The following is a 104836-nucleotide window of genomic DNA, read 5'->3' on the forward strand; positions in this document are numbered from 1 at the left end:
AGTTTGGATCAGTCACGAGCCCTGGGTCTGGGCCAGGTGGTCCTGAATCTGTGTCTCCTCCTGAGGGACTGCTGCCCTGTCTCAGAACTGGGACCCTGGGTCACAGAAAACTTGTGACGCAGTCACTCCCTGTGAACCCCGGGATTAAGGCTAGCCCAAGTGCCTGGTGGACCACAGCGGCGGGTGGGAGTGGGGAGCCGTGCCTGCGAGTTTGATCCTCGCTAAGCCGTGGGTTCCTCCCTTCCTCTGGCTCAGGTATTTATTTTTCCGCTTGTTCCTGCGCCTAATGGCTTCCCTGGCTGCCTGTCATCCCTTCTGCTTCTGCCTCGGACGGGATGGGGCCCGGACCTGGTCCGCGGGCGAGGCTGGGTGGGAAGGAAAAGGCAGAAGCCTCCACCACCCCACCCGACTCCCGCAGGGCCTTAGAGGGCGGGATGAAAGGGTGCGAGAGCGTGTGTGCGCATGCGCACACGCGCGGCCCCCCGCGGCCGGGAGGGATACTCGGTGAGCTTCAGACTCGGCCTCCCTGCTCACCGTCTGACCCCTCGCGAAGCAGAAGGAGACACGGGCGGGCGGGGGGGTCGCCCGAGGTCATCCGCAGGACCCAGGCCTTGGACTCCAGCCCTTTTTCTTCTCGCCTCACTAGTCAAGGGACACCTGCCCGCTGCTCCGGCCTCTGCGCGCTCCGGGAGGGGAGGAGTCATTGGGAGGAGCCTTCGGAACGCTCCTCTCAGAACGACTTAAAGCGGAAACACGATGTCTACGAGAAGCAAGCAGAAGTAAAAATTTACGAGATTACGTACACAACCCCTGAAAAAATGCGGAGTAAGCAGGGATCACAGCTTTCTTCGGGACAGGGCAGTTCTTACCAAGTGAGTGTGTAGAGACAGGGTCACAGTTCAAAAAGGTTGGTTGGTTTGTTCTTCCAGAGCTTGACACACTGAGTCTAAAGCTTGACAACTGGAAATGTTCAAGAGCAGCCTTGACAAGTTTGTAAATGAAGAATAGGAGAGACTGGCATACTAAACTCTACAACAGTAGTAATTAAATCAATGCGATGGTGTCCGTAGTATCGAGTCCAGGAACAGAGATTCTTAAAAAATATGAAAAGGTCCTATCACTAAGAAGTTAAATAAGCCTCAGAAAATGAGTGAAGGGTTTAGGGCAATTCATGCAAAAACTACTCTTTGAGAGAGAAGACCATCCTATTCCCCACTGTTCAGTCAGCGCTCAACTGCAAGCACAAGAAATATTTGTCGAATGAATGCGCATAAACGTAATCAGAGGAGTGCAAATTAAAGCAAGTACATATCTTGTTTTACTTATCAGATTGCCAAAAAGAAAAAAAAAAAAAAAAAGATCATATCCTGTGTTGGCAAGAGCATGAAGGAAAAGGCTACTGTCGTGTGCTTATGGTAAGAGTATGAACTGATAAGTCTTTTGTGGTTTGCGATAGTACAAAATTGAAAATAGCACAAATGTTCATTAGTTGGGGCTCCCTAAATAAACCCGGACTAAGTAAATGACGCTGCTTCCAGCCTGGAGCTCGTTGTGGAGAGCACAGATCCGTGTGACCTGGAGTCTGGGACAGTTTGTTGTGTGTGAACAGCCATAATTCACCAACTCTGATAACCATTTATATTTTTAATAAGTTCGAGCCTGTGCCTGCTTGTGCAACTGAGCAGTGAAAGGCTCCAGGTCACCTCATCACCCTGTAACCGCCAGGTCTCAGAGAAGGGGTGTGTTTACCCTTGGCTTTGGCGATAGGAGCTAAGCGAAGGGTGCGGCCCTAGGCCCCTCTTCCTATCTTGCCTCTCCCCTAACCTACCCCCCCCCCCCGCCCCGCCTCGCCTCCTCTCGCCTTGCTTCGGCTTTTCTCGTCTCCCACTGCCCCTTCCCGACACTCAAAGCGCTCCCCCTGCTGGGGAAAAAGGGGAAGGGGAAAGAAATGGGGTCTGGGCAAGCATAAAGTGGGCAGCGGGCGGAAAAGCAGACGGGGAGAAACCCGTGAGAACGCCGCGGGGGCCAAAGCCAGGAGTCAGATTACCGTCCGTGGCAGTCCCGGTGATCTTTCCACGGTGCGCCCTAGGGGCTGCCTTGGCTCTGCTCATGGCCAGATGGGACCTTTCCAGTCTGTACTCGCCCTTGTCGTACCTTTGCACACAGTTCCTCACCCTGAAGAGCAATTCCCTCATCACTCAGTTCTCAGCTGACACCTTCCCTGTCTCCACCTTCCCTGATTCCACCGACGTCCAACCCCTTGGCGTGGCACCCCAGGTCTCACCTCCTTTATGACTGCCCCTTGAGATTTATGTCTGCCATCCATCTAGGCTGTGGCCTCCTTGAGACAGCACTGCACCTGTGTTGCTTACCAATGCCCCCAGTGCCCAGAACATGCTTGACACTTGAACAGAGGCACTGACATGTTCAAGGCTGAACAGAGGGAATTTATTAAGAGAGGCAGGGGGCAAACACGTATTTACACGGGCCGCGAGGTGGCATTAAAAGCAGAAGCGGGGACGGGAAGTTCTGGGAGCAGCTCAGACGAGCTCCACCTTGGCATTGGGGTACACTGCCACCACGTCGTAGCCCTCGGGTGGCTTGACGCGCGCCTTGGCGTGGCTCTCGCAGTAGAGCCGCTCGTCCAGAAAGAAGTAACCGCGCTGCTTAAGGTTCAGGCCGCAGTCGCTGCACATAAAGCACTCGGGGTGGTAGAGCTTGTCCCGCGCCTTGACGATGGTGCCCCTGATGGGGAAACCGGGAGAGGACTGCTTCTGGCGACTGACAGATTCGGGAGCATGTTCCCATCCAGGGCCTCGGGCGGGGCCAGGGGAGTGCCGGGGGTGGGTATAGGGGAAGCAGGGGAGGGTACTCACACTATACCGTGGCCGCAGCGCGTGCACTCGGGCAGTCCTTGCAGGCCACTCAGCGGAGTGCCCAGCTTGCTGGCCGTGGGCTTGAGGTTGCGGGCACCGCTGGACCCAGGCCGCTCCCCTGAAAGCCGGAGCGCAAGCGGCATGAGCCAGTTGCAGAGGTCAGAAAAGAGAACTTCACTTCTTCGCGGTGTGGGATGGACCCAGCTTCCAGGACCACCAGCACAGCGACTGGGGACGAGGTTTGGAGGGGGGAGGAGCGGCGACGGGGGTGGAGTGGGAATCCGGACAGAGGCGCCGCGAGGAGTGTGGGACGCTTGGAAGAGAAGAGGCTGGGGTAGATGGCTGGGATGCAGGAAGGGGTTGGGGTCGCAAAGGGGCGGGGGCCGGGCGGCACTCTTCAGGGCACCTGAGGGAGTGGTTAGGCAGGTGGGGCAAGATGGCAGGAGTCTTACCGCCCTGCCCGGCCTCCAGCATGCCCTGCAAGTAGCGGAAGGAGCCTGACTGCTTGGGCTCCGAAGTCAAGGTCTCAGCCGGCTCCCGGAGCATCCTGTACACCTCTGAGCCAAGGTCCACTCCGCAGTCACGGCTCCGCGGGAGACCTCTGGCTGTGTCCGTGCTGGGCAAAAGAGATGCACCAAAGGACACAGTTGTGGCACCAGCCTTCCATCTGCCAGCTCAGGAGTCTGGTGAGGTTTTTCAGAGTGAAACCAGCCAAGACCCAAAGATCAAGTGTCAGGAGTCAAGATGTGACCCAGTGAGAGAAGAGATCTGGGATTAAGGTGGGATCTGGGTGTGGCTTCAAAGGCCACTTCTCTGTACTACCTGTTAAGTGGAGACACATGCAGGGTGCTCATTTGGGTCAGTAAGGTAGCCTCATTGCTGCTGCCATTGTGATGGAATGAGAGGTGAGATGGCTGCCCATAAGGAGGTCCCAGGCCTGGCCTGCCATCTTCTAGCCCAATCCCGGTGGCTGAGGGCCTCCTGCTGATCACTGGACTGCCGTCCTAGGAGAGACAGAGGCCTGAGGCACTGAGAAACCATCTGGGATAGGGCTTCTGGCCCTTCCTTATACATTCCATCCTTGCCCTGCTATGCCAGGCCTTCTGGGATGTTGGCTGGTTACCCCTGCTCTGGCATCTTTGGGCTGTGGTGCCCAGCCAGGGAAGGACTGCAACTTGGGCCCAGTTCAACCCCAAAAGAAATGAGAAATGGCTGTGGAAAGTCAGACACAAAACCTACATGCCTGAGACTCAACTTTGGCACATGAACCATGTGGTGATTCTGACCACCAGTGCCTGTGACGGATGGTGTTGGGGCACGACCATTCCAAGTAACCTTTTAAGGCCAGCGTGACTGGAGCAGAGTTTGTGGCTTCCTTGCAGAGATGCTCCTGGTGCCAGGCCTTCTCACCTGTCAGAACTGTGTTGGGTATTGTATGGGCCTGTAGCTAGGAACATGAAAAAGCAAGCCCCATCCTGCAACCAGGAAAAGTCATCAATCACTGTGTGCCCAAAGCACACAATGGAGTTGGGGGGCAGACTGAGGTTCAGAGGCATCATTGTGAGGTTAGCCCCCTTCGGGCCTGTCCCTTTGCCTCCATTTCATGTTCTGCAGGACAGTATGTGTGGCCTTCTACAGGCAAAGCAGATGAGGGCCAGTGGCTGGCCCAGGCTCAAGGCTCGCCACCCTACTACTCCATGGCCAGCCTGGTGTCCTAGGCTGAAACATTTGGGGAAATGCCTTGACCATGTCTCCTCAGCTCGGGAGAAAAGGGCCATATCTCTGTGGGTGTGGATCTGAATGGCGACTGCGGATCTTCGTCTTTGTAGAGTCCAGGGCTATGCTGCCCCTGGCTTGCAGGCACACAGAGGAACGCACACTCTTATGAGAACTTTCACAAACACACATACGAAGACAACACACAAGGTCTAGCCAGTTCACCGACATATACCTAATTACACAGACACAGTTGCAGATACTCAGAGACTGTGCGGGATTCAGGCAGCCTCCAGCACTGGGGCACAGGGGAGCCTGCAGAGCTTTGTCCTGACTGCCCCCGCTTTTTCTGCAGCCTCGGAGCTGGCTGGGAGCTTGGGGAATGGGCAAACCAGCCACTGAGTGGGGTGGGGCCCCATTTCCCTCACCTCCACAGACAAAGGGGAAGGTCTCGCTGCCCAGGTGGGCCCCATCAGTGAGGCAATCACAGAAGGAAAACCCTCTTCCCCACTGGGCTGAACAAAAGCCCCTGAGAAACCCGAGCACTTTTGCACATGTGTCTGTAGGGCAGGCGGGCAGGCAAGGCTGGCCTGGCCTATAATGGGGACCAGATGGGCCGTGGGCTGTGGGGGCAGGGCTGGGCCTGGTAAGGAGGAGGCTGGGACAGGAAGGGGAGTCAGAAGGTCCTGGAGGAAGGAGGCCCTCACTCACCCAGCAGGGTGTGGGAGTCCACTACAGGGTCATCAGAGCCACTGCTCCCCCCAGGGCCACCCATGCAGCTGCCTCTCTCGGTCTGAACTCAGTAGTTAGGACACACATGGTGACCTCAGTCTCGGTATGAGTCCCACACTTCTATCATCTCTCTGAATCTGTTTCTTTATCTGTTAAATGGGGGAATGTGATGGTCTCTACATCCTAAGTTCCTTGTGGGGATAAAATGAGACAGTTGCTTGCAAAGCACTTAGCATAGTGCCTGGCACACAGCTGATGCTTGGGCTGTCATGGGCATTCCTGAGTTCTTATTCCTATTTCTGGATGTCCCCCACTTTGTGTGTAGTGCACCTGGTGCCACGTGCTCCCCGTCTCTGAGTACCTGCCAGCTGTTTGATTTGGTTGTTGAAGCCTCAGTGGGAAAATCAGCAGAATGGGGGTAACTGCCTGCTTGTTCATCAGCTCTCACGTGACCGTGGTCAAAATCTGGGACACTCAGGACACCTGGGTGGCTTGGTCGGTTAAGCACCTGCCTTTAGCTCAGGTCATGATCCCAGTGTCCTGGGATCGAGCCTCCATCAGTCTCCCTGCTCAGTGGGGAGTCTGCTTCTCCCTTTCCCTGCTCACTCTCAAATAAATAAATAAAATATTTAAAGAAAAAAAATCCTGGGACGCACCCTGGGAGGTGGGCATTGACTCCAGAGGATGAGGTGCCAACTCCGGGAGGCCAAACCCCAGCTCCCTGCCAGTCTGGAGAGCACAGGATGAGTGTGCAAGGGCTTCCTGCTCTACCCGGCTTGCTTTAACCCATTACCTGGTTCTCAGCTTAAATACCATCCTCTCCAGGAAACCTTCCCTTATTGTCACCCTCCCTGTGCCCTGGGCTGGACCAAATGCCTCTTGTGTTCCCATATAAGTAAGGCCTGAGGGAAGAAGGGTCCCCTATTACCCTACATGACCTGCAGAACCTATTTGCATCGGGGGTGCATGCCAGCGTATTTTGTGCTGATTTTAGGGCCAACTGTGGTTTTCTCCTCTGATGTCTCTGGCTGGGCCCACCCACTGCCCACTGCAGGCAGAGGGTGGGAGCACTGTGGGGACAATGGGCCCTGTGTCTGTGTTACTGAGGACACAGCCCTGTGGAGGCTGGGTGGGGGTGTTTCTGTCACCACCCATGGAGCTCATGACTTTTAAGCACAAGAGGGGGATGGCAGCTGAGGGGCAGCCCTGTTGCTTAGAGAAAATCCCTCTGACTCCAGCCTGAGCGAGCCACTGGCAGCCTGGCCTTTGAAGAGGTCAGTAAGGGAAATTGTGGGGGCAGGGGCAGCTGCTCTCCAGCCCACCATCCCCAGGTGCCCTGTCCCTGAGCCCCTCCTGAAGGATGGACTAGAGCTGAGATTCAGATTCCAAAACTCAGGTGCTCTTGCCCTATCCACCCTGCACTCACACGTGATAGCTGGCCTCACAGGTGTGCTGGGGGCCTACACAATGCTGCTGCCTTCTGCCTGACCTGTGTTAAGCCTGGCTGACTTGTCAACCTCTGCTCACCCCTGGCCCCTTGGACCAGGTCACGCTCTGGAGACACAAGCGTGGCTACGAATCTATGCAAGGACAGCTGAAGTCCTGGACAGAGGAAGCCAAAAGACTGTGGTTCTGCCCCATCACTTCATCCCTTGCCTCTGCCCTCGCACCCACCCACAGGAGCTTGTTTTTTTCTGAACCTGTGATGCACAGTCTCACTTCTGTGGCTTTGCATGTGCTTCCTTGCACACTGCCTTTCTCCATGCCTCGTTGCTGGCCGGATTCTTCCTAGTCCTGCAGGTCTTGGCTTGGATACTTCCTCCTCCAGGAAGCCCTCTCTGAACGCTTAGGTGAACCATGTGCCTACTCTGGACTCCTTAGGCCCTTGGCTTCTGCCATTCCAGAACTGCTAAGTACCTCTTCCTTTTCATAATGGGCATTCTCTGCCATGTAGTAAGCATCTGGCCTCCGAGATTCCAACAAAAGTAAGTTAAGGAACAAACACCAGAACGAGAGGATTGGGATAAAGGGTGAGGGAGATGGCCTTCTCTATAGGGAAGCCTCCATGGCAAGAAAGTAGACACAAGCAGGCCTAGATGGCCATGGCCCCACATTTTGAGTCCCACAGTTCTGGTTCCATCACAGAGCAGTCCAATCTCCACCTTTTCCAAACTCTGTAGCCCAGGGACGTTGAGCTGGCTCTGGATACCTCAGCCCTGCCCCCTTGGCTACCCCTCATGTCCATGGCAAAATGAGGCCCTAGAACAGCTCCTTCCTGCCCCCCACGCTTCTTTGAAGACAGTATCATAGTTGTGACTCCTGTCAAATGTGGAAAGGTGACTGTGGCCTGAGGTCTGCTGGGTGCAATCACAGGACAGCCAGGAGAAAACTTCAGCCTTAGGGCATTGAAGTGCCTTATATTCTAAGGTCAGTCTTGAGGACTGAGTTTGGCTCTAGCCACGTGGGTGCCCAAGACTAAGATAAGACAGAAGAATACCCAAACAGCCTGAGGTCACTCCACAGCCTACAGCTTTCCCCGACCCAATCCCCAAGCCAGTGACTTCCTCTTGGTTTGGCATCACTAAGCACCAGAGTGAAACCCAGCTAGGGCGATGGGGGTGAGGTAGCCCTGAGCCAAGGCCTAGCCTCGTTCCTGCCCATTCTAAGTATCTTTGTCTCAGAATCTAGGACTATTTAGAGTACAGACAGAGCCCCCCCCGCCCCCCCCCCCGCAGATGTTTATCACCTGGGGAGCACAGAATGGGGCATGGACATGGCCCAGAGAAGTCTGCTGCTTCAGTCTCTGGTTTGGGCATCTGAAAGCTAGACAGCAAGACATCTAGTGCAGGCCTGGCCCCTCTGCCCTGGGCTTGCTCTGAACCGGGCCAGGCCAGGTGGTGTCCATACATACCTGGGCCTCAGGGTCAATATGGATCCTCTGTGCCTGAGCCTTGCTGTCCTCTGGGACACTGGTCCAGCTCCTGCCTTCAGGTCTGTGACAGGAATTAGGATGGTCAGATAGATCTGTTTACTGTGCCTACCATGACTGGAACCATGGCTAAGAGGGGGTGGGCTCGGGGTCCAGAGCCACCCAGGACCAGGCCGGGCACCCTGAATGGCAGAAGCCACCACCGCAGCACTTGCCCCTGCACCAGATGGTAGCTGTTGTAGCGAGGAGACAGAACTCGAGATCTGCCACCTGCCTAGGGCGGGGCTGTGTGTTCCATCCTCACCAGCTGCTCCAGGCCTCTCTGGTCTCATTCCCAGACAGGATGCAACAGAAGCCCTTCAACTTCCCCACTTTTTCACCCTCTCCGTGGCCTCAGCAAAAAAGAAGGCGGGCTCATAGCAGGGCGTGCCAGGCCTCACACGTGGATCAGCGAGGAGCCCATCTGCTTATCCTCTTCCATCCACAGCCTCTGGCCTGGCTTGGAGGTCAAGCATCCCTGGGCTCTAGGGGAGGTGACATAGAGGCTTTGAGGGGTGCGCCTCCCCTCTTGCTGCCGGCAGAGTCATCACCAATGTCTGCCCAGCCCAGATGGGAAACAGGCCATTAGGAAATTCCTGCTTCACCATAGAAACCAAAAGCCAAACACCACTCAGGAGGGAGAAAAACATCATAAACCTGCCATAAGTGGGGCAGGCGGGGCTGGCGGGGCTGAAAGACTACAGGCCTGGGGCCCAGTCTTGCCATTCAGTAGCCCTATGAGGAGGCAAGCCAGGAGGTTGCATGGACCCTGGACTGACAGGTGGGTGTGAAGGGAGGCCCATTAGACCAAAGGGGAATAATGTCCCCCTTCACCTCAAAAGGCCTCCTGGGGCTTTCCAAGAACTCACCACTGGGCCAGCAGCTCAACACGGCCTCTCTCCCTGCAGTTCACTGAAGGATTTTTAACTATCTGTCTACACATGTAGACCACACTCACTCTACACTTCCTCACCATGGCCCATTCCTTAAGCTGGTACAGACTAGCCTCTCTCCCCCAGAGCCTTCTGCAGGCCTGTGCCACCAAGGCTCTGCTGCCCGAGGGCAACACCATCCCCACTCGCCCCAGCCTCTCCTCCAGGCTCCCGGTGACTGCCCTAACTCACAGCTCCACCTTTGGCCTCCGCCAGCTCAGAACTCTGATGGGATCAGTCTAGGACATCACATGTGGCTACGACGACCTTATACTCCCCTGAAGTTCTGCCCAGAAGAAAAGTACAAGCCTGTGGTCTGGAGATCAGAGTGCACAAAGTACCCAGAGCAAAGAGCGTAGCCCAAGGCAGCAGATCAGAATGAAGGCTTATTCAATCTCCATCCATAGGCCTTCACTTTAGGCTGGACAGGTGGCAGCATCTACCATCTTTAAGCAAAACGACAGCCCAAGGGTGGGCCATGTAATTGCATCTTGTAACATATACAATGGGCACCAGAGACCTCACCAGAAGCCTGGGTTTGGAGCCGATGCCAGAAAGGTTCTGGACCTAGAGAACATGCCCAGAAAGTATGGGTTAGCTTGGATTGTTGGATAACTGGCTCTGAGTTCTAAACAAAATAATATAGCAAGAAAGTTGGGCCCTTCCTTCACTTCTCTTCCTGTGGAGAAGTCTTTGGAGGGTTAGACCCCTCTGTAAATAAGCAGGGAACTGGTCTGGGTCAAACTCTGTGGGCAGGGGCACAGAATAGCTCTCTCCAGTCAGCTCAACAGGCTGATCCTCCACAGAAACCATGCTGAGGGGGGTCTGTGGAGCATAGGTCCTGTCCTAGCAGGAAGGTCAGAGAGCAGGGTCAGAGGCCTTGTGGATGGTGCCCAGAAGAAATGCTAGCCCAGAGGGTCAAGGTGGCCTTCTTAATTTCTCAGAATCTGCATGTGTGAGCACTAGGAGGTGGAGGCTGGAAGACAGGACCCCAGATTTTCACCCTAAGCAAACCCAGTACATCATAAGCATTTAATCTCCCAATCATAAGATGGTCCCATTTTAGAGCTGAGGAAACTGAGGACTTTGAGATTAAATCACTTGCTGGAGGACACCACAGTTCTCCAGTGCAGAGCTGGGAATTGAACCCAGATCTGTGATAGTAGAGAGTATGCTCTCACCTGGTCCATGGCCAGGCAGCATTCGGGGGCAGAGTAGAACAGATCAGGGGACTCTGTGGCTCCATCCATGCTTGGCTTGGAACAAATGACCAGGAAAGGAAGGAAGGAAGGAAAGGGAACCTCCACCCTGCCCCCATCCTGCTGCCCTCCCCTGACATCATTCCCTCTGGGAACCTCCTGACTCAGGCCCCCCTACAAGCTCCCACTGCCTCCCCCACCCCACTACTACCAGGGCTTCCCTTCTTTAGCAATGCAAAATGAAGGCCGGAGGTGAGTCAGGGCCAAGGAAACCAGCCAAGTGGGGCAGCCACAGAGGCCACTCGTGGGCAGAGCAGTGCTGATGTTTCCCCCAGCCAGACTATACCTCAGTCTGGGAGAGGGCGATGAATGTGATCCTGTTTGGTGGAGAAGAAAACTCAGGCTCATAGAGGTCATCTGGTGTACCTAAGATCCCACAGAGTCTGGATTAGAACCAGCTCTGCTGAACTCCCAGGCCAGGGCCCATTGCCCTTGGAGTTGCACTCAGCTTCAAGAGCACAGTCAGGGGTCCTGACTCCAACCTGGACCCACAACCAGGCCAGACGCACATGGAGGCTCTCAGAAGCCTTCCTAACATGTTTAATGGCTCCCACCCCTGCCAGCTCTAACGCATAGTTAGCCGTGTTGTGGTTTGGAGAAACTTTGCTGACCCACGTCCACAGGAGGGTCATGGAAAGTCCCTGTTAGCAATGAACGTGGCAGAGCTAAGCAGTTCTGTCTGACTTCTCTGGATCCAAGCAAGATAGGGGGAAGGGAGATCCCACTCAGCCAGGACCTGGCCACCTGCCTTTACAGCTAACCAAGACCTAGTGCCTGACTGGGGCTAGGGACACTTCAGGTGGACCTTCCATCCTAGATCATTTATAAGGCACACACATGGCCTGGAGAACCCCAATCCTCCCCCTTCATGTAGGCAATATGGCATGATACAGTCCCTAGCATCCAGATTGAATCAGAATCTGTTGCAGAGGCATGAGGCATGGTGGCGCCAACCGAGGCAGGGCAGCCTTGTGGGGGCAGGAGTGGTGGCAGCCACTCCTAGGAGTGAGAGACACCTGAGGACAAGCTTTGCTTTCCCACTCCCTTGCTGAGGAACTTTAGGCACCCACTAACCTTTCTGGGCCTCAGCTATCTCATCTGTAATATGAGGACCACCCCAACTTCCATTTTATCAAGCAGGTCTAAAGGTTAAATGAGGTGTGGAACAAGAAACCACTTTGAAATGATCAGCAAAAGGATCACTCACTCAGGGGTGGGAAGACTGAAATCACTGCCCCCATCCCCAGAGGCTGCCCAAGGTCTTATTTCATCGTTGATTTGGGCTGCCTGTCCCCTCCCATAAGTTCCTCAACAGATTTCCAGTCCTGAGCTAACAGGGGGCCTCTTTCCTTCTTAAGCACCACCCTCTCCAAACAGTGTCTGTCATGCCCCTGGGAAAGCACTAGTTCCTAGGACTGGGGTGCCATGGAGCTGAGGCAGAGAGGCTGTGTGGAGCCTGGCTCTCTGAGGATGCTGGCTATTCCTGACTTATCCTCCCCTTCATTCCACCCCCCGCACCCCAGGCCAGCCTACCCTGTGCATACCTGCTCACAGAGAGTGTGAGGTGGTCGTGGCAGCCCTTGATGCGATTCTGCGCCTCCAGGTGCGTCATGAGCTCTGTGCTTTCCCCATTGATGGCCTGGATCAGGTCTCCAGGGCACAGGGCAGCCAGTGCAGCCTTGCTGCCAGCATGGACCTGTAAAGGGACAAGCCAGAGGACTGGGCATCGGCCATTATGTGGCCTTGCTGTGGTCTCGGGCCTGGACCTCCTCCAACCTCGGAACCTGGGCTGTGCAGCCCTTCTGCCCACATGACCTGTGGGTAGGCCAGCCCCAAGACTGGTTGAGTTCCCATGTGGTCTTGCCACAGCCTCTGTTGTAAACACCCCCAATTCCAACACCTGAAGGACCTCTGGGGTATGAGGGCATGTAACCGGGCCTTCCTTGGGACTGGGACAAGTGGGATGTCCCAGTCCCAAGCAACTCTTGTCGCTTGCATATGTGCTCACGGACATGCAAGGGATACTCGGGGACACATAGGCTCCCAGATACATACAAAGCATGGACATGTCACATATACCCTACATAGTCAGGGCTCTACCCAGACACACAGCATGGCAGTCCCTTAACCCGATATTTCCTTGTCTCCCTACTCATTTCCTTTCATCCCTAACCCCCACATTCACCTCCACCTCCCCACACTCTATCCAGACCAACTGAATATCCAGGTGCTACCGACAGCCCCAGATAATTCTCACCTCCATGCTTCTGCAGATACTCGTCTTTCTAGCTGGAACACTCTTTCCTTTGACCTCAAACCCTAATTACCAGCTTTTTCCTTCTCACCTTCACATCTTAGCAGAGAAGGCATTTCCCCTAGGAACCTCTTCTTCGGGCTCTCATAGTCCTCTGTGTACCCCTTTACCACTTTGCTCCCCTAACATTGTTAGCGCCTCATTCTGGGTCTGTGTCATCACCTCCCCAGGCAAGTCCAGGACCGTGTACTTCCTGTTGCCTGCCTGACTGCACTCCTGAGTCGCTATTTGACCTCCACTTCATCAGCAGGACAGACACTCTATCAGGCCACCCCAGTGCTACTATTGACTCCAGGCAAATGGTGTCCATATCTGGAGCTTCTTACAATGCTGGTGCCCTGACGAGGGCCACATGGGGTTGAGGATAGGCTAACAGAGAGGCCAGAGTAAGGAGCCCAGGGGAATTCAGGCAACAGGGCACTCTTCACCCTTTCCCCAGTCCCAGTACCACCTTTGGAAAGAAACTTTAGGCCCCCTTATTAAAAAAAAAAAAAAAATTTTTTTTGCAGTAATTTCTATGCCTGATATGGGGCTCAAACTTACAACTGTAAGATCAAAGTCACATGCTGTACCAACTGAATCAACCAGAGTGTAGGTGCCCTCATTCCTACCCGGCCTCTCCAGTGGTGTCCTCAAGAGCTTCCAGCAACCCCATTCCTATTGCTGGAGTTGGGAGCTCCTGAAAGCCCAGCTAGGCTCAGCCTATCCAGTTTTCAGTAGTGAGTGGACAAAGCCGAGGTGCTGGCAGCTCCTTGGCTGGAATCCTGGTGTGGGCAGCGCTGAAGCTGGCCCGCCCTGAAATAGGCTGCCCCAAGGAATATTTTTCTGGAGCATGGCCCCCTCAGCAACCAGCCCACCACGAATGCTCTTCCACAGGGCCTAGGCACCTGCACAAGCCTATCATCCTGGGGGAAGGACCTACTGGGCATTATCCCACCCTCCACTCAAGGCCCTGCTCCAGGTCCCTCTCCTTTGTGGACACATGCTCTGTGAAATGGCCTGGGCTCAGTGCTTTACCCATAACTAGTTCATGGCAACTTTTCAACCACCTGATGAGACAAAGGCTGTTCTCATTCCTAGAAATGAAGTAAGGGAGGCTTGGGGGAAGGGGCACCTTGCCCCAGTCCCCATGCTGGAGAGAAGTCTTCTTCTTCAGGGGGGTGGCTAGCTGCACGATGACTCAGCCAGGACAAGGGGTGCATTCAGGCCCCTGTGGGTGGAGGAAGTTCTTGAGAGCAGGGGTGGCTGGGACTCTGCCAGCTCCACTAGCTCGGGGAGTTCTGGTCAGAGAGGGCATGAGGCCAGGAAACCGTGACTCTCCCAACTGCCTTTATAAGCATTGTCTCAGTCCTCCAGGAAAGCCCATTTCTTAGGTGAGGAAACTGAGGTCCAGAGAAGTGCAGAAGGATGTTCAACTGATAAATGGCAGAGTCAGGATTTCACTGCAAGCCAGCTGGTTCCAAGTCTATCCACTAACCCCTGTGTGATTTGCTGAAGAAAGGGAGTGAGGGGAGAGACTCTCCTAGGGGAGAGAGAGTATCACAGGTAAAAAGGTCAGCATGTATAATGGCTCCCTCGGAGAGAGAATAAAAGCAGTCTTCTGGGATTGAAGCATCATTAGTGAGAGGAGAGTGGGAGAAAAGTCAGAGAAGAAGCAGGGACCTGACCTGCGGGTCTTGTAGGCCCAGGTAAGAAGCTGTCATTTCTCCTGGGTGGTTGGGAACTATGGAGGGTTCTAAGCAGGGAAGTCACAGGACACAGTTTAACTCAGGCCTCTCCCTCTGGCTGCTGAATGCAGGATAAATAGACAGAAGGAAGGGAGAGGGGTACAGCGAGGTCAGTTGCACAAAGCAGGCTCCTCACCTGTAGCTTTCCCAGCCCCTTTAAATTCCCGGCCCCTGCTCCACTCTGCCAAGCCTAGACACTGTGGTGGACTGGAAGTCACAGAGTCTGGGGACATATTGTCCCGTATAGTCACAGCAAGTGCCGGGCAGGCCTGGATTCCTGTCCCTGCTCTGCTTCTCTGGATGCACCCTGGCCTCTCTGAGCCTCAGTATCCCCATCTATAATGTGAGCCCAGTGGGAGCCCTTACTATTAAGAGCTCAGGGCAAAAAGCCCCCACAGTGGGTTGAGCACATGGTGGTGGGGAGCTGATACCAGCACAAATTAGGGTGGGGCCTGGAATGCTATGGACGCTCAGCCACGGCCGCCAATCACTGTAGTTCATAGGGGAAGAAGCACAGACCAGGGGTTCTTGGGGCCTCCGCCAGGCTTCATGGGCTGAAGGTGTAAGGCCATAGCTCCAGGCAGCCAGCCTCATCCCTGTCTCTGAGTGTGGCTGTCCTCACAGCAGGGTGGGCGGGGGATGGGGGGACAAGGCTCTAGAAGCATGGAAGAGGTTGGGTCTTGAGCCCCCTTGGTAAAGACACTCTCACACATCATCCGTGTCTGTAGATCTGCCCTTAACATACCTGCTGGGCAAGCTGTGGCCTGTGTCTCCCCAGCCTCAAAGATCTTCCCAGATCCCCCCAAATCCAGGCTCAGGCATCCTGGTTCCTTAGGCCTGAGCTGCTGCCGCATGACTTTGGGGGACAAGGAGGGGGTTCTTCCTGGCAAACCCTCTCCCAGCCTGCCTGCCTGCCGGCCAGGGGCCTGAATCCCAGTTAGCTCCAAACAAGGCCGCCACTGCTGCTGCCACTGTGACGTGTGGAGGCCTTTCCTCCACGGGCCAGCAGCCGCGTGGGCAACAGATGTCTCTGCTCCCTGCCGCCTGTGGCCGTCAGCCGCCGCCACTGAGCCTGTCAGCGGCCTCACGCCCAGGGTGCCTGGACTGCTGGCTGGCCTAGCACCCCCACCAGCCCGCCTTGGCGGACACACAGCAAGGCATACATGCAGACAGACACAGAGGCGCACGCGCACACGCACACACACACACAGACACACACACACACACACACACACAGCAGTCCCCCTCAGGGAAGTGGGAGATGAAAGGCTGTGTTGATGTCCTGGGAGATGAAAGATGTGTTGAAGGCCCACCTCACTTAGCCCCAGGAACCTGGTGACCATGGGGTAAGGGCAGATGTGGGAAGTCTCCCAGGACAGCTGGGCCTGCCTGTCACCCTGGTCCCCAGAAATGGGATTCCGTGATTTTTTACTCCACCGGGTACCCACCCACTTCCAAGTAGCAGAAAGAAACCTCTGAAAGCCCAGCCAGCTTGGTCCAGCCTCCACAGAGAGAGGTGGCAACACAGTGGGGGAAGGTGATTCTCAGTTCTCCTGACTCAGGCCTCCAAAGGCAGCCTGTGTGTGTATAAAGGATGGTCCTCAAATGGCCCCAGGTCCCTTTGCTCTTCCTTCCAGAGCGAGACCCTTCAAGGGCAGGACCTGGGTTTTGTCCTCTTTTGTCCCCTAGTCTGAGATCCCCAAAGGCAGAGTCTGACTCCCTTTTTTAGCCCTTCAAACTAAGGAACCCTGAAGCCAGACCAGGATCCTGTCTCCCTGAGACTGGGCACCCCTTCTGACAGGGCCTGAATCCCTTCCTCAGCTCCTCTGTCTCCCCAGATTAGCCAACCCCGCAGGGCTGTGCCCACTCCTCTTTCTCCTCTGTCCTAAGTCTGGGGCAATGCATGGCCCTGGAAATCAGAGAAACTGGGCCGAGGTTATTCTGGCCCCTAGCCTTGTGTGGTCTTGTGCGGAGGGGTCTCAAAACCTCACAGTCAAGTCTCTCCTTCCCCTGGAAGCCCAAAATTTCTCTTGGTCACTTCCCCTTAGGACAATTGAGGTCACAGATGAGAGTCTGACCAAAACTAGAGTGAGGAAGTGAATGGATCTTCTCCTTTTCATATTCAGAGAGGACCCCAGACCTCCCTGGGGTTACCCAGCTCTACTGGCAGGGACCTTTGATAGGAGAAGGGGTTCTCAGTCATTTTGCCCCAAATGCTCAGGCTGGGTTCAGTTTAAGCAGCATTTCCCGGCCTCTGTAGATCTGTCCAGACCCCTGGCCCAGTGAGCTCCTTCCCCGGCCTGAAGCAACTCCCCCAAAATAAGACCAGCGGGGAGGCTGGTGTGTGAACTGGGGTGGGGGTTTCCTTCAAGGGATAGGACAGGCAGGCCCGGCGCAGGGAGAGAGGGGGTTGGGGCAGTACTGCCCTGCTTGGAAGCCTCCAGAGGCCATGTGTCGCCCAGGCCAGTCTTTGGCTTTCGAACCTCAGGGACGTCGGGGATCTGGGTTTCGGGTGGACCGCGAGGACAGGGTCTCAGATCGAAGACCTCCCCGCCGCCCCGTGGCCGCCAGACTCACCCGCGAGATGGTGAGGGGTGCGCTGAAGTCCCGGCCGCCTACTAGGCGGAAGCCCCAGGGCGAAGGGCCGCGCAGGGTCACGGAATGGGGCATCACGGGCCGGAGCCGCAGCCGGAGCCTGAGCCGGACACTGAGGAGCTGCCGCCACCGCCACCGCCACCGCCGCCGCCGCCTGGACGCCGCGCCCCGCCCCCGGCCCGCCCGCCCCCGAACCCCGCTCCACCCGGCCCCCGCCCCCGTTCCCCTCGCTCCCGGATTGGCCCCGCGGCCAGCCGGACCCGCCCACTTCGGGGGGCTCTGAGGACCCGCCCCTTGGCTCCAGCGCCTAGAGCCCCGCACCCCCGGCGCGGTCGCGGAGACCCCGGGACTAGCACAGCCCCGACGACGGGGATCCTGCCCTGGCCTCGCTCTGAGGGCCACGGACCCGACATGGGCCGCGGAAGCTCAGGCACAGGTCCTTTGAAGTCGCATCTACCGGGCGGCGCCCCAGCCTGATGAGGGACTAGGGGAGCGAGTGGGGGGGGGGGTGCGGCCCAGATGGGGGATGGGGCCGTGCCTTGCTCCGAAAACTCCTTAAGGTCCTGGCAGACAAACATGCCTCTCTACCCCACGGTGTGGTGCGAGGAGTTCTCTGAACAGCAAGCCCTGCGGAGGAGCCTCCTGCCTGAGGAAGCCTGGGCCTGGGACACAGCCCCAGGACGACAGCAGGCAGTGCCAAGTATGGGGTGAGAACAGAAAGGTCCCCAGCCTCATTCTGGGATGTCAGGAGGTCTTTCTGGAAGCAGTGGCCCCCAAATTGAGTCTAGAAGAAGGGTGGTGTCTTGTCCTTCCAGGTGTCACTCACTCCTTCCCCTCTGGGGCCATGTCTCTGGCTGCACTGCCTCTTCCCATCCTCCTTTGAAAGGTTTTTTGTTTCCCTAGGCTTCCCAGAAAAGGAGCTGCTTAGGTGGTTTGGGGGTAGTAGCTGCATCACTGGAGGGGAGTGATGTGTTTGAGGGACATGGAATTGTGGGCAGGCTTTCGCTTGAGGCCCTTCCTGGTGCTGTCTTCACTCTCAGCCATTGTCCTCCAGGGATGTCCTTGAATGGCCCTTGTAGGCTCCATGACTGGGCTCCCCTAAACACTTGGTGTCTGGCTGTCTCAGGTAAGCACTGTTTGCTTTGGGTTTTCCGCCCCCCCCCACCCAGTTCTGAGGAGGCCCCTAATTTAGTCATTTTTGACAACCCTGTGTGCTCTCTTGGCCAACTTTAGGTAAGGGCTCTGCCCTTGGGATGCTAACAGGCTATGGGGTGAGATATGTCCATGGGGTCTCTAGCAGCCCCAAGAAGGAAAACTGCTTAAGAGGCACAAAGTTGGGTGCCTGGGTGGCTCAGTTGGTTAAGCATCTGCCTTCGGTTCATGTAATGACCCCAGGGTCCTGGGGTTGAGCCCCATATCTGGTGCTTGCTCAGAGGGGAGCCTGTTTCTCCCTCTGCGTCTAACTGTGGGAGCTGCAGTTAGACGCAGAGGGAGAAACAGGCTCCCCTCTGAGCAAGCTGAACAAGCTCTGTGCTCAAGCTCTCTCTGTCAAATAAATAAATAAAATCTAAAAAAAAAAAAAAAAAGAGAGAGAGAGAAACTTACAGTAGTCCAAAGAAGGGGGGGTGCCTTCACCATAGAACATGATTTCCTCTCTGGGAGGTGAGGTGCTGCTGTCTATTCAGCTGGCAGAGAGAGGTGAGTGGTATGCATGGGTGGGGGGAGTGTGTCAGCCACATATTGGGCTCTCAGCCCTGTGAGGTGGAGGTTTCTGCTCAGCCCCATACAGACCTGGAGAGGAGTGGACTTGGACAAAGTGGAGAGGCCATCAGGAAAGCTGGTCTCTGGATGGTCTCTCAGAGGTCCTTAGGCCAGAAACTCTACGGACCTTGGATCCCACTAAAGGACAGGGACAGTGGGGGCAACCATCACCTATCACAGACTGTACAAGGGTTAGATGCACAGAAAGGCTGGGTAGCCAGAGATCCTGTATCTGGATTCCAAGAACTATAGTGAATGTAAGTGGCACAAGTCATGCTGGTATTAAAGGGTCCTTAAGAGTTCGTGGAAGCTCCTACCTGAGACATCCCATAGTCTTGAAACTTGAAACATATTCCTTTTTTTTTTTTAAGATTTTATTTATTTATTTGACAGAGAGAGAAATCACAAGTAGGCAGAGAGGCAGGCAGAGAGAGAAGGGGAAGCAGGCTCACCGCTGAGCATAGAGCCGGATGCAGGGTTCGATCCCAGGACCCCGGGATCATGACCTGAGCCGAAGGCAGAGGTTTTAACCCACTGAGCCACCCAGGCGCCCCTTGAAACATATTTTTGAAACTCCTCCTTAACCCTGCTTCCATCACCCAACTTACACACCTTCAGAGACTGTCAACTGCCCCCATCCCCCCAGCCCATCCTGAAATCACTTCACTGCCTTCCTGTTTCCGTCCTTTTTGGGGGAAGCATATCACTCCCTCCCAGAAGTCCTTCTGAATATGACTTTCCTAGCCCTTTATCATCTCATCAGTGTAATCCGTCTGTGGGGGCTTCTATCACAGGGTTGAAGATGGGGCGGGGGGGGGGCTCTTCTCGAGTCTGTACATAAACTTACCCTTTTCAGTGTGTAGCTTCTGGGTCTGTTCCAGGGTCCATGCCAGTTATCCTGCCCAGTGAGTCATTGAAGACATCCTTGAGAGGACATCAGAGACCCATTTCTGACAGTGCCCTTCCATAGGATACAGCCTGGGCAGGCTGTGCTCCTGAGACTGGGAACAGACCTTAGGAGCCACACTAAGGGCTTGCTTCTGAGGTAACCTGTGTCCTGAATAACAGGCCAGATGAGTGCTTCCAAACCATCCCTGATACCTCCTCCAGGAAGCCTTCAGGATTTCCTTTTACTCTTAATAGCCTTATTCGTCAGGGTTGCTATGTTGTTGGATCTCTGTCATGCTAGGGCACCACATTACAGGCTAATTACAGGGTCTGGGAGTCCTCTCCAAGGTGGGGGATGGGTGGCAGCTGGGTCATGCCTCACCTCTGTCCTAGTGGACTTCATTTGTTCACTGCACACTGCTAGGCATCTGTGCTGTTGGGTATAGCCAATGCATTTCATGTGTTCTCTATTCACTTAACAAAGATGTACAGGGTGATTTTCCTATGCCATGGCCTATGGCTGCCCAGGGCTGGGGGTCAAGGCATCTATGGGGGCAGGGGCTGCATCTATCTTATTTATTTCTGTTTTCCCGGTACCCAACAGAGAGTCTGGCACACAGAGGGTATTCAAAAACATTGGCTATTAAATAGCATTATCACCATTGTGGGAAATATCATCTCTGCTCACTCCTTGACCATCACCCAGACAGAGGCAAGGAGGGCATGAGGGGCCAGGAAGGGGGAAGACTTCTGCTCCTGCTGCCTTGGAGGTCACTCTCAAGGGCCCCAAGTGGCTCAGGGCACTATGCCCAGGCTCCCTGTGAGCAGCCAAGGTCAGGAGAAACCACAGTGCTTTTTCCTCAATGGGTTGGCAAGCTCCAGCAGGAGCAGAAGTGTTTGGAAGATGCCCTTGGGGGCTGAGGGTACAGTGAAGGAGAGGGAAACACTAGGGCAAGAAGAACCTCAGGCCAACCTGAGGCCAACCTGAGTCAGCCAAGGGGCCTGCCCAGCACAAGAAGCCGACCTGGGTTTGGGGGTGGGGGTGGGATGAAGCTAATGGAGCAGACCATGAGGATACCCTCCTGTGAGGTGCTGGAGGTTAGCTGGAGAGCTCAGACCTGGACCTGCCCCATCCTGGCCCAGTGGCCACAGGTCTCTGGGTGGAGCCTGCCCCATTCAGGCTCAACTCCTCAGGCCAATACCTCCCTTTCTGCAGGCTCAGCTTCCTTCCCCAGTCAATAGCCTGGATTCCAAGGGGATTTAAATCCTTGATGGGGCATCCCTTCTTCATGAGATACCCAGTCCACAGTACTGACTACTGCAGGGCCCCAGAGGACAGCCAAAGAAGAACTTGAGAAGCTCCCATTTTAGGATGGCCTGTTTGCCCTGACTCCCAGTTCTGTAGCTTCTGGTCACCCAGGGGTCTGCTCTCCACAAGGCTTGCAGGTCAAGGTTAGAAGTCTTGGAGTCTGCAGGATGGAAAGAACAGCAATCTGTGGCAAGCCTGGAGGAGGAGGGGCTGTGTGGGCCTTCTGTAGAGCTAGGACTTGGTCCCCCACTTATAGGGAGCCAAGGTGGGTCCTAGGCAGGGTTTGAGGGGATCTGAAAGGAACAGAGGCATCCAGGAGCATGGGTACCAGGCAATATCTAAAAGGAAACCTGGGGTCTTGTGGCCTATGGGGTGCGTGGAGGCTGATGCACCACACATCCTGGGTGGACAGGACTTGTCAGAGAGGTAACAAAGCTGGCCTTTGAGATGTGTTTGTGCCACAGAACACACAGGGGAGGGCGTGCCTGTGACCAAGGGAGTTTCCCAGCTCCAGTTTTGTGCCATTCGATCCCTCAACAAACACGGAGTACCTGCTGTGTGTGTGTAGCCTAGACCTGATTAACAGGACTTGGAGGTGTGGTGGGGACTTCCCACCCTGCCGCATCTCCCCTGGGGCCCTGAGAGGCTAGGGGCTCCCAGGGTGGGGCAGGTGGGGGGTGGGGCGGGCCGTCTTTGTGGGCCCAAAGGGAGACAAAGCTGATTTTGACAATTGAAGCCTAGTTTCTGGCTCTGAGCCAGGTTCCAGAACAGGCGCAAAAGCAAAACCAGTTCCTGTCAGGAGGGTGTGTGACCGACCCAAGCTCATCTATCTTCTAAGCAATTGATGTGGGGCTTTGACCCTCCCATGGTGGCTTTAGGGCCTTGCCCCTTGCAGCAGGGACGGGACATGTCTTTGTTAGACCTGTAGCCCCCAGCAGCTCCCCTGTCAGATGTGCTTTGTGTCCACTTTCACGGAGAAAACCTGTCTGCTCTGGGTCCCAACAAAGGGGCTGCCAGGCAGCAGGGTGGGGGCGGTTTACCCAGCTGGGCCCAGGGAGGCCTGGGCCCTGAGGCTTGGGAGTGGAGGGTGTTTGGAGGAGTGCCCTCTCACACAAGGGGGAGGCAGTAGACAATGGGAGAGCCAGAGGTAGCTCCACTAGCTCAGGCAGGGAAGTGACAGAAGAGGCTGGCAGCAGCGGTGGTGGTGAGATTGAGTAGGACTGAGTGTTGTGCCCCTGGGGCCTCACGAAGACAGCTTCTAAAGGCACCATGGTCTTGCCCAGTCACAAGGATTCTCCCGTCCTTACCTTCCATCCTACTTCTTATTCAGGCCAGAAGGTGCAGGCAGATTGCCCTAGATCACCCAGCCTTCCGTGGCACCAGATGTCTCAATTCTACCTGTATCCTCCAAATAGAAGCCCAACCCAGGGGTTTTCAGGTTTCCAGCTTCCCCTGACAGGTGGGGGCTGCTATCAGTCAGCCAGTCTGGGCCTTGTGCGGGAAGGTACCTCCTTGTATAAATCAGCTCCTCTGGGTGGAGCAGCAGAAGAATCGGGGAGCAACTGGACTCTGTGCTCATTCTGCTCCTTGGACACTCTTGCCCTTGGCCTGATCATCACCATGCTTTGGCACAAGCAGGGGTGCAGGGCTCTTCTCCTCCTCAGCCCAGGGAGGGAGACATGGCTCTCAGATGGGGGTAAGTTTCCACCAAAAGCAAAGGAACAACCAAGAGGAAACAAGCATGGGCCTCATGGAATCCAGTTACCGGGGGTCCTCATGCACACACTGCTCATCCATCAGCGTGGGACTCACTGCCTGGGCCTGGACTGCAGCCCTGTCCCGGTCTGCCCATCCACAGACACATTCAGCAGGGCTGGGCTAGGGCACTCTGGTCTCTTGGATGAGGACCCTCCTCCCCTTCCTTACCTCTAGAGCTAAGATCCAGGGCCCCTCAGAGAGCTAGAGAGGTGCAGGCCACTTCCATAGTTCCAGGCTCCCAGAAAAATAGAAATGGAAATAATGTAAAAATAGTGTTCTTTTTTTTTTTTTTTTAAAGGTTTTGTTTATTTGTCAGAGAGAGAGAAAACAAGCAGGGGGAGAGGTAGGACTCCCCATTGAGTCCTGAGCAGGGAACTCAGTGCGGGACTCAATCCCAGGACCCTGGGATCATGACCTGAGCCGAAGGCAGATGCTTAACTGACTGAGCCACCCAGGCAGCCCATAAAAATTGTGTTTTAAGGATTATGTTGTTTATGCTTTGCTCATTTATTCCACAAAGCATTATATTCAGTTTTACTCCATAAAATATTCAAATAGCTTTGAGAGTCTTTTGTGTGTCAGGCACTGTTTTAGTGTCTCAACAATTAAGTGTCTGTAACCCACATATATAATGTAGAACATCATTTGGAGATAATTTCAAAGATTTAAATTCTAGGTTTCCTGGCTCTTCCTTTCTCAGGCTGGACCTCCACAGTGCCCCCCTGCCCACCCCGCCCCCCGCCCCATGATTTTCCTTTTTTCTTTCTTTACTTAAGGAATCTCTACACCCAACATGGGGCTCAAAGTCATGATCCCAAGTTCAAGAGTCACAGGCTGTACCAACTAAGGCAGACACTCCCCATGATTTTCTCATTGGTATGGGTTAGACTCTGTCCCCTAATCCAAGGGGTCCTGTGGCTCACAGGGAGATTCGTGGAGGCAGTGGAGGCTTCACTGAGAGTCCAGCCACCCTAGACCTACCTCTAGCCTGTCTTCCCAGCCATGTCCTTTCTATACCTTCTGCCTTCTCCTATGCAGCACCAGCTCCTTTAGTCACTGATTGGTCTTGGTGAAGGGTCCTGCCCAGTGGTGCACAGCCCTGCCAAATGGTGCCCATGGTTCCCCTCGTGGCTGAGTCACAGGCTGGAATGTTCGGACTGACTTCACCTCCGGGCCTGGCTTTGGGACACCCCAGCTGTGGCCACCTGGTATGAGCCTGGCTGCCTGTGTTGCTGGGGGAGTGGGGCAGAGCTGTGCCACCAGCATGCAGCAGCTGCTGGCTGGCCCTGGAGTCTGGGAATCCAGGTGCAGGGAGCCACGGGGATTAGAGCAAGAAGAGCCAGATCCGGGCCAGCAAGGGTGAAACTGGGCTGAGGCTGCTTTAGGCCCATGGTGAGAATGGACTGGAGTAGGACCCATGAAGCAGTCTCATGTTCTGGGTGGCTGTTTTCTTGGCTCCCAAGAATCTTCAAAATCCTTTTCCACTTATTTTCCCTTCCAAGTTTAGGTGGATAGCTGTGCAGAGCCAGGCTCAGCAGTGGGGAATGAGTGGTGGAGCCCGCAGGGCTGGGGGCCACACTCACACCCCACATCTCTCATACCAACCCACAAGGGTAGAAGCAAACATCTGACTGGCACCCCCACTAAGAGAACTCCTGATCAGGTTGTTTGCTGCCTGTGAGATCAGCGAATCTGTGGGAATGCAGACTTGCCTAAGCATCAGGGAGGGGACATGCCTCTCCCACGTGAGAAGCCAGAATAGTTTCAAAAGAATGTGTAATGACAACTTCTATGGGCTGAGAATTAAACAAGAGCTGTCTCATCTCAGGGAAGAGAAAGAGAAAATGGCAGGTCTGGACTAGGGATGCACTGAGTGTTGGAATGGGTGCTGCCCAGAACCCTGGGACCAGTAGGTCCTGAGAAGTAGCTGTGTCCAGGATTAAGACCAGCTGGCCACAAAGAGCTGTGACATTGGGCATTCAAGCATGAAGCATTTTTGGCCCAGAGATGGAGCACAAACATTCTCCCTCACAGAACCGCAATGTTCTAGAGCCAGGGACAGTTGAAGAGCTTCCATAATCCTTGTGAGATCTATTTATTATTCTAACACCAAGATCGCCCCTGCAAGAAAATGACAGATCCATCAAGTTTGTGAATATAACAAATTCACTTCCATAGTATGTTAAAATACTTACCAACTTGGAGATTTTCTTGGATTACAAGGTTAATTTAATATTAGAAAATCCACTGACTAATAGGAAATGAAAAAAAGAAACCCTGTGATCATCTCGAAAAGCATTTGATAAAATTTACCAGTCATTCACGTAAAAAGTTGGAAGACCATGAAGAGAAAGAAATGTTCTTGGCAGTTTATTTTATTATTATTTTTTTTAAAGAATTTTTTCTCCTATTTATTTAAGAGAGTGCATGGGCAGGGAGGAGGGCAGGGGCAGGGCAAAAGGAGAAGCAGACTCCCTGCTGAGCAGCCAGAGAACCTGGCTTGAACTACAGAACACTCATGAAAGATATTGAAGAAGAAACAAAAAGAGGGACGATCATTCCACGCTCTTGGATCGGAAGAATAAACAATGTTAAAATGTCTATACTGCCTAGAGCAATCTATACTTTTAATGCCATTCCGATCAAAATTCTACCAGTATTTTTCAAAGAGCTGGAGCAAATAATCCTAAAATTTGTTTGAAATCAGAAGAGATCCCGAATTGCTAAGAAAATGTTGAAAAACAAAAATAAAACTGGCGGCATCACGTTACCTGATTTCAAGCTTTACTACAAAGCTGTGATCACCAAGACAGCATGGTACTGGCATAAAAACAGACACATAGACCAGTGGAACAGAGTAGAGAGCCCAGATATGGACCCTCAACTCTATGGTCAAATAATCTTCGACAAAACAGGAAAAAATATACAGTGGAAAAAAGACAGCCTCTTCAATAAATGGTGCTGGGAAAACTGGACAGCTGTATGTAGAAGAATGAAACCCAACCATTCTCTTACACCATACACAGAGATAAACTAAAAATGGATAAAATACCTCAATGTGAGACAGGAATCCATCAGAATCATAGAGGAGAACATAGGCAGTAACCTCTTTGATATCAGCCACAGCAACTTCTTTCAAGATATGTCTCCAAAGGCAGAGGAAACAAAAGCGAACATGAACTTTTGGGACTTCATCAAGATCAAAAGCTTCTGCACAGCAAAGGAAACAGTCAACAAAACAAAGAGGCAACCCATGGAATGGGAGAAGATATTTGCAAATGACAGTACAGACAAAAGGTTGATACCCAGGATCTATAAAGAACTCCTCAAACTCAACACACACAGAACAGATAATCATATAAAAAAAATTGGCAGAAGATATGAACAGACACTTCTCCAATGAAGACATACAAATGGCTATCAGACACATGAAAAAATGTTCATCATTACTAGCCATCAGGGAGATTCAAATTAAAACCACATTGAGATACCACCTTACACCAGTTAGAATGGCCAAAATTAGCTCAACAGGAAACAACAGTGTGTTGGAGAGGATGTGGAGAAAGGGGAACCCTCTTACACTGTTGGTGGGAATGCAAGATGGTGCAGCCACTTTGGAGAACAGTGTGGAGATTCCTCAATAAATTAAAAATAGAGCTTCCTTATGACCCTGCAATTGCACTACTGGATATTTACCCCAAAGATACAGATGTAGTAAAAGGAAGGGCCATCTGTATCCCAATGTTTATAGCAGCAATGGCCGCGGTCGCCAAACTGTGGAAAGAACCAAGATGCCCTTCAACGGACGAATGGATAAGGAAGCTGTGGTCCATATACACTATGGAGTATTATGCCTCTATCAGAAAGGATGAATACCCAACTTTTGTAGCAACATGGACGGGACTGGAAGAGATTATGCTGAGTGAAATAAGTCAAGCAGAGAGAGTCAATTATCATATGGTTTCACTTATTTGTGGAGCATAACAAATAACATGGAGCACATGGGGAGATGGAGAGGAGAAGGGAGTTGAGGGAAATTGGAAGGGGAGGTGAACCATGAGAGACTATGGATTCTGAAAAACAACCTGCGGATCTTTAAGGGGTTGGGGGTGGGAGGTTGGGGGAACAAGGTGGTTGGTATTAGGGAAGGCACTATTGCATGGAGCACTGGGTGTGGTGCAAAAACAATGAATACTGTTATGCTGAAAAGAAAAAAAAAAAACCCTTGAAATTTCCCGTGATCAGGCAGTAAGCATGTCTTTTGTTATGTAATGAAGGCAACTTTTGGTCTTCACCCAAGGATTGAGGGGAGGGCAGGCTGCCTGGGCGACCAGCCAGGTGATTAGAAAATTGGAACCTTATATCCCACCTCCTCTCCTCCAGCTTTGGTAGCAGGGAATGACAGGTTTAAGTTGCCAATGTTCAGTGACTTATTTAATCATGACTATGCAATGAAGCCTCCATAAAAAGCCAAAAGGATGTGTGGTTCTGAGAGCTTCTGGGTTGGTAGGGAACACAGGGAGGTGGGTGACAGTTGAGTGCCTGCAGAGGGCCCGAAGGCTCTGAGCGCTTTCCCATACCTTGCCCTATTTATCTCTGCATCTGGCTGCCAATTCATATCATTTATCATATCCTTTAATAAACTGATACATGTTAAGTAAGTGTTTCCCTGAGTTCTATGAACTCCTCTAGGAAATTAAAAGCACTGAAGGAGGAGGTTGATAGAACTGCCACAATCTATAGCCAGTAGGTCAGAAACACAGGTAACAGTCTGGGCTCACGACTCGGTATCTGAAGTATGGGGTGGAGGGCCTGAAGTAGGACCGAGCCCTTAACCTGTGGAATCTCATGCAATCTCTGAGTAGGTAATGTCAGAATCAAGTTAAATTCTTGGACACCCTGCTGGTGTCTGAGAATCACTTGGTGGTGTGTTGGGGGATCCTTCCACATTGGAATTGGGTTTGGCAACACAAAAGATGAAAAACCAGAAATTGGGTAAAAAGACTGATAAGGTAAGATTTGCCCTTATAGGCATCCAGCGTGTGATAAAGCTAAAGTAAAGTAATTGAAGAATGTGGTGGCTCCATAGCAGGGGGAAAAAATACATCAGTGGAGCAAAAGAGAGTTCACAGTAAATGATATAGGAAGCATCTTAATTTAGAGGATAAATCAGGTTGAGGCCATTTATTATCTACACACACATAAAACAGTTAAAATCCTACATACTATGTACTGCTCCACACTATAAAATGAATCACAAATTGGTTCACTGTGGGTGCCTAGGTGGCTCAGTTGGTTAAGTGTCTGCCTTTGGCTCAGGTCATGATCCCAGAGTCTTGGATGGAGACCCACATTGGGCTCCCTGCTCAGCAGGGAGTCTGCGTCTCTGCCCCTCCCCTGGCTGGTCCTTTCTCTCTCTCTTTTGCTTGCTCACTCTGGGTCTCTCTCAAATAAACAAATAACATCTTTAAAAATTTTTTGATTCACCATCTTTCCAATGTGTATATTTTCATAAACTATATATTCATAAACTATTTATATACTTAAACACAAGGGGTGGTAAAAATACAGATAAATATTTTTATAATGAATGTCTTTTTCATCAAGGTTAACATTTTTCTTTTTTTGTTTTTAAAAAAGATTTTCTTTATTCATTTGAGATAGAGAGAGCAAGTCGGGGTGGGGTGGGGAAAGGAAGAAGCAGACTCCCCACTGAGCAGGGAGCCCACTCCCACAACCTCAGGATCATGACTTGAGCTGAAGGCAGATGCTTAACCAACTGAGCCACCCAGGAGCCCCAAGGTAAACATTTTAAATGTTTTTCTATTACATAGAGATAAAAAGTATTAGAAATACAGTGTACACTACTGATAGTTGTTATTGTTGACAATAGCACTTTGGGACATTTACCATTTTCTAAGTTACATATTAGACTAGTTTTAATTTTACAGAAATTTGTTATAGTTTTAACTAGAAAAACGATAACAACTTGAAAAATAAAGGCAAAGAATAAAGGATAGATACTGCTTCTTATATAATGTAAGAATCTTGCCGTAACATACTTGCCTTTACTCCCTCTATGTTAGCATCCTTGTACATTTACTTCTACAAATGTCATCAACTAGTGCATAGTACATAGTTACTATTTTCGCTTTCAACAGTCAGTTGTCTTAAATAATTTAAGAAACAAGAAAACATTTTATATTTACTTATTATATTTACTGACAGTCTTTGTTCTTTTTATAGAGCCAAATTTCTATCAGGTATCGCTTCTTTTCAGGCTTAAAATTTTCCTTTCATGTTTCTGGTAGTGCAGGTCCAGTGGGGATGAATTCTCTTAGCTTTTATTTATTTTTTAAAATTAATCCCAAAATATCTTTATTTCTCATCCCCTTTTAAAAGATAATTCCTCTGGATATAGAATTCTATGGGTTTTTTTTTCTTCATAGTATATCTAATATATAATTCTATGTTTCCATGTTTTTCGGCTTGCTTAACTTCTGACGAGAGGTAAATAGTAATTCTTATCATTGTTCCTCTTAATGTCATCAATTTGTGTTTTTTCATTGTTTTTAAGGTGTTATCTTTGGTTTTAAAGATATTTGACTATGATGCACCTAGGTGTGGTTTCCTCTGCTTTTATCCCACTTTATCCTACACTTCTGACAGTGGTAAGTTAATAATTTTTACAACCATATTTAGGAATTTAGCCACTTCTTTTTTCTTTTAGTTTTTGCTTCAATCTCTTTCTCCTTTCTTTTTCTGGGACTCCAATTTTATGTACATTAGATGGCTTGATACTGTCATTTCACTGAGGTTCTGTTCTTTTTTGTTTTTGTTTCATTTCTTTTTCTTTCTATTGTACATGTTTCTATGTTTTCATTTAGATCATTTCTATTGGCTTGATGTCAGGTTCACTGGACTGGTTTTCTTCAGTGTCCCCTCTCCTCTTAAGCCTACCTAGTAAAATTTAATTTTGATACTATATTTTCCAATTCTACAATTTCCATTTAGTTCCTTTTTAGTTTCCTTTTTTTCTGCTGAGATGACTCATCTGTTTATTATATCCATCTTACCATTTAAAATTCTTGGATATATTACAATAGCTGTTTTAAAGTCTTTATCTGCTAATTCCAATATCTCTATTATCTCTGGATCTATTTTTATTCATTATTTTTTTCCCCTGGTTATGGAATTATATTGCCCTACTTCTTCATGTGCCTGGTAATATTTGATCCCATGCTGGGAACTGTAGATGGTGCATTGTTGAGAGTCTGGATTATGCTGTTTCCTTTACAGAGTGCTAAGTTTGTTATGGTAGGCAGTAAATTTACCTGAGGCTCGATATGATCCTGTTGAGGCTTGATTTTAGACTTGATTGTTTGGCTGAGTACAAAGCAGTGCATACAAAATAGCTAGAGTAGTTCCTATTCCTAAGGCATGGACTTTCTGTGATTTTAATTAAATGCTCAGCATGTCCAGCAAGGTCTTTCCACTCTGGTTGGCCAGAACAGTTCTCAGCACTGTGTAACCTCTGGAATCCCCATTTAGTTTGCAGACCCAGAAGTTGTGGTTTTGTTTTGATTTGTTTTGTTTAAGTAGTCTCCATACCCAACATCAGGCTGGAACTCAGGACCCCAAGATCAAGAGTAGCATGGTCCACTGACAGCCATGCACCCCACAGAGCCAGAGTTTTTAAACCACCAGTCCTCATAGGTCCTTTCTGTGCTCACATGCAACTTAGATGAAATCTCAAGACAACCTCTGTGCATAGTTCTAGAGCTCCTTGTACATGTGGTTCCCTCTTCTTTGAGGCCCTGCTCCTCAAATTCAGCCAACTCTTCATCTTTTTTTTTTTGTTTGTTTGTTTATTTATTTGACAGAGAGAGATCACAAGTAGGCAGAGAGGCAGTCAGAGAGAGGAGGAAGCAGGCTCCCCGCTGAGCAGAGAGCCCGATGCGGGGCTCGATCCCAGGAACCTGGAACCACGACCCGAGCCGAAGGCAGAGGCTTTAACCCACTGAGCCACCCAGGCGCCCCCAACTCTTCATCTTTTATCTCTGATATCTGTATCTTCACCAAATGAGACAATTGCACCACTTGGGTTCCCCTTCCCTCTGCCGTGGTTTGGAAAATGCCCCGGGGAAAACTTTGGTGAATGTAGAATTCACCTTTTGTTTCCCTTCTTGAAGATAAAAGCCAAGCCGTTTGATGTCCAATGCCTGTAATCAGTTGCTATAAATGTTTTATCTAGTTTTATAGTTGTTTACAGTAGGGAAGTAAGTTTATTACCAATTACTCAGTCATGTTTGGAATCCAATAAAAGTTTAAAAGAAGAAAGGAAAGAAAAGGAAAATAGGGAGCCCTAATTCAGGATGTGGATGTGATGTCACACATGTCTAGGAATCGGATTTAGCTGAAAGCAGCTGGGCTAGTAGGGGCTACTCATCTCAGTTCTCTCTAATCTGGCATCAGAATGGTGCTGAATAACACCTCATTTCTGGCGATGATGGTAAGTTGTATCAGACTAATCCCCCTGCCAAGAAAAACCCTATAAAAATTGAATAAAATATATAAAAGAACAATTTGAGGACATTGGAGCACAACCAATACAGGTAAGAACTGAAGGATTGTGGTCCTTGAGAAAATGAAATAATATGTGCTGAGTTCCACATTTACCCTGGCTTTTTCCCTGGGGGCATTTCCTACATTGTTGCATGAGAGGGAGGAGGGAGAGACCCAGCAGAAAGCATTAGACTTACCAGACAGGGGATGGGGTGGTGGATGGGTTTGGAGTTCAGGAATGCCAAAGAGGCTAGAACTTAGGGACAGAGACTGTGGAAAGGAGGAATTATCAGAGAAGGAGCCCAGTGAACAAATTTCTCTGAATTTATGGGTGAGTGAGGGTGTAGTGGGCTTCTGAGGCCTCAGGCTGAGTGACCTAGTGTGGAAGCCCTTCTAGAACAGATGAGTCTGGCTGTTCCTTAGCATGGCCAGGGCATCTCAAAGACAATCCTGAGGCAACACAGGTCACTGAGCCAGGCCCACAAGTGTAGGTTGCAGGCAACCTCCCCCAAATCCATTTCCTCCCTCTGACTGATGTTTCTTTGTTATTCCCCATTGGTTGGACGCAATTAGACGTCACAGAGCGGGAGAACTGGGTTGATGTCATCCACACAGGTCAGCATCCGGGGGGCACAGAGCAGGGGCAAAGGTGGGAGAGGAGGACAGATCTAAAGAGACTAGCAGAGATTGTCCAAGTCCATCAAGTGTTATTTACACCTGGTACAGGGAAAGTGCTCCATATGTTAACTGCCCAATCACAGAAACAGCTTAGAGTATTGGAAGAACACACATAAGGACTGCTTGTTCCTGCTCCTTTGGCCCCTTTCTTCCAGGGGCTCATTTCAACAGGAGCCAGAATATTCTAGATATGTCCAGAATCCTGTCAGTTGCCTCCCATATCTCCTTCCCTAACTTCAGTGTGCTACTAGCCTTTGTTTTTTTCCTTAGGCCTACTGGCTCCTATGCCCTGAGCCTCCTGTAAAGCTGTAAGTTAGCTTAACTGGCTGTGAAAGACCCTGGTCACCCACGGCTGAGTAAGGGTTTTGGGATCCTCCCCACATCTTCCCTGTCTTCCCCGCCACTAGAGGTCGCAGCATTGATCATTGTCTATGAAAACATCTCTATCAGCCCCAGTTGCTCAAGCTTAGGTAGCTCTCAGCAAGGGTTCTGACTAAACATTGTCAGGTGGAAAAGGCAGGGCATTGGATCAGGCCCCCCCGGGGAGGGGGCGCTTTTTGAAAGAGACAGGGACTGCTTCTTTAACTGCGTGTCCCATGGTGGGCTCCAGGCACCCTCTGCTGGCCGTCCTCATTTTTGCAGATGCAGCTCTCTAGGCAGGACCAGAATTTCCACCAAGGGTTCTCAGGCCCCCTGTATCTTTGCCTGGGGACACAGATAACTGCTGGTGTCCCGGGATGGAGCAAGAGAAAATCCCAGGTCTTGCTGAGGGTAGGGGAACATCCTGGCCTGGAGCTTTTGGGGTGGGAGAGCATGGCTTGCCTCTAAGACTACTGAAACTCCAGAGTGTCTCATGGCCCAGCCGTTGTGGGAAAGCTGTCTCTCCACCTTCACCGGCTGTATTACTTACTCTTCAGCAGGGAGAATCCTTGTCCTAGGCATTCCTACTCGCCGTTGGGCTCTGATTTTTGTAGAAGATGGAGGTGGACATCTTCCTGATCCCAAGTCTTATCTGGCTGGCTCAGGATCAGGGATCAGGTCAGATTCTGGTTAAGTCAACATCAAGTTCTGAGTATGAGTCAAGTTTAAGGGCAGAGCCAGAGTACAGAGCAGAGGGCTTCTTCCTCCTCATGGGGGAGGCCAAGTTCCACAAGCATGTGCATGCTTGGACCTTCCTCTGTGCATGTTTGTGTGTGCCTGTATGTCTAGTGCTAAAGGACCCTTCCACCAAAAGCTGGGGCCAAGTTGTTGTGTCTTTCAGGCGCCAGAGGCACAGGGATCATCAGCCATCTCATAGGTTCACACAGGTGCTGGGGATAGGAAAAAAATGCACAAAACTATGAAAAGAAAGTATAAATACTAAATGCTCGCAAATGTAGCATTATGTCATGGAAACTAGTCCCTCCTGGCTCAGCCATGTTCTTGTTGGACAAGGATAAAATGTACTTCTGTGGGATATTGGTGTACTTATGTGGGATATTAGAATATGTTTGATGTGGTGTCAGGTGGTCAGGGCCTCTAGAGGAGTGAGTGCTCTGGCCTTCCTGTGGTGGGTATGTTGGAGTCCCAGGCAGTGTCCCACAGGGGCAGAGGACAGGGCTCACCAGGTTTGGATGACAGTGTCTACACCAGGGACTGGGGGAGAGTCCAAGCCACAACCAGACCAGATACAGGCCGGAAAGTGGAGTGCAGTAGAGAGCCCACAGGAGAGGTTGAAGTCTTTGAGGCAGGTGTAAGCAGGCCTCAGTCACATGGGTGACACAGGCTCCTTGGACGTGGATCTACATAAGCATATGGTGATTTTGTACCAATTAGTAGAGGATACCCACTTTTCAACTCACTTTCTTTTTGATCTGCTGGAAAGCTGTTGTAATGAATATGTAAATCCATAATATCTGTGATACAAATGGAGCTTCCCCAATTACACAGTACAGAATTTGCACAAATTAGACTGGGCTAGGGGGACTCACAGATGGCCTGACACCCATCTCACTCCAAAAGGGATATAAGGTACCTTACAAACCGGTATCACCATAGCAAAATGAAATGTATTCACTGAAAAATAGGAGGGGATATGAGGCACAAGGAGAGGAAGGGTAACATTAGTGAGTTAGTGTTGAAACCATCATTAAATGGGTGGTTACCTCCTGGAGGAAGGAGTCTGGTGATTAAGGAGATCAGACATTGTGATTAAGATTCCTTGTCAGTCTGAAACCTCGAAGGCTGCTGGTGTGTTCTCTGTGCGTAGTCAACTGGCTCCTCATTCTTGTGCTATATGGGGGCTGCCACTGATTCCCTTCAGCAGGACCTACTCTGGGAGCAGAGCAGAGGGAGCCAAGGGTGAAAAACCCTCATTGTGGATGAGAAGTAGGTTCTCATCCCTGAAAATGAGCTCAGAATAGGGCAAAGGAACATTTAATAAATGTTTGTGGTATTTTTTTGGTAAGATTTTATTTATTCACTTATTTGAGAGAGAGAGAGAGAGAGAATGAGAGGGAGAGGGAGACAGAATCTGAAGTAGACTGCACTAAGTGTAAAGCCTGGCGTGGGGCTCAGTCCCATGAAATCCAGAGTTGGGCGTTCAACTGACTGAGTCATCCAGGCGCCCCGATATGTTTGTTGAATAAACCAATGAGTGAATGAACACAGCCCTTCCTATTTTAATTCTTTGTGATTTTCAAGTCTACCCACTTTTCCTTCTATGCATTGCCATTTCTCAGTTCGGGTCACCATCACCTGTCATGTAGACTCTGTACCAGTTCCCTCCCTATCACCTCCAGGCTCTGCTCCTCCTCCACCTCTCTCCTTGGGGTGCTTTTCCTAAACTCCCATGTCATCTGCCCCTGGGACCTCTGCAGCCTTACCTCTCATTTCTCCCCTACCTTCTTCTCTGTTGGCTGCCTGATGTTTTGACAAGGCCTAAAACAAAACAAAACAAAAACCCTAAAAATAGTAAAGTCACTGCACTTTCAGCCCTTTAGAAAGTAGCTAAGTCAGATGTCCAATAGCTATCCCAACTCTCCCCTCATTCTTGCTCATACATAATCCCCACCTAATCTTAATTTGGGCACAAGGATCTGGGAGAATGAATGAAGGGCTTCTGTGTTAGGATAATAATGACTTTTAAAACTGTGATTTATCTGTATATATCAAAATATCAGGATTTGTAAGCATCATACCCAGCTTACATCTGGGCATTTGCACCAGCTGATGCTTCTTGCCACGGATGGAAGGGAGTCGTGAGCAGTGAGGAGGGAAGCTAAAATCTAAGCCTACTATCTTTATCACGAGGGCTTGCCCTGGACCTGCTGGGTAATTACAGCTCCAAGGCCCTGGGACTCCTCTCTCCACCCTTTAATGACAGCCCAGCTTGTGGTGATTCCGCTGTTTTGGGCTGCAGAGGTCCAGCGGGGAGGCAGCTGGGAAGGGACATTCCATGGGGCCTGTCTTATTTTTTGTATGAACCACATGGGCTCGGGATTTGGGGTGCACTTTCTGGGTACCTACTTGTCTCTGTCCAGGGCTGGCCCCAGAGACCTGGAAATTCTGCCAGATTCTCTTTCCTTTCTCCAGGGTCACGCGCCAAGCTGGTCCTAGACCAGAGTACTTGGGAGGCCCTATTTCTGAAGCAGGTGGCCCTACTCCAACTGCACCTCGCTACCCTCTGTTGCCAGCCTGGAGTCTAAGTACTGGTCAACTGGGACACCCAGTCTTTCCTCAATCCCTCAAGTGAAGAAACTGGAGTGGTGGGGTGGTGGTCCCAGAGGAATTTCATGGTGGGACCAGGTGCTCATAAATTCTGGCCAGGCCACCACTGCTGCTGTGTGGTTGCCCAGGTTTGCAAGAGTCATTAGCAGCCAGGGAGGCCTCAGGGCCAAGCAGTGCAGCCTGCCCCTCTCCCCTTCCCCAGAAATCACAGGTAAGCCGGGGGAATCAGGGGCAGCCTGAGGAGGCCTCTGTTTGGAGGGAAGTACTGCACCCACACATCTCATCCCGTTACCTATTTACCAAGTAGGAGGTATCCAAGTATTTTTGCTATCTTTTCTAGAGAGACACCAGGTCCTTCCCTTGGGATAGGGGTGGTGGGCAGACAAGTCTAGTCCACTAGGTAACATCTATAATGGGCGAATGCAGTGGGGAAGAAAACAGAAATGAATGTTCATTTCATTTCTTGAGACACAGAAAATGCTGGTGCAGAAATAGTTCCGGGGTGTGGATAGGGTTTGGGGAAATTATTAATTCACCGACCAAGCAGCTGCAAATAAAAGGCTATGTGGGTCTGGAATGGGCCTGGGCTAGAGCTTTGGATCTGAGTGTCATGGATTTACCCAGGCCCAGTAGTCCCTGGAGGGCATGACAGAATGTCAGGGGTAGTAGGGTGAATGGTGGCCTTTAAATAGATACTACCATGTCCTAATACCTGGGCCCTGTTTGTGTGAACTTATTTGGAAAGAGACTTTACAGATGTAATTAATTTTCGGATTATCTGATGAGATCATCTTGATTATGGAGGTGGCCCTCAATTCAAGGGCAAGTATCCTTATGAGACAGAAGATTCAGTCACTAAAGAATGACTGCGGTACAGGACTCTGAGGGCCTGTGGAAGACTTAGCCATGCCTTTGAATACTGGTGTGTGGTGGAGTAAGGGATTAAAGAGAAACCCATCCCTTCATGTAGTCAGCAAGTATTTATTGAGCCCAGTTCTGTGATCAGAGCAGCAGATATGATCATGGGCAAAAATATAGTTAATGTACTCTTGGAGGTCCCAGGCAGGTGGAGGAGGCAGACATTCATCAAATAATCATTCAACTATATCAACTGTGGCAAGTGTTACAAAGCACATAGGCTCTGAGAGGCTGTTAAAGAAGGTTTTGACCCAGCCGGGGACATAAGAAAAATCCCTCTAAGGGGACATGAAGGATTTAATTGGGGAAGAGGGAAGATTTTCTAGGCAAAAAGAAAATGATGTGCGGGGTGCCTGGGTGGCTCAGTTGGTTGAGCGACTGCCTTCGGCTCAGGTCATGATCCCAGACTTCCAGGATCGAGTCCCGCATCGGGCTCCCGGCTCTTTGGGGAGTCTGCTTCTCCCTCTGACCTTCTCCTCTCTCATGCTCTCTCTCACTCATTCTCTCATGAATAAATAAATAAATAAAGCTTTTTTTTTTTTTTTTTTTTTTTTTTTTAAAAGAAAAGGATGTGCAAGGGGAGGGAGAATCGTCCGTTAGAGGGATGGGAAGAAGGTCAAGCATGACCAAAGAAGTGAGCAGGGCCCAAATTATGTGGGGCCTTACAGATCACCTTTAGGATTTTTTCCAAGAACAGTGCTGTTTACTAAGCTTGGAGTGTTGGGTTCAGACTTGAACTTTGAGAAGAGGACTGAACTATACTGCATAAGGAGGAGAAGGGGAGGGGAGTATGTACTGGGAGGGAAGAAGCTGGAGCAAGTGGTGAGAGGGCGATGGAAACCAAGGAAAATGAGAGTTCTAGGGTGAAAAATGCTGTTTGGGGCCTTCAGCAGAGGAGAACTGAAGAGAGGCTATTGGGTTTTTGAGGCTCCGAAGTTATAGAGAGTTAACAGAGCTTGTCTCGTGTTGTGAGTACACCAGAAAGCTCCCTTAGGAGCCTGAGGGGTGGGAGAAGTGAGGACAAGGATTGACAGACTGTTCTGTCTTGGGCTTTTGCTGGGGTGGAAAAGAAACATTGCAATAGTGTTGGTGGAGTTAATGAGGGTTTTGTTTCCACACTAGAGGCTTAAATATATTTCTAGATCAAGGGAAGGATCCACTTGAGAACGGTAGGTTGAAACTTCAGGAGAGAGAAGGTTTGATCCACAGGGCAAGCTCCTGAGATGGGGGAGAGGACAGGGAAATCTGGGCAGGCAGAGGGAGGCTCCTGTGTCCCAACAGGATATAGCAGATGCAGGAAGGTTTCTGTTTGGTTTTAGTGGAGCTCTGGCTGGTGGCTGACGCAGGCCAGAACAGTGACTTGTTCCTTATTTTATGTGTGCAGTTGTAGTTCTATGTGTGTGCTCCTGCCTTCTCAACGGCTGGGCGGCCAGCCTGGACAGAGTGCCATAGGGAATATCCCCACAGAGCCCAGTGGAGGCAGGGCACCTCCCACTCTGGGCTAGCTCCCTGATGAGATTCTCAGACCATGTTTCCCCTCATTCATGACCAGGAAGGTTCACAGAGCAGGCGTGGGAAACTGCTTGGCCGCCAGGGCCTCCTCCAAATCGGGCTGAGATTTTTGTTACCTCCCAGCCTTCACTCCCTCACATACCGGCCTAGGCAAATGAGGTGTCCACTGTTTTTGGCTCCTGTTGAATGAAAAGGTTTGGGCAAACCAAGAGTTGGCCCCAATATGCCACCTTCCTGCTCAGTCTTTGATTGGTCCCCTTCTCATCAACCCATCACCCACACATTCGTCACCAGGATGAGTGCCTGACACAGGAGCTGGGGACAGGCAGAATTCCTTCGGGAGCTTGGTCCTGTGGCTGGACCCCGGGTCTCTCGTTGCCTTCAAGGTCTTCTCCACTGGTCTACCCACTTCACTGATACCCGGGCCCCTGGCCCGGATGCCCCCCACCCCACCCCCGCGCCCCTGTAATCCAGAGGTGGTGATGATGCTGAGGGTCAGTAGGAGCGCGTGTGCCCAGCAGGACCCCTGAAGAGATGGGCAGGAGCGGAAGCCAGGGGAGTCCACACGCGGACAGGGGCGCTCCCCACCGCACCCGCGCCAGGATCGGGTGGCGGGCCCTTTAGCAGCAGCCCGGCTTGCTGAGAAGGAGGGAGGGCCGAGTCCCGCAGGTGGAGCAGGGCGAGGGGAGGCGAGCGCGGCGTACGTGCGGCGAGCAGCCGGCGGCATGAAGGGCGTGGATAGCGGCCCCCGCCCGCTCCCGGCGCCCGGCGCCGCGCTCCGGCGCGCATTGCAGCCGGGACGTTCCCTGGGGTCGCAGGCGGGGACGACCCCCGGCCGAGGCTGTCAGGGCGCGGAGCCAAGGCGAGGGCCGGCCGGCAGGGGGGCAGGAGGTGGGGACGTGGCGACGGCTCAAGCGGGCGGGGCCCGGCCGCGGCGGGAGGCGGAGCCGCCCGGGGAGGAGGCGCAGAGCGGGCAGGGCGCCGCCGCGGGAGGTTCTGGAAAGCCGGGAGCCGCGCGTGTTCAGGTGAGCGCCCCGCCCGCTCGGCGGTCGGGGTCGCCGCTGGGCTCGTGCATGGGCCTGGGGCTGCGGGCCGTGCCTGCTGCTCGCGCGGACCCGGGAGTTGGGGAGAGGGGGTCGCGCAGTCCCGGCCGCAGCGCCAAGCCCTCCGCCCTGTTTCTCCTCGCGTCTGGGTTCCTGTCCCGCCGCTTGCGTGCCCTCCCCGAGCTCGGGCTGGTGAGGTCAGCGGCGCCCTTCCTGCCGGTCCCTAGGCGTCCGCTCCCGGCCGAGCGGGGCGGGGAACTTGGCCGCCCAGCCTCGTCAGGCTCCGCAGGAACGGGAACGGGCGGCCTGGCCCTGAGGACGGCCAGAGGTTAGAGGCGGAGGCGGGGCGGTCGGCCGGGTCCCCAGGGGCCACTTAATGTTAGCAAGGTCCGCCTTCCTTCCTCCAAAAGGCTGGGAGTCTCTGGCCTTGGCCCGGCGGGGTCCTGCTTGGTGCTTGTGAAACGGGCTGTTGGTTGAGAAAGTTTTTACCCCCTCTAGACATCTCTTTCCAACGTGCTTGTTTTTCCTCAGCAGCTGCGCAGACCTGTGGTAAATAGTTAACTAATTCACCAGACGGACCCTTCTCTGTGTCAGAAACTGCAAGGAGTTGCTAGCCCAGTGAGGCAGACGGATTGAAGATTGGGAAAGTCCAGGTCCAGAACAGTGTGGTGAGTGCTGTGCTCGGAGGGAGTACCAGGCTGTGGCTCCTTGGTAGGAGACACAGGAGACACTTGGTAGGACAGGATGTTTCAGGCCAGAGGGCTTCCTGGAGGAGGTGATCTGTGAACTGGAATGGTCAGAGGAAAGCTGAGTAAGACAGAGGAACAGTGCGTGTGAGTGGGAGCAGACCTGGGCACTCCAGTTGAGGCAAGGTGATGAGAAAGGAACATTTAATGGGATAGCTGCCCATGGACCCAATCCACAAGTTTCAAGAGAGAGGGCAGTGCCTCGTACTGTGTCCAGCATGTGGATGCTGCTCAGCCTGAGCATGGATCAGGGCACTTACTACTACATCAGGACACTTGGGCCCTTGGCCTTTTATTCTAATGTGACATCTTTAGGATGGTGTAGAATTTTCGTGTGCCTCCCAGGTCTGAGGCTGGTGTCTTCTGCTGTGGAGGAACACCTAAGGCTTGTGCTTCTTTATGTGAACTGTCTGAGGACTGACAGCCTCAGCCCCCTTGCAACAGATCCTGGTTCTGAGAACAAGGGTTGGGGGACATGATTTTGTAGCAGAGGGCATTCTCACACGTCCCAGATTTTGCCAAGATCTGCTGTCCACCTAAAAATTTGTAGAATGTTTTTGCAAGCTGCTGCTGCTGCTTCTCACCCTATATCACATCTGGAACAACAGGTTCTGTGATTTAGTTCTCTGTTAAATGAACTGAGATTTCCTTTGGCTTGTGCTTAAATTGCCCCTGAAGTGTCTAGGGTACAGTCTCTCACTGTGGTTCAGGGGCTCAGAGCCCAGGTTCTTCTGTTCACTTCAACACACTCACGGGAGTGTCCTTTGAATCCTTTTTTTCTAGGGCTTTCTTATTCTCAGATGGCCAAGTATGTCCATGTGCGGCCCAGCCAAGGAGGCCACGTAGCAAGGATGGAGTGAGTTGGCTGGGGGCCTCATCCCAGGGAGACTGTCATGTTGGGCCACCCTCATTCTCTGAGAGCTCAGTAGTCAGACATGACAACTAGGCATTGCCTGGGACTTGTGATAGGCACTTTTATTTAGAAGGAGGGAGGAGGAAGGAGGCTCTGAAACAGGGTGCCTGGGAGAGTGCTTACTTAGCCACTGCTATAGCTTATGCATAGCTGATCTCTGATCATTCCCTGAGTACCTCCCTGGTGCCTGCCTTCTGCTTGGAGTGTGCCTCAGGGTGGAATTAGGAGGGAGAGGAAGCGGGGAAGGAGGGGGTGGTGACACCCTCCTTGCCCATAGGTAGCTCATAATCTCCCCGAGATTGCTGCTTCAGCCTGGCAGCTGGCCGTATGGCAGAGGAGAAGCTCAGAGTGTGACTGCTCCTCAGAAAGAGATAGTGTGGGTGCAGCTCTGAGGAATGACTTCGATGAGGGAATCTTGGTAGTACTCATTTCCTGACAGAGCCTCACTTTTTACTCTGCCCTCCCACGTCCATGGGAGGTTCTGAGGCTGGATGCAAGACCTTGGCCGATTTGTGGCCACGCTGGCTGATAGTGTACATTGGGCTGGTGGGTGTGTCCCTGGCTCTTGGTATCTGTCAAGAGTTTAATTTTATGCAGATGGTCATTGGCAGGAAATGCTCTGATGCAGGCACGTGCAAGCCTAGACAGAATGCTAGAGCGAGAGTTAAACCGAGATTGCTTGAATCTAGCAGTTTGGATGTGCCCCAAAGTGGAACATCAGCCTGTTTTAGAGTGAAAGGGCTAGTGGCTCCTGTGGTCTCTGGGGTTTTTGCTGGGGATGTGGACTGAAGGATATGGTTTTTATTCTCAGAAGGGGTGGAGGAGAATGAAAAGTATGGACTAGACTTCTTAGACACCAGAAGAGAGTTTTTGTTCAAGTGGTGTCGTTGCCAGGCAGAGGATTAACTATTTGGGTAGTGGGTTCTCCACTCAGATTGGATCTCTCTGAGCCTGTTCACAGACCAGTACGTGTTCTAGACCTTTCAGGAAGTGCTTGCTAAGAGTATTGCCCGCTCTGTACCTGGTACTCCCAAGGACCCGTTGTGTGTCCACTATCCTGGGACTTGGTACTTGTGGGAGCTCAGAACCAGTAGGTCAGAGGTAAGGAAATACAAGATATCTGAGAGTATTAGTCCAGTTCCATGCCTTTTGTCAGAGAGCTTTCTTTCCTTGATGAGCTTTAGAGCTACTGTTTGACCTGTTCGAGGATTATTCCCTGATGGTCAATGTGCTGCATTACTTCTGATTCTGCTCTCTCAAGTATGTTTCATTTCTTTTGGCCCTTGTGGGATGTGGAGATTGCCTGGTATCTGCTTTGTTTTCATCTTGTCTGTCCCTTAGACTGGACTCTTCTTTGCCAGGCGTTAGCTAGGCAGCTGGGCTCTTAAGGTCTACTGATGTTCTTCCAATACCATGGGTGCTGATGTCTGGTATACTCTGTGCTGGATAGTAGGCTGCCCACTGATAATCGCCATCTCCTTCAGTCTTCGCAACAACCCTGTGAGATACAGGTTCTCATCACCATGATATAGATGGGAAACAGGTTCAGAGAGATCTGGAACTCATGTGAAGTCACAAAGCCAGGTAGTGATGGTGGAGTTGAGATTGAAGTTGGGGTTTTCTGACTCCTGACTAGACGGTGCTGCCTTGCCTGGAGCTGGGTGGTCATTGCTGAGTGCCATGATGTCTGAGGCGGGAGTGACTGCTCACCTGAACTTGAGGAACTTGAGGCCTCATGGTGCTGTCCACCTTTTGGTGGAATCCAGCCTGTAATGTCATGCCGCTGATTGGTGAACCTTGATAAAGTCCTTCACCTGGGCAGGCCTGCTGTGCTAGGTCAGAGTGCCTCCTCCGGGCTGTAAGGCAGTAGATCTTACTGAGTGGGACTGAATGGTTGCAGTATCTGATGGAAATTGTGCTCTGGGTTTGAGTCTCAGCTCTGCCCCTGATGTGTGGTAGCAGGTTAGGTATGCGGGAAACTCTTGCTCAGCCTCACTTTTCTAGCTTCTGTATCTGAAATGGAGATGATTGTTTAGTTTACATGTTTTGGTGAGGATTAGATGGTAGAAATGAGAGATTTTTGGAGATACAAATCATGGTTCCCAAAAAAGCAGAGCCTGAGGCAGTGCTTCTGCCTTATTGGAAGGTGCAGAGCAGCAAAGGTAAGGGGAAAGAAACCTGAGAGAGAGAAGGCTGGAAGGCACAGGGTAGTGCTTTAGTCAGCTGGCCAGTAGCTGCCATGCAGGATATCTCTGGGGGAGCTCTGCAGAAACTCCATGCCTGCAGAACAGTTTGTCAGCGGAGGCCTTGTGAGGGAATTTATCTGCTGACTTCCTCCTGTCTTCTGTCTTCATTGGTCAGAGTTGCCTCATGGGAGTTAGCTCCCTCTTGCTCCTTGGTTGCATTACCCGAGTTCCCCAGCAGCCACAGAGGAGTCCAGTACAGTATTTCTCTGGAGTTTGGAAGTGCAGGAAGAGCCAGAGATCGGGGACCTGCACATACTTCCCCACTGACTCTGAGGCCTGGCAAGAGTCCCAGGGCCCGGGAGACTGGTGAGGCCAAGAGGCTGTGAAGTGGGACATCGGAGGCATCCTATATATTGCTTTGTGGATTGTGTTCTCATTTGTAGTCTCTTCTTAAGAGTTGGTTACACTTAGATTGCCAAGCTTCTGCCAAGCCCCTGACTGAAAGTCCAGTTTGGACTTTGCATGTTGATTTTTACAGCCTTCTCTGCTCCTTCATTGCCTAGCTACTGAAGCAGGAGACGCTGTGGTTTTGATGGTGCCCAAGTGGGAGGTACAAATCAACATGTTCGTATACCTGATAGAGAAGTATAAGGATGGATGCAGGTGAACATCAAGGTTTCAGTGAAGAAAGCCCTCAGTGAAGAATATTTTTCCCTGTGAGGTAGCATCTGAAGCTGGAAACCTAGAGTCATGAGATGGGGCTGAGGAGGGCCATTGGGCCATGTCATGCAGAGTCAAAAAGGCCCCTGGAGCTAAGGAGTTTGGACTTGATCCCGAGGACAGTGGAGAGAGAGACCAAATGAGGAGCTGCGGTAAGCCATGCTGGCTGCTTTGTAGAGTAGAGGTGGGGAGGGGGGGACGCCAGATGAGAGGAGAGACCGGTGGGGGAAGGAGCCAGCATGGCTGTTGGAGGGAATTGGGGGTGGCTCAGACCAGGTTGATGATTGAGGCCTAATGTCAGGTAAGGAGAGTAGGGTGCCTTCCGTCCTTCCCGGGGCCCAGCTTCTGGGCCTGAATGGACCTCCATGTGCCTAAGTTCTGGGACCTTCTCTCCACAACTCAGGTCCTCATGGCTTTGGTGTTCCAGAGTTGACCACACTGGGAATCAGGGCCACTGGGGGGCGCCCTTTTCAGACAGGTTTTTGCTCCTTCACAGAAGGCAGGCCGCTTCTTGATTAGTGCCAGGCAAGACCTGCTTGTACTCTGCAAGTCCATGTTCAGTCTCTAGGCTGTTAAATACATTGTTAAAATTCAAGCTGTTGCATTTGGGTTGCAGCTGGGAGCTTGGCAGAGGTTCGTGCCTGATGAGGTAAGGGGAGAAGCTAAGGACGCTGCTGGTTTGCAGCTGGAAACCTCTTTTCATGGCCATTTGGCCAGATTGTAAATGTCCTTTCCAAAGAGCAGGCTTGTTGGGGCCTCTGATTGTATGTCTTGGAATTTGCCTGTGCTTAGAAACAGTGCTGGTCACCTGGTGAGTGAATCATTGTCACTGGGGTGTTCCTGGTCTTTGGAGAACCTCCCTGTGGGTGTCCAAACTTGGGACTTACTATGCATACAGTGTCCATTCTTAACAATGCATAACAGTCCATTATGTGGAAAAAATGTAACATTTTCTGTTGTTGTTTCTAACTTGAACAAGTCTGTGGTGAAGCCTTATTTGTTGGATGCCTGATATGGGTCAGACATTGTTCTAAACTTGAGATGCAGAGCAGATGAAATTTAATATTGGTTTTCTTCTTGGGCTTGATGCCACTTTGTGTTTTGTTTTTCATAAAAAGAGGTTTGATGTTGCCTATTTCCAGGTCTATTCAGCATGGATTTATGAGGGTTCCTGGAAGGGCTTTTGGCAGCACTGGACACTTGGGGTAGGGGAGGGGTACCGGGCGTGCATACACATTCCCACCTACTCTGTCCTAAGCAAGGTATGAGATAGGATTGGGGCCAAGGCAAGTAGGGGCTTGGCCTTTCCCACACTGTGAGACAGTTGCTCTTGGATGCATCTCTTCCCAACCGGGCCCTAATTAGAAAATTTTTCATACAAAGCCTGTAGCATTCAGGGTCAAGATCCAGAGAAATGCTGGGACTCTAGGGCATCCCTGCGTGAGGTGACAAGTCTCGGAGCTGCTTGGGGGTACTTCGCTCTCTGACCATTGGAGTAATCTTCCCCTCCTCCATCAGAGCAGGACTTCACAGGCTCTTGGCAAGCCATTTCCCAGAACCCCATCTGTGATTCTTTGGGGCTCTGCCTCTGGGCTGGTATTTATGGATGGGCTTAGTCTAAGCCAGAGAGTACATTCCAGAGAAATGACAGCTGGTATTCATGTAATGAAGGAACCTGGCTGCTTTTCCCTGATTGCTGTACGGCATGAACCCTGGACATTATCACCAGGAGGATTTGAGAGGAACACAAAGATGTCTCCCTCCTTTGAACTTGCCACCCTATCTCTGAAGAGGTATGCCACTGCATCTGGAGACACAGCAGGGGAGAAATGCTGGGCCCCCTCCTTCCAGCCATGTCTGTCTGGTCTCTTTCTGGGGCCCTGCTCTCCTACCATCCCAGACAGGCAGTTGGCTGGTCCCTCACTGTCCACAGATCCAACCTCTTGGCTCCAGACTTTACTGTTCCTTCTTTTTAAAAAAAATTTTTTTTAATTTGTATTTTTTAAAAGATTTTATTTATTTATTTGATAGAGAGAGAGAGCAAGAAAGGGAACACAAGCAGGGGGAGTGGGAGAGGGAGAAGCAGGCTTCCTGCTGAGAAGGGAGCCTGATGTGCAACTCAATCCAAGGACCCTGGCATCTGCTTAACAACTGAGCCACCCAGGCACCCTTTACCATTCCTTCTTTTTACCTATAGAAGGTGCTTTCCTGAGTTAGTTAAGCCTCTTGAGGTAAAAGTGACATATTGTACTCTAGTATATAACGTATAGTACCCCAGTAAAGGGGCTTCTGTAAGCACAACACGAGGCTTTCAGGAATCCTGGGCTGGAGACACAGAGGATGTGAAACCTGGGAGCAGAACTGTGGCTGGAACACGGAGGACCTGCCCTCCACCTCGGGGCTGATGGCCTGCTCACCTTCTCTCAGTGACTTGCTTTTCTCTGCTGCCATAACTATATAATCCATTGCTTAGCCTGATACTCTGTGCCCTGCAGCAGGTTCTGGCCCAAAAGACCTGGCTCTGTGCATCTCGGCCCCCAACACCTAGGCCACTGACGGGCCATGCTGATGGCTCTGCAGACATCTGGCAGGGACATGAACAAATGCAGCCATTCGTTCATCCTCTCCTCTTTCTGATAGAGGAACCCGTTTGGGGTTGGGCCTTGTGCTTGGGCTGAGCCTATCCTGGAACCACAGTGGGTTGGAATTTCTTCTGAGGCGAGAAGTGGTAGGCGTGATTGTGTGTCTCTTAACCAGAGCAGGCAAAAAATGAACTGGCATTAGCTCAGACTTGGAATTCTGTCAGGTAAGGCTTCCATTTTGGGGAAAAGCATTTGTATTTTCTTCATTTTTCCCTGTTTTCTCTTAGTATTACTATTTCCATGGGGCTTGGCTGACGTTGAGCAGGAAGAGAAGGGACTGGTAGAGGTGTGGCTCAGGTGTGTGCGGGGTTGCTTGGCTGAGCTGGGAGACCATGTTCAAAGCTTCTATTATGTACTCAGGTCCCCTGCCAGTGGAGCTTGCCCCAGGTTGTGCCTGCTGCTCTCACAGCTGAGTCTGGCTATTTCTAGGCTAATGAGAAACCAGAAGCTTTTCTTGCATCCATGTCAGCAGTCCAGCCCATCCCAGGGTTTTGGCCTTGCATGGCTGATTGCTTTTTATATCCCAGGTGCCTAACTCAGTATTTAGCCCATGTGGATCTTCAGCAAATATTTGTGAGTGGTGACTTGCTAGCGAGGACAGTGTCTGGTGAGGTGGCAGACAGGAAGAGTAGTGTCTGCCCAGAGTGCCTGCCCCCCACGCTGCCTTTTCTGTGGCCAGCTGCAGACTGGCAGGGGACGGTTTTATTCCCCTCTAGCCAGCCATCTGATGTACACCTCATTTTGGGTGTGGGTTCTCTGGAGCCTATTGTGGCATATTCTCTTTCTGTCATTGTTTCTCCTGTCCTTTCAGTCTCCTCACATGCAGAAGCTACATGTTACCGGTGGGTCCCCAGTACCTGGCACTGTCCTGACACATGTGTTGGAAAGAAAGACCGAAATAAGACAAGCAATCTGTGAAATGAGAAGGGGTGGACTAGAATCTTGGACTAACTATTGGAAACAGAGGGGACTGTCTCCCACACCATTCAGCCTTTCCATGTTGCTGGCAGTTACCGGGAATCGGGTGCACAGGGGCTCTCCCAAGGGGACATGGCCTCCCAGAGCAGGGGCCAGAATTGAGCACACATCACTGGTTGCACACCTGGGCCTCTTTCCACTGCTGGTGCAGAATATCCTTAGTTTCTGTGTCCTAGGTCAGGATTTTAGCACGTTTGGTGTATCTATGTGCACATGCATATGTATGTATTTACCTATGTTGCTTTTTTCACCTGTTGATCCAGTGGCTGTCACTGAATGCCTTTCAGACACTGCTCTCTGTGACCATGAAACGCTGGGTGCCCACATTGCTGGTGGCCTGGTTTGGTGTCCTGGGCTGTGTGCAGGCTGAATTCTTCACTTCTATTGGTATGTTCCAACAAGACTGTCTTCTTGAGCCATCCTTGGCTCAAGTGCCAGGGAATGTCACCACCTGAAGCCTGTTCTCACTCAAGATGGGATGGCTCACCCACTGGTTTTGACAAGTTGTGGGGAAAGTAGGGTTTGGGGAGCTGCCGTTTCCCCTTCTGAGGCCCTGATGACCTGAATATCCTTGCTGGGAGCCAGCTATCTCAACTCATCTCCTCCCTGAGAAGCACAGGCTGCTCCTGGGCTCCCTGGCCTTCTGACTGTCTTTGTCCAGGCCAGAGAGTGGTTCTGAGCAAAGAAGCCCTTAGGATGTCCATGCCCTGGTGACATGACCAAGCCAGGTGCCAGTAGGAGAATGAGATTTAGGGCTTCTTCCTTAAGGCTCTCCCAGTGTGCTCATCTAACCCTCCCCTGGGAGCCTCCACCCCTGTCTTACTGAAGCTGGGGGCCAAGACCATGTCAGTGCCTCACCCCGCTTTAACTCCCAAGTCCCTTTGATCCCAAGAGAGTTGCTATGCCAGTGATCCAGAGGACTTGCCTCTGTGCTGGTGTTCTGTGCCTCAGGAAGGGGGATGGATGTCCCTGATCTGTTTCTTACTGGCCCTTTTCTCTTTCCTTGCAGGGCATATGACCGACTTAATTTATGCAGAGAAGGACCTGGTACAGTCTCTGAAGCAGTATATCCTTGTGGAGGAAGCCAAGCTCTCCAAGATTAAGAGGTATCTGATGTCCTAAGCACCCCCTGCCCCAGAACCCATCCAGGGTGCTCATAAGAGGAAGCGCTTGAGAGAGCCATGAGGGGCTGGTCTGGAGTTTACTTCATGCCAGTTCTCCAGAATGGCTCAGTGTACCAGCTAAGGACTCCCTGCTTTTCTCTATTTAAGAGCCTTTTTGCATACATGAAGATTCCCACCTCTTCTCTAGATTAAGGGGCTACAAATGTCAGTGGGGAGTTGCTATATTCATTTTATATTGCCTCTCAATAGAAAAAGGGGTTTCACCAGGGAAATTACCATAGGTCAAGACCTGTGTGAGTGGGCATGTTAAGTTTTCCTTTTCCTCTCTTTCCACAGCTGGGCCAACAAAATGGAAGCCTTGACCAGCAAGTCAGCTGCTGACCCTGAAGGTTACCTGGCCCACCCCGTGAATGCCTATAAACTGGTGAAGCGCCTGAACACAGACTGGCCTGCACTGGAAGACCTTGTCCTGCAGGACTCGGCTGCAGGTGAGGAATGGTGAGCAGGTGCTTGGGGGGCCAGTGGTCTGTGTGCCCGTGTATGGGGAGTGTTGGTCTGAGCCTGTCCTGGCTCTGCTGTTGTTGGTGGGCATGTGCGTTGTGTCGATATGTACCCTGCCCTGCCTGTGGCCATCTCCCTTTTCTGTGGGCACCTAGCAGTTGGCTGTCCTTGTTTTTAATATGTAGCAATAATCAGTTCTTGCCTTGTCCTAGTATGTTCATTCCCCCTTTTTTTTTTTCATATGTGCCTTACTAGTGTGTTTTTGTAGAAAAGTTAGGAAATAAAATGATGTAAGTGAATTAGAGTTCTTAACCCAGTTGTCTAGTGATAAGTACTATTAAAATTCCTGTCTTCCTACACTTGGCATTTACATTAAAAGAAGAAATGGACCCATTCATATAGTCCAGGGAATGCAAACTCACTTGCTTTGCGGGACGAAACAAATGAACAAAAGTGAGTCAAGTGGGCTGGGTGATGGGGCAGGCATAAACTGGGGATTATGGGCTTCATCTAAATTCATTCCCATTCATACCTTTTAGAAATAAAACATATCTATAGGCAGATTTGTACCATAAGCATACAGTGATTTCCTGAATTTTCCAGCTTCTTTAAATGTCTATTAAATGTTATAGGGCATGGTTTTAATGGCTACATAGTAATAACTCAAACCAATATAGTGTGAAATTTGTCAAGTTAGTGGATGTGGGATTGTATCCAAATTATCAGCAATTGTGCACATACATTTTTGTGCCTACCTCTGATTATTTTCTTCTATTAAATTCTTTTTAAAATTTATTGTTTTTTTTTTGTTTGTTTGTTTAAGATTTTATTTATTTGAGAGAGAGAGAGAGGGACTGAATGCACAATGAGGGGTGGGGAGGGCAGAGGGAGAGTGCGGAAGCAGGCTGCCGACTGGATCCCAGGACCCCGGGATCATGATCTGAGTGGAAGGCCAATGCTTAATTGACTGAGCCACCCAGGCACCCTCTCTGATTATTTTCTTAGTTTAAATTCCTAGAAGTGGTATTTAGGTCAAAGTATGAACTTTTTAAACTTTAAAGCTTTGACCGTGCTTGGTGTCTTTTACTGTGCTGGTATTTTTTATGCTCTAACATTTTCCTCTCAGCAGGAGGTGGCGGGGCAGGCATGGAGGTGGGCGCTCCTGACTCCAGCCACCCCTGGGCTCAGCCTCCTGGACTGAGTGCCTCTGCTCCCCCAGTCGGGAGTGCTGATTAACTTCAGACTGGTTGTCTCTGGCTGAGCAGTTGAGCCCATGAGACCAGACTGGGCTGGGCTTGGCTGGGGGCAGGGTGGCCTCTGGGGAGGGGTTGGTGAGTTGAGCCTGGCTGGAGCTGTGCCCAGTGAGCTCACTGCCTCCAGAAGTGGTGGCTGCCTTTCCCAGCCCGTCTTCCATCCTGGGGCTGTAGCTCAGAATTGGCTGTTCTGCCGGAACTCCACAGCCCCACGAGTAGAATAAGCCTGCCTGGATGACCTTCCACTCCCTAGTCTTGCTCTCCACACCCACCCCCACCGTCAACATCTGGTTCTTGTAGAAAACCTTATAATTACCAGAAGGCAGACAGGACAGGCCCTGAGAGCAATAGGTTGTTTTCACCTCTGACTTGAGAGTTCTTGCCTCTGAAATGAGGGGGACCTGCTGACAGTGTGGCTTTTTCTGGGGGCATGTTTTCTTTTCTCTGAATTCCAGACTCTTAGAACCCTGACTGGGCAGCCACCAAGAAAGGCAGGATTACAACTTCTTGATCCCTGGGTCCCCAGGCATGGTTAGAAGTGGGTGTTTGAACCTGAGGTCCTGAGAGTACGTGACCGTGGGTACTGCTGTCCTGAGGAACAGGCCAGGGAAGAAAGGACCTTGGGGTTCCCCTCCCAATTCTTAGCTCATAGGTAGCATTGAAACTCCTGAATTAGCTTGGGAAGGCCTGGCCTCCACCTGGAGTCCTGAGATACAAAGGTTCATATCCTGCTTAAGAGCTAAGGCTTGGAGTCCCAGAACAGCGTCCTGAGGCACGTCTCTGGCAGGGGCTGGCCTAGGTTCCAAACTGCGGCCTTGTGCACTGTATCCGGGGAGCTCATGCCTTTGAGCTCATGGCAGGTCTGAGTTGTGGGGGTCCTCGAGAGAGCAATAGGAAGAGCCAGGGTGGTCTCTCAGTGTACTACACTGGGCTTGGGCAGGCCCACCTCAATGCTTATTCTGGCTAGATGGTCCCCCAGTCCCTAATCTGGAGGATGGAGACAGCACTAAATCCCTCCAAGACTGTCATCATCACCTTTCTGGATGATAAGGGCCAGTGGTCAGTAATCAGTGGCCGGCTAGGTTCCCTGAGTTGACTACCTCTGTCCCTTAGACTCCTTGACCTGGAATGTGGAGGTCTGTTTATCTGGTCCCCCCAGTGATTCTGGATCGAGGTTTTCCATGTGATTCATTTTCCATTAAGTGATCAATAGGTCCTCCATGAGTCTTCTCCTGTGTCCTTCTCAATTACTGTTTCTGTCCTGTGTCCCTTCTGTCTCCACCAGATTTGACTGAGTGCTTTGGAGCGAAGACTCTCAGACTCCCACATGTTAACCAGTTTGTGGGCCATCTTTGTTCAATTCCAAATGAGCAGTACAGGCAGTCCATACAGTGAGGAGGAAGAAAAGAGAGATCTTCATGGACTGGCGCCATCAGGGAGGGCTTCCTGGAGGAAGGGGAAACCGCCATTGAGGGAGGGGGCAGGGAGGTTGCACTAGCCAGAAAACCTCCACTGGGTACCTTTCTGGTCCCAGGTGGAATTGCGCCCCTGGATCAAGGGTAACCTCTCGTTCTCACTCTCATTTCGAAGGTTTTATTGCCAACCTCTCTGTGCAGCGGCAGTTCTTCCCCACTGATGAGGATGAAATGGGAGCTGCCAAGGCCCTGATGAGACTTCAGGACACATACAAGCTGGACCCAGACACGATTTCCAAAGGACAACTTCCAGGTACCTTACCACTCTAGGCTTTGCCCCTGCACTGGGTGTGTGTCTACTGGGGCCTCTGGACAGAGTTGGAGCCACCACCATATTGTGGTCTTTACCCTCAAGCACACCGTCAACTGCTGGTGGTGATGCTCTCTTGGGTTTCCAGTTGGTGCCAGTCCCCACCCATTCCTATGGCAGCCACCTCCCCTCAGCTCTTTCCCTTCCCGCCCTCTCCTCTCTCTTCTCTCCACTCAGAGAGAGCCAAGGCTGCTGCTCATAAACCCTCGGCCTCTACCCCCTGAACGCTGCTCAAATCTTCTTCCAGACCTGCTTCTGTCTCCACACCCTCTGATTTCTTTTTGACAAAGACTGATCTCTGGACTCACTGTCCAGTGTCCTGTGTGTCCTCAGTTATAGTCTCTGCCTTGTTCCTTCTTGGCCCACCCCACTTGGCTCTTCCCCTTGAGCTCACACACTGTGGGTTCTTACTAATGTTATAAACCCCTCCCTCAGGATCCAAGGCCTTTTGAGTCTCTGGTGTTGATGGATCTGTTGGCTAGCCTAACGTGGCTAGGCTGCTGGACAGTCATCCACATGCTCTGTATTTCTTTGCTTCCCAGGTCCTCCTGAACATGCAATCTGGCCTCTTTGTTCAGCATCCACTGATCCTGTCCCTGCCAGGTCTCCAGTGGCCACTCAGCTGCTAAAGCCGGTGGCTGAGTTTCAGGCAGAACGTCCTTGAATTTTTCAGCAGTGTTTGGCATGTTGATTGTCTCAGTCTTCTTGATATTCTCTGAATTCTAGGATACTGATCTCTACTGCTTCTCTTTTTGGCTTTCTGCTCTCTCTCTCTCTCTTTTTTTTTTTTTTTAAAAAAAACATGCCCCTTTCTCCTGATTGTCTCAGTATGATTAGAAGAAGGTATATTTGGTTTGGGGGACTGTTAGAAGCCAATAAACCATGGGGTTCTGTTAGACCCCATTATACTTTGGATGTCACTCACCCTTGAGGACATGGGAGGAGGCACAAGCCCAGGGAATCACAGTATGTAGGACAAAGAGACACTCTGTTGGTGGCTGGTTAAGGTCCAGAGTTGTAGCACTGAGGAGTCTGGTGAGCCAGTGTGACAGAGTGTAGACTTCTTATTCCTGCCTCTGTCAAATCTTAGATCAAGCCAGGCCACGAAGCCAGTGAGAGAAGTCCCCTCAGGGCACCTGCAAGATGTGTTCCCAGTGTAGCTATGAGAATGGTTGATTGGTAGGAGGAGAGAGCCACACCCAAGCATTGACCTTGTACATTCATTTAACAGATACTTGCTTGTTCTAGAGGGGCAGGGAAGGTGGATTCCTTTAGGTAGAGTTTTCTCTGAGCACCTTCTGCAGGTGAGCCTAGCCATTTCCATCAAATGTACATAGATGACATCCACATCTGTGTTTCCTATCAAGGCTTATCACCAAAGATTCCAACTATTGAAGACAAATGCCTTTGGGGCATCTCCACTTGGGTGTTCCAAAGCGAAATCCTCATTGCCTTGTGAAATGTTTACCTTCCTCTCTTGCTCTTTGCCTGAGCAAACAGCAGCTCTGGCCACTGGCAGCCCAAGTCAGAATCCTAAGGCCCATGGATTCTGCCTCTCTTGTGTCGTCTTTACTTGGAGACCCTGACTCCAGCCTCATCATTTATTTCTCTACTGGATTATTGAAATAACTTTCTGACTTTTTTTTCTATCTCCAGCTCACTCCTTAAAATCATTCTCCATGTAGTCTTAAGTGTATCTCTGTTTTTATCAGTTCCTGATCACAAAGCTTAACTTTAAGTGCTAAACCCAAATTCCTCCTGTGTGTGGTTTTTGAGGTCTTGTATGGTTCTCTTTCCTGGGCCTACTTGCCTATCTATATTAAGTTTGTACTAAACTACCCACCACCTAGCTTCCTTGCCTATCCCACCCGATCAGCTGGATCTCATGTCTGATTGCCCTTTGGCATTCAATTCTCTGAATGAAGAGCACTCTCTAGGGAGTGCTCTCCAAAGGCATAGACTTTTGATGGGCCTCTGGGGAGGATGCTGAATATCTGGGAGCTCTTCTTTTTTTTTTTTCTGGGAGCTGTTCTTTACCTTCTTGGCCTTTGTAGGATATGGATCATAGCTACTGATTATTAGCATCCTGGAGATCATAAAAGACATCTTTATGTGTCATCTCATTGACTTCTTGCCACCAGTTCTCTAAAATTGATGGTATTAACTCTAGACCTAAGGGGACTGAGAGTTAGAGAGGCTCAGTAATTTATCCATTGTGACACAGCTGGTGGGAGCCCTAGCGAGGCCCACACAGAGCCAGCTTTGTGCAGCTGGCTCAGCTGCTGTGTTATATTGCCTCATTGTGTGTTCTGGAAACTTCATAGCTAAAGGAGATCTCTAGAGGCCCAAGGATAATGACCAGGGGCTCAAGGAACCCCTTGATCACTAGCCCGTCTACTAACTCCGTCTCGTGTTTACTCTCTTCATCTTCCTATCCCACATTGCCTAATGCTGAGCCATCACGGTGAGCAGACCTCCGTCTTTGAAGTAGCCAACCCATTGCAGTAGGGGTTTCATTGTGGACAGAACCCCACCTTGGACATTAGGCATAAAGAAGCCCCTCTAAGGCAGCTCTTCCATGTCACCCATGTCTAGGTGTCTGTTAATGGGGTTAACGGAGACTCCCCTGCCTTCCAGGGAGGGTCACAGCCCTTCTTTCCTCTGCATGGGGCCTGCTTTTTTTGTTGTTCCCTGAGGATTACACTCATGTCCCTCCCACTTACCCCTACCCTACATCCTACATTTTCCCATAGTTAGCATACTATATCTCTTCCTTCTCGACCTGAGACTATTTTCACAGTCACTTTCCAGTATGGAGCCCATAGCAAATAACCTGTGGTGTCAGGACCTGCAGTGTTGATGCTCACCAAGTTCTTCGCCACCTAATGGTCAAAGATGGCACTGCAGTCTTGGCTCTGACCTCCCTTGGCGTCTGTCCCATTGCTCCTGCTCTGTTCCTGCTACCTCTCCGGTCCTGCTCAGTGTCATTCATTGTCCTTTCTCTGTAGGGTTCTGGCCTTAGCCACTTCCTCTGCTCTCTTCTTACTGTCTTGCTGGAAGTGATTTTCCCCACCCATGGCTTTAGCTGCCATCAAAGTTCCGTTTTTTATATTAACTAATTTTTCTACCTTCCAGACTCACAAGGCCAGCTGCCCAGTAGATATCTCCTCTGTGGCTCACAGGATCATCATACTCTCCTGAATACTGCTTCTTGGGCTTCTTCACAAGAGAGGCCCCTTCCCACATGGCAGAACGGGAGTGTGTGACCAGGAGATTGGCTGTGAATCCTGGCCCAGGCAGGCCCAGCCTGCTTGTGCTTACTTAGAAGTCTGGGTGGGACTCTGCTGGGATGATGCCCTCCTTCCACTGGCCCAGGCTTCCTTTTGGGACTCTCTCTCCCCAGCCCAGCGGCTCTTTAGAGCCTGACTGTTTGCATTTCCTGATGCAGGAACCAAGTACCAGGCCATGCTGAGTGTGGATGACTGCTTTGGGATGGGCCGCTCGGCCTACAATGAAGGCGACTATTACCACACAGTCCTGTGGATGGAACAGGTGCTGAAGCAGCTCGATGCTGGCGAGGAGGCCACCACAGCCAAGGCCGAGGTGCTGGACTACCTGAGCTATGCTGTCTTCCAGCTGGGTGACCTGCACCGTGCCCTGGAGCTCACCCGCCGCCTGCTTTCTCTTGGTGAGGAAGTTCTAGGGGAAGGTCAGAGCCGAGAGGGTGCTGGCAGGAGAACTGGTTACTCCATCAGCCACTACCTGACCCCTCTCTTGGGACTGAGCCACTTTGACATGTTGCCTGGCCAGTGACTCGAGCCGTACTGCTTTCAGGCCCATTCTGGCTGCTGGTTAGCGCTTTACCCACCTCATTTCTGGCCTTAGCCCTTGCCTGGTTGCTTATGGATATAGTCAGACACGTGGCTCTATACAGTTCCTTTGAAAATAGGAATCCCATGGTGCAGTGCAATGGCTGCTCTACAGGGTGAGCCTTCATGAAGTCAGGAGTGGCTGGGGAGGCAAGCCATGCTTCACAATTGCTGCAGTGATTGTGGCCTGACCCGTTCATTCAGGTCTGAGGTCTTTCTTACTGGTGGGACTTGCTATGGCATTGGTGTTTTAAGTGTCTCGAGGTGTTGGACTGAAGGAAGTTAAAAGCACTGTGTTTTTAAATCCTGTAGGTTCCACCTCTTACTGATAGATGGGATAATCATAGTCTGGAATTCCACAGATCAGCAAAGACTTCTTTTGCTGCTGTTTTTCATGGGCCTTGAGTCTGATGCCAGCTACCATATGAGTGTTCTGCAAGACTGATGTGGGAAGAGAGCTTTGTAGATGCTATCATATTAGTAAGAGCCTTGGCCAGGGAGTCAGGATACCTGGTTTCCTGTTCAGGCTAACCTTTGCCTAAATCTATTAGTATCTTTGGGCCTTGGTTTCCTCATCTATTGAGTGACACAGTAATCTTGCCAAGCTTGCTCCTTTGTGTTGTGAGGCCCACAAGATGAGGCTATGGCATTGTCACGTGGCTGTTCTTTTTGCCAGGATTTCAGCCTGCCTTCTCTCTGTGGCCAGCATGTGATCTGGTCACCAGTAATGGATGTACTCTAGGAGATGGATGTAAGTGACTCACAGCCAAGTTGGGAGGAGGTGGCAGGAGTCTGGAGTGCTTCTCTAGATCTGTGCTGTTGGGCCCTCTAGGGCGGCCTGAGAGGAGAGCCCCCATGTGGCTAGCTAAGTGGCCTCCTTAGTGTCTCCTTTCCCATCTCTGGCCAAGCTGGAGAGCCCATGTTGGCTTTTCTGCTCTGACCAGTGAGCCCTGGTTAAGATGCTGTGGAAAGCAGAATGCTGCGTGCAGATGAGCTGCTGGGAGAGAAACCTCTTACAGAATAATTTCTCTAAATGACCTAACAGATGTTTGTGGTTTCCTTTTCCTTCTTGTTCTTTGCTCTTTCTAGACCCGAGCCATGAACGAGCTGGAGGAAATCTGCGGTACTTTGAACGGTTGTTGGAGGAAGAAAGAGAAAAAATGTTATTGAATCAGACAGAAGCTGGGCTAGCCACACAGGAAAGCATCTATGAGAGGCCTGTGGACTACCTGCCTGAGAGAGACGTCTATGAGAGCCTCTGTCGTGGGGAGGGTGTCAAATTGGTGAGATGCATGGCTAGGTCCCACATGTGGACCTAGACTTTGGCTCTGGATGGGGAGATTTGGGAATGATGTTCCTCTGTGTGTAGGCTATTTCCTCAGTATCTTGCCCCATTCTTTGTAGCATCTGCTGAGGCTGATGGGTGGGTGTTCTCTGAGGTATAGGACAGGAGACTATCTCCCACAATGTCCCTGGCAGAGTTTGAATCTTCGCAGTTATTGCTCAGCTCCCTTCCCTACCCCAGCATGCCCAGCTTCTGCTTGACTCACGCTGTGAGGAAAACCATGGGTGTGGATGTGCCCCATAGGAAGCTGTGGTCTCTGTAGCAAAGCCGTGGCCATAGCTAACAGCTCAGCCTCCAGTGTCACTGATTTTTGAGAGCCCTGGGATCCCAGTCCTTCCTCAGTAGGCTCAGGTATGAGGTGGTCTCTGGGCCTTGTCCATGTCTATATCTTCGTGCCTCCCACTGGTTTTTTTCACCTAGAATGGCCTCTCCCCTGCCTCAGTCCTTCTGACTTACTCATATCTCTGTGAGAAGGCTCAGGGATTAACCTTGTGCTGCAGGACCTGTAGACATGAGGAATTTTTGCAAGAGAGGAAACATTGCATGATTTGTGGGGGTATCATTTCTCTCAGTCAAGCTGTGGGACTTTTGTTTCTTCTGTGGTTGGGGAGGAGGGAGCAGCTGCTGGACACGGTATGAGACCCACGTCTGCAGCCAGCCAGTCTGGGGCCGGGGCCGAGGATTAGAACTCATTATGCCCAGAGCCTTTTGCTTTGTATGCTCCCTAGACTCCCCGGAGGCAGAAGAGGCTTTTCTGTAGGTACCACCATGGCAACCGGACACCACAGCTCCTCATTGCCCCCTTCAAAGAGGAGGATGAGTGGGACAGTCCACATATCGTCAGGTACTACGATGTCATGTCTGATGAGGAAATTGAGAGGATCAAGGAGATCGCGAAACCCAAAGTACGTGTGTCTGCAGTTCCTTCCTGGGCACCTTATCCCTGTTATCGTGGGGTGGTTTGTTTGCTTACTCCACTGGCCTTTGGCAGTGTTTAGCGTAAGTTTGCTGTCCGGGTCCCGAGGTACTAAAGACTCAGTTTGATCTTGTGGGTTCACAGTCCAATGGCAAAGAAAACTGAAGGAAGCAATGTGGACAGCCAAGTGCTATGACAGAAGGACTCCCGGGGAGCAGGGCAGGTCCACAGTGGAAAGTGTTAGCTCACCTGCTGGGGGCTGGTGTGTGGGTGAGTTTTGGGGAACTGCCATAGGGTGCTGCCATTCTGGGTTGTGTGGAGCTCCCAGTTAGTGCTGTGAAGAATTGATTAACATGGACAGTGAACATCTTGACAGGGTTCAGTCTTCTCATCCACACTCTGGTCTGTTTATTCATATCTTATAAAATTTATTCATATATGCTCAGTACATTTCTTGTTAGGTTTATTCCTAGGTAGATTTTTTTGTTTTTATCATATTTTTACTGCTTACATCATTTTATTAGTTTACTATTTTATATGCTGAAGTATGATTATAAAAATACATTTCATAGTAACAGCAAATGTTTACTGACTTCTTTTTTGGAGATTTATTTATTTGAGAGAGAGGGAGCAGTGTGAGAGAGAACACGGCGGGGGGGGCGGGGAGAGGAAGTAGCAAGCTCCCTGCTAACATGAGGCTTGATCCCAGGACCCTGGGCTCATGCCTGAGCCGAAGGCAGATGCTTAATCAACTAAGCCATTCAGGTGCCCCTGAGGAGGTTATTTGTTTGTTTGTTTTTAAGATTTATTTGAGTGAGTGTGAGCGGGGCAGGTGGGCAGAGGGAAAGGATCTCAAGCAGACTGCCACTGAGCCTGGTGCATTCTCAGGGCTCGATCTCACAACACTGAGATCGTAACCCTAGCTGAAATCAAGAGTTGGGTTCTTAACCAGCTGAGCCACCCAAGTGCCCCTGTTTTCTGTGTTCTTAAGTGTGATATAGGCCCTGTTTTAAGTGCTTAAACATACATTAACTATCGCGTCTGGTAAGCGCACTGTCACTGTCTTCATTTTACCCACAGGGAAACAGACCTGTGCAGAGTGCAGCTAGTTATTCAACTTATTACTCTTGATTTTTAGCTGATTCTCTTGCATTGTTCAGATACTGTCATCAGCTGCAAATAAAGATTGTTTTCTCTTTCCTAATAATTATATTTCCTTTGTTTTTATCATCTCATTGAACTGCCCAGAACTCCTTGAGCATTGTTAACATTTGGCATCCTGGTCTTTCTCCTGAATTTCCTGGAGATCCCTCTGGTATTTCGGTGCTAAGTATGCATCTGGCCATTGGTTTTGTACATGCGTCATTAGGCTGTAAAATTATTCTTGTATTTCTGGTTCATACAAGATTTGTTCCCATTTGACGTCATTCAGAGAACCACTTCCTACCATGTCCCCACCCCTTTCCTATCACTGGTGATTACAAGGGGAGCATTTAGCTGGAGCCTCTGCTGCTTTGTGCCTGATAGACTTGTAGTGGCCAAGAGGCCCTACACTTGTGGAGAGACGGAAAATAGGTTCCCATCCTGGCCCCCCTGCACCTCATCTTGAAGCGACCTTGGCTTGAGGTACAAGGACATCTAGCGCCCAGAATCGGCCATTGAGGTTGCTGAGGGATGGTCTAGCAAGTGTGTGTGGAGAATGGGGACCAGTACCCACCCTTTCTACTCCCTGGGTCAGCTGCAAAGTCCTCCAAGGAAGAGAACTGTTTCCCTGGTTGCCAGGTGAGAGAGGCTTTGTTATGCTAGGACCTCCTGAGATTCCTCAGTTGTCCCTCAGGTGAAGGCACTAAAACATTTCTGTGTGTGTTTTCATGCTGGGTGTGTATGTGCACGTGTGTGGCAGGGGCGGTGTGGGGGGAGTGTTGGGAAAACTTGTCTTTGAATAGAAGCCATGACATGGGCTGTCAAAAGTTGACCTCTCCTTTCTGGAGCCTGTGAGGGACAGATGCTATTCTGACTTTGAAGTAGAGCCCATGAGTTTAACTTGGCTTGTGGAGAATGCCTGGCAGCTGCTTTTTTGGGTCCCTGGCCTGCTTTCAAAATAGCCTTGCCTATCTCTGGGAGGAGAACACAGCTGCTCACAGCCTCCTTGTGGATGTCAGGCCAGTGATGAGGCTTAGATGTTTGGATGGGGCTTAGCTGCAGCTGCACTTGTCATCGGGAGGAATCATATATAGGAGCTCAGGGAAGCCGTCTGTCCTGGGTGCACTGCCACATTGCCAGAACTGGGTGCAGCAGTACAGTGTCCTGGCAAGGTGGTCTCCTGGCCAGTCTTCTGGTCCATCCACACCTCTCTATCCCTTCTGCCATCGACTCTTGCCTTGCCCTCTGCCTGGAGCTCCTCTCTGGGCACCTTGTTACCACCCCAGCCCTTCATTAGTCAGCTCTCCCCGAGGTGTCCACATTGTGATTGTGAGTGTCTGTTACCTGCCTTCCCTGTTTCTTGTTCACCACAGACTTGCTTCCAGGCCTGGTCTCCAGTTGCCTCTTTGGCCTCTTCTCATCTTAACCTCTAACGTCTAATCCACGGTAATGGTGTCACACCCATTTTTGCGCCTGAACCTCTGCATTGCTGTTCTGTAGTGCTCCCCTACCTGGCTAACTCCTGCTTACCCATTAAGTCTCAGCTAGGTGGTCTTCCCTGACCATTCTTGACTGTATAGACTGAGCTTCCACAGACATGAAGCTTACCTGCTCCCAGCTCCTCCCGTATTGTGCTGCGGGGTTAGGCAGCTAGTTTTCTGCCTTTCCCACAGACTGAGCTGTGTGAGGGCACGGGCCATGTTTCGGTCACCCAGTGTAGCACCAGCCACATAGCAGGTGCTCATTAAGTATTTATTGAAATAAATACTTTTCTCACATGGGTCCCACCCATGTGAGATCATTAGGACCATGCACAGCTGAAGCATGGTGAGCTGCCTTTGGGCAGCATGTGCTTCCTGGGAGCACCACTGTAACTATCTGTGGAGAGCGAGAGAATATGAGATATGTCAGGGGTGTTTGTGGATGTGTGTGTGTGTTAGCATACATATGGAGAGGTAGGTGGCTTTCAGGCAGCAGATCACATATTTCAACTTGTACAGTCCTTTCCAGATGCTGTCATCTGACCTTGTAAGGCTCCTAAGTGAGTAGAAGGTGTGCCTCCTATCTTTGCTCTTTACAACATTGGGAGCCCAGTGTGAGCTGCTGCAGCAGAGGGGCATTTGAGTAGGTTTCTTGGCAGAGGAGGCTGCTGTGGTTGAGAAGGACCAGGTCAAGAGGAGCATACAAGGTTGAGGCTCAGGGACAGAGACACAGTCTGAGTGTGGTGGGAGTAGCCATGCACAGGTGGCGCTCAGGCAGGGGTGGTATGTGTGCCTGGTGAGAATGGGTGAGTGAGATGGGTGAATGGTCAAAGGGGACTCCAGAGGCACAGTTCTGCAGACAGCACAGACCTGGGTGAGTGCAGGGCAGTGGCCCGGGGGTGACCGCCAAGCAGGAATGTGGGGGCCTTAGACTCCTGCCCTCCCGTGGCATGCAGGATCACAGTGCCTTGTCTAGGGCCAACCGCCTGAAAAACTTTCCCCCACTGGTCTGAATGGCAGATCTGGTCCCAGTCTCTCTAGGAAAACACTCAAGACAAAGAAGGATAAGTCTGCCCTCTCTTCCTGCCTTCCAGCTTGCACGAGCCACTGTACGTGATCCTAAGACAGGCGTCCTCACTGTTGCCAGCTACAGGGTTTCCAAAAGGTTAGCATAGGTGGTGGTGGCGGGGGTGGGGGTGGTGATGGTGGGGGTGGCTGCTCTAGCCCTATCTCCAGCCTATCTCCAGGGCTTGCTAGTTTATACTCCAGGGAGCTTGGCGTGGCTTGTCCTTCCTGCCAGCACCTTCCCTACTTAGAACACTCACCCTGTACTGCCTGTTAGTAGTGGCCCTGACTCTGGGGAGAGCATGAGACCTCCTGTAAGCTGCCTTCCCCACCTTCCTTTCTCTCCCTCCTTTTTGGCTTAGCTCATGGCTGGAGGAGGACGACGACCCTGTCGTGGCTCGAGTGAATCTCCGGATGCAGCACATCACAGGGCTCACCGTAAAGACTGCAGAACTGCTGCAGGTATGGCCGGACCCCGGGATGCTGGGGTTGGGAAGCGGCTGTTTCTGGCTAGAAGGTCTTGCAGGGTGCCCAGAGCCAGGCTCCTGGAGGCTTGCCCAGTGAACCGTGTGTCTGCACAGTGCTTTGGGTGTGGAGTGACCTCGCACAGGAAGCCAGAAGTAAGCATGCCTCCTGTCATTCTGACAGTTCATCATGCAACAGGTAGTGATCATCTTCTATCTGCCCAAGTATCATATGAGGAGCTAGGGACTGGTGGTGGGCGTGGCAGACCCATTTGTATTTCTTGACTGTGGAAGCTGAAATCCTGCATTGTGTTAGGAACACTTCTAAGAGAAATGTATCTTCAGTGGTCATAGTTCAGATCACGTGGTTCACATACAACTGGAGGTAAGGTATTTTGTGATGTGTTGGTCAGAAAAGGGAGAGGTCGAGAGATGCTGATGAGAATGGAGACCTTTTTTCAAAGCAGCCCCTGTGAAACCTTGGCTTTCTGCCTTTATTTCGAAGGTGATTGTGAAGACACATGGCAATTGGATAGGGCTCCTAATAATATATTCTCTGTTGTATATTGAGTTCAAATCTGTTTTGTCCACGCTCCATTCTGAACATTGGAATTTATGGGTTCTTTTGTGAAGTAATGACCTGAGACACAGCCAGAGAAGTTTTGCTGGCATTTTTAAAAAAGATTTTTTTATTTATTGAGAGAGAGTGAGCACGTTCATACACACTAGCAGGGGGAGGGGCAGGGGCAGAGGGAGAAAGAGAATCTCAAGCTGACCGTACGCTGAGCACAGAGCCTTACTTGGGGCTTGATCCCATGACCCTGGGATTATGATCTGAGCTGAAATTAAGATGCTTAATCGACTGAGCCAGCCACTACCCCTCACTGGCATTTTTTAAGAGTCCCTTGGGTGTGTCTGGCCAGAGTTTCTGTATATTTAAGGATTGCACCTTTGATCTTGAGGCTTGGCAACCATAGATTTCATTAGAATATTGAACTGAAGAGCATTTAAAAGATTTTCTAATCAAGCAAATGACTGAGGTTTTTTTTTTTTTTTTTCTGTAGCTCTGTCAGCAATCAGAAAACCAATTTTGAAGATCCTCTTTGTGGATTTGTGTAAAATCCACCAGTTTTTAAATACGTGCTAATTACCATTTAGTGTTGTGAAAATTTTATATAATCTTCAGTTCAATCCAACTTAATGTTGAATTTATAAACTTAATCATTTTGGAGATTTTATTTATTTGAGGTAGTGCATGTGTACATGAGCTGGGGAGACAGGCAGAGGGAGAGGGAGAAGCAGATTCCACACTGAGCGGGGAGCCTGACACAGGGCTTGATCCCAGGACCCTGGGATCATGATTTGAGCCAAAGGCAGCCACTTAATGACTGAGCCACCCAGTAGCCCAATTTAATTTTTTTTTAAGATTTTATTTATTGGGGTACCTGGGTGGCTCAGTCATTAAGCATCTGCCTTTGGCTCAGGTCATGATCCCAGGGTCCTGCAGTCTAGTCCCACCCTTCAGGCTCCTTGGCGGGGGGTCTGCTTCTCCCTCTTCCACTCCCCCTGCTTCTGTTCTCTCTCTCTCTCTGCTGTCTCTCTCTCTGTGTCAAATAAATAAATGAAATATTTAAAAAAAAGATTTTATTTATTTGAGAGTGTGTGTGAGCAGGGGGAGGGGCAAAGAGAGAGAGGGAGAGAGAGAATGTCAAGCAGAGTCCATGCCGAGGCTCGATCTCACCAGCCTGAGATCATGATCTGAGTGGAAATCAAGAGTCAGATGTTTAATCAACTGATTCACACATGCACCCCAAGCTTAATTTAATTTTAAGGTAGTTCCATAAACAAGCACATTGATAGAGGACTTCTGCCACATCTCCCACTTTCACCTTTTCAGGAGCAGTAGGGACTCTCAGTGCACTAGGTGTGTCTTTATTGGCATTGTTGGGTTTCCTGTCTCTGTGGAGCCGTTCTGTTGTTACAAAACATCTGTCGTGGTCAGAGCCAGTGTTAGGACTCTCATGGCCCCCATCGAGGACAGCATTCTGTTTGGCTGATCCCATACTCTGGAACAGTGGGCTGAGGAGACTGGATGGGACCTGTGCCACTGTTGGCCTCCTGGCTGACTCCCTGGCTACACGCTCTGTATGCTATCTCACATGCAGCTGAGAAGGCAGCAGCTCCATACTTGGACTGGCTTCTCTGCCACAACCCTGGCTCCATCAAGTTTGGCCTTTTGTAGGTCAGTAATGAGTGGGATCCAAATGCCCGGACTCCGTGTGGAGGGGCTCTTACAGTCAAGGCTCTTCTGGAAGATCCAGACCACAGCTGCCCAGGCACTAGGGCCCCATTTTTGTTTGTCTTCTAGGAACTATATCGGCATTAACTTTGCCTGCCGGCAGTGTTGAAAGCCTTGACCCTCTGTGGTCTGGGGGACAGGGACCTGGGTTTCAGCACCTCCCTCGAGGTGCTCATTCAGCATGGACTGTTTGTGGTATAACCAGTGCCTAGGTACCAGAAAGAGCCTGTACCCCTTGGCCCCTCAAAATGTGACAGGCTTCTGGAAAGGAGCTGGTTCTTCTACTCCCTGTTGACACTCTTTCACCTGTGGCCGATGTGTTTGATCATTTGGAAGAAAAAGCAATTGAGGCTTTCTTATGAATTGGATGAAGGCTTGTCTGATAGTGGAGGAGATGCTACACTGACAGAATTCTTTAAGATTGAACGCACTTCTGACTTGATGTCTCAGCTTTACTAAAAAAGTAATTTCTGACCAATTTTTTTTGTCTTCACTCTGACTTCAGTATAATAAATACTCATGGTTTTCAAATGATTGGCTCTTCTGTTTTTGTAACAACACATCTAATGAGTCAAATGAATGCTATCACAGGAATCAGGATGTTTTTTGGCTGGGGGGGCGGTATTTATTTATTTTTAAATTTAAATTCAATTAATTAACATAGTGTATTACTAGTTTCAGAGGCAGAGTTCAGTGATTCATCAGTTGCATATAACACCTAGGACTCATTATGTCACATGCCCTCCTAATGCCCATTACCCATTATCCTATCCACCCCCCAGCAACCCTTGTTTCCTGTGATTAAGAGTCTTTTATGATTTCTCTCTCTTTCCAGTTTCATCTTATTTTATTTTTCCCTCCCTTCACATATGTTCCTCTGTTTTTCTTCTTAAATTCCATGTATGATTAAAATCACATGATGAATGTCTTTCTCTGATTGAGTTATCTTGTATAGCGTTATATACTCTAGTTCCATCTGTGTTGTTGCAAATGGCAAGATTCCATTTTTGATGGCTGAGTAATATTCCATTGCGTGTATATATACACATCTTCTTTATCCATTCATCTGTTGATGGACATCTAGATCCTTTCTATAATTTGGCTATTGTGGACATTGCTGCTATAAACATTGGTGTACACGTGCCCCTTTGGGTCACTACACTTGTATCTTTAGGGTAAATACCCGGTAGTGTGTTTGCATCGAGAGGATGCACTTGGGGGTTCTGGTTCTTTTCAACTTTCTGAGGAACCTCCATGCTGTTTTCCAGAGTGGCTGCACCAGCTTGGCATTCCTACCAATAGTGTAAGAGGGCTCCCCTTTCTCTGCATCCTTGCCAACATATATCATTTCCTGACTTGTTAATTTTAGCCAAGGAACCAGTTTTGATGTATAGTTGCTTGTTATTAAAGTTGTGAGTCTGGGCTCGGAGTTGCCCACATCCACAACTGCACATCTACAAGCTCCGACGACACTTGCAGTCTTTGGGGACAGTGTTAAATAGTGTAGACACAATAGCATCGGTGCATGATCCAGTGGGACTCCCAAAACTTAAAAGATGAGCTTGCTGTGGTGATGTGGCTTCTTTCATTCCATGACATCTGCAAGTTTAAGCAAATGGGAGTACTGGAAAATATAGTCATTTTCTGCAGTTCCCGCAACAGGTGGTGATCAAATTTTGCAGAATGCATTGGCACCCTAATCCCAGTCATGTTGAAAATTTTCTTCCAAGTTCCCAACAAGTGGACCCAACGAAAGTGTTTGTAGTGTGACTTTATCAATGGCTGTAGCACTTCCCTTCTTAGATGCACCTCCAGGCTTAGGGTTATCTGCTGAATCTGGCCTCATCGCCCTGTTGACAGGATTTCCAGGTATTTCTGGTGCAGGCATCTTGAAGGCTGAAGTAGCTTGTGATAGCATATTTTCCTTCATATCTAAATTTTTAATTTTGCAGACACTGAAAATCATGCTGTCCCAATTCATGACATCACATTTGATAGATCTTGCTTTCTTTTCCAATAAGAGGATTTCTTTCTTTCTTTTTTTGTAAAGTATCCCCCCTCCTACTCTCTCCCTAATGTCTATAGGTCTTCATTATTGCCAGTTTTGCAGACTCTCACATCTGACTGTTGGAATCGCCAAAAAGGATATGCAAAAAATACCAACTTCCTGAATACCGATAGCTGAGCCCCAGAGGTTTTTAGGGTTTCAGTATGATACAGTAGCCAAGTGTTCCCAGGTGGACATCGGTGGTACCACCTGATCCATCATCTTCCTTATCAGACTCTATACTTTGTCTTGAACTTTGTCTCTCATTCTGTCCTGTCGCTAGAATAACCGTGTTTGACTTAAGACTTACATTGTGCTGGTAAACTGTTCAGTCAGGCATTTACAGCTTATAGTCCAATTAATGATTTTTGGTAGTGTGGAAGCTAGGATGGCTCAGGTCCTACTCCAGGCACAGGCTCCTTCTGGGGACACTGAGAGCGCAGCAGTCGTCAGCTGCCTGGGGCTTGCTGTTTCACTTGGATGCACAGCTACTCCCTGCAGGGAAGCACTGTGAGAAGGAGCAGGGTATGTTCTCCCGGCTCCCTTTGACCTGGGACAGCAACCAGGGTGAAGTGAACTGGGGTAGGGGCAGTGTCAGGTCCTCAGGAGCTACTGAACTAGCATAAAAGCAAAGTTCCTGTCTTGAGTTTTTCATTGGATTTCCTTGGATTATCTTTCTATTATCCTGCAAACAAATAGGGCCCCAGCCAGGGCCTGTCTCAAGGGAAGCACTCCCTTTTGCCCTCTGAGAGTCCCTGAAGGGCTGGAGCTTCTCCACAGGGGCTGCCTGCAGGTTGCCCATTTTGCTGTGTTTGGGAAACCCCATTTTTGCTGTGGCCTGACTCTGCGACAGAGCCATGGATACATTTGATGCATGTGGGCTTCCCATGCTGGCAGGGCATACTTACCATCTACTTTCGAGAGGATGCACTTGGGGGTTCTGGTTATTAAGGATGCAGGTTATTTTGGTTCATGTGGGGACATGGTGTCCCTGCGGAGATGGGCTGCTTCAGGACTATTCATGCTGCTGACAAGGTCCGTTGCTGTTCTTTCCCACCAGGTTGCTAATTATGGAATGGGAGGACAATACGAGCCACATTTTGACTTCTCTAGGGTAAGGTCCAAACCATGGGTGTTGTAGAGGGCCCTATTCCTTCTGACTTGAGAAAGCTGAAGCTCCTTGGAACATTTCAGCCTTGACATCAATGCCCTCTAACCCCCACCCCATGCCTTACGAGGACCAAGTCTTTGTTCCTGGAAAAGTCCAAATGAGGAACATGGGGCCTTTGGAGCCCAGTGCAGCCAAGCTATTTCACTGTGCCATGACTATAAAGCATGGGCCCAGACTAGGTCTTTGTGAAAGCTGTTCCTGCCCCCGTCCCCCCATGCCCTGACCAGAGTTTTCTTTGCTGAAAGGAAAAACCATGGTCCAGGCTGATGTATGGAACACATGCTTAGTATTGTCCCTTGACCCTTTTGGCCCCAGTCCTGTAAGTGGGGGGTGGAATCATCTGCAAACGTGGGTGAAAGTTGTTGTTTGTTGCAGCGACCTTTTGACAGCGGCCTCAAAACGGAGGGGAATAGGTTAGCCACGTTTCTTAACTATGTAAGTATTGGGGCCAGGTCCACCTGTTCATTCTCACTTAATTTTATAGAAAAATGAGCAAGATGCTTTCAAGCGTTTAGGGACGGGGAATCGTGTGGCCACGTTCTTAAACTACGTGAGTATGATGCATGCAGCAAATGGGCCCTCGGGGAATCTGGGTCCAGAGTGCTATCTCATATCCACTCTTGTCAGGGCTGATAACACCAGCTGTCGCTCAGTGACTGGGCCCTTTTGGCCCTCAGCACTCTTCTTGGCTGGAGGAGAGATTTGGCCTGTGTTCCCATCTGTGTGCTCACCCACATCCCTGATGTTCATATCCCTGGCTCTTTTTTTGATGGGCCCAGTGCTAGTCAGGACTTTTGGGGTGAGTGCTCTGGAGAGTTCCATCCTTGGCAGCAGAGTGAGGAAGCTGCCATGAGGCCCTCCGAAATGAAAGCTGCCTTTGTTTCTCCAGAGCTCAGTGGCCTGCCTCCCATCTCTTGCTTTTGCTCCAGCCACAGGCCGTCAGGTTTACCTCTCACACGAGGAGCAGTTTGTTTTCCCCTCTGCTTAGAGAGCCTGCTCTAAAGAGGCATACAGACTGTCAAGTAACTTAGAGACGGAATCCTGTGGCCATCTTTTCCTTTGATGTCTCATTTATGTTTTTGTGTGTAGTTATTATGTTCTAGGGCTGGCCATGAACATGCTAGTGAGCAGGACAAGTGGAGTCTCTTGTGGGCTTTACGGTCTAACATGAGAGACTTGCTTTAACCATAGGAGAGGTAATTTATTTAGTTACCATGGGGACAAGTACCTTGAAAAAGTGGCTCAGGGTTGAGGTTCAGAGAAGGCCTCCCTGTGGAGTAATGTGTCAGTGGAGACTTGCAGTTGAGTGGAAATTAGTTGGTGGAACATGGTTTCTGGCAGAGGGGAGAATGTGTGGAGACCTGGAAAAGGGAAGGAGCTGGGGATGGTGGAAAAAGGGAAGAAGACTGGTGTGACTCAGAGGCAGCGCTTGAGGCGAGAGCGGCTGGAGCGAGAAAATGGCTGCTGAGACGGACAGGGCCTTTGGGTTCTAGAAAAGAGCCTGGATTTGATCCCTAAGCCTGTGGGAAGCCATCAAAAGTTTTCATCTTACTCATTTACCATATGTCTGTTGAGTGCTTTTTAGTCTGTCTGGCATGCATCCTGTGGAAATATTTTTTAAAACATGTTTTATTACATCGTAGACAAAAAAACTTGAAGTGAGACAGCCAGATGAGAGTGAAGTGGTGCCTTGGGCAGGAGCTGAGGCCCGTTTTGTGGTCCTAAGTGTAGCCTCCTTACTGTGGTGCTTGTGTTCCACGTAGTTGGAGGCCTCTTTGGGAGAAAGCAGGGCCTGTGGAACCATACCCTGTGTGCTCACCGCGCTGGCCCTGGGGGAGGGCTGCCATTCTGGGAAGGTGAGGGTGGTGCTAGAACTGAGAAACAGAACCCGCACGGGGGATTACAGATGGTGTTGGGGGCAGCAGGGAGCTTTGAGTTAGGGCAGTTCCCAGGGCACAGTGCCCAAGGTGTGGCCCAGGCTGGAAGGTGATGTGAGAGCGGGGATCCGTCAGGCATTTTCCATGTACAGACTCAGATTGTTCCCATCCGAGGACAGCCAGGGTTTAGGTCTCCTGCAGGGCTACCGCTCTCAAGTGCCCCTGGCATAGGACTATCCTGATGAACCACACAGATGAAGCTGGGTTTAGGGAGGGGTAGTGCATGGGATGAGCTTCTCTTGGTGGAAGGGCTGGCTGTGGAGCAGAGCCTTCAAGCAGTGCCACTCTGGCTCAGGAAAGGTAATCTGAATACTAGTGTCCTTGGTGGCTCAGTTGTTGTGAGAGCTTTGAGTACAGGGGCCAAGCTCTATGCTTTGTATTCCCAGATGAGTGATGTAGAAGCTGGTGGTGCCACTGTTTTTCCCGATCTGGGGGCTGCGATTTGGCCGAAGAAGGTAAGTTCTAGTTTTTGTGGGTCACAGGTTGAAGCCCCCAGTTCCCATTCCCTGGCTGCCTGACTCTTACTGTGAGAGGCCTTAGCCTCTCCCTGCCTGAACTCTGACATTGTAGCCTCAGCTTCTATCTGGGGAGATGGACTGGGAAGGGAAGTCCCTTTGGGGGAATGTGGGTTATTAAACACCTGCCCCACCATGAAGGGTGAATACTTCTATATTGCTGGAATGCCAGAGCCCTGTCCCTTTGTACACAGGAAGGTGAGGGTTTTTCTGCCTAGGGAGGTGTTTAGGGTCAAGTCCTTGAGACCTGTATCTAAGAGTGTTGTCTAATGGGGTGTCTCTTTTTTCTAGGGCACAGCTGTATTCTGGTACAATCTCCTGCGGAGTGGGGAAGGTGACTACCGTACGAGACATGCTGCCTGTCCTGTGCTTGTGGGCTGCAAGTGGGGTGAGTGGCCTTAGCCTGGGCTCTGTGGTCAGCCTTAGACTCTGAGTTGGGAGGTGCCTGCTGCCCTATTTTCACAGTGCCAAGACTGTTTTCCTTTTTGAGTTTTTCCTTTCCCCCCTGCTAACTCATCTCATCCAGCCATGTAGCTATCCTCAAAGCCAATTATGGGCCAGGACAGCTGGTTGGGAACATGCTCAGGGAGGCCCACAGAGCTGAGGGAGCTCTAAGGAAGAATAGTTACACAAGCACTGTAGGTCCAGGATGGCTCCCAGAGGAGTGGCCTCAGGCAGGGGTTTTGAGGGAGCAGTGGGAGAGAATTGGAATCAGAATGGGGAAGGGGTGACTCAGGAAAGCAAGGCTCACATGGAACAAGGCCCACACTAAAACTAGCATCATGGGTGTGGGGTCCAGCTGTTTTGTCCCTTGAATAAGGGGAGGCCTATGGCACAGGGACTAGAACATGAGGCTCAAGTCTGGGACCAAATTACAGAGACTGAAGCCAGAGCTTTGAGCTTTGTTCTGGAAGCACTATGGTGAACCAGAGAGAGGCTTGGGTGAGGATGATAGGAAGTGATTGCAAACAGAGGTGTTTATACCTCTTGGAGAGTTTTGGGGGTAAGAGTGGTAGGTTCATAGAAAGTTAAGCAATTAGAAACAAAATGAACAATTGCTGACTTCAGGGAAAAGAAAATATTGTACGAGAAATGTCAGCATACACTGCTGGGTGGCTCAGGTATGAGCAGCATTTATGTGACATGATAATGAAAGCACTGTATGTTGATTTAATTAAAATTTGTGATTTAACACTATTGGGAAGATAGGATCTGATAAGTATGTGTTTTAGAGATAGAATAAAAAAATTAAACAATTAAAAGTCAAGAGATAGCAGTATAAGCATGTTATTTAGAAATATGTGGTTAAATAGAAGAAACAATGAAAGATATTGAGTGTCCTCTTGAAGTGGGGTTTGGTAGTGGAAGGGTTGGGTAGAAAATGGCTGTTTATTCATTTTAAGCTTTGTAGACAATTTTTTTCAACTAAGTGCATTTCTACTTTAAAAGCTCTATGGCTTTAGTAGTGCATTGGGATAAATTTGTTTTATCATTCTAAGAGTCTTTGTTAAGGAATGAACTGGCGTGTCACATGGATTGGGGGCACAGCTTCAGGTGACAGACAGTGCTAGCACCAGCTCTGCTCCTCTGCTGCCCAAAGTATACACACTGGGTCGGCTGGCCCCCAGGTCTTGACGTTGATGTCCAGGCCCTCCACAGTCCTGACAGGCTTCCTCGCCCTTGGCTTCTGTATCTCATTTCCTTCCCAGTAATATCAAGCTGCTTGGGGTCCCTCATACATCCAGAGTGGTTCATGCCTTGATGTCTTTCTCATCCTGTTCCCACTTCTTGGACCACATTGATAAAGGAGTCATCTGGTATATCCATCTTCTTCCCTGGATAACTCCTGTTCAGTATCATGTCCCAGCCTGGAGTCTCCTCTTCATGGTTAGATGCTCTTTGGTTCAGTTTCCATGGCAATGTACACGTATGTATCTTTTATCACCTTTGAACAGTTATCTATACAGAGCTCTTCCTTACCAGCTCATGAGCAACTTGAGGTATGAGACCATATCTTACTCATGTTTGAGTTCCAAGGCCCAGTGTGGGGTTCATCATGAAGGAGTCATTCTAGCTGCTAAACTAACCAACGGGATTGTAACATACTTTCCTTTTGTTCACAGTCTCCAATAAGTGGTTCCATGAACGAGGACAGGAGTTCTTGAGGCCATGTGGATCAACAGAAGTTGACTGACTTCGTTTTCTCACCTCCCTTTCCTGGCCCTACAGCCCATGTCATCCTCAAGTTCAACATGACAGACACCTTTGTATGTTCCAGGCCCTATCACTTGGGACTTTGTTGGAATAAGTGTTTGTCTGGAGCGAAGGGAGAACCGACTGGGGAGGGTCCTGGGCGACCTGGGTCCTGACCTCTCTGGTCAGCCTGTGCCACCTCTGGCCACAAAAGTTGGGTCAGGGTGGCTGCAGCAGAATCAGGCTATCTAGCACCTAGCAAGGTGCCTTTGTACCTCAGATGTTTTAGGTGTGAGGTGTTTTCAGTGAACCAAAGTTCTGATACCTTGTTTACATGTTTGTTTTTATGGCATTTCAATCAATGTGGCTTTAACCAAAAAATAAAGTGTCCCTGCCAGAAGCCTTAAAGAGCCTTATTTGGAATCTTTTTTAAGATGGGGGACCTTATACCACATTCATAATTTCTTTCCTATGCATCTCCTCTTTGCTGGGAGAATCTGGGTAATGAATACTTGATTGGCGAAACCTTGACCTTGGGTTCTAGATCTGGTTTCAACACTTACAGTTCTATACTTCGGTATCCTTTCTGGAAAGTGAGGGAAACAGTCTCTTCTTGCTTTCCAGAGAACATAGTGATCATGGATGTTCATAACTGTTTTGTTGTTAAAATCTGAAAATTTTTTTTGAAGTTTCTTATTTAAAAATTTGGAGATACATTGAACTGTGAAACCTAGATGTACAATATAAAGAATATGAAGGTGAACACGAGCACTCATGTGACCACCATCCAGGTTAGAGAAGGGATCATTTTCAAATTTGCTCCTCAGGAGTCCCTTGTAACGCTCTTCTGGATCCTATCTCTTTTTTTTTTTTTTTTTTTTAAAGATTTTATTTATTTATTTGACAGAGAGAAATCACAAGTAGATGGAGAGGCAGGCAGAGAGAGAGAGAGGGAAGCAGGCTCTCTGCTGAGCAGAGAGCCCGATGCGGGACTCGATCCCAGGACTCTGAGATCATGACCTGAGCTGAAGGCAGCGGCTTAACCCACTGAGCCACCCAGGCGCCCTGGATCCTATCTCTTGTCCTGCTTCCAGTATCTTAGTGGTAACCATTGTCTAGTGATTTGTGGTAATTACTTCTTTGTGCTTTGTAATTTTACTACCTGTCTACTTCCCTAAATAAGTAGTTATTTTGTTTTCCCTGATTTTGAATGTTTTGTAGATGGAATCGTGTATTTTTTTTTAAAGATTTTATTTATTTATTTGACAGAGAGAAATCACAAGTAGACGGAGAGGCAGGCAGAGAGAGAGAGAGGGAAGCAGGCTCCCTGCCGAGCAGAGAGCCCGATGCGGGACTCGATCCCAGGACCCTGAGATCATGACCTGAGCCGAAGGCAGCAGCCTAACCCACTGAGCCACCCAGGCGCCCGGAATCGTGTATTTTTAAGGGTGTTGAGCTTCTTTTGTTTGACACATCTTTTTAAGATTCATTCCTGTTGTATAGCTCTGGTGTGTTTTAATTTGTAGGGCTGCTTCAGTTTTGTTAATGTGACAGTACATAACGTAGCCAATGTACTGCTAATAGATAATTTGAACTGGTTTCAATCTTTGTATATTATAAAAACTACTTTTTACATTTTTATACATGATTCCTGGTACACATAAACACATTTGTATAGAATATATACCTAGTAGTGGATAATGTGGAGTTTTAGTAGTTAGTCCTCAACTTTAACATATAATGTATTCCAGAGTGGTTATCCATACTCTCATCAGGAGTGAATGAGAATTCTTTTTTTTTTTTTAAGATTTTATTTATTTATTTGACAGAGAGAGATCACAAGTAGGCAGAGAGGCAGGCAGAAAGAGAGGAGGAAGCAGGCTCCCCGCTGTGCAGAGAGCCCGATGTGGGACTCGATCCCAGGACCCTGAGATCATGACCTGAGCCGAAGGCAGCGGCTTAACCCACTGAGCCACCCAGGCGCCTGTGAATGAGAATTCTTGTTATTCCAACCTTCTCTAGTATCTGGTATTGTCAAACTTCTGCATTTTAGCTAGCATTTTTTTTTAAAAGATTTTATTTATTTATTTTGAGAGACAGAGAATGAGCAAGTGAGGGAGAGAAAGTACAGGCTGGAGGAGGGACAGAGGGAGAGGAAGAAACAGGGTCCCCACTGAGCAGAGAGCCCAATAAGGGGCTCAATCCCAGGGCCCTAGGGATCATGACCTGAGCCAAAGGCAGATGCTTAACTGACTGAGCCACCCAGGCGCCACAGCTAGCTTATTATATGCATATTATTATCTATTTTAACATCATTATTGATGACAGTGAATACCTTTTTATTAGTCCCTAGGTTTTGTCTTTAACTGTCTTTTCAAGTCTTTATCTTACTGATTGACTAGAACTTTTAGCATATTATAGACATAAGCTCTTTGATGGCTATGGGTTTTCAAGTATTTTCCCCTTTTTTGCAAGTATCTTCCTTTTTCTAGTTTGTCTTTTCAGTCTAAGTTTTGTCTTCTGATGAACAGAAGTTCTTAATTTTTATATCAGATTTATCAAGCTTTCCCTTTTTGATTTAATGCTTTTTATATTTTGTTTAAGAAATTGTTCTATTCTCCAAAATGATGAAGGTATTTCCTATATTCTTTGCCAAAAGCATTATGGTCTTGTCTTTTTCCCCACCCTCTTGCTCTCCTCTGCTACCTCTTTCCATTGTCTGTTTTCATTTTTCCAAATGTAAATCATATGCTTGCAAAGTGCTATCTCTTGATTTTAAAACTTTGGAAATTTGAGAGATGATCATCTAGCTATTTTCACTATCCTTCATTACATCTTACTCACCCTTTGCAACTTTCTGATAGTTCTACAATTTATAGTCCTCTCTTGGTTGCCTAGTAACATAAATGTCCTTTTTGTTCTCCGCGTAGGCTTAAGGTTGTTTTGTACAACAGTCTAATTTGTGAGATGAAGATCCAGACTACTGCTTGACCAAACAACTGGTCACAACAGTCTAGGCAAGTTGGCATATAAAATTCACCATTACATGCCCATTTACTTCACAACTTGTCAGTTTAGACATTGTTTTCATTTCCAGGATAAGTAGATTAGTACTAAAAGTTGAAAAACCAATTACTGTTTATTTAATTGAACTTGCTATAATATTGATATAGCTATCATAAAAAGGAATCTGTGCTGTATTTGTCTAATAAAATTCAAACAAATTTATAAATTTTATGTTTGCTAGGGCTGTCATAATAAAATAACACAGACAAAGTGGCTTAAGCAACAGACATTTATTTTCTCACAGTTCTGGAAGCCAGAAGTCCAAGATTAAGGTGTGGAAAGTTCGGTTATTTTTGAGGTCTCTCTCTAGCTTGCAGATGGCCACATGCTTACTAAGTCCTCGCTCTGGACACCCCTTGGTCTGTGTGTTGTGTATGACCTCAACTCCTCTTAAAAAGATACCAGTCATATTATTTAGAGCCCAGCAATAATGACCTCATTTTATCTTAACTACCTCTTTAAGACCCTAGGTCCAAAAACAGTCATATTGCATTCCAAGGTACTGGGGGTTAGAACTTCAACATAATCAATTTTAGGAGAAACATACAATGCTATTTGAAAACTGTGTCAGATTGAAACACTACTGGGAATAAAGGAAGTAACATACTTTTCCTTATTCTTTGTAAACCAGATGTAGCCCACCTTGAACAAATGTGTCAGATGATTATGTGTGCAGGAAGACTGTCTTAAGGGATGAAAGTTTTACTGGTTTTATTGAAGAGATAGAAGGACAGGGGCTAGCTAACAAAAATTTTAAATTGGGGGCGCCTGGGTGGCTCCCTATGACCATATACAAAGTATGTTACCTACGTAATAGAAGGCCTATTTATTTCTTTGCTTTTAAGAAATGAGAGCAAATACTCTGAAAGTATGTTTGATTAATGTAAAACATTAGCAAGAGATATGAATATATGTCTTGAACTTGAAAAGAGACTGGAAATGAACAGATCACTGATGAGTGTATCAACTATTATAGGAAATATGTTTACCAAATAGAAGTTAAAGAAGATTACAGATGTTCTAGAAATGGAGATGTCTTCAAATATTTTAAATTGGAGAACTTATTTTCTATGGAGAAAGGCTATTTTCTATGAATACATCTGATTAACAAAAAGCAAAGAGTAGCCTGATGGTTTAAATCCTGTGGAAATTCCATCTGAGGAGGTTTTAGGCAGCAAACAATTTTGTAATTATAAAACCAGCATTGTTCTTGGATCCCATAAAACAGATTCACAAATTTTTCTTAGTGGAATCCTATCCAAATATATAAGTGGTCTTGGGAAAAAAAATTTTTTTGGTGTGGGGGGGATTTTTTTTTAAAACACTACCAGTCACAGTGGAGGCATCCTACAAAAAAAATTTCAATAAACCAATGTTAATTAAAAATTACTTAGGATTAAAAAATTATTTAAGATTGTACTTGGTCAGGAGAAGTAAGTCTTGAAAAATTTGTGAGCTTCTGTTAAATCCAGGAAAATTAATTGATAGTATTTCTTTTTTGATCGAAATATTTAAATTTTAAAATAATGTGAATTTCAATTCACCAGCTTTTCAGTTTTTCACTATTTAAAACTATTTTGGGAACATTAACCACTAAACACACAAACACACACAAAAACATGTATGTAAGAGGCACATGTTTCTTTTGCCTCAGGCTCCAATAAGGCTTGGCACAGCACTGTTCCTGTTTCCAAACTTGGTGTCTGAACTCTAGCATTATGGTTGCCAGATTTAGCAAATAAAAAATACAGGACATCCAGTTAAACTTCAATTTCAGGCAAAAAACGAGTTGCATAAGCTATACCAAAAAGTCGTTGCCTTTCGAAACTTCCAATTTAAGTGGGTATCCTGCATATGACCTGGCAACCCTAAACATAATTATGTTACATGGTTGAGAAAGCTGCCTCCTCCTTGGTCCAATTTTACTGTCACGCCAAAAACCGCTGGTTTTGCAGGGGTGACTCGGACTCACAAGAGGACAGTGTCCTGCTGACCGGCCTGTAGGCACCTCGGATCCCTACCAAGTGTGAGAGACTCGGAGTCAGCATCCATCATCCTTCCTGCTGCCTCTGCCCCGGCTACACTAGCTTCCTCAGGGCCCTTATGCTTGCTGGTCCCTCTTCCCTGGAAAGTTGTTCTTCTAGATAGTCACTAAGTTAGCGCCCTCATTCCCTTTGGGCCGATAAAATACCATGTTACCAGGAAGGCATATCAGGTGACTAAGATGACTACTACGAAGGAACTGCGTCCTCATCCCCCCTCCCTGATTTGTTTTTCTTTATAGCACTTACCACCCCTCGTTAAATAATATATTTACTTGCGCGTTAGCTTATGGTAGGTATCCCTCAATTGGAATAGAAGCTTCTTGAGGGAAGCAGCTTTGTGTTTCCACGCGTTTGTCATGCTACAACCGGCTTCCTGCTTGCTGGACTGTACCCGGATGAGGACTGGCGCCAGGAAGGGGCGGGGCTTGTGTGGTTGCCTCCGGAAGGAACCGTGGCAAAGGTTTCTGGAAAAGTTTTGGGGCGATGGCGGCCTTCCAAGAGGTGAAGGTGAGAGATGGTATGGGGTAGTGAAACCTGGGTGATACAGTAACCTGCAGGTGCTCTGACTTGAGGATTGTGACCACTTATCCTTTCAGCGTGTCCAGGTGGAGCAGCAGGTCAGGACCCGCTTGGCGAGGCTGCGGAGGGCCGGTGTGAGCTCTGTTCCTGTGAGGGCCTTGCTCGACAGGGAGCAGTGTGTGAGCCCGGAGGAGGGGTGTATAGGTTCCCAGTGGTATCTTGGAAATCGTTTTTAAGACTGAGGCTACTTCGTGGAGGTTTTTGTTTTTTAAGATTTTATTTATTTATTTGACAGACACAGATCACAAGCAGGAAGAGAGGCAGAGAGAGAGAGGAGGAAACAGGTTCCCGGCTGAGCAGAGAGCCCAATATGGGGCTCCATGCCAGGACCCTGGGATCATGACCTGAGCCGAAGGCAGAGGATTTAACTCACCCAGGCGCCCCTCCTTGAGGTCTATTTAGCTTTTGTGCAGATTCATTATTCTTTTGAAGTGAGGGAAAATAAATTATTTTACGTATATATGTTTTTAAGTAAGCTTCCGGCCCAACGTGGGGCTTGAACTCAGGACCTTAAGATCAAGCTCTGAGCTGAGGTCAAGAGTTGTATGTTCAACTGACTGAGCCACCCAGCACCCCAAAGATAAATTTTTGGTAAATCGTTTGAGAGTAAAGAGAAGTATGCGGTTGGAAAAAGCCATAGGCATTAGACAAAGCCAAAATCTTGTGTTTCGAGGGACTCTCTTAGTGCCTTTCTGAAAGTGCTTTTGTAATACGGAAGATCAGTGGCCTCCCCCCACCCCCACCACAGAGGTCTACCTTGTCTGATGTTACTGTTGCCTCTGAAAAATCTTTCCTTACCTCGTGAATTTGCTGTACCTCTACCACCCTAAAGTAATAACCAAATCCTCCCTTGTACATTACGGGCTCTTGGTTGTTATCTTTTCTATCTACTTGATTTAATTGTCAAGCTGCTTAAAACTATATTACTGTGTTTATTGCCCTCTCACTTCCCTGTCTTCATTTTCTGACACAGTAAGTCTAATCCAGCTAATTTCCTGAAATTTTCTGGTCAGGTGGTCAGGGTCCTCCTAGTGGACAAATTCAGTAGGTATTTTTGACTTTTTGAGTGATTCTTGGTTCTCCCTTTTTCTCCAGCCTCCCTTCCTGGCTCTTCTTCATCAGCTCATCTTTCATACACAAGAATGGAATGTTTGGGTCATTGGAATTTACTAGATTATGGTACTTTGTTAAAACAGTAGTATCTTCTGTCTGACCAGCCATGTGTGAGAGTTTCCATTGCACTGTTTCTCTTACCATATCTTTGTGTTTGTCACACTCTTGAATTTTAGACTTTCTACTGGTGTGTGATTTTATCTTGTAGTTTTGTTTTGCATTTCTCTGATTATGAATGATATTGAACACATTTCATATATATATTGGCCATTTGGATATTATTTTATGAGTTATTTTTGGTCTAGTACATTTTTCTATAGTTTTTCTTAATCATTTGTACGGATACTTTACATATTCTGAATGCTAGCTTTATACTGTATTGTATGTTGCAAAGATATGCTCTTGCTTTAATGACTTGTCTTTTCTCTCTTGGTGATAATTCTTGTTTTGTTTTGTTTTGAAGAGAAATACCAGGCTTTCTTCCTAAGGTCACTTAGCAAAAGCAGAATAACACTAGGACAATGCCCTGTTTAAGTTGGCTTAGTTCCTCATTTCCAACGTTCACAGTCACTTCAATATAATCTTAAAAAAAATTCTATAAATCATATAAATTTTTTTTTTTTTTTTTTTTTTATTAATTTATTTGACAGAGAGAAAGATCACAAGTAGGTGGAGAGTCAGGCAGAGAGAGAGGAGGAAGCAGGCTCCCGCTGAGCAAAGAGCCCGATGCGGGGCTCGATCCCAGGACACTGAGATCATGACCTGAGCCGAAGGCAGCGGCTTAATCCACTGAGCCACCCAGGCGCCCCTATAAATCATATAAAATTAATTAAGTTTTCTCTCTTTTTTCACATTTCCAGTTTTGGAAATAGCCAGCAGTAAATCATTCTCAAATGTCTATACTTGGACATATCACTTAAATATTTAGAGCATTGGTTTCTTCCAAACAATAAGGAAATACTTGTTTTATCTACCTGTAAAGTTCATTGAACGTTGTATCAGAACTAGTTGGTACTAACTTGGACCACGATTATTCACTTTGTAAGCTCTTCCTATCCTAGTTACACAATAAGTACCATTTACTGGGTGACCTAGGGCAAGTTAACTTAATGATGCTCTGCTAATTTCCATAGCAATAGAAATTGGACAATAGTCAATTCCATAATTTTGTTATTATAACAAATAGCCCATTGCTTAGATAGGACAATTGAAAGAATTTGTAAACAAAAGGACTTAGCAAATGATTGAGTTTTCCTAATTGGTCAGTCAAAGGAGAGAGGTATAAAGACTGTAGAGTTCTGGATGAAATTATGATATCTCAGAGAGAGGGCCCTTTACTCCCTGATTATTTTGGGGGAGTTGGGGGAGTGAGGAGGGTGTCCTGAGCCTGACCTCAAGTTACTAATAGGAAAATGAGTGTCCTGCTCATTTATTTCAGTGGGCTAAGCATAGTTGTCTTTAAGGGAAACTTTCTTGGTACTTCAGGTAATAGAAGTCCTTCAGCTTTGTTCTTTTTCAAAAGTATTTGGTTGTTTTGGATCCCTTGCATTTCCACATGAATTTTAGAATCATCTTGTCAAATTTTGCAAAAATGCCAGATGAGATTTTGATAGGGATTGCATTGAATCTCTAAATCAATTTGGGGGCGTCTTGCCAGCTTAATATTAAGTCTTCAGCCCACAAATACAAAATGTTTTCCATTTATTTAGAGTTTTAAACTGTTTTCTTATCTTTGTTTTGTGGTTTTCAATATGTAAGTCTTATGCTTTTGTTAAATACGTTTCTGTGTATTGCATTCTTTTTATTTTATATTTTAAATTTTATTTATTATGTTAGAGAAAGAGAGAGTACAAACAGGGAGAGCAGTAGGCAGAGGGAGAAGCAGGCTCCCCACTGAATAAGGAGCCCGATATCGGCATCAGTTCCAGGATCCTGGGATCATGACCTGAGCTGAAGGTGGCCATTTAACTGACTGAGCCACCCAGGTGTCCCTTATGGTCCTTTTAAAAAACATACGTTTGTTTTTTAAATCCCAATGTAATTAATGTACTGTGTTATAATCATTTTGGGTGTACAATATAGTGCTTCAGCAATTCTGTACAGTATTCTTTGCTCATCACAATAAATGTACTCTTTATTACCCTCACCTATTTCACTCATACCCCTGATGAGGGAGCAGGAGGCTGGCTGAGGACAAAGCAAAAGCTGGCGCCTTGCACCCCCCCCTTCATCCTCTCCCCTCCATATGTGTAGCATCCCTCAGGCAGCCCTGACTGCCATGAACAATAAGCAAATAGTTAACTTGCAGAGCTCACAATCCTGCTAGACAGGAGTCTCCCTTGGCTTACAAATGTCCGAAATCTCACTAACAAAGACGATTGATAGCAGGATTGTGACACCCCACCAAAAAGTCTCCCAACTATCTTAATGTTAATGGCTGGTCTAAAGACAACACTGATCCAGCAGCAAGGGCAAGGCCTCCGGCAGGCCTGGAACATCCTGGCACCTTGTAGGCCCTCTTAGCATATGAAAACTCCACTGAAACCTCCCTTCCCCTCACCTTCCCCCAACAGCAGGGTACATAACCTGCCATCCCTCACAACCTGGGGCAGCAGCTCTTCCTGCCCACGGGTCCTGTCCCCGTGCTTTAATAAACCACCATTTTGCACCAAAGATGTCTCAAGAATTCTTTATTGGTCATCGGCTCCGGACCTCAGCCCACCAAACCTCACCTAGGTTCTAGAATTTCATCACCCCCACCCTCTTCCTTTCTAGTAACCACCAGTTTGTTCTCTGTAGTTAAGAGTCTGTTTTTCAGTTTGTCTCTTTTTTTCTTTATTTGTTTTGTTTCTAGATTCCATATAAAAGTAATATCATATGATACTTGTTTTTCCCTGACTTATTTCACTTAGCATTACACCTTCTCGATCCATCCATGTTGCAGAAAAGTTTTCTTTTTTTTTTTTTAAGATTTTATTTATTTATTTGAGAGAGAGACAGTGATAGAGAGCATGAGCGAGGAGAAGGTCAGAGGGAGAAGCAGACTCCCCATGGAGCTGGGAGCCCGATGCGGGACTCAATCCCGGGACTCCGGGATCATGACCCGAGCCGAAGGCAGTCGTCCAACCAACTGAGCCACCCAGGCGTCCCTGCAGAAAAGTTTTCTTATGCGCTAGTGATATTCTTCCATTGTGTGTGTGTGTGTGTGTGTGTGTGTGTGTGTGTGTGTGTGTGTATGTATACCACATCTTTATCCATTTCACTGTCAGTGAACACTTGGGTTGTCTCCATATTTTGGCTATGGTAAATAATGCTTCAGTAAACATAGGAGTTCGTATATCTTTCCGAATTTGTGTCTTTATGTTCTTTGGTTAATACCAGATAGAGTATTTTTTTAACCTCTAATTTTCTGAGCAATTTCCATACTAGTTTTTATAGTAGTTACACAAGGTTGCATGCCCACCAAGAGGCAAGAATGTTTCCTGTCCTCTTCATTGTCATCAATACTTATTATTTCTTGTGTTTTTGAGGTCAGCCATTCTGTCAGGTGTGAGGTGATAAACTCATGGTGGTTTTTATTTGCATTTCTCTTGATGGTGGGTGATATTGAGCATCTGTTCATGTGTCGTTGGCCACATGTATGTCTTATTTGGAGAAATATCTATTTAGGTCTCTTGCCCATTTTTTTACTTGGATTTTATTTTTTAAAGATTTTATTTATTTATTTGACAGAGACAGAGAGAGAGAGCACAAGCAGGGGAGTGGCAGGCAGGGGAAGAAGATCCTTATATTGTTCCTGATGTTAGCAGGGAGTCTCCTCCTCCCCCACCCACCCCAGGGCAGCGCTCAATCCCAGGACCCTAAGATTAGGACCTGAGCCAAAGGCAGACTCTTAACTGATTGAGCCTCCCAGACACCCCTGGATTATTTGTGGTTTTTTGTGTTGTATAAGTTCTTTATATATTTTGGATAATAACAGTTTATTGAATATGTCATTTGCAAATGATGTATCTCTCATTCATTAGGTTTTCTTTTTGTTTTTGATTGTTTCCCTCACTCTGCAGAAGCTTTTTATTTTGTTTTAGTCCCAGTAGTTTATTTTTTCTTTGTTTCCCTTTCCTCAGAAGACATATCCTGAAAAATGTTGCTGTGGCTGATGTCTGAGAAATTACTGCTTGTGTTTTCTTCTAGGATTTTTATGGTTTCAGGTCTCACATTGAAGTCTCTATTGTATTCTTTTTGAAGCTGTTTTAAAGGGCTTGTATTCTTAGTTTTATTTTTGTAATGTTCATTATTAGTATATATAAATACAATGGATTTTTGTGTATTGGTATTCTATGACCTTACTAAACTTTTTGATCAGTTCTAATAGTTTTCTTATGAATGTCTTGGATTTTCTGTTTGTAGTCTGTGCATCAGTTTTATGTTTTCCTTTCTACGTTTTAAAAATCATCTATTGCCTTGGCTACAATTTCCAGTACAGTGTTGAACGGAAGTGGCAAGAGTAGACATCCTTATATTGTTCCTGATGTTAGCAGGGAAGAATTCTGTCCTTCACCATTAAATATGATGCTAAATTATGAGATATTCATAATATTGTTAAAGAGAAAGTCATAGGCCCATGATAGAGTTATTTAGGTTAAGGTCCTGTGTCAACAAAACAAGATTTATATCCAACTTAACTAGTTTCAGGCTTCCAGGACTGTAATCTTTAATCACTCAACATGGACTATCCCAGGCACTACTAGGAAATTTACTGGTAGTCATTCCCTTTAGAAGGGTGACTTTGTGTAAACAATGCATTCCTTTCTCATGAATTCCTTTTTATATGCCCTGTCCTTGCCTCTAGAAACCTTCCTTTTGTTTAACTTCAGTGGAATTCCCCTCTACTTGCTAGATGGAATGCTCCCTGATTCATGAATCATTTAAAAAAGCCAGTTAGATCCTCACATTTCTTGGTTAAATTTTGGTTTTTAATAGATTCGGTGACATCATCAGGATCTCAAGTGAAGTTTGATGGCATTTAGGGACAAGGAGAAACACAGCGGTAGCACCCCTTTTTAGTTCATAGTCTATGTCTTGCCTTTTCCAAGTGCTGTTTCAGCCCTGCTTTTTTTTGCATTTGAGCTATTGATCTAATTGGCTTTCTAGCCCAGGGTAACAGGTCATTCTAGCCTGAGAGAGGAGGTGCTAGTGGTGCACTAATTCTTAGCTCTTGGTTTAGTCCTCAATTCCACATTGGAGTCCTTTCCTCATTTCCCATTTGCAGTCCTCATTTCCTGGGGTTTGCTGGGTTATTCCATGCAAGGAATTGCTGGTGGTGCAGATGGGGCCTTCTGTTGGCCAATCCACTTTGACATATTTTCGTTAGTCCTGATGTGCTGAAGTGCACATCTATTTGTCTTGTTTTGTGTAAATAAAGGCTATTGCTAGCTGGGATCTTGGACACCAAAAAGCCCTAAAAATTGATGGGCACAGGCCAATAGGTATTAGTTCAGCTCCAAGAGACCCAAAGGCTTAGTTAATGGGATCCTTAAATTCTAGAGTCAAGGGCACTATTTTCCAGCACACATGATTATTTTATGTCTAAAAACTGTGGTACTAGGACCTGTGAGTATCTTTGAAAATGGCAACATTTTACTAAAATGTTGAATTATAGTGGCCTTTATGGGGAACATTACAGTTAATACAAGATGGTTCATTTGAAAAGTACACTTGAAAGTAAGGATTCCTAAATTAAATGAACAGAATGGGATACCTCTTTTAATTGGAATGTAGAAGCTTCCAGAAGGCTTTAAGATTCTAAAATATCTTCATGGAGAGATTTATTACAGAAGGTAATATTGATATGACTGCTACTGCTGTTCTCTATTTTTCATATTTACTTGAGTACTCATATTTAGTAATTCTTTTTCTGAACTTTTCTACTTACTTTCTGAGAGACTGTTAAACAGTCTGTTAAACAGTTAAACAGTTAAGTTTTAAAATTAAGTTACCTGAAGGTGTATATAACCCCCCCAAACCCCAGTTACTGTGGAGGCCAAGAAAAACAAGGCTGTACCCACCTCGAGTCTAGCCCTGACATAAGTACAGTCATCTTGGCAAAGTGGAGGCTGGCACCTTGCACCCCTTCTCCACCCGCTCCCCTCCCCTCCCCTCCCCTCGCTAGTATGTGTGACTTTCCTCAGCCACCCCTGGCTACCCTAAAAGAAAAACAAATAGTTAATTTGCAGAGATTACAGTCCTGCAAGATGGGAGTCTCCCTTGGTTTACCAATGTCCTAGAGATTTACAACAAAGAAGCTATCTTAACAATAGCACAATTTCCAGAGGCAAATAACTCAGTTCCTTAAGTCCTATTGTCGCCCTCCCCACCATAAAAGTGAAGGAGGCTGAGGCAGAAGGAAATGTAAATAAAGTTAAATTTCTTCTAAACCAAAATCTCACTAACAAGGACACTTGCTAGGAGAAATGTAAAACTTTATCTCTAAACCTCCAAGATAGTGTCAGCGATCATTCATTCCCAAGCATATGACCCACTGATAGACATCTGAAGTGTCTGACAAGAAGATTTTTATTATTGGTAATGAATAACCTTCCCCCCCCCCCCCCGACAACAGCTAGCCCCTCAAGGTCCTGGAGACCTTGCTTCCAAAATTCCTTAGAGACTTACATCATCTATATCCCCCTTTGTCCTCACCCATCACTGAGCCCACCGCTACTCTGCCTTTAAAAACTCTGACTGTAATCTGGCTCGGGGTCCAAGTCCCTACTTCCCTGCGTCAGGTATACTTGGGCCCAAGCTTAAGCTTGTCAAGTAAACCCTCATGTGATTGCATCGGTGCTTGGCTCCTTGGTGGTCTCTCAGACGTTAAAACTCTGGTATAACATTATCTTTCACCCATTGGTCAAATTTCTGAATCTCCAGAGGAAGCACAAAAGTGTTTTGGAGAATTTAGAGTCTTCACTGGGGCTTGTAGGAGTGCTGACTCAGTCTTTGGTCCTCCATCTTGTTTGTGACCTCTCTTGGGCCTTGTAAGTTAATATACATACCTTCAAAATGCCCACCAAGGCTGGGATATAGGGTGGCTTGTTTTGGCCTCCCATGGATTTGTTGAGGATAACATAGCCTTTCCCCTTTTTAACTGAGAGGTGGTGCCACAAGAGCTAATTCAAGGCTATCTGTCAGTTAGGTGTCTGCAAACTCTTTGAGGTGTGTGCAGACATTTTGATTTTATTACAGTGTTCCTCTGAGCATTCCCTTTCTCTCTAAAATCTGTGGACTAAGGTTAAGACACTGCTGCGAATAACTACACACATGGATTGTCATTCACCCAACTCCCCCTGTCAGTAAGTTACCCTGTCTGAAACTCTGTGTAAACTGGAGTGGTCTGCTTTGTTTTCCAGTCTCAAAGGGCCATCTCACTGTGGGAGATACTTTGTTGTCCCTCCCTAATCTTCTAACAGGGCCTGTGACCCCGAGCTGGCAAATCCTTATTGTGTACATGATGGTCAAACCTGGGGAACCCCCAAAATGGATGCAAGAAGCAAGATAGCCAAATATGGAGGATAGTATTTGAGATCTCCACCAGAAAAGACTCACAGAATAGCAACTGAACTTTTATAAGCCATTCCCAGAGTTTTCCCTGTCCACACTGGTTGGTCCATTATTCAGGAATGCAAACAAAAGAAAAATGAATTGCACACTTTAAGGCCCCTCTGAAAACACTCTTCCTACAGCATTTTCTTCCACAAGGTAAATAAGGCCACCCAACCTGCTCTAGCTACCGTATGAATGGATTATCCCTGACATTAGTAGATTAATAAAAAGACAAAATAGGGTAGGAGCCTACCCTATTTCAGCCTAATTCAACTCATGACCATACTGAACACTTTGAAAGTCTTTGGACTGAGATCATGAGCTAAGGTCCTTATAACTACACCAGCTCCAAGGCCAGAGACCTCAGTTAACACCTAAGCCATCCATGTTTCATCTTCCTGGGAGTCTGTTACTAATAAGCTGGCCGGGAATTGATGTCTCACTTGTAATCAATTAGGACACTGGTGAAAAAAATTGTCTTATAAGATCCTATACAAATTCCTTAATCAAATATCCATATGGTCCCCTCCCAATATTGACAGGGACCCGCTGGTAAACCACTACCAGTGATATCCTTAAACAGCCAATGAGAAACAAAAATTAAATTAATGGAAAACATTGACAAATTCTGGTGGATACCAGAGCTGTTGTTTCTGCTTTAAACTCCACTCCTGTACACAACAAATCCCTCAGAATGACACAGAAGTTTCCTTAGTGGAGGTACTAATAGAATTCAGAGAGAATTTATATCTTAGCCAGTACAAATTACTCTGGAACCTTTCAATGAGAAACATTCATTTTCAGTGAAAACACACTACTAATGTAAGACTAATCATCCATGGGTTAATCATTACCTGTACTAGTCCCTATAGTATTATTTTCCTGCTGCTTCAGAAAACTAATGGGAGGGGATAGTAATTTGTCCAGGATTTAAGAGTTACAAACAAGGTAGTTATTCCCTGTTTCCCAGTTGTCCCAACCTGAACAGTCTTTTTTGTTACAAATTCCACCAGGGTCAAAATGGTTTACTCTTATAGACCTTTTCCAGCATTTTTGTAGATCCCAATAGTCAATATTTATTTGTGTTTACTTGCAACAATCAACAGTATACTTGGACATTTATGCCTTGAGGGTTCTCAGAGGCCCCTTCTTATTTCTCCCAAGTGCTCCATCAAAATTTAAATACCCTCCAACTCACTGGGAATTGACCCTTTTGCAATATGTGGATGACTTTTTGCTGTGCTCATTTACCAAAGAGGCATCCATAAAAGATTCCATTTATTGCTATAACAGCTTGAAAAGGGATGTAGGTAACCTAAAAAAAAAAATTACAGTTTACTCTGGACACTGTTCATTACCTAGGTCATAATCTAAGTGCTGAAGGAATCTAGCTGTCTCCAAAAAGAATTAAGCTAAACCAAGAGTTTCCTAGAAGGACAGCTTTGTGGATTTCTAGGTCTAGCTGGTTATTACAGGCCAGGGGGTTCTAATTTTTCTTTATTTGCTTCCCTGCTTTGTGAGCTTACTAAAATTTCAGTCCTGGAGCTCTTTTCCTGTGAAGATGAACATGAGTAGACCTTTATAAAACCAAAACAAGCCCTGCAAGAGCCACCTGCCCTAGGGGTACCTAACTATTCAAAACCTTTCACCTTATTTATACATGAAAGAGAATCAAGACCTAGGCTTCCACAAAAACATGATGATAAACATAGGCTTACTGCCTGTTCTAGCATAAAACTTGATTTAATTGCTTGGGCTTATCCAAACTACCTCAAGGCAGTTGCAGAATTGGTAGAAGCCTCAGCAGATCTAGCCTTAGGAAATGACATTTCTTTACAAACTCTACTGATGTCAAAGCCTGTTAACTCTGAATTTCTATGTGAGCATTTCTATTGAGCCCACTAACCTTTTTGTTTTTATGTTCAGTTAGCCAACATATAGTACATAATTTTTTTTAATAGATTTTATTTATTTGTCAGAGAGAGAGAGAATGCAAGCACAGGCAGAGAGAGTGGCAGGCAGTCAGAGGGAGAAGCAGGCTCCCTGTGGAGCAAGGAGCCCGATGTGGTACTCGATCCCAGGACGCTGGGATCATGACCTAAGCCGAAGGCAGCTGCTTAACCGAGCCACCCAGGCGTCCCCTATAGTACATAATTTTTTTAAAAAGATTTTATTTATTTAACAGACAGATCACAAGTATACAGGCAGGAGAAAGCAGGCTCCCTGATGAGCAGAGGGCCTGATGTGGGGCTCGATCCCAGGACCTTGGGGTCATGACCTGAGCCGAAGGCAGAGGCTTAACCCACTGAGCCACCCAGGCACCCCAGTACATACGTTTTTTTTTTTTTTTTTTAAGATTTTATTTATTTATTTGACAGAGAGAAATTACAAGTACACTGAGAGGCAGGCAGAGAGAGAGAGAGAAGGAAGCAGGCTCCCTGCTGAGCAGAGAGCCCGACGCGGGACTTGATCCCAGGACACTGAGATCATGACCTGAGCCGAAGGCAGCGGCTTAACCCACTGAGCCACCCAGGCGCCCCAGTACATAAGTTTTGATGTAGTGTTCAACTCATTAGTTTTGTATAACAACACCCAGTGCTCATCACCACACGTGTCCTTAATACCCATCACTTGATTACCTTTTATGAGATCTTTCTGCATTCACCACGTAATCTACATGTCAAACATTTTAACATTCTCAGTTCTGTTACATTACCACCCCTGCCAGATCAAGGTGAGCCCTATGCCAGGTAATAAACATTTCTTGACAACATATCCTGATTTATAAGATACCTCTTTAATTCTGATTTAATTTTGGGGTTTGATGTGTCATATCAGAAAAATGAGAAAGGGAGTTTCAGGCTGCCATGCTGTTAACACCTGATAACGAAGTATTTGAAAAGAGAAATCTCTCACAAGCTAAATCATCCCAACAAGCAGAGCTCCATACCCTTACCAAATTGTTAATATTTATAGTGATAGCCGATGTGCCTTCAGGGTTTTCCTTGACTTTGGAATGTTATGGAAAGAAAGGGGTTTCCTCACATTCACTGGGACCCTAATAAAAAATATTCCAGTAAAACAGTCTTCTCAGTGCTATTCTTCTTTCTGAAATTACCATCATCAAAATTATACTGAAATGACTGAACCAGGATATCAGGGAAATGTCCTATGTAAGTTTCATGGAAAGGCAGTAGCAACAGAATTTGTAAAGGTTATGGCAGATGTAGATGAAATTCATTCTGCTCCTTCAAAGAATGACCTCCTGTTGCCAGACTTTTACCTTACTGATCTTTTCGTGACATGACCAACAGTCTGTTCCCAAATTATACTGGAGTGGGCTGTAAATTCAGTGATATTCAAGGCTCTGGGAAACCCATGATGCCACTTGGTTCTTTCCTGCTCCCAGGCAGATCCCATTTAATTTATTTATTTTGTTGTTGTTGTTGTTTTGTTTTTTAAAAGATTTTATTTATTTGACAGAGATTACAAGTAGGCAAAGAGGCAGGCAGAGAGGGAGAGAGAGGAGGAAGCAGGCTCCCTGCTGAGCAGAGAGCCCGATGCGGGTCTCTATCCCAGAACCCCGGGATCATGACCTGAACCTAAGGCAGAGGCTTTAACCCACTGAGCCACCCAGATGCGCCCCATTTTTTGATTTTTGCATTTGTTTATCCAACATGGTGCGTTTGACATGACTCAAATTATAAACATTGACCAAAGGTATTACCTCTGGCTCTGCTAACTATTCACAGTATCCCCTTTCAGAAACATGAACTCCCTCCATATGAGATAGTCACCAGTAGACTGTTCATTGTATGTTGGTATACAACCTTCTGCTGATCCTCTATTATCCCCTACTAATATAACCAGCTACTGTAAATCTTCAGTGCCTTATATGCTAACGCCTATCATCACCACATTAAAACTTTACCTGACCTCACTTCAAAAGATCTTGTTGGTGACTGGGTATTTTGGGAACAACATCAAAGGAAAACAGCCTGGGAGCCCCATTGGAAATTGATGAGATAACAAAAGGCAAGGTGACACCATGTACCTATCCCTCCTCCCAAGGTGAGAGTATGCATGTAAGATTTTTTTGTTTGTTTTTTTAATTTATTTATTTTCAGCATAACAGTATCATTATTTTTTCACCACACCCAGTGCTCCATGCAATCCGTGCCCTCTATAATACCCACCACCTGGTACCCTGACCTCCCACCCCCCCGGCACTTCAAACCCCTCATATTGTTTTTCAGAGTCCATAGTCTCTCATGATTCACCTCCCCCTCCAATTTACCCCAACCCCCTTCTCTCTAACTTCCCATGTACTCCATGCTTTTTGTTATGCTCCACAAATAAGTGAAACCATATGATAATTGACTCTCTCTGCTTGATTTACTTCACTCAGCATAATCTCTGCCAGTCCCGTCCATGTTGCTACAAAAGTTGGGTATTCATCCTTTCTGATGGAGGCATAATACTCCATAGTGTATATGGACCACATCTTCCTTATCCGTTTGTCCGTTGAAGGGCATCTTGGTTCTTTCCACAGTTTGGCGACCGTGGCCATTGCTTTCAGAAAGTGGTTGTTTTTCTGTTTCCAGAATTGCTGTTCTTCTCTTCGATCTGCCGATGGATTTGCAGGTGTTTGCAATCTTTAGATAAGCTATCTAGCTGATCTCCTGCTAGCTGAAGTAGTCTCAGCCTGCTACTTCTCCACCATCTTGACTCCTCCTCCACATGTAAGATTTCTTAAGCACTTACCATTGCCAGAGAACAAAGGAAAGAGCCAATTGTCAGCTGATAAAGATCATAGTCAGGACATGAAATTCCATCAGTTTGTCATTGTCTTAATGATTTACAAGGAAAGCCCAATCCTGAGAATAGACCTCTGGAAACCTCTAGACTCAATTTTCTGGAGCCCTAAGGCACCTTCTCCCTCCCTAGGTTAGAAAACCCTGGGGCGCCTGGGTGTCTCAGGGGATTAAAGCCTCTGCCTTCACCTCAGGTCATGATCCCAGGTTCTGGGATGGTGTTCTATGTCAGGCTTTCTGCTCAGCTGGGAGCCTGCTTCCTCCTCTCTTTCTGCCTTCCTCTCTGCCTACTTGTGATCTCTGTCAAATAAATAAATCTTAAAAAAAAAAAGAAAACCCTATGTAATCAGTCATTCCTCACACTTACAAAGCAGTTCTTTCTACCCACAAATCCTGAGTCTGTGCTTTAATTAAAAAAAAAAAAAATACCTTTTTTTGCACTTAAAATGTCTCAGGAATTGTTTCTTGACCATTGGGCTCAATGATCCTGCATCATATATTTGGCATTCTGCATCTTCCTTCATCTGGACTTTGAGCTTGGGTGCATACTTAGTGAGTACTTCCTTTTCTCTTCCTATACTTGATTCCAAGGGCTTTTCAAGGAGTATGGTCTTTTGAAACACTTTCATGTTAATTGTTGAGGCTGTAATCCTCCAGCCTATGGCTGCTGTGTGGGGAGGAAAAAGCCGGCCATTTGGCTAGAAGTTAGTACCCTGGTTGGAATGCTAATAAGACCCAGAAACTTGGTGCCTTCTCTTTCTTTTTCTTCCTTCCTTCTTTTCTTTTCTTTTCTTTTCTTTTCTTTTCTTTTCTTTTCTTTTCTTTTCTTCTTTCCCTTCCTTCCTTCCTTCCTTCCTTTCTCTCTCTCTCGCTCTCTCACTCTCTCTCCTTCTTTCTTTCTTTCTTTCAAGATTTTATTTATTTGACAGACCGAGATCACAGGTAGGCAGAGAGGCAGGCAGAGAGGGGAGGAAGCAGGCTCCCTGTCGAGCAGAGAGCCTGATGCGGGACTCGATCCCAGGGCTCTGGGATCATGACCTCAGCCAAAGGCAGAGGCTTTAACCCACTGAGCCACCCAGGCACCCTGCTCTCTTTGTTTCTATCCATATACAAAGTTGTCTTTTTAGGGGGCATGGGACAGCCACCTAAATCACTGGGACAGCTGCCAATCTTAAGACTTCCCTGTGAGGTTTCCTCCTCATTAGTCTAATGTGATCCCCTCCACATTTCTAGTCTAGCTACTTCTGTCCATGAGACCTCTATCCAGACCTGGCTGAAACTGTTAGGTCCCCCAATAATGGGTCCGTGATTAAAGGAGTGAGACTGATACAAAACGAAGGTCAAGCAAAGCTTTATTTCACGCCAAGCATCAAGAATCAAACCCAACGTTCAGGGCCACACCTCTTACAGAGAGGGCGACCTCTCTCTGCTTCGCAGACCAGCTTTTAAGGGCCAAGGCCATGTGGCCACGAATAGGTGACAATGAAATTGTAACACAGAGAAAGCTGCACAGTCATGTTAGGTCACATGCAAGTGACCAATTGAATTACAATTTACCCTAGTAGATATTTGAACTAGCCTATCACCTTGGTCAGAATTGGTGCCCAAAAGGCTCCCAATGGGTGGGGCCCATACTCCTTGGTAACTGGGGAGACAGTATGCTCCCCCCCCCCGCCCCCACGATTGGCTGTCTCAACCTGGCCTGACCCACCCTTGTATTTGGGCTTTGTTACCTGGGACTGGTTTCTGGGACTTGTTTTTAAGTAAGTCCCCTGGGGGGGGGGGGCAGACAGTTTAAGGGTTAAACAACAAGGTTATTGTTTAACCGGATGGAAGTGCTCTGGCTAAATAGGTCCTTACAGAAACCAGTACCTAATTAAATTAAAATCCAGTTGGGGACTGTTTTTTGGGAAGTTGGCTATAAGGACTACATGTGATGGAATGTCACTTAGGTCATGGTGGATTTCTGTCTTTACAGTTTGCTGTCAGCGTGTCCTACTTTTGTAATTAAATTACAAAATTGGGTAATTTCCCCCTTGTAAAACTTTTTTCGTGTTTTCCACGGATTAAAAACAGTGGGTTCTTCACTGCACAGCATTTCAGTCCATTCACTGGCACTCATCTGTAACCTAGGATGGGGGTGGCGGAAGGCAATGACAATCCATCCTACAGGACCTTGATGGCAGTGATCATAGAGATTCCTTCCTTCCTTCCTTCCTTCCTTCCTTCCTTCCTTCCTTCCTTTTTAAAGCTAGTCAACACAGGGCTTGTCAACACAGGGCTTGAACTCACAATTCTGAGAAATCAAGAGTTGGATGCTTAATCGATTGAACCAATGCAGGTGCCCTATTACAGCAATTTCATTTGACTGATGTCTCCATTTGCTTTGACATCAGAGACCTCTGACATGTCCTGTGTGGGATGTCAGACTCAGGGGATCTTCCTGGTAATAGACCTTCTTTAGACTTCTTTGGTTCCCAAGGACCCTCCTTTGGGATGCCTTGATTGCAAAATTTAAGAAAGGACTGATCTTTTGTAACACTGCGTGGCTTCAGTACTCCTTAGGGATTGAGGAGGATGGCCCATTAATGGTATACTAAGCTTAAATAAGATCTACCAGTTAGATCTCTTCTGTAGGAAACTCAAGTAGATGGAAGTACCCTATGTCCAGGCCTTTGTGGCCTTAAGTCAGAATCCCTCTGCAAGGCCCTCTTGCAGAATGTGTTTGGCTACTAACCAGGCTAGAAAACCTTCTCCAGATATATTGGATAATAATTATCTAAAGGGACCTCCTCTGAATAAACCCAGGTTGCTGGAAGAAGCACAGGCCATCCCTGATAAAGGGGACACTTGACTCTTTTTCTCTCACTGTTCTAATAAACCTAGGCTACTCTAGCTGTATGTAGGGCCTTCTCCCTCATTCATTTCCTGGGTTAATGGCTATGATAATTGGAACCAACTGTCTTTAGTAAGCCCACCTTGGGATGGGGACTTTAGGGAATATTTCCAAGCAGCTGCCCAAACTCCTTTTGTTTTGGTGAAGTTCCCTGTCTTCTCCAGCGAGACATGGATTGCCCTGCCTATTTCCATTTGTTGGTGGAAAGGAAACCTCTTCATCTGTCAAAGATGATGAGCTTTAGGACCCGGAGACCTCTTACTTTGCCCTCTGGGCTTTTAGCTGCCTCTTGCCTTCCAGGCAGTGCAGCACCTCTTCTGCCTTCCTGTCCACCCCTCCTCCTGTTTCTGTACCACCTTGGGTGCAGCCTGCATAACTGGTTCCTATACCGTCCTCTGCGTCTCTGCCAAGGTTTGTTCCTCCTCCACCCCTCAGTGTCAAGGAGCAAAGAGAGCTTTTTTGGGCTTAGACCGCCCACTTCAGATTTCCTCACCAGCGTCCCAGGTAAAAATTGGGGAGCAAATTGTTGACTGTTAAGTGGACCCAGGTGGAACATATTTATTATTGAAAACATTTTAAGGTTGTTGGTTTAATTAAGATAAACATGTGTTTAGAGTTATCAGCATTAAATATAAAACTTTTATCCAGGTTTGTGGAAAGTCAGATAAGCCCATGGTCTCTGTTGGAATTTGTCAGCCAGAAGATGACTTAAAATGAGGGTTAATTTTATCTGTCTCAAAGTTTCCATGGGTAGGGGCGCCTGGGTGGCTCAGTGGGTTAAGCCACTGCCTTCGGCTCGGGTCATGATCTCAGGGTCCTGGGATGAGTCCCGCATCGGGCTCTCTGCTCAGCGGGGAGCCTGCTTCCCCCTCCCTCTCTCTCTGCCTGCCTCTCCATCTACTTGTGATTTCTCTCTGTCAAATAAATAAAATCTTTAAAAAAAAAAAAAATTTTCTGTGGGTAATTGTTAAGGTAGCTTTTCATGGTCTTTGGTAACCTGAAACTTTTAAAGTTTTCCTAGATGATATATAGGATTGAATTCATTGGATGTATAGGCCTTTTCCAAATAGGTATAAAGCATTGATTTCCAAACATAGGTTTGTACTTTCGGCTTCTTATTGCAGAGAAACTAAGGATATTTGGGTCTCTTTGTAAACATGATTTATGCTTTGTTGAAAAATTGTACTATGGAAAAAAAACCATGTTTTTAGAAACTGTAAAATGTATTTATAAATTTCAGATCTAGAGGTACCTGGGTGGCTCAGGTTGTTAAGCATATGATTTTGGCCTGGTATCCCAATTCTCAAATAAATAAATAAAATCTTAAAAAAATAAATTTCAGATCTAAAGAATTCTGATACAGCAGTTCACAGTTGGTCACTACTCAGTTTTCTCTGGAGACTAAGGTTTCTAAGAATTAGAATTCTGCTAAATGTAATTAAGACTGATGGAAATAAGGAAAGCAACTCTGAATGAAAAAGTAGAAAGCTGATGAAGGGAAATCTTTGGAAAGGAATTTTATATATGGTCAGGATTAAAGCTGAAATCAATGTGATGTTGTGTGCAATAGGCAGGCTCCTGGAACCAGTGGCCAAGAAGGAACTCTTCATATGTTTTCTGTGCAAAAAGGTGGTTTTATTAAAGACCAGGGAGGGGGACCTTTGGACAGAATGAGCTGCCCAGTTGTGTGGAGCAATTGATGATACACCTTGGAGTTGGGGGAGGTAAAGACAAGGGAAGTTTCCAAAAGGATTTTCATATGTTAAGGAAGAGTTGCAGGATCCTAGAGGCTAGCTGTTTTTGAGCTAAGGTTGTTTTTCCCTCTAGCAAGGTGTTAACATTAAATACTTGGAAGTTCCTGGAGGAATGTCATATTCTATCTTTCCCAAGTATTTGTGAGTGGGCTGCAGGTTATAAGGAAATTTATCTACATTTCCTTTTGCTTTTGTTCTTCACATCAGATGGATTTTAAAAGTATAATGATATAAGTTTGAAATTCTTTTTTTTTTTTTTTAAAGATTTTATTTATTTATTTGACAGAGATCACAAGTAGACAGAGAGGCAGGCAGAGAGAGAGAGGGAAGCAGGCTCCCTGCTTGAGCAGAGAGCCCAATGCGGGACTAGATCCCAGGACCCTGAGATCATGACCTGAGCCAAAGACAGCAGTTTAACCCACTGAGCCACCCAGGCGCCCCATAAGTTTGAAATTCTGATTTATTCTCTGTTAAAAAGGCAAAATTTTCTTGGATTGTTGGTTTGCACTTGAAAAAAAATGTAAATAAAGTTTTTTTTTTTTCTCTTTTCTTTTCCCAGAAAACCAAAGTTTCTTTGTTTTGTGTTTTGTTTTTATCAGGTCTTTTGTTACTTAGAAAGTTAAAACTTCTCAATGTTTGGGGCGCCTCGGTGGCTCAGTGGGATAAAGCCTCTGCTTTTGGCTCAGGTCAAGATCTCGGGGTCCACAGCAGGGAGCCTGCTTCCTCCTCTCTCTGTCTTTCTGCCTACTTGTGATCTCTGTCAAGTAAATAGATAAAAATCTGCCTTTGGCTCAGGTCATGATCCCAGCGTCCTGGGATCGAGCCCCACATGGGCTCTCTGCTCAGCAGGGAGCCTGCTTCCTCCTTTCTCTCTGCCTGCCTCTCTGCCTACCTGTGATCTCAGTCTGTCAAATAAATAAAATCTTTAAAAAAAAAAACACAACCCCCCCCCCAAAAAACAGCAACAACAAAAACTTCTCAACGTTAAAGGAGCTAAGTTTTGCTAACAGCCATATAACCCTACATATTTGCCTTTAGAATCTCGTATTGTCACCTTGGTTAAATAAGTAATTAAGTTTTAAGATTTATAATGATCCATAATGCTATTTAGGCATGTACTTTACAACTTTCTGAGGGTTTTTAACAAACTTCCTCAAGATTTGAATTGTAAATGAAGTCTTTTTGATTAATTGGGCCCAAGTTACTCTGGAAGCACAGTTAAGGGTTATGTTTGGGTAAATTCTGTAGTTATTCTGGAGATTATATGCAGTTGCTGAAGTTTTAATATGTTTTGGTATAAGGCCATCACTTGATATTCTGATTACTGAAGGGTTAAGTGTCACAGAAATAACTGAATTTCCTTGTCAATTGCATTATAGTCTTTTTTCATTTACAAAAATGAGTTTCGTCTTCAAGGAGATCATAAAAAGTACTTCTTTTTTTTTTTTTGAAACAAATGCAGGCTTTTGGTATCTTTAAAATCATAGAACTGAAATGGGTAAGAATTTCTAGAACTAAATAGAAGCTGCATTCAAACTGAACAAGAAAAAGTAGCATGGGACTAAATGTTCTGAAGAAGATGATAGTTTTGTGACTCTGCTTTGAAACATTGCTGGTGCCTCAATGTTTGCTCGTTCAGATTAAGGAAACTTTCTCTTAAGATATTTATGATATGGCGATGCCTGGGTGGCTCAGTAGTTAAGCGTCTGGCTTCAGCTCAGGTCATGATCCTGGGGACCTGGGATCTAGTCCCACATCAGGCTTCCTGCTCTGTGGGAAGCCTGTTTCTCCCTCTCCCACTCCCCTTGCTTGTGTTCCATCTCTCGCTGTACCTTTCTCTGTCAAATAAGAAAAAAAAGATATTTAGGATATACAAAAGTACAATAAAATATTTGTGAGCAAATTGAAATATTTAACTTTTCTTTCTATGTAGACCCTGTGAAATTCAGAAAATTGGAGCATATTCTTTCTTTCATAGCAATTACAGTTGTTTGCATAAGTTCAATGAGAATCTGTTTTTTAACAGAACACCATTAGAAATGTTGGTTATTTGGCTTTGACTGGAATGTCATATTTGAAAGAGACATGCATAGATTCAGATATTACCATACTGCTTTAGGGAACTAAGGATGACTTTATGAAACATGAAGCCAATAAAACCCCTTAGAAATGTTGGCCTGATACCTTACTTTACAGAGTTCCAGCAGCCTTATCAGGTGAGTAAAGAATCTCATTTCCTGACAGGTGCAGGAAGCTCAGAGTATTTTGGGGACCTTGAGAAGAGGAATTCACCAAATTTACACATATTTCAGGCATGTCTCATGGCAAGTATTTGGCTTGGCTTCTGGCCTAGAATAGAGGCTATTACAAGTTCAATTGAGATTCCTTATGAAAAGTTTAGCAAAGCAAATTTAAAATTTTTATTTTTAAAGATTTTATTTATTTATCAGAGACGGGGGTGGGGAGAGAGCGAGCACAGGCAGACAGAATGGCAGGCAGAGGCAGAGGGAGAAGCAGGCTCCCCGCTGAGCAAGGAGCCCAATGTGGGACTCGATCCCATGACGCCGGGATCATGACCTGAGCCAAAGGCAGCTGCTTAACCAACCGAGCCACCCAGGCGTCCCAGCAAAGCAAATTTTAAAAAGATATATATGACCAATCACTATTCTTGCTGAGCTTGTGTAAATAATTAGGCCAAATTTGTTAAAATTGAACTTGTTTTTTTGAATAAATTTGTCTTGATCTGGCTATCTCTGGAAATGATAATTTTGGAGAGAAAAATTATGTTTCCATGACACATCCCTGTGCATGTTAAATTCTATTTCTAGGGCCTCCTGGGTGGCTCAGTGGGTTAAGCCTCTGCCTTTGGCTCAGGTCATAATCCTGGGGTCCTGGGATCAAGCCCCACATCGGGCTCTCTGCTCAGCAGGGAGCCTGCTTCCCTTCCTTTCTCTCTGCCTGCCTCTCTGCCTACTTGTGATCTCTCTCTGTCAAATAAATAAATAAAAATCTTTAAAAAGAAATTATATTTCTAATTGCCTTTGAATGTTTGTTGTTTGCCCAAGCTAGACAACTTGAGGTAAACCTCAGAGAAATTGCCATAGTAGCTAATATATAGACAATCTTGCTTGTTACTCTGTGGAGATATTAACAAGATCCCATAGGCATAGGATTATTTGAACAAGATGGAAAGTGGGATGGATTCCCCACCAATTTTATAACTCAGCTATCACCTTGATCAATTCTTTGTGGCTAGGATGATAGAATTCCTCTTTTAAAGCTGGGACATACTCTATTTTATGGGATTAATTATGTGCTTGTGGAGAAAATGGATGGCATAGTTTTGCTTATGATTGAATTGGATGATGCACTTGGGGATGCCTATATTCCCAGACAGGTCTTCTCCCATTTTCCAGTGATTCCTCAAAATTAAGATATTGTTAGAGTTAGACATTAGACAAAGAGGGTTTCTTGATAGTTTTATCCCTTAGCCAGACTTGCTGCAGGAGTCATCTCTAGTGATAACAAAAATTGCAAATGGAGGCTTAGCTAAGCATACAGTGGCCCCCTTTAACAAGACCCAACGTATAGGTATCCACAAATTCAAGAGGGTGGGTGTCCAAAACTGGATGGGTCTTCATATTCTGACTGCAGCTCAAGGAGAAAGCTATGCTTCATTAAAACAGTGTTACGTGTATATACTCCATATGACCACAAAAATGTGATAGGGTTACTAACTGTCATGAATACTGAAATTGAGGCTTCACTGAATCCTTCTTTTTTTTTCAGTGACTGCAATGACTGGTTTAATTCTTGTTTTTTGTTGTTGTTGTTTTGTTTTGTTTTTTAAGATTTTATGTTTTTATTTGGCACAGAGAGAGAGAGAGAGAGAGAGAGAGTGGGAGAGGAATACAAGTAGGGGGAGTGGGAGAGAAAGAAGCAGGCTTCCTGCTGAGCAGGGAGCCTGATGGGGGACTCGATCCCAGGACCCTGGTATCATGACCTGAGCCAAAGGCAGGGTTAATGACCAAGCCACCCAGGGGCCCCAAATTCCTGGTTTGAGGAAGACTATGGTCAATTATTAAAGGTCTCTGTTGGGCTTCTCATTCTTTGTATTTTTTTTTTTTCTTTTTAAAGATTTCCTTATTTATTTTAGAGAAAGAGAGCTTGTGAGCCATGGGAGAGCCATCCCTAAGTGGATTCCTCACTGAATATAGCAGGTCTTGATCCCAGGAACCTGAAATCATGACCTGAGCTGAAATCAAGAGCAGCCATCTAACCGGCTGAGCCACCCAGGTGCCCCTGGACTTATTCTTATAGCTATTTTAATTCTTATAGGTTTCCTTTTCTAGTGTTTCTCCACTTGCTGTTGAGACTTCATCACTACAATTAACTTCATGTTGTCATGTACCCTTTACCACCCACAGAGATACTTCTTTGCTGTCCATATTGGACTCTACTGCCTCTGTCTTTCATAACTCCCCTATATATTCCTCAACTGACCTATGTTGACTCATAGGTAGGGACATCTCTCTGCCCTTGTTCAGCAGGAAGAAGCTACAGAAGAGGAGACATTTCCACTTACAACAACCTTAAAGATTAAAGGGTCAGAATTGTTCAGGGGGAAAAATGATGAGATAACAAAAGGCAAGCTGAAGGCAATAGGGAAAGTGACATTCTACCTGGCCCCTGCCAAGGTGGGAGTGGGATGTATATAACATTTTTTCAGGAACTCATGACTACTCAAGAAGAAAGAAAGGAAGAAGCCAGTGGTCAGCTGATAAATGGTCACAGTCATGAAGAACATGAAACTCCATCACTTTGTCATGTCTTAATGATTTAAAAGAAAAGCCCAATCTTGAGAATAATGAGATCTCCAGAAACTTATAGATGCAATTTTCTGGAGCCCTAATACACCTTCCTCCTCCATAGGTTAGAAAACCCTATGTGATCAGTCACTCCTCACACTTACAAAGCAGCTCTTTCTGCCCATGGGTCCTATACCTGTGCTATAATAAAAATAATTTTTTTTTCAATGTATAACATCTCATTCTTTCTTGACCATTGAGTTTGATAGTCCCGTAACAGAAAGGACCTTACCATTACCAAGAGCTCCTGACCACTGACACTGATGGAAAATTAGAGAGCATTGAACCTTAGATACACATCTTATAGCTGAGGAAGTTTCTACCTGATGGTCTTCTCTGTAGAGATGCTGGAGGTCTCCAAATCACATTGACAGAGGAGAGAAGAAGCTGACATCAAGGTAGATTCCTTCTACCCAAGATGCCAGAACAAGACTTAATACTTTAATTAAACAAAATCTTGCCTGGGTGGCTCACTCAGTTAAGTGTCTCACTTTAGCTCAGGTCATGATTTCGGGGTCCTGGGATCAAGCCCCATATCGGGGTCTCTGCTTAGAAGACAGTGTGCGTCTACTTCTCCCTCTGCCCTCATTGTGAGTGCTTGTTCTCTCTCTTGCTTACACACTTGTTGTCTCTTAAGTAAATAAATAACATCTTTTAAAAAATCTTTTTTAGTTTTCCTTTTGTTTACTCTGGCATTGGCCTGGAAAAAGAGAACTCTCTCATTTGTCATTGCTAATGATCCCAGGTCATTGCTAAGTGGGTAACCTTTCAGCCTATTGGATTTGTCATCAAAATTTTTGATCTGTCCATGATGCTAAAGTCTCCCTGGTTCTTCCTGTGGCTAATTTCTCTTTTTTTCCTAATGTCACCCTAAACTATAGTTGAACCCCATAAGAAGTCTCTTAACAAGCTCAACTTGTCCCTGCTCCCTGAGAGATCTCACTAGCCCCACCTGTTTTTGCAAGTTATTTAGAATGACTCATTCATTTAGACTAGGAGATTTTCTCCCCATGTGCACTGAGAACCTGTTCCCTGGCTTGAATAGGTAAACACAGAAATTCTGTACAACCCTATTGGGAATAATTTATGCCCCCACAGGGTTTGTTTTCATCTGTGGGTAGTTACTTTTCTTGGGAAATGAATACCTAGGTAGTGGGCATACAGCAAAGTGATTTTTCTTCGGTTCTCTAACTGTGCCGATGACATTTCACAAGGAAACTAGGACATCTCATTGACCAACTCCCCTGGATTTACATTGTCAAATTAAATAGGACCTACCAGTGTTCTCTAGGGTTTTGTTGGATTCATGTCTCACCTTTAGGTGTTTCATCCATTTTGAGCCTAATTTTTTGTGTGGTGTAAGGGAATGGTTCACTTTGATTCTTCTGCATGTGGCTGTCCAATTTTCCCAATACCATTTGTTGAAGAGACTGTCTTTTTTTTTTTTTCCCATTGGGTATTTGTTCCTGCTTTGTTGAAGCTTAGTTGACCATAGAGTTGAGGGTCCATTTCTGGGTTCTCTCTTCTGTTCCACTGATCTATGAGTCTGTTTTTGTGCTAGTACCATACTGTCTTGATGATTACAGCTTTGTAATATAGCTTGAAGTCCAGGATTATGATGACCCCAACTTTGGTTTTCTTTTTCAGCATTTCTTTGGCTATTTGGGGTCTTTTTTGGTTCCATACAAATTTTAGAATTATTTTTTACAGCCCTGTGAAAAATGTTGATGGTATTTTGCTGGGGATTGTGTTGAATGTATAGATTGCTGTAGGGACCATAGACATTTCACAATATTTGTTCTTACAATCCATGATCATGGAATGTTTTTGTATATGGGTGTATATGTGTGTGTATATATACACACACATAAGTATCTGTATATGTGTGTACACACACACACTAGAATATTACTCAGCCATTAACAAAAGAAATCTTACCATTTTCAATGACATGCATAGAGCAAAAGTATATTATGTTAAGCTTTATAAGTAAATCAGAGAAAGAAAACACCATTTTCTGAAGTTTAGTCACATTTGAGGATGGAAATTTCTGAATGTATGTGTTAGACTTGTTTTGAGTAGTGCCATTTGAAGCCACCATTTCCTTGTTCATTTTCTGTCTGGATGATCTGTTCGTTGATATAAGTGTAGTGTTAAAGTCTCTATTATTATTGTATTACTATTGATTTCTTCCTTTATGTGTGTTAATAGTTGCTTTATATATTAGGGTGCTCCATGGTGGCTGCAATGTTATATCTTCTTGTTGGATTGTTTCCTTTATGATTCTGTAGTGTCCTTTTTTATCTTGTTACAGTCTTTATTTTAAACTCTTTTTTTGTCTGATATAAGTATTATTCTCCCAGGTCCCGTCCCTTCCTTTCCTCCCTCTTTCTTTCTTCCTCATTTTATTTATTTATATGAGAGAGAGACAGAGATAGTGACAGGAAGCATGAGTGGGGAGGAGAGGGAGAAGGAGGCTCCCCACTGAGCAGTGAGGTCAGTGTGGGGCTCTATCCTAGGACCCTGGGATCATGACCTGAGCCAAAGGCAGGTGCTTAACTGACCAAGACATCCAGGCACCCCACTCCTCCAGGTTCTTTTCAGTTACATTTGCATGATCAATATTTTTCGTCCCTTCCTTTCAATCTGCATGTGTTTTTAGGTATGAAATCAAGAAAGTCCTTTGTAGGCAGCATGTAGAGTAGTCTTGTATTTTTGTCACTGAGTGTCTTTGAATTGGAACATTTAGTCCCATTACATTCGAAGTAATTATTGATAGGTAGGTCTTACTGCCCCTTTATTACTTGTTTTAGAGTTGTTTTTGTAGTTGTTTTCTTGTTCTCTTCCTGTGTGGTGTAATGGCTTTCTTTAATGATTTGCTTGTATTCCTTTCTCATTAATTTTTGTGTATGTATTTTAGGCTTTAGATTTGTGGTTACCATTAGTTTTATATATAACATCCTTTGGTTACAACAGTCTGTATTAGGATGATGGTTGCTAAAGTTTGAACCCATTCTAAAAGCACTAATTTTTCACTCCCCTCCCATGTTTTATGTACATAATGTCATACTTTATTTATATCCTTTTATTTTGTGAATTCTTTGAGTGATTTTTATATATATAATTGATTTTACTCTTTTAGTGCTCTAAGCTGCTGGTTTTATAAGTGATTAATCTACTACTTTTGTTATGTTTGTGTATACCTGTGAATTTTTTTCTCCTAATTTTCTTATTCCTGATTATGGCCTTTTCTTTTCAATCAGAATTCCCTTTAAAGTTTCTTATAAACCTGGTTTAGTGAATAAATTCCTTCAACTTTTGTTTTCCTGGGAGACTGTTTATCTCTCCTTCCATTCTGAATGATAGCCTTGCTGAATAGAGTATTCTTGGTTGCAGGTTTTTTCCTTTCAATACTTCAAATATATCATGCCACTTTTTTTTGGCCTGCAAAGTTTCTTTTGAAAAATCAGCTGATAGCCTTCTAGGGTTTCCCTTCTATGTAGTTGTCTTCTTTTCTCTTGCTGCTTTAAAAATTCTCAGGTCATGGTCT

At 47.3% G+C, this 104836-nt stretch overlaps 3 protein-coding genes across 32 annotated transcripts in view; 2 read left to right on the forward strand and 1 right to left on the reverse strand.

The window, feature by feature from the left end:
- Positions 1 to 2426: 2426 nt before the first annotated feature.
- On the reverse strand, positions 2427 to 17291 carry PDLIM4 (PDZ and LIM domain 4). 2 transcript variants are annotated; one of them, XM_082724287.1, is made up of 7 exons: positions 17102 to 17291; positions 12028 to 12179; positions 8236 to 8317; positions 3699 to 3880; positions 3329 to 3492; positions 2877 to 2994; positions 2427 to 2745 (listed from the first exon to the last, which is right to left on the reverse strand). In XM_082724287.1, the coding sequence occupies exons 1-7, from the start codon at positions 17192 to 17194 to the stop codon at positions 2541 to 2543; spliced, it is 996 nt and encodes a 331-aa protein (XP_082580413.1). In that variant the 5' UTR covers positions 17195 to 17291; the 3' UTR covers positions 2427 to 2540. The 2 variants fall into 2 exon arrangements, with proteins under 2 accessions (XP_082580413.1, XP_082580414.1); XM_082724288.1 differs by lacking the exon at positions 2877 to 2994 and having other exon boundaries at positions 2533 to 2745; positions 17102 to 17283.
- Positions 17292 to 39116: 21825 nt separating this feature from the next.
- Positions 39117 to 72960, forward strand: P4HA2 (prolyl 4-hydroxylase subunit alpha 2). Of its 29 annotated transcripts, none has more exons than XM_082725682.1 (16): positions 39133 to 39241; positions 39791 to 39927; positions 47732 to 47831; positions 48454 to 48550; positions 48905 to 49056; positions 51913 to 52050; positions 55556 to 55795; positions 57066 to 57259; positions 58050 to 58226; positions 61956 to 62026; positions 62289 to 62388; positions 67797 to 67850; positions 68283 to 68342; positions 70231 to 70299; positions 70651 to 70747; positions 72483 to 72960. In XM_082725682.1, exons 3-16 carry the CDS (start codon positions 47750 to 47752, stop codon positions 72551 to 72553), a joined length of 1602 nt encoding a protein of 533 aa, XP_082581808.1. In that variant the 5' UTR covers positions 39133 to 39241; positions 39791 to 39927; positions 47732 to 47749; the 3' UTR covers positions 72554 to 72960. The 29 variants fall into 29 exon arrangements, with proteins under 29 accessions (XP_082581822.1, XP_082581819.1, XP_082581818.1 ...); XM_082725680.1 differs by having other exon boundaries at positions 39134 to 39241; positions 39794 to 39927; positions 47708 to 47831; XM_082725697.1 differs by lacking the exon at positions 68283 to 68342 and adding an exon at positions 68392 to 68457 and having other exon boundaries at positions 39134 to 39241; positions 39794 to 39927; positions 47708 to 47831.
- A 21948-nt stretch (positions 72961 to 94908) lies between these two features.
- Positions 94909 to 104836, forward strand: part of LOC309862163 (interleukin-3-like) — a 183296-nt gene continuing 173368 nt past the window's right edge. The window contains exon 1 of the mRNA XM_082725804.1: positions 94909 to 95168. The gene's annotated coding sequence lies outside the window, so the exon portion shown is untranslated. The remainder of the gene's footprint in view (positions 95169 to 104836) is intronic.

Source organism: Mustela nivalis (assembly GCF_964662115.1).
Source record: "Mustela nivalis genome assembly, chromosome: 3".
NCBI lineage: Eukaryota > Metazoa > Chordata > Mammalia > Carnivora > Mustelidae > Mustela > Mustela nivalis.

Excerpts from the sequence above, each read along its gene's own strand:
- PDLIM4 (XM_082724287.1), bottom strand. The coding sequence starts at position 17,194 with ATGCCCCATTCCGTGACCCTGCGCGGCCCTTCGCCCTGGGGCTTCCGC. Across the intron at positions 12,180-17,101 it reads CACCCCTCACCATCTCGCGG|GTCCATGCTGGCAGCAAGGC; the intron begins GTGAGTCTGGCG and ends GTCCCTTTACAG. Across the intron at positions 2,995-3,328 it reads GCTGGAGGCCGGGCAGGGCG|GGGAGCGGCCTGGGTCCAGC; the intron begins GTAAGACTCCTG and ends TCCGGCTTTCAG.
- P4HA2 (XM_082725692.1), top strand. The coding sequence starts at position 47,750 with ATGAAACGCTGGGTGCCCACATTGCTGGTGGCCTGGTTTGGTGTCCTG. Across the intron at positions 49,057-51,912 it reads CCTGCAGGACTCGGCTGCAG|GTTTTATTGCCAACCTCTCT; the intron begins GTGAGGAATGGT and ends CTCATTTCGAAG. Across the intron at positions 68,458-70,230 it reads TGGCCACGTTCTTAAACTAC|ATGAGTGATGTAGAAGCTGG; the intron begins GTGAGTATGATG and ends TTGTATTCCCAG.